General features: G+C 40.4%; 11 protein-coding genes across 11 annotated transcripts; 9 read left to right on the plus strand and 2 right to left on the minus strand.

The window, feature by feature from the left end:
* The first annotated feature begins 17,366 nt into the window (after positions 1–17,366).
* On the plus strand, positions 17,367–23,696 carry LOC117259890 (extracellular calcium-sensing receptor-like). The gene is made up of 8 exons (XM_033631673.2): positions 17,367–17,473; positions 17,904–18,198; positions 18,295–18,584; positions 18,749–19,044; positions 19,562–19,767; positions 19,921–20,142; positions 22,597–22,720; positions 22,792–23,696. Exons 1-8 carry the CDS (start codon positions 17,367–17,369, stop codon positions 23,694–23,696), a joined length of 2,445 nt encoding a protein of 814 aa, XP_033487564.2.
* Positions 23,697–25,037: 1,341 nt separating this feature from the next.
* Positions 25,038–30,234, plus strand: LOC117259891 (extracellular calcium-sensing receptor-like). Its single transcript, XM_033631674.2, has 8 exons — positions 25,038–25,144; positions 25,575–25,869; positions 25,966–26,255; positions 26,420–26,715; positions 27,233–27,438; positions 27,592–27,813; positions 29,135–29,258; positions 29,330–30,234. The coding sequence occupies exons 1-8, from the start codon at positions 25,038–25,040 to the stop codon at positions 30,232–30,234; spliced, it is 2,445 nt and encodes an 814-aa protein (XP_033487565.2).
* A 1,059-nt stretch (positions 30,235–31,293) lies between these two features.
* Positions 31,294–48,264, plus strand: LOC144462855 (extracellular calcium-sensing receptor-like). Its single transcript, XM_078167506.1, has 8 exons — positions 31,294–31,400; positions 31,831–32,125; positions 32,222–32,511; positions 32,722–33,017; positions 36,134–36,339; positions 36,472–36,693; positions 47,152–47,275; positions 47,360–48,264. Exons 1-8 carry the CDS (start codon positions 31,294–31,296, stop codon positions 48,262–48,264), a joined length of 2,445 nt encoding a protein of 814 aa, XP_078023632.1.
* Positions 48,265–49,580: 1,316 nt separating this feature from the next.
* Positions 49,581–54,758, plus strand: LOC144462856 (extracellular calcium-sensing receptor-like). Its single transcript, XM_078167507.1, has 8 exons — positions 49,581–49,687; positions 50,107–50,401; positions 50,498–50,787; positions 50,947–51,242; positions 51,760–51,965; positions 52,119–52,340; positions 53,659–53,782; positions 53,854–54,758. Exons 1-8 carry the CDS (start codon positions 49,581–49,583, stop codon positions 54,756–54,758), a joined length of 2,445 nt encoding a protein of 814 aa, XP_078023633.1.
* A 1,043-nt stretch (positions 54,759–55,801) lies between these two features.
* LOC117260259 (extracellular calcium-sensing receptor-like) lies at positions 55,802–73,031 on the plus strand. The gene is made up of 8 exons (XM_033632210.2): positions 55,802–55,908; positions 56,339–56,633; positions 56,730–57,019; positions 57,230–57,525; positions 60,937–61,142; positions 61,275–61,496; positions 71,919–72,042; positions 72,127–73,031. Exons 1-8 carry the CDS (start codon positions 55,802–55,804, stop codon positions 73,029–73,031), a joined length of 2,445 nt encoding a protein of 814 aa, XP_033488101.2.
* A 1,316-nt stretch (positions 73,032–74,347) lies between these two features.
* On the plus strand, positions 74,348–79,468 carry LOC144462683 (extracellular calcium-sensing receptor-like). Its single transcript, XM_078166794.1, has 8 exons — positions 74,348–74,454; positions 74,874–75,168; positions 75,265–75,554; positions 75,714–76,009; positions 76,527–76,732; positions 76,887–77,108; positions 78,369–78,492; positions 78,564–79,468. Exons 1-8 carry the CDS (start codon positions 74,348–74,350, stop codon positions 79,466–79,468), a joined length of 2,445 nt encoding a protein of 814 aa, XP_078022920.1.
* Positions 79,469–80,989: 1,521 nt separating this feature from the next.
* On the plus strand, positions 80,990–85,617 carry LOC117259892 (extracellular calcium-sensing receptor-like). The gene is made up of 8 exons (XM_033631676.2): positions 80,990–81,123; positions 81,731–82,025; positions 82,120–82,409; positions 82,721–83,016; positions 83,477–83,676; positions 83,780–84,001; positions 84,493–84,616; positions 84,713–85,617. The coding sequence occupies exons 1-8, from the start codon at positions 81,017–81,019 to the stop codon at positions 85,615–85,617; spliced, it is 2,439 nt and encodes an 812-aa protein (XP_033487567.2). The 5' UTR covers positions 80,990–81,016.
* Positions 85,618–90,746: 5,129 nt separating this feature from the next.
* Positions 90,747–96,588, plus strand: LOC117260114 (extracellular calcium-sensing receptor-like). The gene is made up of 8 exons (XM_078166795.1): positions 90,747–90,853; positions 91,397–91,691; positions 91,781–92,070; positions 92,235–92,530; positions 93,620–93,825; positions 93,991–94,212; positions 95,484–95,607; positions 95,684–96,588. Exons 1-8 carry the CDS (start codon positions 90,747–90,749, stop codon positions 96,586–96,588), a joined length of 2,445 nt encoding a protein of 814 aa, XP_078022921.1.
* Positions 96,589–101,474: 4,886 nt separating this feature from the next.
* Positions 101,475–108,875, plus strand: olfcu1 (olfactory receptor C family, u1). Its single transcript, XM_033632353.2, has 12 exons — positions 101,475–101,625; positions 101,836–101,978; positions 102,169–102,321; positions 102,407–102,607; positions 102,817–102,953; positions 103,089–103,332; positions 103,456–103,583; positions 103,756–103,852; positions 104,049–104,172; positions 107,536–108,008; positions 108,110–108,190; positions 108,386–108,875. Exons 1-12 carry the CDS (start codon positions 101,475–101,477, stop codon positions 108,746–108,748), a joined length of 2,295 nt encoding a protein of 764 aa, XP_033488244.2. The 3' UTR covers positions 108,749–108,875.
* A 2,148-nt stretch (positions 108,876–111,023) lies between these two features.
* Positions 111,024–115,825, minus strand: LOC117259893 (extracellular calcium-sensing receptor-like). The gene is made up of 8 exons (XM_033631677.2): positions 115,632–115,825; positions 114,631–114,919; positions 114,447–114,533; positions 114,030–114,221; positions 113,025–113,558; positions 112,710–112,934; positions 112,045–112,168; positions 111,024–111,925 (listed from the first exon to the last, which is right to left on the minus strand). Exons 1-8 carry the CDS (start codon positions 115,823–115,825, stop codon positions 111,024–111,026), a joined length of 2,547 nt encoding a protein of 848 aa, XP_033487568.2.
* A 1,853-nt stretch (positions 115,826–117,678) lies between these two features.
* Positions 117,679–122,652, minus strand: LOC117260226 (extracellular calcium-sensing receptor-like). Its single transcript, XM_033632165.2, has 8 exons — positions 122,459–122,652; positions 121,629–121,917; positions 121,443–121,529; positions 121,001–121,192; positions 120,147–120,680; positions 119,832–120,056; positions 118,884–119,007; positions 117,679–118,764 (listed from the first exon to the last, which is right to left on the minus strand). Exons 1-8 carry the CDS (start codon positions 122,650–122,652, stop codon positions 117,863–117,865), a joined length of 2,547 nt encoding a protein of 848 aa, XP_033488056.2. The 3' UTR covers positions 117,679–117,862.
* Between the last annotated feature and the right edge of the window lie 20,863 nt (positions 122,653–143,515).

Raw genomic sequence — 143,515 nt, forward strand, 5'->3', positions numbered from 1 at the left:
TAACGGTGCCAACAAAAGTCCACGTGTTTCACTGATTGGACCAGTTGCTCGGGTGAACTCCATACAAACTGGTTGGCTGTTAAGGGGAGATTAGAAAGATATTTGTTATTGTGAGAAAAACAAAAATAAGTGACAAGTATAGTTTAGAATAAGAAAATTATACATTATAGATGATAAAGAGTCTTAGTTTATGACAAAATAAAGTAAATAAAGAAAAGAGAGGTTGAAATCAAGCTTTTGAGAGCTGGATGGAGCAGAGCCAACAGAAAAGAAATTAAACTGATAAATCAACCTGTTGCAGTAGGGAGGTGAGCTCTGAAGGGAGAAACATTAAGCAGCTAAAAATAGATGGATGGAGGAGAAATTGTTGATGACGAGATTTGGGGGGAAGAACACTGTTTAAACGAGGGCCCGATAGAATATAGGGGAATACGAACACATTATTGGATAGAGAGATCATACTACGACAGCGAGGGGGTCGAGCACTGGCAAGACGAGCAAGAAATTAAGCAGAAGCTTTGGCAAATCACTAAATTTGTAAATTTGAAAAGAGTAAAAGAACTGTTTCCGGGTGCCCCGTGGGAAGCGATTTTGCGCAGATTGTGGAATCCTTTTTCATTACATACACTATTGCAATACTTGTGTGAAAATTATGAAGGTGCACCAGTAGCCTCACTGCCTCTGCAACAGATAAGAATACAGAGTAGAACTGGAGAGATATATCATCCACGGCTGCAGATTACTGTAGTGCCCAGAAAAGTTGAGTGGGAAACTGGAAAATTTGGGTGCATAGTTCAGGTTCCACAGGGGGACGGGTCGCATAAATTAGAATATAACCCAGTTGGGGGAACACGATACAAACCTGCTATAACAGTAGGCAAGATAGTGGTGCTGATACGCACTACAGAAACAGACAAACAACCAGAGATCTCCAGAAACAGTGAAGCCAAGCAAGGCTTCATGGGAGCCAGACAGGATAAGATGGAGAAAGGGGCTTTAACCCCCATAGAGGTAGTGATAAGGCAACATCCAACTCGAGCTAAAAGAATCCGGCGGTGTGTAGCCAAATGGCACAAAAGAACATCAGGCAGGCATCGTTGGCCTATGGAGGGTACCTTCAACCTGGCATGCTGTGATGAGGTGGAGTCAGAATTAAGACACATTGAGGCTCGCGACATTAAGGCAAGTTACGCGTTAAAAAACAAGCGCGCAAAGGAGAGAGAGGTTTTGGGATGGTTTAAACAAACAGGGACAAGAATGATGGTGCAATTAGAAGAAAAAGAAAAAGAACAGACAAAAGAGCAGGTGACGCCCACAGCCCCTACAATGCCTAAAGCCCCGCCCCTACCCACACCACCACCACCCCCATACCCACAAGAGCCGACGCAACCAACAATGGGACAGTATGCATTGTTAGAAACCACAGAACTGGGAGGTCAAATGGAAGGGACTTTTACAGTAACTTTAACCAAGAATGCTAAGAAAGAACCCAAACGGAGAAAACCATTAACTCCGAGAAAACGGCTACCAATGGAGAAAGCTCTCCTCTCAGACACAGAAACTACTGATGGGTCAATAGCTGACGAAGAGGATGAAGAAGCTGGGGTCCCAGAGACAGATCTGCACCGACAAGCACCTCACAACAGGAGAAACAGTGATGGCGCCTGGACCACAGATATGGAACTGACAGGACTTGTCAGCCAAGGGGAGGCTCCTCCCATTGAAGAACAAGTCCCACCTATGAGACGACATGAAGAGCAGAGACGCAGACAACCAAAGGTGAGAGATACCAAGCCCCACCACTCAAGCTGCTATGATCTCCCTACTGGAGAGATTAGACACCCACAAAAAGCAAAGCAGGAGCGGATGCTGAGACACCAGAGCACCCCAGAAATAGAAATATTAATGGAACAAGAGATGGCACGCCTCGAAGAGGAGTGGCGTAGGCGAAGGGCTGCTTTGAGCCCACCACCTGACCCAAATAACGGGGTGAGTACCATGCAGGCTGACAGGAGCAACCACAGTCCCGATGTGAAGAATGGTTATGGGGACGTGGTCAAGCAAATGCAAGGATTAATTGACAAAACTAACGAAAAACTGGACCACATGTCCAAAGAAATAGAGGCCTTAGAGGAAGAAATGAGACAACCCCAAGGCCCCAGACAAGGACAAAAAGAACCTAACGCCAAATCCACAAAAGAACATGTCACTATACGACTTCAGGGCACCTTGGAGACTGACAAGGCACGAACAGAGGACATACAAGATACAGACAACGAACCGACGCCATACAACAGCGTAACACACAGCAGCAGTCTGAGTCCAGCAGGGATGACACTAAGAAATGGGAGAGTCCTAAAAGTACTCAGAATGGCGGGAGAAGAGAGTGAGGCCGGTGAGGAATCCCCCATGTGCCCTATAATAACAAAAACCAGTGGAAGATTGCAGTACGAACCCTGGCCATTCATGGACATGATAGGCCTGGCAGGACGTCTACCAACACTCACAGATGGCGCTGATAAGTGGATATTGGCCCTGGAAGAGACCACAGCCGGCATACGGTTGGCGATAGGAGACATCAAAGCCATCCTCATGTATGTAGCAGGAAAGCAGACCACCAAGGAGATATTTACAGACGCTGGACTGAATGCAGCGTTTGGGACCAATATCAATGACGGAGTGGAATTTGGACGCCATCGCTCTCGTGTGTGGGAACAGCTAAGAAAACATTACCCAGCAAAAAGAGACCCATCCAAACTGGAAGGAGAAACCATGGGGGAGGATGAGTGTCCCTCAAAATTCCTACACAATTTCCAAAAAAGATGGAAGGAAGAAACGGGAGAGGCATGGAATGCAAACAAGACCACCCAGAGCCTCTTTAAGATGATGGTAAAAAAGGCCATGCCTGAGGAGGTACAGCGACGCCTAGAGGGTGTGGTAGGATTGATGAAGATGGAATGGCCACTGTTTACAGAGCACATCGTTCACCATGTAGAACTCTACAAGAAGGACAAAAGGAAAAAGGAGGAAGATGATAAACAATTGGCTAACAAACTGACTCAGCTACAGCTGGGTGAGTTGAGCAAACAGGTGAAAAAAGAGAAAGAGAAAGCCAAGGTTCAAGCCCCCATGGTAATGGCCACCCAAGCAGTTCCACAGGGCGGCCAACCCCAAGCTCCTCCACAGCCAGCCCTTGCTGATTCCAACGCAGCAAGCAAAGACACTGCAGTCAATGCCACACATCACCATCATTATTATCAGTCACAAACACCAAGAGGTGGTGGCGGCCAACGACCCCCCAGAGGGCGGGGCCGAGGAGGAAACCGGGGATGGAGAGGAGGCAGAAATTACACACCAAGCAACCAGCAGGGTTATCAGGAACAGTTCAATCAACAACCAGGAACCAACCAGGCTCCACCTGATAACCTCTGTTGGGGGTGTGGACAGCCAGGTCACATACGAGCTCAGTGCCCTAGCAATCCATGGGAAGGTCCGGCACAGAATTGGCCCTGCACAGAACAGCCACGCCCCTGGTAGGGGTGCCCAGAGGAGCCTGAGGGGGAAGCAATGTTACCAGCTATATCACTCCAGTCACATGACGAACCCATCATACCTGTTGTCATCCAGGACCGTGAGTATCCTTTCATGGTAGACACAGGAGCCACATATTCATGCATTGGAAAAGAAGGCTCAAGGCTCCCCCTCTCTACATCATCAATAAAAACAATAGGCTTCTCTGGGAAATCACAAGTCATACCGTTGACAGAGCCCGTTCCAATGCTCATTGCAGGAAGAGTCATTTGCGCTCCTTTGCTATATTCGGCCTACACCCCAGTAAATTTGTTAGGAAGAGACATTTTGTGTCCCTTGAAGGCTAAAATCATGTGCACCCAAGATGGGTTGTATTTGGATTTCCCTGATGATCCCCCACAAGGCATGATGTCCCAGCTTCCCCAAACTACACCAGAAAAACAGCAGGCCCTAGTTTATTGGCTTCAGTTGACACCTGAGGAGTCACATCTTCAACAGAAATGGGCTGAATGGGGGGCATGGATTCGCATGCACTACGACACAGCACACACCCCCACTCTCCCACTGCATTGCACGCTCATGTATGACAAAGATCAGACTCATGTAGATTACCGAGAATGCTGGGATGCAATGGTTAACAAAAAACCATGTTTGATCACAAGTGAAGACATATTTCTGGGAGCAGAGGGTGTAGCAGCGGCAGTTCGCCTTCCAGACGAATTATCAGGGTGGTTTCAGGTACCAAACTCCACGCCACATGTCACATTGTTGGTGGCAGAACATTATGAGTCTCATCATCTTGGTCCCATGGTCAAGCGTGCCATGCAGGTGCAAGAGTGGATACCTACACAAAACAAATACATTCATATTTCTAAGGACAAACAGTTCATCAGAATTTCACTTAAGGTAGGTGATGAGGCACTAGCAGACAAGGTAGTGGTAGATGCAGCCACACCCACACAAATGGCAATTGCAACAGAACATGAGGAGATGCTAAACCAAGTCCCATCACAACTGTGGACAGCTCACAAAACAGACGTAGGTTTAATTAAATCAGCTCAGCCAGTTCACATTAAGCTAAAACCACACGTTAACTTGCCATATCAAAAACAGTATCCTCTCAAGCAACATGCCATTGATGGTATCAGACCAACAATTAAGGGGTTGGTAGAGGCAGGGGTATTGGTTGAGACTAGAAGCCCCTGTAACACACCTATCTTCCCCATAAGAAAACCAAATTCAACAGACTACCGTTTGGTCCACGACTTACGAGCTGTAAACGCAGTAATAGACGGGGAAATACCACATGTTCCAGACCCACATACGTTGCTCTCAAATATTCCACCAGACACCCAGTGGTACACAGTCATTGATCTGTGTTCAGCTTTTTTCAGTGTACCACTACACCCACATTCTCAGTATTTATTTGCCTTCACGTATGAAGGTCGGCAATTTACATATAAGCGCCTCCCGCAGGGCCTATCCGAGTCACCTTCGCTTTTTAACCGTGCGCTGACACAGGACTTGGCAAGTTTGAATGTGCCAAGCACTGTGTTACAGTATGTGGATGATTTGCTTATCTGTAGTGCAACCAAAGAACAGTGTGAAAAAGACTCCATTGCTGTACTTACAGCTTTGGCAGAAGGAGGACATAAAGTCAGTAAAAACAAACTGCAATTCTGCCAGCAGTCAGTGGAGTATTTGGGGAGACAATTATGTGGAGATAAAAGGTTTATTGCACCCTCACAGTTGGAAGCAGTAATCAAGGCCCCTCAACCGCAAACGGTTGGCCAGATGCTGTCTTTTCTGGGTATGACAGGTTACAGCAGACCTTGGATTTGTGACTATGCTATAAAAACTGCTCCCCTCAGGGCTCTGATTAGGGCAGCAGGACAAACGAACAACGCAGCACAGTTGCAGTGGACAGATGAGGCGGAGGGAGCGTTCCAAGCCTTAAAGACTGACATGCAATCTGCCCCTGCGTTGGGGACTCCTAATTATGCTAAACCTTTTCACCTCTATGTTGCAGAGAAATCTGGCTTTGCGTGTGCTGTCCTGATGCAAGACACACCTACAGGTAAACAACCACTAGCCTATTACAGCACCAAACTTGACAACATAGAGGCTGGTTTGCCACCCTGCTACCAGGGACTGGCGGCAGCTGCTTTTGCTTTTCAGAAAGCATCATCGCTGACCATGGGACATCCTGTGACACTGTACACTTCTCATCAAATCCATGCGTTGCTAACAAGTCCACATTTCGTTCTGACACAAGCCAGGCGTACGGGCTATGAAGTTGTTCTGTCAGCCCCTGAACTTAATATACAGCGTTGCACCATTGTTAATCCCGCCACAAAGCTGATGTTGCCAACAGAAGGTGCACCACATAATTGCATTCATGAGACAGACAATTTTATGCGCGCTAGGGAAGACTTACATAACCAACCAATTCCTGCAGATCTCACACTGTTTGTTGATGATTCTTGTTTTCGAGATGGCACTGGCAGCCACGCAGGATATGGTATTGTTCAGCTCAATAACACTGATCAAAGTTTTGTCACACTGCAATCCTGTAGCCTTGCTCAGCCTTGCTCGGCCCAACTCACAGAAATAAAAGCCTTAACAGCGGCATGTCAATTGGCAAAGGGAAAATCATTGAATGTTTACACAGACTCAGCATATGCCTATGGTGTATGCCATGTTCATGCTAACATCTGGAAACAAAGAGGGTTTCGTAGAGCAGACGGCACTCCGGTAACCCATGGAGCTGCCATTCTTGACCTTTTAGAAGTCATGTCGCTTCCCAAAGCTCTAGCTGTAATTAAATGTCCAGCACACCAAAAAACTGACACATTGATAGCAAAAGGTAATAACCTGGCAGATGAGGCGGCTAAATAGGTAATAGCAATAGGCAATAGGTGCAGTAATGGCACCTATACTTACCATACAAGATTGTGAATCCCTCACTTCCCTGCCCTCGCTTAAAGCCGCTCAGGATAGAGTAGAGGAGGCTGAGAAACGTTTATGGATAAAAAGGGGTGCTGTAAAAAACATGAGACCAGGGCCATTGCACAGAGTTTGGCTAGATGCCCATGGCCGCTTTGTACTACCAACCTTATTATTGAGACATGCCATAATTTGGGCGCATGGTAGTGACCATTGCGCAAGGGGGGAGATACTAAGGAAACTACAAGCAGTATGGTGGTCACCATTTATGGCAGCTACAGTGGATAGGGTACTAAATGAATGTGACATCTGTGCACAACATAATATCAGGAAAGTTTTTTCAGCTCCATTGGCACACATACCACCCCCAGACGGTCCCTTTAGACACATCATGCTAGACTACATAGACATGGGACCACAATCAAGAGCTAGGGGAATGAGATACGTTTTGGTGGTCATATGTAGATTCAGTAGATGGGTGGAGGCAAAAGCTACAGCAAAATCAGACCACAGAACAGTTGCAAAATTTTTGTGTCAAGAAGTATTCCCAAGATTTGGAATGCCAGATACCATATCATCAGACAACGGTAGCCATTTTGTGTCTAACGTTATACAGGAGACACTGAAACAATTAGGGATCAAACAAAAATTTGGCTGCGTATACCATCCCCAATCACAGGGAGCTGTAGAAAGGGCGAATGGTATTTTGAAAACTAAAATAGCTAAAATGGTAGCAGACAGTGGAAATAAGCTTAACTGGGTGGATGCTTTACCGCTTGCACTAATGTCCATGTGTTCACAAGCCAGCCGAGTCACGCATCTAACACCGCATGAAATGCTTACGGGCCGGCCCATGCCGCTACCATACTTAAGAGGTCCCCATGAGGGGCCGTCCCTGGAACAACTACAAGGTGAAATGTTTGAATACTTACGAAGTCTAACTCGTATCCACGGGGCTGTGTTCCAGCAGGTGAAGGGTGCCACTGAGAACAGAGGGGTCGACATCCCAAGAGACCTCCAAAGAATACGTCCAGGAGAGCTGGTATATGTCAAGGTGTTCAAAAGAAAGTGGGACCAGCCACGAAGGGAAGGTCCATACAAGGTGATACTTGCCACACCAACTGCCTTGAAAGTCAAAGGTAAGGATGTTTGGTTCCATCTTAACCACTGCTGCAGAGCTAACCCACAAGGCCCAGAGAGACCACCCAGACCCTGGCCCAGAACCAGGCAGAGAGCAGTTCCCCCAGATCCACAAGGGGACGGCAAGGCCGCCCCAAGGGCAGAAAGAGATCAACCAGAAGGGGATGGCGACGCCTCCCCACAGGAACAGGGGACAAGAAGGTCAGCACGCGTTGCACAGAGACGCAGAGCAGAGGCAACCCAGGGTGATGGCAGCAGTTCAACCCAGAGTGAGAGCAGCGGGTCGCTACCAGAGAGGGTATCAACCCAGAGTGAGAGCAGCGGGTCGCTACCAGAGAGGGTATCAACAGTGGCAGAGAGCTCATCAGAGGGGAGCTCCTCAGCCTCCAGGACTGGCAGCCAATCTCAACCTCATGAGTCATCATCTGCTAGAGATAGGGAAGATCATGAGAGGACAAGTGCAGAGAGAGAGGTGGCTGCAGAGGCAGAAGGACAGGAGAGAGAGGGAGCAGAGGCGGAGGGAGAAGAAGGAGAAGAAAGCTCAGCATCAGGCTCAGGCACAGGCCCAGCATCAGGTTCAGGCCCAGCATCAGACTCAGGCCCAGAGTCAGGCTCAGGCACAGGCTCAGATTCAGGTTCAGACTCAGACTCAGGAGACACAGACACAAGAGGATCAGACCCAGAAGAAGGAACAGCGCCCCGGCAAGCGGGAGGGTCTGAAGATCAGGCAAGGAGGAGCTAATGTGGGAGTGATAGGTGCAGTGCTACTAACCCTCTTACTCATTCTGACAGTGAGGCAGAGTGCAGGAGCAGAACTGGGCAATCAACATCAGATGCAGACAAGTGACTGCTTAGTGGCATTAGGAACCATGGCTGCAAAACAGGGACAGATACCACACAGGGAAATGATACAACTAACCTACTATAAATCACATGCTTATGATGACATCTTGGTGGAGGGTCCAGGAAACATCAGGTTGCATGGTCAGTCCATAAGTCCGCACTGTACTGCAGAGGGAATGATGACAGCAAGAGTTTGGTGTAACATGAGAGGTTGCACCAATATGGAAACAGGGCTTACCCTATCTGTGAAAGTGGCCCGTAAATGGCTAAAATTGAACCCAAGGTCCCAGAGAAAGCCGAGAGACGTGGTGATGCAAAAGGTTGAGATAATCAGAACAACTACTTGGACGTCTAACATGTTCTACCAGTGGTTAGAATACTCCGCAAAACAGGTAACTAACATTACGTGCGTAGCATGCCATAGAAGGAGGGGTATACCCACAGTTAAGCCTCTCCCAAACATAGATAAGTGCTGGGAGCATAGTACATGTTTTGCTGCATGTGTCATGTGGATGGCGGCAGGACGAGAAAGGTGGACCAACACGACTGCAATTTGTCCGGGAAATCTTAAAAATGCCTCTGACAAATTCCAGCAAGAGTTTCACGTGCCCCCAGTAGTACATTTGGCACCAGATCTTGTGTTCCCCTTTTGTGTGGCACGGGGAGATAATATAGAACATTGGTTAAATAATGTCACTTCTAGTAATTCTTCCCAGGAGGCAGAGAGACTGATCCAATGTCGGTATGAGGAGATTGTGGGGAACGTATCTTCATCAGCGGGTAGGATGCAGCTCACGGGGGTACAGAAAGTATGTAACACAACTCAAGAGGCTAAAATTCAATGCCATCAGGTGGTCAATGGTGGGAACGATTCAATGGTTATGGGACGAAATTATAACGATACCACTTGGATTTTGACACTTAACTTAACTAATGGCACAGCGCCACTGGCAGATATATTTTGGATGTGTGAAAATGGTCTTCAGGTGAAAACTCTGCTGCCAGTGAATTGGACAGGAATCTGTACCCCAGTAATGTTAACAGGACAAATCACAATCATGAGTTTGAATAATAGCCAAAATAACAATAATCACTCACGGTCTCGTAGGTCTACCCATTGTCAAACGCTCTCCTGGGAGGAGGATGCTAGTGTGTACATTACATGGGATCAGGTGCCACAAGGGGTTCCCAGGGACACACAGGCTATATCAGATGAATGGATAGAGACAGGTAGAGTGTTAGGCTCCTGGCCAATCTGGGGAGCCATAGCCAATGCCCAATATATAGCTCATAATAGCCGTTGGATAAATTATTTATGGTATAACCAACAAAGATTTGTGAATTGGACTATAGAAGCCTTACAAGGGTTGAGCGAGCAGTTACATGCTACATCCCTAATGACACTGCAAAACAGGTTCATTATCGAGACTATGCTTGCTCAGGACCAAGGGGTCTGTGATGTAGTTGGAGAACATTGTTGCACCGTCATCCCCATGCACACCGGGGAGGATGGCAATTTAACCAAAGCTCTAAATAGCATACGTACCCTGCGAGAACAACACGTACAGCACTCAAATTGGAACACTAAAATCTCCTCAATTTGGGACTGGTTATCAAAGTTATCCCCTGGAAAGATTTTACACATGATGGGGATGTTGTTGGGATTTGTAGTACTGGCTCTTCTTGTACTAGCCTGTTGTATTCTTCCTTTGGTGCAACTCCTCATCAGAAGAACGATGGCAAGTGTTGCCGGACAATTTATTATAATAGATCAAGGCTCCCGTCCCAAGACAATCACAGAATTATATAAAGACATGGGTGGCCCTGAAGGGAAAGAGCTTAACGATTTCCACCAGAGCACAGGGTTGAATGAGGGAAACCAATATGAAATGATGACGTCAGACGAGATACTGAGCCCAGATGATCAGAAATGGGGGTCAGTCGAGGAAGAGTACGAGGAGATAATGTAAGAGCACCTAGAGGTCTTGCTGTCACCAACCCTACTAACACTTAGCCGTTAAACACAGTTTATTGCTTGCATGGCCTGTGCACAATCTCAAATGCTGTAGGGACAGACACAGTACTAACAAAGAAGGGATAGCACATTAAAGATGTCCTTTACAAACTTTTAAGATAGACATAAACCATGGCTGAGCCTTGGAGAACCCCACATCCATACCAGCAGAACACAGAGGACCAGGCCGTATTCCAGTATCAACAGCAGGTGCCAGGCGTGATGGGACCTCCTCGTCCACCTCCGCCACCCTACCCCGTGGGCAGTCGCCTGCCCCTTTGCAACCCCGGTGAAGGTGTCCAGACGGGCGGACGACGCAGTTCCAACCCCTACACGATGACGCCGGAACAGGTTTTAGCTGCAGTCATGGGCGACCCCCCACCTGCACGTACTTTTCGTCAGCTGCTGTTGTCACCAACAGTCCCCAGTCACGCTGACAATCCCCAAGAAGGTTCCAATCCAGAAGCAGAATCCTCCACTTGGGGAGGCCAGGCCCCAGTTGATCCCACTCCAAAAAACCCCAACCCGCCATACTCCCAGTTAGAGTTCATGCAGAATGTCGCGGGGGCCCAAGGGCCTTCCACCTCACGAGCAGGTGCTGGAGAGGTCCAAACTCCCACCTCCCCACAAGTGCCATGTCAGAGTGGATGTCTTCCTTGCCAATACCGTGTGTGTGATGACACCTCATCAGCAACGGACGGTGATACCGAGTCACTAAGTTACTCACCTACTACTCCTGACCCCCCCTCAACGCCAGCTAAACAACAAAGGAGTGCACGGGGCAGACTGCTAGGCCCCATGCCAGTACAACCACTGCACACCTATATGCGCCACAGGCTGCAGGATGAGTATGACATAGTCCCAGAACTCGTTGAAGCCAATCTGTGGCTATTGCCTGAGGGGAAGGCCAAAACTAAGCAAGATCGTGAAATTGAGGCTGTACTGCGTAACCAGTTTCACGCAGTTGGCCAAGGACCTTATCGCATGTTGATGCGCAGTCTTCCCCCAGTACTGCGTGAAAAAATGCGCAGGATTCGCCGTGACACCTATGCAATCAGAAAGGGTGAGAATCATGTGTTGAGCCGACAGCAGCAGCAGCACACAGCCAAGGAGCTGCTGAAGCTGCGGGCCCAGCTCAAAGAAATGACTGAGTCCCGAGACACCCTCATGACGGAGGTCTCTATGCTGAGAGGGAAGGTGGCGGTTCAACACTTCTTAGGTCACAAGGACTGATATGGACATGATGAATTGACAAAATGGAGATTTATGCATGTTAATGCCATAATGATTGGATAATAAGTAATAATGACTGATGATGAAACCTAAAGGTACTGATGATTATGCTTGCTCTTTTATAAGAAGATATATGACGTGTGTTATTCACTAATGCAGATATGTGTGACAAAATGATAATTGATGAAATCTGATTTATGTGTTAACCTTACTGCTAATCACTGAAGATGATTCAAGTATGGTAATAGTTAATCTTAATCAGTAGTTATGGGACTATAAAGTCCCAAAGGGGGGAATATATATTTTTCTCTCCCTCTGTGATTAAAGTATTATATGGGACTATTGTAGCCCCAAAGGGGGGAATGTAGTGTAAAAGTTTGTGCCAACAAATCAAACAGTAAGGTTAAGATGTATAAATTGATTAAGAAACTTATATAATCATGTTTTTTATGTATAAGGCATTATAAAGTTCTTTGATCTACATTTAAATATGATAAAACATTGATGTATGTGTCAAAGTACTCATAGCACCATAGCACCAGACTAAGTAATCATGTTGTATGCACCTACTGAAAGAACACACTGTGTCTTGTTTAACAATGAAACACATACTCAAATGTTGTAATACATACACACATTCACAGATTGCACTCTAAAGGTTCACCTTGCATAAGACTGAGAGCACTGAGGACTGTATAGAAAAGTCCCTAAAATACACATGTTTTTTAAAAATAGAGTGAAAGCGAGACCAGACCTAAGGGAAGAAAACTTGGGAAATTCCAGGCTGCATTACACCATTAAAAATGGGCCCAATCAGAATTGGACACAAAGAAAGGTTTTCCACCAATAGAATTGGTCTTAAGAGGGAAAGATTAGCAAAAAGAGGCGGAGACTCATTTGAATCTCCACCAGCATATAAGCCAGGGTTCTGAAAGCAGGTTTTCAGTCACACTCCGGAGTCTGACTCACTAAGTTGTATGTGCTAAAGCCTGTTGACACATTAAACTTGATTGCATCGGACTTTGCCTGTTTCCAGTGTTTCTTTAAGTATTTGCCAGCTGAGCCTAAGGTACCAAATCGACATCTGAGAACAACTGACAAGAGACAAGAGGTTCAAGGTCGGGAGCCTACAGGCCCACTTCCAGGCACCGATTTTTGACACTTCAGCATACATCAAAGAAACAAAGAAACAAGAAACAAAGTAAATTCGAATAACACCGTATTACCCCAGGGGCAACCCGGTGGAACGTTTTAACCGCACTCTGTTAGACATGCTCGGCACTCTGGAAAACCAAGATAAGTCACACTGGAAGGACTTTGTGAAGCCTTTGGTCCACGCGTACAATTGTACCAAAAATGAAGTGAGTGGGTTCACACCGTACAAGCTAATGTTCGGACGCCAGCCATGGTTGCCGGTCAACCTTACTCTGGACATTGGAGATCGAGTGCTTGTCAGGAATGTACGCCTTCGTGGAAAACACAAACTCGCTGACAAATGGAAGCCCACTGTCCATGTGGTAGAGAAAAAAGCTGGAGACCTCCCCGTCTACACAGTTAAATCAGAGAACGAAGAGGGCCCTTGGCGCACGCTGCATCGAGATCTCTTGCTCCCATGTGGGTTTCTCCCTGTAACAACAGAAGAGCATGCACAACGAAAACCAGCTGAAAGGCGTAGGACACGTCAGAATACTCGCAAAGACACTGGAGAAGTTGATCAATCCTCAGATGACCAGGATATCATTCCTGTCACCTGGTTCCAAGAGAAACCAGTACCTGAGGTAACTCAGCGCACTGCCACGTGATATGTACCAAGGAACCATAGTCCAAGCCTTGCTAAAGAGAATGTAACTACAAACCTCAGTGAGTTGGCTGATGATGTTCCAGTTGGTGCGGATAGCCTAGCTGATGTTACTCCAGCTAGCCAAACAACACTGAACCAATGTAATGATGACCAGACTGCAGTTGATAGTGAAACCTCATGTGAAGATAACTCACAAAGACAACCCTGCTGGACGATGACAGTTTTGTGGAAAAGAGGGAGTTAACTAATGAAGACCCTGTGAAAGACTTGCTGGATGAGGACTATCCTGAACAGCTCTCAGTTCTCTCAGACATGTCGGAGAGTGATGAGATGAATGGCACTGGAAATGAAGGACAGGAGGAGAAAAGTAAGGAGGTGACAGTTGCAATGGAGACAAGTGCAGAGGAGACAGAGGAACAAGCGGACACCGATGACCCTGTGAGGAGATCTGAGAGGAACCGTCAGCCACCAAGACGACTTGACTATACCGAACTGGGAAATCCCTTAGTCACTGTGGTGAAGTCACTCTTTCAAGGACTGACAACTGCTTGGGAAAATATAAGCGAGAGTGTTTGTTTTCCTGCCCTATCCCCTCAAGCAATAACCATTTGAACATTGCAATGCATGGGGACGTGCATGACTTCAGGAGGGGAGAGTGTAACCCACATGAAATATGTGGCTACTAAACCCAAGTATGTTGTTTAGATGTGTGGTCCCCTGCCCGCCAGAGGGTGGCACACATGCTCTATCACAGTGTAAAGATTCTCCTGTCTTTTCGGCTCCTCCTTCTTTTCTGGAAGAGATGTTGACCTGAAAAGCACGCAAGAGAAAGACAGAAGAACTCCTGGTATGAAAATATGCCATAAAAGTTAGAAACCCATGATTAATCCCCTCATACCAACTATTAAGTGCACTTCTCCTTTAAGGGAAGGAGATGAAAGTTCCTTGATGTGTGTGCATTCCTTTGAGGTGTGTGTGTTCACTGTTTCTAACACTACCCGGGCAGATTTAAAGTGTCAGTCTTATCTGTGTCTTGAATGAATGGGATGAGTTGATGATCTTGATGTTCTCCGAGGACGGATCCCACAGCTGGCCACACCGTGGTTCCAGTCCATCCACAGGCTCTTAGGTTAGCTGGCCAATGAACCCACAGGGGTCCAGATCTCGACTGATCCAATCCTGATCAAAAAATCTATGCACACAGTGCAGAGTGCATAAGTTACTATTGTCTCTTTCTATTTATCTCATTAACCTATTTCCATCATTCCATCATTGCTCAGGATATACAGTATTTATGTCACTGTGAAATGAATTAATATGCATTACACAAGGTATTTTAGTGTAAATAACCAATCCATCGTGAATTTCTAAATCACAATGAACATTTCAAAATAAACAATCATATCATGAAGTATCTCTTGTCATCATTATTTATCTTTTAACAACTTATCTCTATATTTATATTTTTTAAACACGTTTTTAAATGCAACATATTCTTCAAACATACATTCTTTTTAATAGCCTATATTCCCATTTTAAACAATTTAGATGAACTGAATCACCACTCATTTTTTTCAACATATGCATTTCAACAATCAAAATCAAATAATTTAACGGCATCTGAGTCATAAACATCAAAATGAGTGAATACTTCTACAATAAAATGACTTTTAAGTCAACAGAACTGAATGTAATGCATCTTTAATGCTGCACCATGCTATCACTGCTTCACTGCAGTACTAGGGCGATAGCTAGCTTAGCTGAGTTAGCTGCAGTGTTAGCATCCACACTAAATAACATTGGAACTTTAGCTGTTGTCAAGCGATTTTGACCCCTGAACGAATAAATGTATTAACATGACTTTGTTTCTGTCTCCTATGTCCGAATTTCATGTTCATTGGTCAGTCTGAACTGGTAATAATGGCCGAGTCCTCCGCCCCAAACATTTGGTCGAGTGTCCCTTTTTTTTCACAAATCCAAGGTGGCAACCCTATTAACTATACTTACTTTGACTACTAAGTTATCTAGGCTATACTAAGTTGTAGGACTCCCTGTTGCCTCTCATATTGTACCTTTGTTTTCTTCTTGACACAGGTTGTCTCTCTGACCCAGATGTTCTTGATTCTGTTGCATTGATTCTGGATGGACTCCTTGGTCTGCTGCTGCTACTCCGTTCTGCATTAATTGATTAAAAAATACAGATGAAAACATCATTAGTGATTAGATATGCAGATATACTAAGTGAACTGTTAGGACTTCCCACAGCTCCTCTTACCTCTCTGTTGTGACACAGGTTGTCTCTCTGACAACTCTCTAACTAGTATATCGTTTTTTTCGTGCTGGTGGCTTGCATGTATTTGCTCCATCTCCTCGTCAGTCATCTCTCCTCCCATTTCAAATGAAGACGCCAAAACTTAGTGAGAAGACCTCAGCGTGGACGTCGGTCAATTCAGCTAGCTGTCTCAAGTTTCCCTCCCTGCTTGAGCCGCTTTGAGTGCTGGAATGCAGGTGCGTGCGTATGATGTACGCATAGACGAGAAGAAAAAGGAGACAATTTTAAATAGCCACAAAAGCACGGGAACCTTTCTAGACTACAGAACGAAGGAAATCAAATGAGGTTTTTGCATTTTCCCCAAAAAATGGGACAAATTGTATCCAGCTGATGAAAAAAGAGAACAATTCTGGGAAAAACGGGACAGGTGCCAACCCAAGTAACAAGCCAACATGGTGCTTAGACCTACTAGCAACTAGCGGTTAGCATTTTTAGCATTCTCAGCAATCCTTACCGGAGCTCGTAACGAGAGGGCTCGCTAAACAAATGCAGGTCCTCACGCGTAATTTCACACAGGATTCAGGTCCTGATAAACAAATGAGGGGATTAATCATGGGTTTCTAACTTTTATGGCATATTTTCATACTGGGAGTTCTTCTGTCTTCCTTGTGCGTGTTTTTCAGGTCAACGTCTCCGCCGGAAAAAAAAGGACGAGCCGAAAAGACAGGAGAATCTTTACACTGTGATAGAGCGTCTGCGCCACCCTCTGGCGGGCAGGGGATCACACATCTAAACTACATACTTGGGTTTAGTAGTCACATATTTCATATGGGTTACACTAGTGTGCTTGGTTGAAACGAAAAAAAAAACATTGCTTTGAGATGATTGTCAGAGATGGCAGAGGTATGATTACATAATCCTGTTTGAGCTACAACACATGGTTAGTTCCACATTTTATTTCACAATTGCTCTTGGAAAGAAGAATAGAGTACTGTAAACAAACTGTTACCATTGGAAATCGCTAGTTTCAGTTCAACGCTGGAAGTCGTGCACTTAATTCGACGGGGGATCATGGGAGCTAGGAATAAGGTGGATAAATCCCAATTTGTGCTTAGACAGTGGCACACGCTCATTTCAAGTCCCTTTTTTTGTGCATGTGCAATGGTGTTTACAATGATAACTTTGTAAGAGGAAAAGAGATACATGAAAAAAAAAAAAAAAACTTGACAAGCCTTATTGAAAGACCACTGGATAAGAGTATCCTCTCTACCCTATCTTCTCTAAGCTGATATACGGTCTACAGTAGAAAGGGGAAGCTTTGTCTGAAAATCTATATAAACCAGTGAAAACACACAGTACGATCACATGCAGACAGGTGAGGGATGGAGATCTCAGCTCTCTTTATTGGCCTGATGCTGTCTCTGGGTTTTTGTGAGCTGAACTCAGTTTTTGCTTTGAATGGTTCTGGGGATCGTATGAAAAATTGGGCTGGGTTTCCAGAGGATACAAGTGGTGCTGGGTTTGTAACTGATGCCTCGTCTGTAAAATGTACACTTCAGGGAACCACTCGTGTACCTGCGTTCTCAATGGGTGGTGACTATATTATTGGTGGGGTTTTCGCCATACATGACTACATGCACACATTAAAGCACAACTACACCACCATGCCTGAGCCACTAAGGTGCACAGGGAGGTGAGTAAAAGGGAGGAAGGAGGAATAAGAGGATGATAAACTGTCTGTGCATAGAAATGTTTTTTGGAAATGTTTGCAGCTATTATGTTCACAAAAACAGTAGTGTGAAAATAAGCATCCTGTGTTTTCTTTTTGTTAAAATATAGGTATGTTTCACAACTGTTTTCTAAATTTTTAACAGGATAAAAACAAAATAAGAATTTTGATTCACTTGACTATTGATAATTTGTGCATTACAGTCCATGTCAATTTTGGACTGATATCTAATCCTGTGTTTTGAACTCGGTGTTCAGGCAATTCATTGATGTGTATTTGCTCCACAGATGCAGTGCAGCCACTGTATCAATTCAAGTCCTTAATTTCAAATTGCAGTTAATCTTTAGTGTGCATTTCTAGGAGTATTTCTTTATAAAAAAGTGTCTGTGTGCAGCATGATCCTCCAGGAACTGCGCTCCTCACGTGCAATGATTTTTGCCATCGAGGAGATTAACAACAGCACAGAGCTGCTGCCTGGCATCAAGCTCGGTTATCAGATCTACGACTCGTGCGCTTCAGTGCCCGTGGCTGTGCATGTGGCATTCCAGCTTTCAAGTGGTCTGGACCCAGTGTTTTACACAGGCAACAGCTGCTCACAATCTGGTATGGTGATGGCTGTCATTGGTGATTCAGGGTCTACGCCATCCATCGGCATGTCGCGCATTGTTGGGTCTTTCAACATTCCTCAAGTAATTGTTTTTAATTTCTGGCAAACTGTGTTTATTATACAGTACTGATTTTTTTGTGCTGTGCTGTTAAATAATTACACCATTGTTATCATTTAGGTGAGCCATTATGCCACTTGTACATGTCTGTCAGATAAGCAGCAGTACCCGACTTTCTTCAGGACAATCCCTAGTGACCAGTTTCAGGCTGACACTCTGGCCAAGCTGGTAAAACACTTTGGCTGGACATGGATAGGTGCTGTCAGGTCAGATTCAGATTATGGCAATAATGGCATGGCGTCTTTCCTGGACGCAGCACACAGAGAGGGAATCTGTGTGGAATACTCTGAATCTTTCTATCGGACCCACCCACGCAGCAGGATCCAGAGAGTGGCTGATGTTATCCGCAGGTTTCTACATCACTGACTGTGCTTTTGTTCCCTGTGCTGACACTGGCCTTTTTTTAAAATTATCTTGCCATGTTTCTGTTTTCCATCATGATTATTCCTCTCATATTTACTACTCATATTTTCTGAATATAGTCGATGGGACCAAATATTATGTCTCTCTCCAGGTCGACAGCTATGGTTGTTGTGGCATTTACATCCCCTGGAGACATGAGGATCTTACTGGAAGAGCTGTCACTCAAGCCTTTTCCACCTCGCCAGTGGATCGGCAGTGAGTCTTGGGTAACCGACCCAGACATGCTGAGGTTCAGCTTCTGTTCTGGAGCCATCGGATTTGCCATTGAGAAATCTGTCATCCCAGGTCTGAGAGACTTCTTGCTGGATCTCTCTCCCTCTAAAGTTGCTGCCTCTCCAGTGCTTGCTGAGTTCTGGGAGGATACATTCAACTGCAGACTGGAAAAAAGTGAGGAAGCAGTGCTGATTATTGACACCTCACATTCACAGTCCTTGTGGTCATGTTATGATGTTTTGTTTGTTTCGTTTTGTCTGTCTGAGTGGAGCAGTAGCTGCTTCAAGACCAAATCCCAAATTGACAGAGAAATTACAGATATTAAACAAAGATATAAGGTGCACAGAAATTAAAAGTATATTAATAATTTCAGTTGATATGACAATTTTCCCTGTCACATTTAGACACTCTGTTGTCTTGAACACAAACACACATGGACCTTTCGGCCAGCAGGCTAAACAAAGTACTAATAAAGCTCTGCAACTGTACTTATTAGCATGCATCAGTTGTACTATATGTTTAAGTATGCATGTACTTCTTATGAGGCTAATATACTGAAAGTATTTAAGTCAAGAAAATACAAACATTTTCTGCATTTAATAAATGCGACTAATTGCCATGCAGATGAATAATAATGTAAAATCACTGTCAAGTTTAAGAAACACCTGTCACTGTCTCTGTGTGTTTTTAGGTGCAGCCACAGATAAAAGCATATGTGATGGAACTGAAGACATACAGATGATCCAAAGCCCGTACACTGACACATCCCAGTTGCGAATCACTAACATGGTGTACAAGGCTGTTTATGCAATAGCTCATGCCATTCATAATGCAGTGTGTCAGGAAACTAATTCTACAACTCAGTGTGACAAATTCACCAAGACAGAGCCCAGAGAGGTCAGTCAAAACAAATATGTAAAAGAATAAGTGAATGCTCATATGTTTTTTTTGTTTGTTTTTTGCTACAACACACATTTTGTTGAATATTACTATTATTTTACTCTTTTTCATTTCTGTCCCTCATTGTTTAACATTACTTCATCCTGACAGGTTCTTACACAGCTGAAGGAAGTCAATTTTTCCCAAAATGGTTATGATGTGTCATTTGATGCCAACGGGGATCCTGTGGCCACATACGAGCTGGTTAACTGGCAAAAAAGTGAGAGTGGCAGCATTGAGTTGGTGACAGTAGGACACTATGATGCATCACTGCCAGCAGGCCAGGAGTTCAGTATCAACAGGAAGCTCACCTGGGTGGAAGGTGGCACACAAGTAAGGAGACCAAAAGTAATGAATTAACATTATTCAACTTTGGTGATCTTAAAGTGTACGATGTGTTTTTTGGACCCTGATAGTCATATTTCTACCAGCTGTGAAGAGATCTGTTCCAAATTTACCGTATATTTAGTGCGAAAGTTTCCTTTTATATTTTTCAAGTAAATGTTCACGTGCTGAGCTGTGGCAAAGGGAGAGTAACATAGAAAGGAATCCATAGGTGGCTACAGGGCATAGTGTATTCATTACTTTATCCATTGTCTGTATCCACTTATCTTGGTGCAGGGTCACAGGGGCATCAGGTATAAGGAAGCTAAATTAGAAGGGAAGATCAGGAGTGATGCTAGTGCACAATCAAAGTCCAGAACAACTGGTGCTCCCAATGGCCAGTCTGACCAACCCAGCTGTGAGCATTTGTTCAAGAATTTTAAACACATTTCTATTATCATTCTAAACATGGATTTGCATTCATTGTCTGTATGCTACCACTCAGATATGTTTGTTTTGTTACTGTTTATGAAGACCAGTCATACATGTCATATGAAAGAAAAGGATGCATCTAAAAGTTGTGGCTGGTAGACAGATGACCTCAAACCTGGACTTTCTAACCTTTTTCATTTTACCAATAAATAATAGACATATTTCAAAGCAAGCTGAAAATGAAAATTATCATAGCTTTTTCCACCACAGCAACTAACAGAACTAGATTTTCACCAGATGCTGACAAAACAAATATGAAATCAACAGCAGAGAGAATGTAGGCCCCAACTAGGACAGCGTATGCTGGTTGGCACTGAAATGAATGCACAGTAATAAAATCATAGCAAGGACATTAAAACAAAAAAAACAGAAAAAAGAAAAAAAGTTTAGCCTCTGAATTTTGGAAGAACAATAACAACATTAAACCTGTAATGGTTACTTCCCAACACAGCCCACAGTGTTTAATGCTCAGTAGTGATATGTGGAGCAACCAGTGGGTGGGTTTGGGTAAGCTTACTAGAAATATCACAGATTTGGGCCAGTGGCTCACCTCCTCTCACTCACTTTCTCTTCCAAACACATACATTCACATAAACATGTCATTTTAGCTTCAGCTGAATTTCAGAATGAATGTTTACACAAAACAGGTACTGTGGATTTTGTCCCTGAAAACTGACAATACACATACACATAATGCACATATTGAATATTATTTACATATTCATATATGTAAAAATTGTTTTACAAGACTTGCAAAATGTGAGCCTATCCTTTAATCCTCACAGCTTTGTAGCACACCTGTACAGTGTTGGGCAAGTTACATCCAAAATATAAAACATTATATATTATTAGTTACTGTCATTTGAAAGTAATTAGTTACATTACAATATTACTATCTGAATTGTAATGCGTTACACTACTTTTGCATTACTTTTGAGTTACTTTCAACAAAGCAGCTGCAGAAATTTATGACTAAGCATTTAAAATGCTAAAATGCAGATTGTTGTAGCTGATTATTTACATTCAGTGGAGGGTGATGTAACATAATGACTGTGTGGGCCCCTAAAGCTACTAACAATTTAATATAATAGGCACAGTAAAGGCTCATGGCTCAATACAATAAGTAACAATGACTCAACAGCATGGACTCGCCATTTAGGTTGTTATTTAAAATAATAACAAGGTAGATGGCCGCATGGCCCACTCTCTATGACAACGTTAGCTTACCTTGTCATTGCTGGTGTTCACGGGGATTTTGCTGACAAGCTTTCTGAACGCTGGTGATTCTACCGTTGATAGGGATTGTATGTCTTCCACAATATATTCTGCCACCAGTCTCCTCACTTCTCTGGCTTCAAGAACCATGGCAGACCGAGAGAAACTTAACTTTTGTTGCTTTGTCTGTCCCGTGTGCTCGTCCTCTTTTTTCTTTCTCTTCTCCGCAGGTGCATCTCTCTCTCTCAGCTTAGTGTTAGCGTGGCACCAGTCCAGGTGTTTCTTTAAGTTACTTGTGCTATTTTTTGACGTTGAGAGTTCCCTCGGTGTCGCACACAGATTGCATTTTATTATTATGTTTTTCTCCTTCTCTCTGAGGAAGTGAAAATAATGGGCAGATGTCCATCGCACAAATGTAGAGTCCAGCATCGTGTCTGTTGTCATCTCAGCCTCAGCGAATTTCAGCAACAGAAAATAGTTCTTACTCGCGGCTGTTTTTCTGTTGTTGGGATGTCTCACGAGTCGCGGTGTTGGTGAATTCTTAAAAAAATAACAGCTAATCGGGTTAAAATACGTTGTAACGCGCGTTACTTCGATTGTAACGGGTAAAATATTACCGAAAAATTATTAGTAATGCGTTATATTACTGCGTTACAGCAAATAGTAATACATTGCTGTAATTGTGTTACTTTTGTAATGCGTTACTCCCAACACTGCACCTGAATATGTGTGAGTCTGTGTGTATCTATGTGTCAGGTGCCTGTGTCAGTGTGCACTGACAGCTGTCCTCCAGGAACTCGTAAAGTGCTGCAGAAAGGAAAACCCATCTGCTGTTATGACTGTATACTGTGTCCCGAAGGAGAGATTAGCAATGTTACAGGTACTTTATTATTTTGTAATGCATATTCACAATACAAATATACATCTGCTAAAAGCCATTTATATTTTCAGATTCCCCTGATTGTTTCCCTTGCCCCAAGGAGTTCTGGCCTAATGCAGAGAGAGACACTTGTCTCCCCAAGCCTGTAGAGTTTCTTTCCTTCGGCGAGATCCTAGGAATCATCCTAGCTGTGTTCTCAGTTGGTGGCGCCTGTATAGCGACAATAACAGCAGCTATATTCTATCGTCATAGGAAATCTCCGATTGTCAGGGCCAACAACTCTGAGCTGAGCTTCCTGCTGCTCTTTTCCCTGACTCTATGTTTCTTATGTCCATTAACTTTCATTGGACCACCCTCTGAGTGGTCCTGCATGCTGCGCCACACAGCATTTGGGATCACCTTTGTCCTCTGTATGTCTTGTGTTCTAGGAAAAACAATTGTAGTGTTAATGGCCTTCAAAGCTACACTCCCAGGCAGTAATGTGATGAAATGGTTTGGTCCTCCACAGCAAAGAATGACTGTGGTATTCTTCACATTCATTCAAGTTTTAATATGTACTATATGGTTGGTTCTTAGTCCCCCTTTTCCAATGAAAAACCTCACCACATACAAGAAGAGAATAATTTTGGAGTGTGCATTAGGCTCAGCTATAGGGTTCTGGGCTGTGCTTGGATACATAGGCCTACTGGCTGTCTTTTGCTTTGTGTTAGCTGTCCTAGCCCGGAAACTACCTGATAATTTTAATGAAGCCAAACTTATCACCTTCAGCATGTTGATATTCTGTGCAGTCTGGATCACCTTTATCCCAGCATATGTCAGCTCTCCTGGGAAGTTTACTGTGGCTGTGGAGATATTTGCTATTCTGGCCTCCAGTTTTGGACTAATACTGTGTATATTTGCTCCAAAGTGTTTCATCATATTGTTTAAGCCAGAAAAGAACACCAAGAAACATTTAATGAATAAAACTCAATCTTAAGACATTTGAGGGTTAGAAACAGTTAGGATGGCAGCAGTAAAAAGCTTATGATGTGCGCATTCAGAACAGTCTTCACCTAGCTGATTCACATAGTAACACATGCTTTACATTAAATATTTCATATTTAAAGTACCATTTCGTGAATATCCTTTCTAACGTTATTGTCTTCTTTACTATTTTTTTTTCATTATCTGCATACAAAATAACATACAGTACACACACACACACACACACACACACACACACAAACACAAACTTCTAAAAGTTGTATGTATTAGCAATGTTTATTTTTGTGTTTATTTGACTTTGCAATGTTGTGAATAAATGCTTTTGGTATTATACTTGCTGTCTGTTGCATATTTACTGTATTTTATGAGACTGATTTCATTCACAAGCTATCATTTTTCCCTTCTTGGGAATGATGCCACACGATGCGATTTATTGTAAATTAACTCACATATTTAACATAATTAAAAATGATTATTAATATTTATTAAAACAGTGAGTCATCAGAAATCAGAAATCATCTTAACAATGAGAAATGTTTTACCTTAAGCTTGCTTGGGCCATGTTAAGGTTAACAATATTTTAACGGAGCAAGGAAAGCTAATTGCTACTGTGCTTGGTTGAAACGGAAAAAAAAAAAAACATTGCTTCGAGATGATTGTCAGAGATGGCAGAGGTATGATCACATAATCCTATTTGAGCTACAACACATGGTTAGTTCCATGTTTTATTTCCCAATTGCTCTTGGAAAGAAGAATAGAGTACTGTAAACAAACTGTTACCATTGGAAATCGCTGGTTTCGGTTCAACGTTGGAAGTCGTGCACTTAATTCGACGGGGGATCATGGGAGCTAGGAATAAGGTGGATAAATCCCAATTTGTGCTTAGACAGTGGCACACGCTCATTTCAAGTCCCTTTTTTTGTGCATGTGCAATGGTGTTTACAATGATAACTTTGTTAGAGGAGAAGAGATACATGAAAAAAAAACTTGACAAGCCTTATTCAAAGACCACTGGATAAGAGTATCCTCTCTACCCTATCTTCTCTAAGCTGATAGGGAGAAGCTTTGTCTGAAAATCTATATAAACCAGTGAAAACACACAGCATGATCACATGCAGACAGTTGAGGGATGGAGATCTCAGCTCTCTTTATTGGCCTGATGCTGTCTCTGGGTTTTTGTGAGCTGAACTTAGCTTTTGCTTTGAATGGTTCTGGGGATCGTATGAAAAATTGGGCTGGGTTTTCAGAGGATACGAGTGGTGCTGGGTTTGTAACTGATGCCTCGTCTGTAAAATGTACACTTCAGGGTACCACTCGTGTACCTGCGTTCTCAATGGGTGGTGACTATATTATTGGTGGGGTTTTCGCCATACACTACTACATGTACACATTAAAGCACAACTACACCACCATGCCTGAGCCACTAAGGTGCACAGGGAGGTGAGTAAAAGGGAGGAAGGAGGAATAAGAGGATGTTAAACTGTCTGTGCATAGAAATGTTTTTTGGAAATGTTTGCAGCTATTATGTTCACAAAAACAGTAGTGTGAAAATAAGCATCCTGTGTTTTCTTTTTGTTAAAATATAGGTGTGTTTCACAGCCATTTTCTACATTTTTAACATGATAAAAACATAATAAGAATTTTGATTCACTTGACTATTGATAATTTGTGCATTACGGCCCATGTGAATTTTGGACTGATTTCTAATCCTGTGTTTTGAACTCGGTGTTCAGGCAATTCATTGATGTGTATTTGCTCCACAGATGCAGTGCAGCCACTGTATCAATTCAAGTCCTTAATTTCAAATTGCAGTTAATCTTTAGTGTGCATTTCTAGGAGTATTTCTTTACAAAAAAGTGTCTGTGTGCAGCATGATCCTCCAGGAACTGCGCTCCTCACGTGCAATGATTTTTGCCATCGAGGAGATTAACAACAGCACAGAGCTACTGCCTGGCATCAAGCTCGGTTATCAGATCTACGACTCGTGCGCTTCAGTGCCCGTGGCTGTGCATGTGGCATTCCAGCTTTCAAGTGGTCTGGACCCGGTGTTTTACACAGGCAACAGCTGCTCACAATCTGGTATGGTGATGGCTGTCATTGGTGATTCAGGGTCTACGCCATCCATCGGCATGTCGCGCATTGTTGGGTCTTTCAACATTCCTCAAGTAATTGTTTTTAATTTCTGGCAAACTGTGTTTATTATACAGTACTGATTTTTTTGTGCTGTGCTGTTAAATAATTACACCATTGTTATCATTTAGGTGAGCCACTATGCCACTTGTGCATGCCTGTCAGATAAGCAGCAGTACCCGACTTTCTTCAGAACAATCCCTAGTGACCAGTTTCAGGCTGACGCTCTGGCCAAGCTGGTAAAACACTTTGGCTGGACATGGATAGGTGCTGTCAGGTCAGATTCAGATTATGGCAATAATGGCATGGCGTCTTTCCTGGACGCAGCACACAAAGAGGGAATCTGTGTGGAATACTCTGAATCTTTCTATCGGACCCACCCACGCAGCAGGATCCAGAGAGTGGCTGATGTTATCCGCAGGTTTCTACATCACTGACTGTGCTTTTGTTCCCTGTGCTGACACTGGCCTTTTTTTAAAATTATCTTGCCATGTTTCTGTTTTCCATCATGATTATTCCTCTCATATTTATTACTCATATTTTCTGAACATAGTCGATGGGACCAAATATCATCTCTCTCTCCAGGTCGACAGCTATGGTTGTTGTGGCATTTACATCCCCTGGAGACATGAGGATCTTACTGGAAGAGCTGTCACTCAAGCCTTCTCCACCTCGCCAGTGGATCGGCAGTGAGTCTTGGGTAACCGACCCAGACATGCTGAGGTTCAGCTTCTGTTCTGGAGCCATCGGATTTGCCATTGAGAAATCTGTCATCCCAGGTCTGAGAGACTTCTTGCTGGATCTCTCTCCCTCTAAAGTTGCTGCCTCTCCAGTGCTTACTGAGTTCTGGGAGGATGCATTCAACTGCAGTCTGGGAAAAAGTGAGGAAGCAGTGCTGATTATTGACACCTCACATTCACAGTCCTTGTGGTCATGTTATGGTGTTTTGTTTGTGTCGTTTTGTCTGTCTGAGTGGAGCAGTAGCTGCTTCAAGACCAAATCCCAAATTGACAGAGAAATTACAGATATTAAACAAAGATATAAGGTGCACAGAAATTAAAAGTATATTAATAATTTCAGTTGATATGACAATTTTCCCTGTCACATTTAGACACTCTGTTGTCTTGAACACAAGCACACATGGACCTTTCGGCCAGCAGGCTAAACAAAGTACTAATAAAGCTCTGCAACTGTACTTATTAGCATGCATCAGTTGTACTATATGTTTAAGTATGCATGTACTTCTTATGAGGCTAATATACTGAAAGTATTTAAGTCAAGAAAATACAAACATTTTCTGCATTTAATAAATGCGACTAATTGCCATGCAGATGAATAATAATGTAAAATCACTGTCAAGTTTAAGAAACACCTGTCACTGTCTCTGTGTGTTTTTAGGTGCAGCCACAGATAAAAGCATATGTGATGGAACTGAAGACATACAGATGATCCAGACCCCGTACACTGACACATCCCAGTTGCGAATCACTAACATGGTGTACAAGGCTGTTTATGCAATAGCTCATGCCATTCATAATGCAGTGTGTCAGGAAACTAATTCTACAACTCAGTGTGACAAATTCACCAAGACAGAGCCCAGAGAGGTCAGTTGAAACAAATATGTAAAAGAATAAGTGAATGCTCATATGTTTTTTTTGTTTGTTTTTTGCTACAACACACATTTTGTTGAATATTACTATTATTTTACTCTTTTTCATTTCTGTCCCTCATTGTTTAACATTACTTCATCCTCACAGGTTCTCACACAGCTGAAGGAAGTCAATTTTTCCCAAAATGGTTATGATGTGTCATTTGATGCCAACGGGGATCCTGTGGCCACATACGAGCTGGTTAACTGGCAAAAAAGTGAGAGTGGCAGCATTGAGTTGGTGACAGTAGGACACTATGATGCATCACTGCCAGCGGGCCAGGAGTTCAGTATCAACAGGAAACTCACCTGGGTGGAAGGTGGCACACAAGTAAGGAGCCCAAAAGTAATGAATTAACATATTCAACTTTGGTGATCTTAAAGTGTACGATATGTGTTTTTTGGACCCTGATAGTCATATTTCTACCAGCTGTAAAGAGATCTGTTCCAAATTTACCGTATATTTAGTGCGAAAGTTTCCCTTTATATTTTTCAAGTAAATGTTCACGTGCTGAGCTGTGGCAAAGGGAGCGTAACATAGAAAGGAATCCATAGGTGGCTACAGGGCATAGTGTATTCATTACTTTATCCATTGTCTGTAACCACTTATCTTGGTGCAGGGTCACAGGGGCATCAGGTATAAGGAAGCTAAATTAGAAGGGAAGATCAGGAGTGATGCTAGTGCACAATCAAAGTCCAGAACAACTGGTGCTCCCAGTGGCCAGTCCGACCAACCCAGCTGTGAGCATTTGATCAAGAATTTCAAACACATTTCTATTATCATTCTAAACATGGATTTGCATTCATTGTCTGTATGCTACCACTCAGATATGTTTGTTTTGTTACTGTTTATGAAGACCAGTCATACATGTCATATGAAAGAAAGGGATGCATCTAAATGTTGTGGCTGGTAGACAGATGACCTCAAACCTGGACTTTCTAACCTTTTTCATTTTACCAATAAATAATAGACATATTTCAAAGCAAGCTGAAAATGAAAATTATCATAGCTTTTTCCACCACAGCAACTAACAGAACTAGATTTTCACCCTTATGCTGACAAAACAAATATGAAATCAACAGCAGAGAGAATGTAGGCCCCAACTAGGACAGTGTATGCTGGTTGGCACTGAAATGAACGCACAGAAATAAAATCATAGCAAGGACATTAAAACAAAAAAAACAGAAAAAAGAAAAAAGTTTAGCCTCTGAATTTTGGAAGAACAATAACAACATTAAACCTGTAATGGTTACTTCCCAACACAGCCCACAGTGTTTAATGCTCAGTAGTGATATGTGGAGCAACCAGTGGGTGGGTTTGGGTAAGCTTACTAGAAATATCACAGATTTGGGCCAGTGGCTCACCTCCTCTCACTCACTTTCTCTTCCAAACACATACATTCACATATACATGTCATTTTAGCTTCAGCTGAATTTCAGAATGAATGTTTACACAAAACAGGTACTGTGGATTTTGTCCCTGAAAACTGACAATACACATACACATAATGCACATATTGAATATTATTTACATATTCATATATGTAAAAATTGTTTTACGACAGACTTGCACAATGTGAGCCTATCCTTTAATCCTCACAGCTTTGTAGCACAACTGAATATGTGTGAGTCTGCTTGTATCTATGTGTCAGGTGCCTGTGTCAGTGTGCACTGACAGCTGTCCTCCAGGAACTCGTAAAGTGCTGCAGAAAGGAAAACCCATCTGCTGTTATGACTGTATACTGTGTCCCGAAGGAGAGATTAGCAATGTTACAGGTACTTTATTATTTTGTAATGCATATTCACAATACAAATATACATCTGCTAAAAGCCATTTATATTTTCAGATTCCCCTGATTGTTTCCCTTGCCCCAAGGAGTTCTGGCCTAATGCAGAGAGAGACACTTGTCTCCCCAAGCCTGTAGAGTTTCTTTCCTTCGGCGAGATCCTAGGAATCATCCTGGTTGTGTTCTCAGTTGGTGGCGCCTGTCTTGCAACTTTAACAGCAGCTATATTCTATCGTCATAGGACATCCCCAATTGTCAGGGCCAACAACTCTGAGCTGAGCTTCCTGCTGCTCCTCTCCCTGACTCTATGTTTCTTATGTCCATTAACTTTCATTGGACCACCCTCTGAGTGGTCCTGCATGCTGCGCCACACAGCATTTGGGATCACCTTTGTCCTCTGTATGTCTTGTGTACTTGGAAAAACAATTGTAGTGTTAATGGCCTTCAAAGCTACACTCCCAGGCAGTAATGTGATGAAATGGTTTGGTCCTCCACAGCAAAGAATGACTGTGGTATTCTTCACATTCATTCAAGTTTTAATATGTACTATATGGTTGGCTCTTAGTCCCCCTTTTCCAATGAAAAACCTCACCACATACAAAGAAAGAATAATTTTGGAGTGTGCATTACGCTCAGCTATAGGGTTCTGGGCTGTGCTTGGATACATAGGCCTACTGGCTGTCTTTTGCTTTGTGTTAGCTGTCCTAGCCCGGAAACTACCTGATAATTTTAATGAAGCCAAACTTATCACCTTCAGCATGTTGATATTCTGTGCAGTCTGGATCACCTTTATCCCAGCATATGTCAGCTCTCCTGGGAAGTTTACTGTGGCTGTGGAGATATTTGCTATTCTGGCCTCCAGTTTTGGACTGATACTGTGTATATTTGCTCCAAAGTGTTTCATCATATTGTTTAAGCCAGAGAAGAACACCAAGAAACATTTAATGAATAAAACTCAATCTTAAGACATTTGAGGGTTAGAAACAGTTAGGATGGCAGCAGTAAAAAGCTTATGATGTGCACATTCAGAACAGTCTTCACTTAGCTGATTCACATAGTAACACATGCTTTACATTAAATATTTCATATTTAAAGTACCATTTTGTGAATATCCTTTCTAACGTTATTGTCTTCTTTACACACACACACACACACACACACACACACACACACACACACACACACTCACAGACAAACACAAACTTCTAAAAGTTGTTTATATTAGCAATGTTTATTTTTGTGTTTATTTGACTTTGCAATGTTGTGAATAAATGCTTTTGGTATTATACTTGCTGTCTGTTGCATATTTACTGTAGTTTATGAGACTGATTTCATTCACAAGCTATGATTTTTCCCTTCTTGGGAATGATACCACACGATGCGATTTATTGTAAACTAACTCACATACTTAACATAATTAAAAATGATTATTAATATTTATTAAAACAGTGAGTCATCAGAAATCAGAAATCATCTTAACAATGAGAAATGTTTTACCTTAAGCTTGCTTGAGCCATGTTAAGGTTAACAATATTTTAACGGAGCAAGGAAAGCTAATTGCTAGCGTGCTTGGTTGAAACGGGCACATGCTCATTTCAAGTCCATTTTTTTGTGCATGTGCAATGGTGTTTACAATGATAACTTTGTTAGAGGAGAAGAGATACATGAAAGAAAAGATTTGACAAGCCTTATTCAAAGACCACTGGATAAGAGTATCCTCTCTACCCAATCTTCTCTAAGCTGATAGGGAGAAGCTTTGTCTGAAAATCTATATAAACCAGTGAAAACACACAGCATGATCACATGCAGACAGGTGAGGGATGGAGATCTCAGCTCTCTTTATTGGCCTGATGCTGTCTCTGGCTTTTTGTGAGCTGAACTCAACTCTTGCTTTGAATGGTTCTGGGGATCGTATGAAAAATTGGGCTGGGTTTTCAGAGGATACGAGTGGTGCTGGGGTTGTAACTGATGCCTCGTCTGTAAAATGTACACTTCAGGGAACCACTCGTGTACCTGTGTTCTCGATGGGTGGTGACTATATTATTGGTGGGGTTTTCGCCATACACTACTACATGCACACATTAAAGCACAACTACACCACCATGCCTGAGCCACTAAGGTGCACAGGGAGGTGAGTAAAAGGGAGGAAGGAGGAATAAGAGGATGTTAAACTGTCTGTGCATAGAAATGTTTTTTGGAAATGTTTGCAGGTATTATGTTCACAAAAACAGTAGTGTGAAAATAAGCATCCTGTGTTTTCTTTATGTTAAAATATAGATATGTTTCACAACTGTTTTCTAAATTTTTAACATGATAAAAACAAAATAAGAATTTTGATTTACTTGACTATTGATAATTTGTGCATTACGGCCCATGTGAATTTTGGACTGATATCTAATCCTATGTTTTGAACTCGGTGTTCAGGAAATTCATTGATGTGTATTTGCTCCACAGATGCAGTGCAGCCACTGTATCAATTCAAGTCCTTAATTTCAAATTGCAGTTAATCTTTAGTGTGCATTTCTAGGAGTATTTCTTTATAAAAAAGTGTCTGTGTGCAGCATGATCCTCCAGGAACTGCGCTCCTCACGTGCAATGATTTTTGCCATCGAGGAGATTAACAACAGCACGGAGCTGCTGCCTGGCATCAAGCTCGGTTATCAGATCTACGACTCGTGCGCTTCAGTGCCCGTGGCTGTGCATGTGGCATTCCAGCTTTCAAGTGGTCTGGACCCAGTGTTTTACACAGGCAACAGCTGCTCACACTCTGGTATGGTGATGGCTGTCATTGGTGATTCAGGGTCTACACCATCCATCGGCATGTCGCGCATTGTTGGGTCTTTCAACATTCCTCAAGTAATTGTTTTTAATTTCTGGCAAACTGCGTTTAATATACAGTAGTGAATTTTTTTGTCTGTCCTGTTAAATAATTACACTGTTGTTTTCATTTAGGTGAGCCACTATGCCACTTGTGCATGTCTGTCAGATAAGCAGCAGTACCCGACTTTCTTCAGAACAATCCCTAGTGACCAGTTTCAGGCTGATGCTCTGGCCAAGTTGGTAAAACACTTTGGCTGGACATGGATAGGTGCTGTCAGGTCAGATTCAGACTATGGCAATAATGGCATGGCGTCTTTCCTGGACGCAGCACACAAAGAGGGAATCTGTGTGGAATACTCTGAATCTTTCTATTGGACCCACCCACGCAGCAGGATCCAGAGAGTGGCTGATGTTATCCGCAGGTTTCTACATCACTGACTGTGCTTTTGTTCCCTTTGTTGACACTGATCTTCTTTACACAACACCAAATAATATGTTCTATAAAGGATAACATGGATGTTTTTTTTATCATCTTGGCATGTTTCTGTTTTTTATAATCTTTATTTCTGTTATATATTACTGATATTCTTTTAAATATAGTCAGTGGGACCAATTATTATCTCTCACTCCAGGTCGACAGCTATGGTCGTTGTGGCATTTACATCCCCTCCAGACATGAGGATCCTGCTGGAGGAGCTGTCACTCAAGCCTTCTCCACCTCGCCAGTGGATAGGCAGTGAGTCCTGGGTAACTGAGCCTGACATGCTGAGGTTCAGCTTCTGTTCTGGAGCCATCGGATTTGCCATTGAGAAATCTGTCATCCCAGGTCTGAGAGATTTCTTGCTGGATCTCTCTCCCTCTAAAGTTGCTGCCTCTCCAGTGCTTACTGAGTTCTGGGAGGACGCATTCAACTGCAGGCTAGGAAAAAGTGAGGATATTGTGCAGATTTTTAGCACAGGTCGCACAGTCGGGTCATCGTGGTTGTGTAGTGTTGTTTTTTTAATTGTCTGTGTTAAATTCTCAGCAGCTGTTTTAAGACAAAACCCAAATTTTGATTAAAACGGCAGTGGTCAGTTTATATTTAACAAAGACATGAGTTGCATCTCTATGAAAAATCGCCTTTAATATGATTTTTGGGGTTTTAATGAACTGCAGTAGTTTCACAATGCCAAGACTGAAGCCTAGATAATAGAAGTAGTATATGAAACCAAATTTTTAGGTGTGATTTTAGACCATAAGCTCTGCTGGAAACCCCATATACAGTATGTCAGGGCTAAGATGGCTAAGAACATTTGGTAAGACTTTACTTAAAGGTCAGGTCTATAATGCATTATGAGCACATTCATAAGACATTATAACGCATTTATAAGGCTTTATAAACATCGTTATAAATGTTTGACAACTTATAACAAGGTTTATAAAGTATTATAAGTGGTTACATAATGCATTATAAATTCAGCATTCATAATGCTTTATACTTCCATGCCAAAGTGACAACAGTGTTTGAAAGAAGAATCTGTTATAAGTTGTCATACATGATTATTAACATCTGTAACATCTATAAAGCCTTATGAATGTGTTATAATGTCTTGTAAATGTGCTCATAATGCATTATAGACCTGGCCTTTAAGTAAAGTGTTACCGAACATTTCAGTAATAAATAAGGTAAAACATATTCTCAATCCCCAATCACTGTGCACACTGTACTGTGCAATGATCCTCCCATACCTGCACTACTGTTCAGAGGTTTGGGGCAATACATATAAGACAACAACAAACTCAGTCACTACACTCCAAAAAAGAGCCCTGAGGGTGATACACAACACAGGGTATCGGGACCATACACACATACTATTTGTGGAATCACGTATTTCGAAGTTCACTGATTTGGTTACGTTTAAAGTTTTGCAAGTTATGTACAAAGCAAGATACAATCAACTACCTGGTAATGTACAAAACAAATTTATGGAAAAGGGGTGGGGGGGGGTACAACCTCAGGGGACCATTGAACTTTAAAAAACCTGTAATGCATACAACCCTTAAAATAATGAGTATCTCCTCCCATGGTGTAACCTTAAAGGACTTATCTAAAATAAAATTGAGTCTGTTGAGTTGTCCCAGGTGTTAACCACAAGATTCTTGGGAATTATTGTTGATGAGAAATTGAATTGGACAGAACAAACTGACTGGGTCACCAGAAAAATAAATAAATCTACTGGTATAATAAGGTGCGTTCGTCATCTGGTTACAACAAGCTGTCTCCTTACTCTCTATTACAGTTTAATTTATCCCTATCTTTCATATTGTAATATAGTTTGGGCGAATACTTTTCCTACTACTCTCCACAAAATTTTGGTTCTCCAGAAACGTTTTGTTAGGATTGCAACTCGATCACAGTCTCACATCTCATCTGCTCCTCTATTTCAGAAACTCCAGATTCTTACTATTTATGATATTAATATTTTGTTTGTTGTGTTTTTGTTTATAAAATTCAGTTAAGGGAAGGGAATATTCCTGAGCAGTTTAAGACTTACTTTAAATCAAATTCACAGATTCACTCTTACTCAACCCGCCACTCCTCAGATCTTCATCCTCCTAAATTTCTCACTCGTAGAGGTCAATTTTCAATAAGATTTAGGGGCACTAAATTATGGAATGTTTTTTTACACCTGGTAAAAAAAATCTTCCTCTTTAAAATGTTACAAAAGATGTTTAAAAGACCATTTAACTGCTGTATTGTAACTCTTTTCCCTAATGTATTATTGTTCATGTATCTGGGTCTTATTTGACTTTATTTATTTCATTTGTTTGTTTTTGTGTCACTCACATGTACCATTTTTGTTTGCTCATGAGTCCATTCAAAACAGTTATATACACACACACATCACACATTCACATGTGTTTATTTTGATTTTTATTATTTTTATGACTATATATATTTTGTATATTTAGTTTGCCATCATCATTTTTTGTATGTTAATTTTGTGCTCTACATAACATTGTGAAAATTTAGGTGGAGGCTTCAAATAAGCCTGCTGGGTTTTTCGCCTCTTCCTGCACCATGAACTATTTATCTGTTATTGTTGTGTATTTTTAAACTGTGCAAAATAAACTAAACTAAACTAAATTAAACCTTATGGAATGGGCTAGAGGAAGAATTGAAACAGAGCAAAAACATCATTCAATTCAAAAACAGACTAAAACAATCAATTCTCAACAGGTACAGAGATGAAGCAGAAGGGGAAATGATCTAATTAATGACTTTGCCATATCATGTTACACTGTATACACCAAACTGTAGAATTTAATATTTTTATATATCATATTAAAGCATCTATATAGATGCATTACAAATGTTCTTTGCCATCTAAGCTCAAATCTAAAGTCAGTATGCTGCTAATTTAGCTTAGCTTAGCTTAGCTAAACTAGGGGTAGGGCACGACGAGCTTAGTGCTTCTCCCTATCCCCTTTTTTCGGACATATGGACTCTAAAATTATAAAAATTGCAGAGATTTCTAAAAGGGCGTCATGATAGGATTTGTATTTCTATTGCATTTTTTTCTTCTTTTTTTTCTTTCCCTTTTGCATTTTCTTTTCTTCTTTCTTTTTTCTCTCTTCATTTATATTTCCAAATGAATGTATTCTGTTTGAATGTATTCTATTTCTTTGTCCAACATCCGAAAAATAAACTAAACTAAAACTAAAAAAACTAAAGTATTCAGGCCACCAAGCTAAATAAAGATTAGAAATTGTAGTTAATAGCATGTATCAGTTACACTGTATGTGGTCTTATTCAGCTGTTGGCAACACTTTCAGATTATTTATCTATTTAAAACTTGTTAACACAGGTCATGTTATTATGTTATTCAAGGGGGAAAAAAGCACTTTTTTTGCCTTTGATAAAAATGACTAATTGCCTGGTGACTAGTTTTCTACAGGGCACACTTGGCAGTTTAAAACTAATGAAAATAATACAAAAAAGGATGATAAACATAGATTAATGAATAACAATGTAATATAATTATCAAGACTGTGTGTTTTTAGGTGCAGCCACAGATGAGAGTGTGTGTGATGGGACTGAAGACATACAAATACTTCAAAGCCCGTACACTGACACATCTCAGCTGCGAATCACTAACGTGGTGTACAAGGCTGTTTATGCAATAGCTCATGCCATTCATAATGCAGTGTGTCAGGAAACTAATTCTACAACTCAGTGTGACAAATTCACCAAGACAGAGCCCAAAGAGGTCAGTTGAAACAAATATGTGAACACCCCGATGCCCATCTTCTGTTACAACCTATATTTTATTAAATATTATTTTATTCTACATTGTCTTCATTTCTGTCCTTCACTGTCAAACTTAACTTCATCCTCACAGGTTCTCACACAGCTGAAGAAAGTAAATTTTTCCCAAAATGGTTATGATGTGTCATTTGATGCCAACGGGGATCCTGTGGCCAAATACGAGCTGGTTAACTGGCAAAAAAGTAAGAGTGGCAGCATTGAGTTGGTGACAGTAGGACACTATGATGCATCACTGCCAGCGGGCCAGGAGTTCAGTATCAACAGGAAGCTCACCTGGGTGGAAGGTGGCACACAAGTAAGGAGCCCAAAAGCAATGATTTAACATATTCACACTTGGTGATCTTAAAGGAAACTAGTGCTGTCAAGAGATTTTTTTTAATCTCATCTCAAAATTGCTGAGAAAAGCCCTCAACTTGAGGTATTTTTATTTAAATTCATTACATTATTGTGGCAGATGATCAAAAGATTGATATTTATTACAAAAAGTGGCTTTATAAAGTCATATTTTTATTTTAACAATTTAACAATTTCCCAATTTCTCATTTTATTTTATGGAAGTGATCAATGTACGTGCACTTGTCCTTTAAACTTCATAAAAAAATAAAAGCTAACAAAATAAAAGACACCTGGTACATTCGTTACAGCCGTATCAGTTTATAGAACAGTTTTGAACAAGAGGCTGCACTTTAACGTGCAAATCATTCCTTCTTGTGGCTGCCTCCGCTTTCTCTGTCCTCACAGCTTCAACTTGCGCTCTCTTCTCTTCTTCAAACTACAACACCCATAATTCATGTAGGAACTGCTGCAGCCAATGTGCAGCCGGTGGGAACTGCATGATGACTCAACCACCATCATCAGTTCTTAATGTTTTATCGGGCAATAACTACTCAAGACTCTGCTCTAGTGTAATTTTCGGGACAGTAAGGGCAGGATTCGGGATTTGGGACAACTGCTTGGATTTCAGGACTGTCCAGAATTTTTTGGGACGTCTGGTCACCCTACAAGGCACGGAGCTTGCCGGGGAGGTCAGATACTTGCGTGCTAGGGCAACTATAAAAGGCAACTCAGAAACAGTAAAGTTAGAGATTCAAAATTAGATAAACGCAATCAAAAAACATAGCTAAATATGGCTGTAATTAATTATTCACAATTAATGCAATAATTTGACACCCCTAAAGGAAACAATATGTATTTTTGGTCCCTGTTACTCCTGTCCATACTAATTGTAAAGAGATATGCTCCAAAGTTAGATTATATTAAGTATGAAAGTTTCCAGTAAAGGGATGATAACAAATAAAGGAATCCATAGACGGCACTAGGGCATCAGCTATAAGGAAGCTAATTTAGAATACTCAGGTTCTTTGTTTTGTTATTGTTTATGCAGATCAGTCATACATAGCATATGAAAGGAGAGGGTGCATCTAAAGGTTGTGGCTGGTAGACAGACGATCTCACACCTGTACTTCATAATCTCTTTTTTTATTTTACCAACACATAATAGGCATGATAGGCAAGTTGAAAATGAAAATTATCATAGCTTTTTCGACTACAAGGACTATCTAGCAGACAGTAGGTTTACACATGATACAAAACAAAACAAAAATCGATGAACAACAATATGAGTGTAGGACACTGTAAGGACAGTCTACACTGGTTGGTATTGAAATAGAACGATCAGAAAACATAATAAGAACGTTCAAAAAACAATATTTAGCCTCTGAAATTTGAAATAACAATAACAAATATAGCCGCAAGTGTCAATACCAGGGTTCAAGACAGAATGGAAAGCTAGTAGGATCAAGACCTTTTACAGTGTAGGACACCTGCCTTAAAGATAAACAACAGGTTTTATGACAATCAAACAGATGCTCTTTTATTTATGTCTAAATCTCTACCGGGCCACGCTCTTCTTTGGAAACACTGTCGCTCGCTATGGGTCAACTGCAAAAATATTTTGGGGACATGAATTTATGGCTTACTCAAAAAAAGCTGACCGAGTTTGATGATGTGTGATTATTGGCCAAATTTTACAAAAGGCCATTTTATTTGTTTAGAACTGGTGGTGCCTCCTTATTGATCGATTTCAAAATTGAATACCCTGCAAGTTTTGTGATGATTGGTTAATCAATTTCTCATTTATAGTCTGATTTGCATTATCCCACACCCATTATTTGTATTTGTGGTGCCCCCTAGTGGTCAATTTGAATGAGACTTTTAGAATATGTTCCTGGTACCTGTTAAGACAATCCTTGCCAGATTTGTAATAGGAGTTAGGTCTATGTATGTACTAAGCCGCGCCCCCTCATGAGTTCAGTGGTCAAAAGCTTCAAAGCCTAATGAGATATCACTGACAGTAAAAGTGCCAGTAATGAAATTCTGATTGAATTCTCCTTAGGAGGAGATGTCAAAAATGTGTTGTTCAAAGAATTCAATCAGGCAGATTTTTTTATTTTTTTTCCAGGGGGACCTTAATGGTTCTTGAGGTTTTTTTATAGAGCACATTGAGTTGTACTCGTGTGTCAAGTTTCAACTCAATTCGTGTTATGGTGTTAGGGGCATGGCTTTTTCAAAATTGAAATTTTGACCCTAAATTATAGTACCCCCATCTGGGTGATTGGTGTAATATTTCTTGAGCAGCATTCGCACACATCTTCCAACAAATGGTGTGAATTTCATGTCTCTATAATATACCACCTCGCAGAAATTTGCAAAAATATTTCTGAAGATAATAATAATAAAATAAAACAGCACAAAAACAATAAGGCTTCAACCCTTCGGGCTTGAACCCATATTAATGCACCTATAATGGCTACTTCCAAACATGGCCTACAGAGTTAAATCACTCAGTAGGTAGTGATATGCAGAACAACTAATCGGTGGCTTCACCTAGCTCACTAGAAAACATTACAGACTTGGGTGGGCAGGAAGAAAACAAAGCAGCCATCCAAATCTGTGCAGTAGTGTAACTTCTGCCCTCCTCTCTGCTACTTTCTCTTCCAAACACACACACACACACACACACACACACATACACACACACAGAGTATGAGGGGTGAAACGTATCGGCGAACATGCACACACTGCATTCACTGCGTACTTGATATGTGTACATTACATGTGCAACCATCACCGTGTACTTGCTTCACGTCCATTGCGCGTGCATTCACTGTGTACTTGTTACACATGCAATGCGCGTGCAATGCCTAGCAACAACGTGTCGTGTTACGGATGTGTGACATATATATATATATATGTAGGCTATATATATACTGTATATGTTGTACATATATATATATATATATATATATATATATATGTAGGCTATATATATACTGTATATGTTGTACATATATATATATATACGTATATATATATATTTATTACACTATATCCTTATTGGTCAGTCGCGGCATTCAGAGGTCTGACATTACTGTGTAATGACCGTTGCTATGTAGCCCAGCGTTGCTAGGGCATATGAAAATTATTATAAATTTCAATAGAATAAACTTGCCTGATTAACTGAAAACAATTATACAATAACGAAAAAAATAATAGCCTATCGAAAATATAAGTCAAGTAAATTGATCATCTGAAAAAAAAACATTTTACTGCTCTGAGACTCACAGCGAGCAACTGACACTGAAGTGTCCCAAAATGCGTGTGACAGATCATCTGTATATATGGTAGTCTGAGTAGACTGTTAGCATTGTGACTGAAAATATTTCCCCATAATTTACAAGGAGTATTAGATTTTTAAAAGGTATCAAACTATTTGAATGCATTGCAGAGTAGAGTGTTTCACCCTCCTGGTCACAGGCTGAGGTGGATTAAAATGAGGTGTGTTAATTCAGCACCATGGACAGCTCCACGGATTTATCATTAAACAGCGACCTGCTCCACCTCAACCTGTGATATCCACGGATTTGGGTCATTCAGTTTTAATTATTAATTAATAGCGTAATAGGGTACGGGCGGATTAAAACCAGCGGGCCTCTGTGTTATACTTTCCCAAACTATAGGCTTTATTGTGTGTAGAACCACTTTCTACAGGCGGCGGCTGGTTTAACTCGTCAATAATGCGCTGAGAAAAATGTCTTAACTCCACAAAAATTTATTACAAAAAAAGGTCAACAAAACAGGTTCATTTTCTGTCAAACATTTTTCTAAAGATGTGCACTCCACAGACAGAAAGCACCGCACGGAGCGAGGTTTTTGAGCGCGCTTGGCTTTCAGTTATAACTGACAGGACTGCAAATATAACAAAACAAACACTTAAGATGTCATACTTTAAAACAAACTCTCAACTGGCCGGCTTGTGGTGCTGGTCTGACCCGGCCGTATGCAGTGGAGGTTCCAGCGCTGGAACACCAAGCGGCTCACAGCGTGACAGACGCCCACACACACAAAGCTGGAAAGCGGGAGGACATTCCTAATACCCCTGTCCTTAACTAACCTCCACCCTACCCCCGGAACTTCTCCACCTACACTGGCTGTCTTCGCCCCCCCTCCCGGCCGTGAATGCAATAAAGGTGGCTTCGTCGGGCACTTTACAGCAGCTCCGCTTCCCAGAGCCAAACTGTCACTCGCTCGGATCTCCTTTCTCAGTTCGTGCCCTGCAATCAAGTCCAGCTGTGTATGATCAGCCCAGAGTCTCTGTCAGATCCACAGATGAACGCACTGTCTTTGATTACTTGTCGCCATGGCAACCGGTCCGCTCAACCCCAGTTCATTAGCCTGCAATATTAATAAATGTTGGACGGTGATTAGAAATTCCTCCAACATGGTGCAGTCGGATCGACCCAGGAGCAGTAGCATCGCTATGCTAACTAGCTGGCTATGCTAATCAGACGTGCGTGCGTAGACACGTCATGTGATCACAGGGGTCAAAAGTGTCAGCTGCTGAAGCAACAACGCGTCATGTTACGGACGTGTGACACGTAGCATCGCCAGTGCTTAATTTGAGCCGGAACGTACTGGAACGCGTACCAGGATCTTTTCAGAAAAGGCCCTGGTGCGTTCCGGAACTAATTTGCACGGGTCTAGAACTTTTCGCATCTAAAAACTACATACAGTATTGGCTGATGTCACTAGTGTTGCAGGGTATACTGGTGATGGTAGACCGTGGTACTAAAACTCCACAGTAGCCTACATATGATAGTTCAAAGTCCAATCGCAAGACAGTGAGTGTCCAAGCCTCCGTCCCAGCGCGCACTGGTCAATAACGGCACGCGCTGGCCACCTGGCACTTAATATGCTGTTGTAGTGGTTTGTTTTCCAGGCATGCGAGTATCTTTGAGCAGTGAAAGTTATTATTTATTTCTTTTTACTTGTCGGCAGTGACTTGTTTTCCACAGAGCTCTATGTGAGAGCATTTTACTCGCATTTGCGACTAAGAATGGTTTTGTGCACGCAAATTAAATCATTCAGCTCACTGTGTGAGTACAGATTTCAACCAGCAGCAGAAAGGAAAATCAGATCCTGCCGGTTGTGGGTTGAACGGGGGTCACAGACAGGATACGGCGGTCAAATACGGCGGAGGCTCATAGTGCTCCGCGCCGCAACATAACGGCTTACTGGCGAGTCCGACTCCAGGTCCAGTAATTTCCTCTTCTTGGTGTCATGACTGCCCAGTAGTACCTGGACAACTAAGCCATGGCGGCACACACGTATGTGGCGTGTCAGAGGAGAAACGAGCCGTTCACATTTCTCTCTGTGGCAGGTAACGGTCCACAAACCTCACTGCACTTTAGGGACTGTTCTTTACTTATGGAGGGACTGTTCTTTACTTGTGGAGGGACTGTTCTTTACTTGTGGGGAGGAGGGTGGCTGGTTGATTTTTATTTTATTTATTCATTTTATTTTGATCCCCCCTATGTTAATCACTTATTGATGCTGTTTATGATGTATGAATAAGTCAATAAGTAATTTATTCCACTGAAATATCAGTGATGTATTATAGAAAAGTGATTTATCTTTTTATAAATGACAAAAGGCACATCAGAACTCTGATACTTTCACTGGTATCGTACCGTGGGTCCCAGTTTTGGTACGGTGACAACACTAGATGTCACAACCATTCCATTTGGAGTCGCGCAGTGAGGCGGCTCGAGTGCCGCTTAAAAAAGTGTTCCCCCACTTCTGCTCTCTCAGAGGTACAAAGTGTTCCCCTACTTCTAATTTTACAAATTTAGCACTGAGCATCGCTATGCTAACTAGCTTGCTATGCTAATCAGACGTGCGTGCGTAGACACATCATGTAATCAGAGGGGTCAAAAGTGTCAGCTGTTGAAGCAACAACGCGTCATGTTACGGACGTGTGACACGTAGCATCGCTATGCTAACTAGCTTGCTATGCTAATCAGACGTGCGTGCGTAGACACGTCATGTGATCACAGGGGTCAAAAGTGTCAACTCTTGAAGCAACAACGCGTCGTGTTACAGACGTGTGACAAGTAGCATTGCTATGCTAACTAGCTTGCTATGCTAATCAGACGTGCGTGCGTAGACACATCATGTGATCACAGGGGTCAAAAGTGTCAACTCTTGAAGCAACAACGCGTCGTGTTACAGACGTGTGACACGTATACTATGTAGGCTATATAGACCGTTTCAAACTGGACAACATAAACATTCTAAATGGGTCTCTTTGTATTTCCTGTTTGAATGTACATTAATGCAGAAGCTGACAGGAAGTAAACAGGGACCAAAGTTGTTGCCCTAGCAACAGAATAGCAATGAAACGGTCCATATATACTGTACATATATATATATATATATGTACAGTATATGTATGTATGTATACCTACTGTATACCTACTGTATACATATATATATATATATATATATATATTACACAGCTCTATTAAAAACTGTATTCTGATTGGTCAGTCGCGGCATTTAGAGGTCTGATATTACTGTGTAGTGACCGTTGCAGCCGTTGCCGGCAGTTGTTTTTTTTCCTCTCCTCCCGATTTAATTTATAAATCAATAAAAATGGTATAATTAATCAATATTCTGTCTCAATTTATTTATTTAACTGATAATTAGCCGTGTAATCAGCGGGATAATGTATAATGAGCCGGTGAATACTGGGAAAACAACTCCCTTCAGGGGAATAGAACCCCTCCGCTATTCCCCTGTCGGGAGTTATTTTCCCAGTATTCACCGGTTCATTTTACATTATCCCTGACATATATACTGTATATATATACACAGTAGGTATATATATATGTATATATATATATATATATATATATGCTATAAGTGTAGCCTATATATATTTACGCAGTTTCTATCTATCTATCTATCTATCTATCTATTTTCATTCCTTGTTCAGCCACTATTTTTAACACTTCTACAACAGATCATTTGTTAGCCTATAATAATAGGATACTTGCAGCTTTATATCAAGGGGAACAAATTGTGTCTCATGAAATTGTTATATTATTTATTATACCTACTTATTTCCACAGCAGTTGGGGTGCTGTGTGTTGTTGCCTGTTCCTGCCACAAGGTGGAGTCTGGGGTTTGTGAGTCAGTGCCATAATACCAGACTGTATACAGATTTCATTTTTATTTTGAATAAAAATGAAATCTCACGTTTCTAGAGGATGGTTTCACGTCAGATTGATAGTAGACCACCTCAGAATGTCACACACTAAATTTCATTTGATTCTGATGTAAAATAAGAAAAAAATAAGAGCCTTCTTAAAAAGTCAAATATGAGAAAACACCTCATATTTGACTTTTCTTATTTTAAAAGAGCTATTTTCTAGAAAATGCACTTGCATTAATTCCGCTGCCACTGTAGCTGCTTAATAATGAAGCCCGCTCTTCTGCAACTTCTCTTTCCTCTAGAGTTCCTCCAGACATTTCCCCACTACTTTCTGTTTAACATAGCCTATCTCACCAGAAAATGCTGGCAGCCGGGATATCTTTTCATTATTGTGTAACTGTTTTTTTCCCTCCAATTTTATTTTAATTCATGAACATGAATGTAAATAAATAAAAACAAATATACAAAGTCGTGAGTACATTCAAGTTATAGAGAGGATTTTAAGGCTTCATAAACAAGTCCTGATGGCTTTCATATTGGTCAGTTCATATTTTAACTGGTGTATATTGGGTTTCCTTTCCGTCCACTTGCTTTTGTGGATATGAAACTTTCCATCTAAAATACGATGGATTAAAAATAAAGATGTCTTCTGTCCATATTGTTTTTCTCCAAATAAAAAGTAATGTCCTTTTTTTTCTTTTTTCTTTTTTAGTAAATTAATCTTAATCCCACAGAAAGAATCAAATTGTCAACATCAATCCAAAATAATTGAACATAAATACATTCATAAAATAAATGAACAATAGTTTCTGTGTCAGTTTGCAGAATACACAGGATTCAGACAGAAGGTCTGTACATTTTAAGAATTTATTTTGTTGGATAAATTAAATGTATATCTTTAAAATAAACATCACCACCTTTATTATTGACTATATATTTTTTGTAGTAAGTCAAACCACTTTCCAATTAATGTAACTGTATAACTGAGGTTGTCTGGAATCTGTCAATATCAATGTGCTGTTGATTAAAAGCCGAATCTCTCAAAAATACTTTGGTTGATCTGCTGTTTATTTATGATATGCAGCAAGTCACAAAGTGATATGAACTTTTTGATTAATACCACGGAGAAAAGGAACAATATCACCCTGTCTGCACGGACGAACGGGCCGCATGATGGGGTCAAACGCATCATGTGCATAATTAACCACAAAACAAGCAAATACTTCATCTTAATGACATATAACACTCATTATGCTTCAGCTGAATCTTCTAAGCAAATTACCATGTTGAATTGAAATTAGTTTATCACGTTAAATGTCCGCGATTGTATGAAATTTCTCCAATGCATTAACCAATCTTTGTGCATAATCACACAGCCTGATATGCCCTGCAAACACAGTGGGACTATTTTCTAAAAGCACAGAGCAAAGACATGTCTTTTTTTCTCCCCTGGTCTGCTGTCAGCAGCAGCGGCGGCTGCAGCAGGGATTTCAGCACCACGGACAGCGCGCGTACAAAGACTTGACAAGCGTCTCCTTTAAATGTGTTTGCTGCTAGAGAAATTATACATCATAAATGAAGACAGTGACATTTTCAATAAAAACAACAAGTTGAACGTTCATTTCAAGCTTTTGTAGTACAACGAATTTCAGAATTGTGCGAGTGACGGAGAGCGGGCGGCAGTGTTTGATGCAGGAAACTCGATATGGACTTGAAAATCAATTTCGGAGTGGGGGGTTTCGGAATGGAGGGCTGTCCCCTGTTGGAACATTGTGCACACACAGCCCTTCACCACCTGGATCCTAAAATAAACACCTGTTTTATTACATAATCATGCTTCCGTGTTGCGCCATTCAAATGACAAGAATTGTGGTTTAATACTCTTAATTATAACAGCCAGCTTATTGAAAAATGTCGGGTTTAAATCGCGCTCGGGCCTATAATTACAGTTAATTGGATGGGCCGGGCCAGGCCGGTCCCGGACATAACGTGTCTGAAAAGCTGTTTCCATAAACAGTCAAATTTGCAAAAGGGCAAAATGCGAAAAAAATGTAAACATACAGATGGAGGTTTGCAGCATTTAGGATCCAATTCAATAATAGGCTATATATTCACAATTAGGCTGTTGTAGCCTATATATCATCTTAGTTAAAAATTTTTAAACCACAGCCAGACATCGAGGGTGGTCAGTAGCTCTGATTTGTGAGGATAAAATAAAGATTAAAAAAAATCACACATGTGTATATACACGCGTATGTCTGCAGCGACTTGATTAATTTATTCATTCCACTTCTTGTGAAGCACACACACACACACACCTGCCTGTACGTGTAAACTATGGAGACAGACAGTTTGCCAAAATAGGCTAATTTGACGCTTTCAGGTGTTAATGATGTGTACATGCACTATGTGTGTGCGAGATTCACTCGCACACGCAGGTGTAGTGTATGTGTAGCATTTGTAAGGCGCTGTGCACGCGTACTGATAAGACGTGTGAGTGCGTCATGTGAGTGGAGCGCACAATGCCTGCGCGTCATGTAGCGGGCGTGTGTGTAACACTCGTGTCTCTATAGTAACCCTATGTAAGATGTAGGCGTGCGCTCACGCGGTTTGATTAGATCTGATGTGTCCTAAGTAGGCGCAAGTGACGTGTTGTAGTGTGGTTGGGTGAAACATTTGACCCCTCATACACACACACACACACACACACACACACAGGTGAAGGCAGTTTGGCTGGAAATGTGTGCTATGTACCTAATAACTCATTTTGTATAGTGTTATGGTAAATTCAGTGTTTGCTAGTAGTAGGTTGCCCTCCAGAAATCTTAATTTTGTTGGAGGTTAATTAAAAAAATAAAAATAAATAAATAATCAAAGCTAATTATCGAAAAGCCAAGCTTCCCCTACGCTCTTAATAGTGCCACCTATCACAGAATCTGTAGGACAGTCTTTAACTTTGGAAGAAAACTGTTGTCCTACTCTGACTGCTGAAGCCTCTTTTACAACGTCAGCTGAAATTCAGATCTCATGTTTAGACAAAACAGGTCCTGTGGATTTTGTCCCCCAACACTGACAATACACACATGCACAATGCACATGTTGATATATGAAAATTGTTTTAAGACAGACTTGTAAACTATGAGCCTATCCTTTAATCCTCACAGCTTTGTAGCACACCTGTTTGTATCTATGTATCAGGTGCCTGTGTCAGTGTGCACTGACAGCTGTCCTCCAGGAACTCGTAAAGTGCTGCAGAAAGGAAAACCCATCTGCTGTTATGACTGTATACCATGTCCCGAGGGAGAAATTAGCAATGCTACAGGTACATTTTTGTATTTATTTGTTTTTTGTAATGTATATGTATAACATAAAATGTATGAATACTAAAATCCCATTTTATTTTCAGATTCCCCTGATTGTTTCCCTTGCCCCAAGGAGTTCTGGCCTAATGCAAGGAGAGACACTTGTCTCCCCAAGCCTGTAGAGTTTCTTTCCTTCAGCGAGGTCCTTGGAAACATCCTGGCTGCATTTTCAGTTGTTGGCGCCTGCCTTACTGTTATAACGGCAGCCGTGTTCTATCGTCATAGGACATCCCCAATTGTCAGGGCCAACAACTCTGAGCTGAGCTTCCTGCTGCTCTTTTCCCTGACTCTATGTTTCCTATGTCCATTAACTTTCATTGGACCACCCTCTGAGTGGTCCTGCATGCTGCGCCACACAGCATTTGGGATCACCTTTGTCCTCTGTATGTCTTGTGTTCTCGGAAAAACAATTGTAGTGCTAATGGCCTTCAAAGCTACACTCCCAGGCAGTAATGTGATGAAATGGTTTGGTCCTCCACAGCAAAGAATGACTGTAGTATTTCTCACATTCATTCAAGTTTTAATATGCACTATATGGTTGGTTCTTAGTCCCCCTTTTCCAATGAAAAACCTCACCACATACAAAGAAAGAATAATTTTGGAGTGTGCATTAGGCTCAGCTATAGGGTTCTGGGCTGTGCTTGGATACATAGGCCTACTGGCTGTCTTTTGCTTTGTGTTAGCTGTCCTAGCCCGGAAACTACCTGATAATTTTAATGAAGCCAAACTCATCACCTTCAGCATGTTGATATTCTGTGCAGTCTGGATCACCTTTATTCCAGCATATGTCAGCTCTCCTGGGAAGTTTACTGTGGCTGTGGAGATATTTGCTATTCTGGCCTCCAGTTTTGGACTGATACTGTGTATATTTGCTCCAAAGTGTTTCATCATATTGTTTAAGCCAGAGAAGAACACCAAGAAACATTTAATGAATAAAACTCAATCTTAAGACATTTGAGGGTTAGAATCAGTTAGGATGGCAGCAGTATAAAGCTTATGATGTGCACATTCAGCAAAGTCTTCACCTAGCTGATTCACATAGTAATTTTGTAAATATCCTTTCTAACGTTATTGTCTTCTTTACTATTTTTTTTCCATCATCTGCATACAAAATAACATACAGTACACACACACACACACACACACAAAACACAAACTTCTAAAAGTTGTACGTATTAGCAATGTTTATTTTTGTGTTTATTTGACTTTGTAATGTTGTGAATAAATGCTTTTGGTATTATACTTGCTGTCTGTTGCATATTTACTGTAGTTTATGAGACTGATTTCATTCACAAGCTATCATTTTTCCCTTCTTGGGAATGATGCCACACGAGGCAATTTATTGTAAATTAACTCACATATTTAACATAATTAAAAATGATTAATAATATTTATTAAAACAGTAAGTCATCAGAAATCAGAAATCATCTTAACAATGAGAATTTTTTTACCTTAAGGTTGCTTGAGCCATGTTAAGGTTAACAATATTTTAACGGAGCAAGGAAAGCTAATTGCTAGCGTGCTTGGTTGAAACGAAAAAAAAAAAAAAACATTGCTTTGAGATGATTGTCAGAGATGGCAGAGGTATGATCACATAATCCTGTTTGAGCTACAACACATGGTTAGTTCCATGTTTTATTTCCCAATTGCTCTTGGAAAGAAGAATAGAGTACTGTAAACAAACTGTTACCATTGGAAATCGCTGGTTTCGGTTCAACGCTGGAAGCCACGCACTTAAATCGACAGGGGATCATGGGGGCTAGGAATAAGGTGTATAAATCCCAATTTGTGCTTAGACAGTGGCACACATTCATTTCAAGTCCCTTTTTTTGTGCATGTGCAATGGTGTTTACAATGATAACTTTGTAAGAGGAGAAGATATACATGAAAAAAAAACAAAACTTGACAAGCCTTATTCAAAGACCACTGGATAAGAGTATCCTCTCTACCCTATCTTCTCTAAGCTGATATACGGTCTACAGTAGAAAGGGGACGCTTTGTCTGAAAATCTATATAAACCAGTGAAAACACACAGCATGATCACATGCAGACAGTTGAGGGATGGAGATCTCAGCTCTCTTTATTGGCCTGATGCTGTCTCTGGGTTTTTGTGAGCTGAACTTAGCTTTTGCTTTGAATGGTTCTGGGGATCGTATGAAAAATTGGGCTGGGTTTCCAGAGGATACGAGTGGTGCTGGGTTTGTAACTGATGCCTCGTCTGTAAAATGTACACTTCAGGGAACCACTCGTGTACCTGCGTTCTCAATGGGTGGTGACTATATTATTGGTGGGGTTTTCGCCATACACTACTACATGTACACATTAAAGCACAACTACACCACCATGCCTGAGCCACTAAGGTGCACAGGGAGGTGAGTAAAAGGGAGGAAGGAGGAAAAAGAGGATGTTAAACTGTCTGTGCATAGAAATGTTTTTTGGAAATGTTTGCAGGTATTATGTTCACAAAAACAGTAGTGTGAAAATAAGCATCCTGTGTTTTCTTTATGTTAAAATATAGGTGTGTTTCATAACTGTTTTCTAAATTTTTAACATGATAAAATTTTTGATTCACTTGACTATTGGTAATTTGTGCATTACAGTCCATGTGAATTTTGGACTGATATCTAATCCTGTGTTTTGAACTCGGTGTTCAGGCAATTCATTGATGTGTATTTGGTCCATACATGCAGTGCAGCCATTGTATCAATTCAAGTCCTTAATTTCAAATTGCAGTTAATCTTTAGTGTGCATTTCTAGGAGTATTTCTTTAGAAAAAAGTGTCTGTGTGCAGCATGATCCTCCAGGAACTGCGCTCCTCACGTGCAATGATTTTTGCCATCGAGGAGATTAACAACAGCACAGAGCTACTGCCTGGCATCAAGCTCGGTTATCAGATCTACGACTCGTGCGCTTCAGTGCCCGTGGCTGTGCATGTGGCATTCCAGCTTTCAAGTGGTCTGGACCCAGTGTTTTACACAGGCAACAGCTGCTCACAATCTGGTATGGTGATGGCTGTCATTGGTGATTCAGGGTCTACGCCATCCATCGGCATGTCGCGCATTGTTGGGTCTTTTAACATTCCTCAAGTAATTGTTTTTAATTTCTGGCAAACTGTGTTTATTATACAGTACTGATTTTTTTGTGCTGTGCTGTTAAATAATTACACTGTTGTTTTCATTTAGGTGAGCCACTATGCCACTTGTGCATGTCTGTCAGATAAGCAGCAGTACCCGACTTTCTTCAGAACAATCCCTAGTGACCAGTTTCAGGCTGACGCTCTGGCCAAGCTGGTAAAACACTTTGGCTGGACATGGATAGGTGCTGTCAGGTCAGATTCAGACTATGGCAATAATGGCATGGCGTCTTTCCTGGACGCAGCACACAAAGAGGGAATCTGTGTGGAATACTCTGAATCTTTCTACTGGACCCACCCACGCAGCAGGATCCAGAGAGTGGCTGATGTTATCCGCAGGTTTTTACATCACTGACTGTGCTTTTGTTCCCTGTGCTGACACTGGCCTTTTTTTAAAATGATCTTGCTACTGCTTTCCATCATGGTTGTTCCTCTCATATTTACTACTCATATTTTCCAAATATAGTCGATGGGACCAAATATCATCTCTCTCTCCAGGTCGACAGCTATGGTTGTTGTGGCATTTACATCCCCTGGAGACATGAGGATTCTGCTGGAGGAGCTGTCACTCAAGCCTTTTCCACCTCGCCAGTGGATCGGCAGTGAGTCTTGGGTAACCAACACAGACATGCTGAGGTTCAGCTTCTGTTCTGGAGCCATCGGATTTGCCATTGAGCAGTCTGTCATCCCAGGTCTGAGAGACTTCCTGCTGGATCTCTCTCCCTCTACAGTGGCTGCCTCTCCAGTGCTTACTGAGTTCTGGGAGGATGCATTCAACTGCAGTCTGGGAAAAAGTGAGGAAGCAGTGCTGATTATTGACACCTCACATTCACAGTCCTTGTGGTCATGTTATGGTGTTTTGTTTGTGTCGTTTTGTCTGTCTGAGTGGAGCAGTAGCTGCTTCAAGACCAAATCCCAAATTGACAGGGAAATTACAGATATTAAACAAAGATATAAGGTGCACAGAAATTAAAAGTATATTAATAATTTCAGTTGATATGACAATTTTCCCTGTCACATTTAGACACTCTGTTGTCTTGAACACAAGCACACATGGACCTTTCGGCCAGCAGGCTAAACAAAGTACTAATAAAGCTCTGCAACTGTACTTATTAGCATGCATCAGTTGTACTATATGTTTAAGTATGCATGTACTTCTTATGAGGCTAATATACTGAAAGTATTTAAGTCAAGAAAATACAAACATTTTCTGCATTTAATAAATGCGACTAATTGCCATGCAGATGAATAATAATGTAAAATCACTGTCAAGGTTAAGAAACACCTGTCACTGTCTCTGTGTGTTTTTAGGTGCAGCCACAGATAAAAGCATATGTGATGGAACTGAAGACATACAGATGATCCAGAGCCCGTACACTGACACATCCCAGTTGCGAATCACTAACATGGTGTACAAGGCTGTTTATGCAATAGCTCATGCCATTCATAATGCAGTGTGTCAGGAAACTAATTCTACAACTCAGTGTGACAAATTCACCAAGACAGAGCCCAGAGAGGTCAGTCAAAACAAATATGTAAAAGAATAAGTGAATGCCCATATGTTTTTTTTGTTTGTTTTTTGCTACAACACACATTTTGTTGAATATTACTATTATTTCACTCTTTTTCATTTCTGTCCCTCATTGTTTAACATTACTTCATCCTCACAGGTTCTCACACAGCTGAAGGAAGTCAATTTTTCCCAAAATGGTTATGATGTGTCATTTGATGCCAACGGGGATCCTGTGGCCACATACGAGCTGGTTAACTGGCAAAAAAGTGAGAGTGGCAGCATTGAGTTGGTGACAGTAGGACACTATGATGCATCACTGCCAGCGGGCCAGGAGTTCAGTATCAACAGGAAGCTCACCTGGGTGGAAGGTGGCACACAAGTAAGGAGCCCAAAAGTAATGAATTAACATATTCAACTTTGGTGATCTTAAAGTGTACGATATGTGTTTTTTGGACCCTGATAGTCATATTTCTACCAGCTGTAAAGAGATCTGTTCCAAATTTACCGTATATTTAGTGCGAAAGTTTCCTTTTATATTTTTCAAGTAAATGTTCACGTGCTGAGCTGTGGCAAAGGGAGAGTAACATAGAAAGGAATCCATAGGTGGCTACAGGGCATAGTGTATTCATTACTTTATCCATTGTCTGTATCCACTTATCTTGGTGCAGGGTCACAGGGGCATCAGGTATAAGGAAGCTAAATTAGAAGGGAAGATCAGGAGTGATGCTAGTGCACAATCAAAGTCCAGAACAACTGGTGCTCCCAGTGGCCAGTCCGACCAACCCAGCTGTGAGCATTTGATCAAGAATTTCAAACACATTTCTATCATTCTAAACATGGATTTGCATTCATTGTCTGTATGCTACCACTCAGATATGTTTGTTTTGTTACTGTTTATGAAGACCAGTCATACATGTCATATGAAAGAAAAGGATGCATCTAAAAGTTGTGGCTGGTAGACAGATGACCTCAAACCTGGACTTTCTAACCTTTTTCATTTTACCAATAAATAATAGACATATTTCAAAGCAAGTTGAAAATGAAAATTATCATAGCTTTTTCCACCACAGCAACTAACAGAACTAGATTTTCACCCTTATGCTGACAAAACAAATATGAAATCAACAGCAGAGAGAATGTAGGCCCCAACTAGGACAGTGTATGCTGGTTGGCACTGAAATGAACGCACAGAAATAAAATCATAGCAAGGACATTAAAACAAAAAAAACAGAAAAAAGAAAAAAGTTTAGCCTCTGAATTTTGGAAGAACAATAACAACATTAAACCTGTAATGGTTACTTCCCAACACAGCCCACAGTGTTTAATGCTCAGTAGTGATATGTGGAGCAACCAGTGGGTGGGTTTGGGTAAGCTTACTAGAAATATCACAGATTTGGGCCAGTGGCTCACCTCCTCTCACTCACTTTCTCTTCCAAACACATACATTCACATATACATGTCATTTTAGCTTCAGCTGAATTTCAGAATGAATGTTTACACAAAACAGGTACTGTGGATTTTGTCCCTGAAAACTGACAATACACATACACATAATGCACATATTGAATATTATTTACATATTCATATATGTAAAAATTGTTTTACGACAGACTTGCAAAATGTGAGCCTATCCTTTAATCCTCACAGCTTTGTAGCACACCTGAATATGTGTGAGTCTGCTTGTATCTATGTGTCAGGTGCCTGTGTCAGTGTGCACTGACAGCTGTCCTCCAGGAACTCGTAAAGTGCTGCAGAAAGGAAAACCCATCTGCTGTTATGACTGTATACTGTGTCCCGAAGGAGAGATTAGCAATGTTACAGGTACTTTATTATTTTGTAATGCATATTCACAATACAAATATACATCTGCTAAAAGCCATTTATATTTTCAGATTCCCCTGATTGTTTCCCTTGCCCCAAGGAGTTCTGGCCTAATGCAGAGAGAGACACTTGTCTCCCCAAGCCTGTAGAGTTTCTTTCCTTCAGCGAGATCCTAGGAATCATCCTGGTTGTGTTCTCAGTTGGTGGCGCCTGTCTTGCAACTTTAACAGCAGCTATATTCTATCGTCATAGGACATCCCCGATTGTCAGGGCCAACAACTCTGAGCTGAGCTTCCTGCTGCTCCTCTCCCTGACTCTATGTTTCTTATGTCCATTAACGTTCATTGGACCACCCTCTGAGTGGTCCTGCATGCTGCGCCACACAGCATTTGGGATCACCTTTGTCCTCTGTATGTCTTGTGTTCTCGGAAAAACAATTGTAGTGTTAATGGCCTTCAAAGCTACACTCCCAGGCAGTAATGTGATGAAATGGTTTGGTCCTCCACAGCAAAGAATGACTGTGGTATTTCTCACATTCATACAAGTTTTAATATGTACTATATGGTTGGTTCTTAGTCCCCCTTTTCCAATGAAAAACCTCACCACATACAAAGAAAGAATTATTCTGGAGTGTGCATTAGGCTCAGCTATAGGGTTCTGGGCTGTGCTTGGATACATAGGCCTACTGGCTGTCTTTTGCTTTGTGTTAGCTGTCCTAGCCCGGAAACTACCTGACAATTTTAATGAAGCCAAACTTATCACCTTCAGCATGTTGATATTCTGTGCAGTCTGGATCACCTTTATCCCAGCATATGTCAGCTCTCCTGGGAAATTTACTGTGGCTGTGGAGATATTTGCTATTCTGGCCTCCAGTTTTGGACTGATACTGTGTATATTTGCTCCAAAGTGTTTCATCATATTGTTTAAGCCAGAGAAGAACACCAAGAAACATTTAATGAATAAAACTCAATCTTAAGACATTTGAGGGTTAGAATCAGTTAGGATGGCAGCAGTAAAAAGCTTATGATGTGCACATTCAGAACAGTCTTCACTTAGCTGATTCACATAGTAACACATGCTTTACATTAAATATTTCATATTTAAAGTACCATTTTGTGAATATCCTTTCTAACGTTATTGTCTTCTTTACACACACACACACACACACACACACACACACTCACAGACAAACACAAACTTCTAAAAGTTGTTTATATTAGCAATGTTTATTTTTGTGTTTATTTGACTTTGCAATGTTGTGAATAAATGCTTTTGGTATTATACTTGCTGTCTGTTGCATATTTACTGTAGTTTATGAGACTGATTTCATTCACAAGCTATGATTTTTCCCTTCTTGGGAATGATACCACACGATGCGATTTATTGTAAACTAACTCACATACTTAACATAATTAAAAATGATTATTAATATTTATTAAAACAGTGAGTCATCAGAAATCAGAAATCATCTTAACAATGAGAAATGTTTTACCTTAAGCTTGCTTGAGCCATGTTAAGGTTAACAATATTTTAACGGAGCAAGGAAAGCTAATTGCTAGCGTGCTTGGTTGAAACGGGCACATGCTCATTTCAAGTCCATTTTTTTGTGCATGTGCAATGGTGTTTACAATGATAACTTTGTTAGAGGAGAAGAGATACATGAAAGAAAAGATTTGACAAGCCTTATTCAAAGACCACTGGATAAGAGTATCCTCTCTACCGAATCTTCTCTAAGCTGATAGGGAGAAGCTTTGTCTGAAAATCTATATAAACCAGTGAAAACACACAGCATGATCACATGCAGACAGGTGAGGGATGGAGATCTCAGCTCTCTTTATTGGCCTGATGCTGTCTCTGGCTTTTTGTGAGCTGAACTCAGCTCTTGCTTTGAATGGTTCTGGGGATCGTATGAAAAATTGGGCTGGGTTTCCAGAGGATACGAGTGGTGCTGGGTTTGTAACTGATGCCTCGTCTGTAAAATGTACACTTCAGGGAACCACTCGTGTACCTGTGTTCTCGATGGGTGGTGACTATATTATTGGTGGGGTTTTCGCCATACACTACTACATGCACACATTAAAGCACAACTACACCACCATGCCTGAGCCACTAAGGTGCACAGGGAGGTGAGTAAAAGGGAGGAAGGAGGAATAAGAGGATTTTAAACTGTCTGTGCATAGAAATGTTTTTTGGAAATGTTTGCAGGTATTATGTTCACAAAAACAGTAGTGTGAAAATAAGCATCCTGTGTTTTCTTTATGTTAAAATATAGGTGTGTTTCACAACTGTTTTCTAAATTTTTAACATGATAAAAACAAAATAAGAATTTTGATTTACTTGACTATTGATAATTTGTGCATTACGGCCCATGTGAATTTTGGACTGATATCTAATCCTATGTTTTGAACTCGGTGTTCAGGAAATTCATTGATGTGTATTTGCTCCACAGATGCAGTGCAGCCACTGTATCAATTCAAGTCCTTAATTTCAAATTGCAGTTAATCTTTAGTGTGCATTTCTAGGAGTATTTCTTTATAAAAAAGTGTCTGTGTGCAGCATGATCCTCCAGGAACTGCGCTCCTCACGTGCAATGATTTTTGCCATCGAGGAGATTAACAACAGCACGGAGCTGCTGCCTGGCATCAAGCTCGGTTATCAGATCTACGACTCGTGCGCTTCAGTGCCCGTGGCTGTGCATGTGGCATTCCAGCTTTCAAGTGGTCTGGACCCGGTGTTTTACACAGGCAACAGCTGCTCACACTCTGGTATGGTGATGGCTGTCATTGGTGATTCAGGGTCTACACCATCCATCGGCATGTCGCGCATTGTTGGGTCTTTCAACATTCCTCAAGTAATTGTTTTTAATTTCTGGCAAACTGCGTTTAATATACAGTAGTGAATTTTTTTGTCTGTCCTGTTAAATAATTACACTGTTGTTTTCATTTAGGTGAGCCACTATGCCACTTGTGCATGCCTGTCAGATAAACAGCAGTACCCGACTTTCTTCAGAACAATCCCTAGTGACCAGTTTCAGGCTGACGCTCTGGCCAAGTTGGTAAAACACTTTGGCTGGACATGGATAGGTGCTGTCAGGTCAGATTCAGACTATGGCAATAATGGCATGGCGTCTTTCCTGGACGCAGCACACAGAGAGGGAATCTGTGTGGAATACTCTGAATCTTTCTATTGGACCCACCCACGCAGCAGGATCCAGAGAGTGGCTGATGTTATCCGCAGGTTTCTACATCACTGACTGTGCTTTTGTTCCCTTTGTTGACACTGATCTTCTTTACACAACACCAAATAATATGTTCTATAAAGGATAACATGGATGTTTTTTTTATCATCTTGGCATGTTTCTGTTTTTTATAATCTTTATTTCTGTTATATATTACTGATATTCTTTTAAATATAGTCAGTGGGACCAATTATTATCTCTCACTCCAGGTCGACAGCTATGGTCGTTGTGGCATTTACATCCCCTCCAGACATGAGGATCCTGCTGGAGGAGCTGTCACTCAAGCCTTCTCCACCTCGCCAGTGGATAGGCAGTGAGTCCTGGGTAACTGAGCCTGACATGCTGAGGTTCAGCTTCTGTTCTGGAGCCATCGGATTTGCCATTGAGAAATCTGTCATCCCAGGTCTGAGAGATTTCTTGCTGGATCTCTCTCCCTCTAAAGTGGCTGCCTCTCCAGTGCTTACTGAGTTCTGGGAGGACGCATTCAACTGCAGGCTAGGAAAAAGTGAGGATATTGTGCAGATTTTTAGCACAGGTCGCACAGTCGGGTCATCGTGGTTGTGTAGTGTTGTTTTTTTAATTGTCTGTGTTAAATTCTCAGCAGCTGTTTTAAGACAAAACCCAAATTTTGATTAAAACGGCAGTGGTCAGTTTATATTTAACAAAGACATGAGTTGCATCTCTATGAAAAATCGCCTTTAATATGATTTTTGGGGTTTTAATGAACTGCAGTAGTTTCACAATGCCAAGACTGAAGCCTAGATAATAGAAGTAGTATATGAAACCAAATTTTTAGGTGTGATTTTAGACCATAAGCTCTGCTGGAAACCCCATATACAGTATGTCAGGGCTAAGATGGCTAAGAACATTTGGTAAGACTTTACTTAAAGGTCAGGTCTATAATGCATTATGAGCACATTCATAAGACATTATAACGCATTTATAAGGCTTTATAAACATCGTTATAAATGTTTGACAACTTATAACAAGGTTTATAAAGTATTATAAGTGGTTACATAATGCATTATGTAACCACTTATAATACTTTATAACAAGGTTTATAAAGTATTATAAGTGGTTACATAATGCATTATAAATTCAGCATTCATAATGCTTTATACTTCCATGCCAAAGTGACGACAGTGTTTGAAAGAAGAATCTGAAGTACTGGCATTATTCCATTTCAGAAATTAAGCATTTATTATATGTCAGAGCAGTTCTTTGAGTCTTTATAACTGGCTAAAGTTATGATAGTTATAATGTACTATGTAACCCAGTACTTCAGATTCTTCTTTCAAACACTGTTGTCACTTTGGCATGGAAGTATAAAGCATTATGAATGCTGAATTTATAATGCATTATGTAACCACTTATAATACTTTATAAACCTTGTTATAAGTTGTCATACATGATTATTAACATCTGTAACATCTATAAAGCCTTATGAATGTGTTATAATGTCTTGTAAATGTGCTCATAATGCATTATAGACCTGGCCTTTAAGTAAAGTGTTACCGAACATTTCAGTAATAAATAAGGTAAAACATATTCTCAATCCCCAATCACTGTGCACACTGTACTGTGCAATGATCCTCCCATACCTGCACTACTGTTCAGAGGTTTGGGGCAATACATATAAGACAACAACAAACTCAGTCACTACACTCCAAAAAAGAGCCCTGAGGGTGATACACAACACAGGGTATCGGGACCATACACACATACTATTTGTGGAATCACGTATTTCGAAGTTCACTGATTTGGTTACGTTTAAAGTTTTGCAAGTTATGTACAAAGCAAGATACAATCAACTACCTGGTAATGTACAAAACAAATTTATGGAAAAGGGGTGGGGGGGGTACAACCTCAGGGGACCATTGAACTTTAAAAAACCTGTAATGCATACAACCCTTAAAATAATGAGTATCTCCTCCCATGGTGTAACCTTAAAGGACTTATCTAAAATAAAATTGAGTCTGTTGAGTTGTCCCAGGTGTTAACCACAAGATTCTTGGGAATTATTGTTGATGAGAAATTGAATTGGACAGAACAAACTGACTGGGTCACCAGAAAAATAAATAAATCTACTGGTATAATAAGGTGCGTTCGTCATCTGGTTACAACAAGCTGTCTCCTTACTCTCTATTACAGTTTAATTTATCCCTGTCTTTCATATTGTAATATAGTTTGGGCGAATACTTTTCCTACTACTCTCCACAAAATTTTGGTTCTCCAGAAACGTTTTGTTAGGATTGCAACTCGATCACAGTCTCACATCTCATCTGCTCCTCTATTTCAGAAACTCCAGATTCTTACTATTTATGATATTAATATTTTTCAAATATGTGTTTTTGTTTATAAAATTCAGTTAAGGGAAGGGAATATTCCTGAGCAGTTTAAGACTTACTTTAAATCAAATTCACAGATTCACTCTTACTCAACCCGCCACTCCTCAGATCTTCATCCTCCTAAATTTCTCACTCGTAGAGGTCAATTTTCAATAAGATTTAGGGGCACTAAATTATGGAATGTTTTTTTACACCTGGTAAAAAAAATCTTCCTCTTTAAAATGTTACAAAAGATGTTTAAAAGACCATTTAACTGCTGTATTGTAACTCTTTTCCCTAATGTATTATTGTTCATGTATCTGGGTCTTATTTGACTTTATTTATTTCATTTGTTTGTTTTTGTGTCACTCACATGTACCATTTTTGTTTGCTCATGAGTCCATTCAAAACAGTTATATACACACACACATCACACATTCACATGTGTTTATTTTGATTTTTATTATTTTTATGACTATATATATTTTGTATATTTAGTTTGCCATCATCATTTTTTGTATGTTAATTTTGTGCTCTACATAACATTGTGAAAATTTAGGTGGAGGCTTCAAATAAGCCTGCTGGGTTTTTCGCCTCTTCCTGCACCATGAACTATTTATCTGTTATTGTTGTGTATTTTTAAACTGTGCAAAATAAACTAAACTAAACTAAATTAAACCTTATGGAATGGGCTAGAGGAAGAATTGAAACAGAGCAAAAACATCATTCACTTCAAAAACAGACTAAAACAATCAATTCTCAACAGGTACAGAGATGAAGCAGAAGGGGAAATGATCTAATTAATGACTTTGCCATATCATGTTACACTGTATACACCAAACTGTAGAATTTAATATTTTATATATCATATTAAAGCATCTATATAGATGCATTACAAATGTTCTTTGCCATCTAAGCTCAAATCTAAAGTCAGTATGCTGCTAATTTAGCTTAGCTTAGCTTAGCTAAACTAGGGGTAGGGCACGACGAGCTTAGTGCTTCTCCCTATCCCCTTTTTTCGGACATATGGACTCTAAAATTATAAAAATTGCAGAGATTTCTAAAAGGGCGTCATGATAGGATTTGTATTTCTATTGCATTTTTTTCTTCTTTTTTTTCTTTCCCTTTTGCATTTTCTTTTCTTCTTTCTTTTTTCTCTCTTCATTTATATTTCCAAATGAATGTATTCTGTTTGAATGTATTCTATTTCTTTGTCCAACATCCGAAAAATAAACTAAACTAAAACTAAAAAAACTAAAGTATTCAGGCCACCAAGCTAAATAAAGATTAGAAATTGTAGTTAATAGCATGTATCAGTTACACTGTATGTGGTCTTATTCAGCTGTTGGCAACACTTTCAGATTATTTATCTATTTAAAACTTGTTAACACAGGTCATGTTATTATGTTATTCAAGGGGGAAAAAAGCACTTTTTTTGCCTTTGATAAAAATGACTAATTGCCTGGTGACTAGTTTTCTACAGGGCACACTTGGCAGTTTAAAACTAATGAAAATAATACAAAAAAGGATGATAAACATAGATTAATGAATAACAATGTAATATAATTATCAAGACTGTGTGTTTTTAGGTGCAGCCACAGATGAGAGTGTGTGTGATGGGACTGAAGACATACAAATACTTCAAAGCCCGTACACTGACACATCTCAGCTGCGAATCACTAACATGGTGTACAAGGCTGTTTATGCAATAGCTCATGCCATTCATAATGCAGTGTGTCAGGAAACTAATTCTACAACTCAGTGTGACAAATTCACCAAGACAGAGCCCAAAGAGGTCAGTTGAAACAAATATGTGAACACCCCGATGCCCATCTTCTGTTACAACCTATATTTTATTAAATATTATTTTATTCTACATTGTCTTCATTTCTGTCCTTCACTGTCAAACTTTACTTCATCCTCACAGGTTCTCACACAGCTGAAGAAAGTAAATTTTACCCAAAATGGTTATGATGTGTCATTTGATGCCAACGGGGATCCTGTGGCCAAATACGAGCTGGTTAACTGGCAAAAAAGTAAGAGTGGCAGCATTGAGTTGGTGACAGTAGGACACTATGATGCATCACTGCCAGCGGGCCAGGAGTTCAGTATCAACAGGAAGCTCACCTGGGTGGAAGGTGGCACACAAGTAAGGAGCCCAAAAGCAATGATTTAACATATTCACACTTGGTGATCTTAAAGGAAACTAGTGCTGTCAAGAGATTTTTTTTAATCTCATCTCAAAATTGCTGAGAAAAGCCCTCAACTTGAGGTATTTTTATTTAAATTCATTACATTATTGTGGCAGATGATCAAAAGATTGATATTTATTACAAAAAGTGGCTTTATAAAGTCATATTTTTATTTTAACAATTTAACAATTTCCCAATTTCTCATTTTATTTTATGGAAGTGATCAATGTACGTGCACTTGTCCTTTAAACTTCATAAAAAAATAAAAGCTAACAAAATAAAAGACACCTGGTACATTCGTTACAGCCGTATCAGTTTATAGAACAGTTTTGAACAAGAGGCTGCACTTTAACGTGCAAATCATTCCTTCTTGTGGCTGCCTCCGCTTTCTCTGTCCTCACAGCTTCAACTTGCGCTCTCTTCTCTTCTTCAAACTACAACACCCATAATTCATGTAGGAACTGCTGCAGCCAATGTGCAGCCGGTGGGAACTGCATGATGACTCAACCACCATCATCAGTTCTTAATGTTTTATCGGGCAATAACTACTCAAGACTCTGCTCTAGTGTAATTTTCGGGACAGTAAGGGCAGGATTCGGGATTTGGGACAACTGCTTGGATTTCAGGACTGTCCAGAATTTTTTGGGACGTCTGGTCACCCTACAAGGCACGGAGCTTGCCGGGGAGGTCAGATACTTGCGTGCTAGGGCAACTATAAAAGGCAACTCAGAAACAGTAAAGTTAGAGATTCAAAATTAGATAAACGCAATCAAAAAACATAGCTAAATATGGCTGTAATTAATTATTCACAATTAATGCAATAATTTGACACCCCTAAAGGAAACAATATGTATTTTTGGTCCCTGTTACTCCTGTCCATACTAATTGTAAAGAGATATGCTCCAAAGTTAGATTATATTAAGTATGAAAGTTTCCAGTAAAGGGATGATAACAAATAAAGGAATCCATAGACGGCACTAGGGCATCAGCTATAAGGAAGCTAATTTAGAATACTCAGGTTCTTTGTTTTGTTATTGTTTATGCAGATCAGTCATACATAGCATATGAAAGGAGAGGGTGCATCTAAAGGTTGTGGCTGGTAGACAGACGATCTCACACCTGTACTTCATAATCTCTTTTTTTATTTTACCAACACATAATAGGCATGATAGGCAAGTTGAAAATGAAAATTATCATAGCTTTTTCGACTACAAGGACTATCTAGCAGACAGTAGGTTTACACATGATACAAAACAAAACAAAAATCGATGAACAACAATATGAGTGTAGGACACTGTAAGGACAGTCTACACTGGTTGGTATTGAAATAGAACGATCAGAAAACATAATAAGAACGTTCAAAAAACAATATTTAGCCTCTGAAATTTGAAATAACAATAACAAATATAGCCGCAAGTGTCAATACCAGGGTTCAAGACAGAATGGAAAGCTATTAGGATCAAGACCTTTTACAGTGTAGGACACCTGCCTTAAAGATAAACAACAGGTTTTATGACAATCAAACAGATGCTCTTTTATTTATGTCTAAATCTCTACCGGGCCACGCTCTTCTTTGGAAACACTGTCGCTCGCTATGGGTCAACTGCAAAAATATTTTGGGGACATGAATTTATGGCTTACTCAAAAAAAGCTGACCGAGTTTGATGATGTGTGATTATTGGCCAAATTTTACAAAAGGCCATTTTATTTGTTTAGAACTGGTGGTGCCTCCTTATTGATCGATTTCAAAATTGAATACCCTGCAAGTTTTGTGATGATTGGTTAATCAATTTCTCATTTATAGTCTGATTTGCATTATCCCACACCCATTATTTGTATTTGTGGTGCCCCCTAGTGGTCAATTTGAATGAGACTTTTAGAATATGTTCCTGGTACCTGTTAAGACAATCCTTGCCAGATTTGTAATAGGAGTTAGGTCTATGTATGTACTAAGCCGCGCCCCCTCATGAGTTCAGTGGTCAAAAGCTTCAAAGCCTAATGAGATATCACTGACAGTAAAAGTGCCAGTAATGAAATTCTGATTGAATTCTCCTTAGGAGGAGATGTCAAAAATGTGTTGTTCAAAGAATTCAATCAGGCAGATTTTTTTATTTTTTTTCCAGGGGGACCTTAATGGTTCTTGAGGTTTTTTTATAGAGCACATTGAGTTGTACTCGTGTGTCAAGTTTCAACTCAATTCGTGTTATGGTGTTAGGGGCATGGCTTTTTCAAAATTGAAATTTTGACCCTAAATTATAGTACCCCCATCTGGGTGATTGGTGTAATATTTCTTGAGCAGCATTCGCACACATCTTCCAACAAATGGTGTGAATTTCATGTCTCTATAATATACCACCTCGCAGAAATTTGCAAAAATATTTCTGAAGATAATAATAATAAAATAAAACAGCACAAAAACAATAAGGCTTCAACCCTTCGGGCTTGAACCCATATTAATGCACCTATAATGGCTACTTCCAAACATGGCCTACAGAGTTAAATCACTCAGTAGGTAGTGATATGCAGAACAACTAATCGGTGGCTTCACCTAGCTCACTAGAAAACATTACAGACTTGGGTGGGCAGGAAGAAAACAAAGCAGCCATCCAAATCTGTGCAGTAGTGTAACTTCTGCCCTCCTCTCTGCTACTTTCTCTTCCAAACACACACACACACACACACACACACACACATACACACACACAGAGTATGAGGGGTGAAACGTATCGGCGAACATGCACACACTGCATTCACTGCGTACTTGATATGTGTACATTACATGTGCAACCATCACCGTGTACTTGCTTCACGTCCATTGCGCGTGCATTCACTGTGTACTTGTTACACATGCAATGCGCGTGCAATGCCTAGCAACAACGTGTCGTGTTACGGATGTGTGACATATATATATATATATGTAGGCTATATATATACTGTATATGTTGTACATATATATATATATATGTATATATATATATTTATTACACTGTATCCTTATTGGTCAGTCGCGGCATTCAGAGGTCTGACATTACTGTGTAATGACCGTTGCTATGTAGCCCAGCGTTGCTAGGGCATATGAAAATTATTATAAATTTCAATAGAATAAACTTGCCTGATTAACTGAAAACAATTATACAATAACGAAAAAAATAATAGCCTATCGAAAATATAAGTCAAGTAAATTGATCATCTGAAAAAAAAACATTTTACTGCGCTGAGACTCACAGCGAGCAACTGACACTGAAGTGTCCCAAAATGCGTGTGACAGATCATCTGTATATATGGTAGTCTGAGTAGACTGTTAGCATTGTGACTGAAAATATTTCCCCATAATTTACAAGGAGTATTAGATTTTTAAAAGGTATCAAACTATTTGAATGCATTGCAGAGTAGAGTGTTTCACCCTCCTGGTCACAGGCTGAGGTGGATTAAAATGAGGTGTGTTAATTCAGCACCATGGACAGCTCCACGGATTTATCATTAAACAGCGACCTGCTCCACCTCAACCTGTGATATCCACGGATTTGGGTCATTCAGTTTTAATTATTAATTAATAGCGTAATAGGGTACGGGCGGATTAAAACCAGCGGGCCTCTGTGTTATACTTTCCCAAACTATAGGCTTTATTGTGTGTAGAACCACTTTCTACAGGCGGCGGCTGGTTTAACTCGTCAATAATGCGCTGAGAAAAATGTCTTAACTCCACAAAAATTTATTACAAAAAAAGGTCAACAAAACAGGTTCATTTTCTGTCAAACATTTTTCTAAAGATGTGCACTCCACAGACAGAAAGCACCGCACGGAGCGAGGTTTTTGAGCGCGCTTGGCTTTCAGTTATAACTGACAGGACTGCAAATATAACAAAACAAACACTTAAGATGTCATACTTTAAAACAAACTCTCAACTGGCCGGCTTGTGGTGCTGGTCTGACCCGGCCGTATGCAGTGGAGGTTCCAGCGCTGGAACACCAAGCGGCTCACAGCGTGACAGACGCCCACACACACAAAGCTGGAAAGCGGGAGGACATTCCTAATACCCCTGTCCTTAACTAACCTCCACCCTACCCCCGGAACTTCTCCACCTACACTGGCTGTCTTCGCCCCCCCTCCCGGCCGTGAATGCAATAAAGGTGGCTTCGTCGGGCACTTTACAGCAGCTCCGCTTCCCAGAGCCAAACTGTCACTCGCTCGGATCTCCTTTCTCAGTTCGTGCCCTGCAATCAAGTCCAGCTGTGTATGATCAGCCCAGAGTCTCTGTCAGATCCACAGATGAACGCACTGTCTTTGATTACTTGTCGCCATGGCAACCGGTCCGCTCAACCCCAGTTCATTAGCCTGCAATATTAATAAATGTTGGACGGTGATTAGAAATTCCTCCAACATGGTGCAGTCGGATCGACCCAGGAGCAGTAGCATCGCTATGCTAACTAGCTGGCTATGCTAATCAGACGTGCGTGCGTAGACACGTCATGTGATCACAGGGGTCAAAAGTGTCAGCTGCTGAAGCAACAACGCGTCATGTTACGGACGTGTGACACGTAGCATCGCCAGTGCTTAATTTGAGCCGGAACGTACTGGAACGCGTACCAGGATCTTTTCAGAAAAGGCCCTGGTGCGTTCCGGAACTAATTTGCACGGGTCTAGAACTTTTCGCATCTAAAAACTACATACAGTATTGGCTGATGTCACTAGTGTTGCAGGGTATACTGGTGATGGTAGACCGTGGTACTAAAACTCCACAGTAGCCTACATATGATAGTTCAAAGTCCAATCGCAAGACAGTGAGTGTCCAAGCCTCCGTCCCAGCGCGCACTGGTCAATAACGGCACGCGCTGGCCACCTGGCACTTAATATGCTGTTGTAGTGGTTTGTTTTCCAGGCATGCGAGTATCTTTGAGCAGTGAAAGTTATTATTTATTTCTTTTTACTTGTCGGCAGTGACTTGTTTTCCACAGAGCTCTATGTGAGAGCATTTTACTCGCATTTGCGACTAAGAATGGTTTTGTGCACGCAAATTAAATCATTCAGCTCACTGTGTGAGTACAGATTTCAACCAGCAGCAGAAAGGAAAATCAGATCCTGCCGGTTGTGGGTTGAACGGGGGTCACAGACAGGATACGGCGGTCAAATACGGCGGAGGCTCATAGTGCTCCGCGCCGCAACATAACGGCTTACTGGCGAGTCCGACTCCAGGTCCAGTAATTTCCTCTTCTTGGTGTCATGACTGCCCAGTAGTACCTGGACAACTAAGCCATGGCGGCACACACGTATGTGGCGTGTCAGAGGAGAAACGAGCCGTTCACATTTCTCTCTGTGGCAGGTAACGGTCCACAAACCTCACTGCACTTTAGGGACTGTTCTTTACTTATGGAGGGACTGTTCTTTACTTGTGGAGGGACTGTTCTTTACTTGTGGGGAGGAGGGTGGCTGGTTGATTTTTATTTTATTTATTCATTTTATTTTGATCCCCCCTATGTTAATCACTTATTGATGCTGTTTATGATGTATGAATAAGTCAATAAGTAATTTATTCCACTGAAATATCAGTGATGTATTATAGAAAAGTGATTTATCTTTTTATAAATGACAAAAGGCACATCAGAACTCTGATACTTTCACTGGTATCGTACCGTGGGTCCCAGTTTTGGTACGGTGACAACACTAGATGTCACAACCATTCCATTTGGAGTCGCGCAGTGAGGCGGCTCGAGTGCCGCTTAAAAAAGTGTTCCCCCACTTCTGCTCTCTCAGAGGTACAAAGTGTTCCCCTACTTCTAATTTTACAAATTTAGCACTGAGCATCGCTATGCTAACTAGCTTGCTATGCTAATCAGACGTGCGTGCGTAGACACATCATGTAATCAGAGGGGTCAAAAGTGTCAGCTGTTGAAGCAACAACGCGTCATGTTACGGACATGTGACACGTAGCATCGCTATGCTAACTAGCTTGCTATGCTAATCAGACGTGCGTGCGTAGACACGTCATGTGATCACAGGGGTCAAAAGTGTCAACTCTTGAAGCAACAACGCGTCGTGTTACAGACGTGTGACAAGTAGCATTGCTATGCTAACTAGCTTGCTATGCTAATCAGACGTGCGTGCGTAGACACATCATGTGATCACAGGGGTCAAAAGTGTCAACTCTTGAAGCAACAACGCGTCGTGTTACAGACGTGTGACACGTATACTATGTAGGCTATATAGACCGTTTCAAACTGGACAACATAAACATTCTAAATGGGTCTCTTTGTATTTCCTGTTTGAATGTACATTAATGCAGAAGCTGACAGGAAGTAAACAGGGACCAAAGTTGTTGCCCTAGCAACAGAATAGCAATGAAACGGTCCATATATACTGTACATATATATATATATATATATGTACAGTATATGTATGTATGTATACCTACTGTATACCTACTGTATACATATATATATATATATATATATTACACAGCTCTATTAAAAACTGTATTCTGATTGGTCAGTCGCGGCATTTAGAGGTCTGATATTACTGTGTAGTGACCGTTGCAGCCGTTGCCGGCAGTTGTTTTTTTTCCTCTCCTCCCGATTTAATTTATAAATCAATAAAAATGGTATAATTAATCAATATTCTGTCTCAATTTATTTATTTAACTGATAATTAGCCGTGTAATCAGCGGGATAATGTATAATGAGCCGGTGAATACTGGGAAAACAACTCCCTTCAGGGGAATAGAACCCCTCCGCTATTCCCCTGTCGGGAGTTATTTTCCCAGTATTCACCGGTTCATTTTACATTATCCCTGACATATATACTGTATATATATACACAGTAGGTATATATATATGTATATATATATATATATATATATGCTATAAGTGTAGCCTATATATATTTACGCAGTTTCTATCTATCTATCTATCATCTATCTATCTATCTATCTATCTATCTATCTATCTATTTTCATTCCTTGTTCAGCCACTATTTTTAACACTTCTACAACAGATCATTTGTTAGCCTATAATAATAGGATACTTGCAGCTTTATATCAAGGGGAACAAATTGTGTCTCATGAAATTGTTATATTATTTATTATACCTACTTATTTCCACAGCAGTTGGGGTGCTGTGTGTTGTTGCCTGTTCCTGCCACAAGGTGGAGTCTGGGGTTTGTGAGTCAGTGCCATAATACCAGACTGTATACAGATTTCATTTTTATTTTGAATAAAAATGAAATCTCACGTTTCTAGAGGATGGTTTCACGTCAGATTGATAGTAGACCACCTCAGAATGTCACACACTAAATTTCATTTGATTCTGATGTAAAATAAGAAAAAAATAAGAGCCTTCTTAAAAAGTCAAATATGAGAAAACACCTCATATTTGACTTTTCTTATTTTAAAAGAGCTATTTTCTAGAAAATGCACTTGCATTAATTCCGCTGCCACTGTAGCTGCTTAATAATGAAGCCCGCTCTTCTGCAACTTCTCTTTCCTCTAGAGTTCCTCCAGACATTTCCCCACTACTTTCTGTTTAACATAGCCTATCTCACCAGAAAATGCTGGCAGCCGGGATATCTTTTCATTATTGTGTAACTGTTTTTTTCCCTCCAATTTTATTTTAATTCATGAACATGAATGTAAATAAATAAAAACAAATATACAAAGTCGTGAGTACATTCAAGTTATAGAGAGGATTTTAAGGCTTCATAAACAAGTCCTGATGGCTTTCATATTGGTCAGTTCATATTTTAACTGGTGTATATTGGGTTTCCTTTCCGTCCACTTGCTTTTATGGATATGAAACTTTCCATCTAAAATACGATGGATTAAAAATAAAGATGTCTTCTGTCCATATTGTTTTTCTCCAAATAAAAAGTAATGTCCTTTTTTTTCTTTTTTCTTTTTTAGTAAATTAATCTTAATCCCACAGAAAGAATCAAATTGTCAACATCAATCCAAAATAATTGAACATAAATACATTCATAAAATAAATGAACAATAGTTTCTGTGTCAGTTTGCAGAATACACAGGATTCAGACAGAAGGTCTGTACATTTTAAGAATTTATTTTGTTGGATAAATTAAATGTATATCTTTAAAATAAACATCACCACCTTTATTATTGACTATATATTTTTTGTAGTAAGTCAAACCACTTTCCAATTAATGTAACTGTATAACTGAGGTTGTCTGGAATCTGTCAATATCAATGTGCTGTTGATTAAAAGCCGAATCTCTCAAAAATACTTTGGTTGATCTGCTGTTTATTTATGATATGCAGCAAGTCACAAAGTGATATGAACTTTTTGATTAATACCACGGAGAAAAGGAACAATATCACCCTGTCTGCACGGACGAACGGGCCGCATGATGGGGTCAAACGCATCATGTGCATAATTAACCACAAAACAAGCAAATACTTCATCTTAATGACATATAACACTCATTATGCTTCAGCTGAATCTTCTAAGCAAATTACCATGTTGAATTGAAATTAGTTTATCACGTTAAATGTCCGCGATTGTATGAAATTTCTCCAATGCATTAACCAATCTTTGTGCATAATCACACAGCCTGATATGCCCTGCAAACACAGTGGGACTATTTTCTAAAAGCACAGAGCAAAGACATGTCTTTTTTTCTCCCCTGGTCTGCTGTCAGCAGCAGCGGCGGCTGCAGCAGGGATTTCAGCACCACGGACAGCGCGCGTACAAAGACTTGACAAGCGTCTCCTTTAAATGTGTTTGCTGCTAGAGAAATTATACATCATAAATGAAGACAGTGACATTTTCAATAAAAACAACAAGTTGAACGTTCATTTCAAGCTTTTGTAGTACAACGAATTTCAGAATTGTGCGAGTGACGGAGAGCGGGCGGCAGTGTTTGATGCAGGAAACTCGATATGGACTTGAAAATCAATTTCGGAGTGGGGGGTTTCGGAATGGAGGGCTGTCCCCTGTTGGAACATTGTGCACACACAGCCCTTCACCACCTGGATCCTAAAATAAACACCTGTTTTATTACATAATCATGCTTCCGTGTTGCGCCATTCAAATGACAAGAATTGTGGTTTAATACTCTTAATTATAACAGCCAGCTTATTGAAAAATGTCGGGTTTAAATCGCGCTCGGGCCTATAATTACAGTTAATTGGACGGGCCGGGCCAGGCCGGTCCCGGACATAACGTGTCTGAAAAGCTGTTTCCATAAACAGTCAAATTTGCAAAAGGGCAAAATGCGAAAAAAATGTAAACATACAGATGGAGGTTTGCAGCATTTAGGATCCAATTCAATAATAGGCTATATATTCACAATTAGGCTGTTGTAGCCTATATATCATCTTAGTTAAAAATTTTTAAACCACAGCCAGACATCGAGGGTGGTCAGTAGCTCTGATTTGTGAGGATAAAATAAAGATTAAAAAAAATCACACATGTGTATATACACGCGTATGTCTGCAGCGACTTGATTAATTTATTCATTCCACTTCTTGTGAAGCACACACACACACACACCTGCCTGTACGTGTAAACTATGGAGACAGACAGTTTGCCAAAATAGGCTAATTTGACGCTTTCAGGTGTTAATGATGTGTACATGCACTATGTGTGTGCGAGATTCACTCGCACACGCAGGTGTAGTGTATGTGTAGCATTTGTAAGGCGCTGTGCACGCGTACTGATAAGACGTGTGAGTGCGTCATGTGAGTGGAGCGCACAATGCCTGCGCGTCATGTAGCGGGCGTGTGTGTAACACTCGTGTCTCTATAGTAACCCTATGTAAGATGTAGGCGTGCGCTCACGCGGTTTGATTAGATCTGATGTGTCCTAAGTAGGCGCAAGTGACGTGTTGTAGTGTGGTTGGGTGAAACATTTGACCCCTCATACACACACACACACACACACACACACACACAGGTGAAGGCAGTTTGGCTGGAAATGTGTGCTATGTACCTAATAACTCATTTTGTATAGTGTTATGGTAAATTCAGTGTTTGCTAGTAGTAGGTTGCCCTCCAGAAATCTTAATTTTGTTGGAGGTTAATTAAAAAAATAAAAATAAATAAATAATCAAAGCTAATTATCGAAAAGCCAAGCTTCCCCTACGCTCTTAATAGTGCCACCTATCACAGAATCTGTAGGACAGTCTTTAACTTTGGAAGAAAACTGTTGTCCTACTCTGACTGCTGAAGCCTCTTTTACAACGTCAGCTGAAATTCAGATCTCATGTTTAGACAAAACAGGTCCTGTGGATTTTGTCCCCCAACACTGACAATACACACATGCACAATGCACATGTTGATATATGAAAATTGTTTTAAGACAGACTTGTAAACTATGAGCCTATCCTTTAATCCTCACAGCTTTGTAGCACACCTGTTTGTATCTATGTATCAGGTGCCTGTGTCAGTGTGCACTGACAGCTGTCCTCCAGGAACTCGTAAAGTGCTGCAGAAAGGAAAACCCATCTGCTGTTATGACTGTATACCATGTCCCGAGGGAGAAATTAGCAATGCTACAGGTACATTTTTGTATTTATTTGTTTTTTGTAATGTATATGTATAACATAAAATGTATGAATACTAAAATCCCATTTTATTTTCAGATTCCCCTGATTGTTTCCCTTGCCCCAAGGAGTTCTGGCCTAATGCAAGGAGAGACACTTGTCTCCCCAAGCCTGTAGAGTTTCTTTCCTTCAGCGAGGTCCTTGGAAACATCCTGGCTGCATTTTCAGTTGTTGGCGCCTGCCTTACTGTTATAACGGCAGCCGTGTTCTATCGTCATAGGACATCCCCAATTGTCAGGGCCAACAACTCTGAGCTGAGCTTCCTGCTGCTCTTTTCCCTGACTCTATGTTTCCTATGTCCATTAACTTTCATTGGACCACCCTCTGAGTGGTCCTGCATGCTGCGCCACACAGCATTTGGGATCACCTTTGTCCTCTGTATGTCTTGTGTTCTCGGAAAAACAATTGTAGTGCTAATGGCCTTCAAAGCTACACTCCCAGGCAGTAATGTGATGAAATGGTTTGGTCCTCCACAGCAAAGAATGACTGTAGTATTTCTCACATTCATTCAAGTTTTAATATGCACTATATGGTTGGTTCTTAGTCCCCCTTTTCCAATGAAAAACCTCACCACATACAAAGAAAGAATAATTTTGGAGTGTGCATTAGGCTCAGCTATAGGGTTCTGGGCTGTGCTTGGATACATAGGCCTACTGGCTGTCTTTTGCTTTGTGTTAGCTGTCCTAGCCCGGAAACTACCTGATAATTTTAATGAAGCCAAACTCATCACCTTCAGCATGTTGATATTCTGTGCAGTCTGGATCACCTTTATTCCAGCATATGTCAGCTCTCCTGGGAAGTTTACTGTGGCTGTGGAGATATTTGCTATTCTGGCCTCCAGTTTTGGACTGATACTGTGTATATTTGCTCCAAAGTGTTTCATCATATTGTTTAAGCCAGAGAAGAACACCAAGAAACATTTAATGAATAAAACTCAATCTTAAGACATTTGAGGGTTAGAATCAGTTAGGATGGCAGCAGTATAAAGCTTATGATGTGCACATTCAGCAAAGTCTTCACCTAGCTGATTCACATAGTAATTTTGTAAATATCCTTTCTAACGTTATTGTCTTCTTTACTATTTTTTTTCCATCATCTGCATACAAAATAACATACAGTACACACACACACACACACACACAAAACACAAACTTCTAAAAGTTGTACGTATTAGCAATGTTTATTTTTGTGTTTATTTGACTTTGTAATGTTGTGAATAAATGCTTTTGGTATTATACTTGCTGTCTGTTGCATATTTACTGTAGTTTATGAGACTGATTTCATTCACAAGCTATCATTTTTCCCTTCTTGGGAATGATGCCACACGAGGCAATTTATTGTAAATTAACTCACATATTTAACATAATTAAAAATGATTAATAATATTTATTAAAACAGTAAGTCATCAGAAATCAGAAATCATCTTAACAATGAGAATTTTTTTACCTTAAGGTTGCTTGAGCCATGTTAAGGTTAACAATATTTTAACGGAGCAAGGAAAGCTAATTGCTAGCGTGCTTGGTTGAAACGAAAAAAAAAAAAAAACATTGCTTTGAGATGATTGTCAGAGAAGGCAGAGGTATGATCACATAATCCTGTTTGAGCTACAACACATGGTTAGTTCCATGTTTTATTTCCCAATTGCTCTTGGAAAGAAGAATAGAGTACTGTAAACAAACTGTTACCATTGGAAATCGCTGGTTTCGGTTCAACGCTGGAAGCCACGCACTTAAATCGACAGGGGATCATGGGGGCTAGGAATAAGGTGTATAAATCCCAATTTGTGCTTAGACAGTGGCACACGTTCATTTCAAGTCCCTTTTTTTGTGCATGTGCAATGGTGTTTACAATGATAACTTTGTAAGAGGAGAAGAGATACATGAAAAAAAAACAAAACTTGACAAGCCTTATTCAAAGACCACTGGATAAGAGTATCCTCTCTACCCTATCTTCTCTAAGCTGATATACGGTCTACAGTAGAAAGGGGACGCTTTGTCTGAAAATCTATATAAACCAGTGAAAACACACAGCATGATCACATGCAGACAGTTGAGGGATGGAGATCTCAGCTCTCTTTATTGGCCTGATGCTGTCTCTGGGTTTTTGTGAGCTGAACTTAGCTTTTGCTTTGAATGGTTCTGGGGATCGTATGAAAAATTGGGCTGGGTTTCCAGAGGATACGAGTGGTGCTGGGTTTGTAACTGATGCCTCGTCTGTAAAATGTACACTTCAGGGAACCACTCGTGTACCTGCGTTCTCAATGGGTGGTGACTATATTATTGGTGGGGTTTTCGCCATACACTACTACATGTACACATTAAAGCACAACTACACCACCATGCCTGAGCCACTAAGGTGCACAGGGAGGTGAGTAAAAGGGAGGAAGGAGGAAAAAGAGGATGTTAAACTGTCTGTGCATAGAAATGTTTTTTGGAAATGTTTGCAGGTATTATGTTCACAAAAACAGTAGTGTGAAAATAAGCATCCTGTGTTTTCTTTATGTTAAAATATAGGTGTGTTTCATAACTGTTTTCTAAATTTTTAACATGATAAAATTTTTGATTCACTTGACTATTGGTAATTTGTGCATTACAGTCCATGTGAATTTTGGACTGATATCTAATCCTGTGTTTTGAACTCGGTGTTCAGGCAATTCATTGATGTGTATTTGGTCCATACATGCAGTGCAGCCATTGTATCAATTCAAGTCCTTAATTTCAAATTGCAGTTAATCTTTAGTGTGCATTTCTAGGAGTATTTCTTTAGAAAAAAGTGTCTGTGTGCAGCATGGTCCTCCAGGAACTGCGCTCCTCACGTGCAATGATTTTTGCCATCGAGGAGATTAACAACAGCACAGAGCTACTGCCTGGCATCAAGCTCGGTTATCAGATCTACAACTCGTGCGCTTCAGTGCCCGTGGCTGTGCATGTGGCATTCCAGCTTTCAAGTGGTCTGGACCCAGTGTTTTACACAGGCAACAGCTGCTCACAATCTGGTATGGTGATGGCTGTCATTGGTGATTCAGGGTCTACGCCATCCATCGGCATGTCGCGCATTGTTGGGTCTTTTAACATTCCTCAAGTAATTGTTTTTAATTTCTGGCAAACTGTGTTTATTATACAGTACTGATTTTTTTGTGCTGTGCTGTTAAATAATTACACTGTTGTTATCATTTAGGTGAGCCACTATGCCACTTGTGCATGTCTGTCAGATAAGCAGCAGTACCCGACTTTCTTCAGAACAATCCCTAGTGACCAGTTTCAGGCTGACGCTCTGGCCAAGCTGGTAAAACACTTTGGCTGGACATGGATAGGTGCTGTCAGGTCAGATTCAGACTATGGCAATAATGGCATGGCGTCTTTCCTGGACGCAGCACACAAAGAGGGAATCTGTGTGGAATACTCTGAATCTTTCTACTGGACCCACCCACGCAGCAGGATCCAGAGAGTGGCTGATGTTATCCGCAGGTTTTTACATCACTGACTGTGCTTTTGTTCCCTGTGCTGACACTGGCCTTTTTTTAAAATGATCTTGCTACTGCTTTCCATCATGGTTGTTCCTCTCATATTTACTACTCATATTTTCCAAATATAGTCGATGGGACCAAATATCATCTCTCTCTCCAGGTCGACAGCTATGGTTGTTGTGGCATTTACATCCCCTGGAGACATGAGGATTCTGCTGGAGGAGCTGTCACTCAAGCCTTTTCCACCTCGCCAGTGGATCGGCAGTGAGTCTTGGGTAACCAACACAGACATGCTGAGGTTCAGCTTCTGTTCTGGAGCCATCGGATTTGCCATTGAGCAGTCTGTCATCCCAGGTCTGAGAGACTTCCTGCTGGATCTCTCTCCCTCTACAGTGGCTGCCTCTCCAGTGCTTACTGAGTTCTGGGAGGATGCATTCAACTGCAGTCTGGGAAAAAGTGAGGAAGCAGTGCTGATTATTGACACCTCACATTCACAGTCCTTGTGGTCATGTTATGGTGTTTTGTTTGTGTCGTTTTGTCTGTCTGAGTGGAGCAGTAGCTGCTTCAAGACCAAATCCCAAATTGACAGGGAAATTACAGATATTAAACAAAGATATAAGGTGCACAGAAATTAAAAGTATATTAATAATTTCAGTTGATATGACAATTTTCCCTGTCACATTTAGACACTCTGTTGTCTTGAACACAAGCACACATGGACCTTTCGGCCAGCAGGCTAAACAAAGTACTAATAAAGCTCTGCAACTGTACTTATTAGCATGCATCAGTTGTACTATATGTTTAAGTATGCATGTACTTCTTATGAGGCTAATATACTGAAAGTATTTAAGTCAAGAAAATACAAACATTTTCTGCATTTAATAAATGCGACTAATTGCCATGCAGATGAATAATAATGTAAAATCACTGTCAAGGTTAAGAAACACCTGTCACTGTCTCTGTGTGTTTTTAGGTGCAGCCACAGATAAAAGCATATGTGATGGAACTGAAGACATACAGATGATCCAGACCCCGTACACTGACACATCCCAGTTGCGAATCACTAACATGGTGTACAAGGCTGTTTATGCAATAGCTCATGCCATTCATAATGCAGTGTGTCAGGAAACTAATTCTACAACTCAGTGTGACAAATTCACCAAGACAGAGCCCAGAGAGGTCAGTTGAAACAAATATGTAAAAGAATAAGTGAATGCTCATATGTTTTTTTTTATTTGTTTTTTGCTACAACACACATTTTGTTGAATATTACTATTATTTTACTCTTTTTCATTTCTGTCCCTCATTGTTTAACATTACTTCATCCTCACAGGTTCTCACACAGCTGAAGGAAGTCAGTTTTTCCCAAAATGGTTTTGATGTGTCATTTGATGCCAACGGGGATCCTGTGGCCAAATACGAGCTGGTTAACTGGCAAAAAAGTGAGAGTGGCAGCATTGAGTTGGTGACAGTAGGACACTATGATGCATCACTGCCAGCGGGCCAGGAGTTCAGTATCAACAGGAAGCTCACCTGGGTGGAAGGCAGCACACAAGTAAGGAGACCAAAAGTAATGAATTAACATATTCAACTTTGGTGATCTAAGTGTACGATATGTGTTTTTTGGACCCTGATAGTCATATTTCTACCAGCTGTAAAGATATCTTTTCCACATTTACAGTATATTTAGTGCGAAAGTTTCCTTTTATATTTTTCAAGTAAGTGTTCACGTGCTGAGCTGTGGCAAAGGGAGAGTAACATAGAAAGGAATCCATAGGTGGCTACAGGGCATAGTGTATTCATTACTTTATCCATTGTCTGTATCCACTTATCTTGGTGCAGGGTCACAGGGGCATCAGGTATAAGGAAGCTAAATTAGAAGGGAAGATCAGGGGCGATGCTAGTGCGCAATCAAAGTCTAGAAGAACTGGTGCTCCCAATGGCCAGTCTGACCAACCCAGCTGTGAGCATTTGATCAAGAATTTCAAACACATTTCATTTCTATTAAAAACATGGATTTGCATTCATTGTCTGTATGCTACCACTCAGATATGTTTGTTTTGTTACTGTTTATGAAGATCAGTCGTACATGTCATATGAAAGAAAAGGATACATCTAAATGTTGTACCAATAAATAATAGACATATTTCAAAGTTGAAAATGAAAATTATCAAAGCTTTTTCCACAACAGCAACTAACAGACACTAGATTTTCACCAGATGCTGACAAAACGAAAAAAAATCAACAGCAGAGAGAATGTAGGCCCCAACTAGGACAGTGTATGCTGGTTGGCACTGAAATGAACGCACAGAAATAAAATCATAGCAAGGACATTAAAACAAAAAAACAGAAAAAAGAAAAAAACTTTAGCCTCTGAATTTTGGAAGAACAATAACAACAATGAACCTGTAATGGTTACTTCCCAACACAGCCCACAGTGTTTAATGCTCAGTAGTGATATGTGGAACAACCAGTGGGTGGGTTTGGGTAAGCTTACTAGAAATATCACAGATTTGGGCCAGTGGCTCACCTCCTCTCACTCACTTTCTCTTCCAAACACATACATTCACATATACATGTCATTTTAGCTTCAGCTGAATTTCAGAATGAATGTTTACACAAAACAGGTACTGTGGATTTTGTCCCTGAAAACTGACAATACACATACACATAATGCACATATTGAATATTATTTACATATTCATATATGTAAAAATTGTTTTACAAGACTTGCAAAATGTGAGCCTATCCTTTAATCCTCACAGCTTTGTAGCACACCTGAATATGTGTGAGTCTGCTTGTATCTATGTGTCAGGTGCCTGTGTCAGTGTGCACTGACAGCTGTCCTCCAGGAACTCGTAAAGTGCTGCAGAAAGGAAAACCCATCTGCTGTTATGACTGTATACTGTGTCCCGAAGGAGAGATTAGCTATGTTACAGGTACTTTATTATTTTGTAATGCATATTCACAATACAAATATACAACTGCTAAAAGCCATTTATATTTTCAGATTCCCCTGATTGTTTCCCTTGCCCCAAGGAGTTCTGGCCTAATGCAGAGAGAGACACTTGTCTCCCCAAGCCTGTAGAGTTTCTTTCCTTCAGTGAGGTCCTAGGAATCATCCTGGTTGTGTTCTCAGTTGGTGGCGCCTGTCTTGCAACTTTAACAGCAGCTATATTCTATCGTCATAGGACATCCCCGATTGTCAGGGCCAACAACTCTGAGCTGAGCTTCCTGCTGCTCTTCTCCCTGACTCTATGTTTCTTATGTTCAATAACTTTCATTGGACCACCCTCTGAGTGGTCCTGCATGCTGCGCCACACAGCATTTGGGATCACCTTTGTCCTCTGTATGTCTTGTGTTCTCGGAAAAACAATTGTAGTGTTAATGGCCTTCAAAGCTACACTCCCAGGCAGTAATGTGATGAAATGGTTTGGTCCTCCACAGCAAAGAATGACTGTAGTATTTCTTACATTCATTCAAGTTTTAATATGTACTATATGGTTGGTTCTTAGTCCCCCTTTTCCAATGAAAAACCTCACCACATACAAAGAAAGAATTATTCTGGAGTGTGCATTAGGCTCAGCTATAGGGTTCTGGGCTGTGCTTGGATACATAGGCCTACTGGCTGTCTTTTGCTTTGTGTTAGCTGTCCTAGCCCGGAAACTACCTGACAATTTTAATGAAGCCAAACTTATCACCTTCAGCATGTTGATATTCTGTGCAGTCTGGATCACCTTTATCCCAGCATATGTCAGCTCTCCTGGGAAGTTTACTGTGGCTGTGGAGATATTTGCTATTCTGGCCTCCAGTTTTGGACTAATACTGTGTATATTTGCTCCAAAGTGTTTCATCATATTGTTAAAGCCAGAAAAGAACACCAAGAAACATTTAATGAACAAAAATCAATCCTAATTCCCCCAAGGGCTGGAAAAAGTTAAGATGGCAACAGCAAAAAGCCTATTATCCGCAAATTCTACACAGTCTTCATCTTGTTGATTTTGTAGATTTACAAGTTGTTTTAAATTCAATGTTTTCATTTTATGACTGTCATTTGTGGTGTGTAATTGTGTTGTTTGAGAAATATTCGTATGCTGACAATATTAAGTAAATTGTATGAAATGAAATGAAATGAAATTAAATAAAATAATAATTGAAAACATAATGGTGTGGTGGTGAATTCTCACTCGAAATTTTGATACCATTATTGCTATTTCCATGATATTTTGTATTTGATTTATTTCAGACCGCATTAAACCACACAAGCAACCCATTAAAGGTGTGCATTTGATAGGCTAAACTGAAATATGAGCTAAAAACAAAGCAAAAAACAAAAAAACAAAAAAAACCCTACAACTTAAGGAAGACATTATGTGTTCACAATGATAACTTTGCAAGAAGAGTAAAGAGAGATGGACACTGAGTACAGATTACTGTATTTTATACATACAGCCCATAGAAAAAACTTGGACAAGAAATAATCAATGACCATGGGGTCTGCTGTATTGTAAGCTGAAGTAAAGTAGGATGAGGGAATTATTTGTCTGAAAATCTATAAAAACCAGTGTCAACACACAGTATGATCACATGCATCTCGGCTCTCTTTATTGGCCTGATTCTATTTCTGGGTTTGTGTGAGCTGAACTCAAGTATTGGATTCTGGGCTGTACATGGATACATAGGCCTACTGGCTGTCTTTTACTTTGTGTTAGCTGTCCTTGCTCAGAAACTACCTGATAATTTCAATGAAGCCAAATGTATGAACTTCAGCAGGCCATTCTGGTCTCCAATTTTGGACTAATACTGTGTATATTTGTTCCAAAATGTTTCATCATATTGTTTAAGCCAGAGAAGAACACCAAAAAACATTTAATGAACAAAAATCAATCCTAAGTCACTCAAGGTTTGGAAACAGTTAAGATGGAAACAGCAAAAAGCCTATTATCTACAAATTCATCACAGTCTTCATCTTGTTGATTTTAAAATATAGATTTACAAGTTATTTTAAATTCAATATTTTAATTGTATGACTTTGGAAGCGGAGTAAAGAAAAGTTGACACTGAATACAGATGACTGTATTTTGTACATACATCCCATAGAAAAAACTTGGTCAAAAGCTAATCGACGACCGTTGAGTAAGAGCATCCTCAGTCTGTGTATTGTAAGCTGACGTAAAGTAGGATGAGGGAATCTTTTATCCAAAAACCTATATAAACTAATGTCAACACACAGTATGATCACATGCTTTCAACTGAGGGATGGAGATCTCAGCTCTCTTTATTGGCCTGATGCTGTCTCTTGGTCTGGGTGAGCTGAACTCAGCTCTTGCTTTGAATGGATCTGGGTATCATATGAAACAAAAGGTTGGGTTTAAAGAGGTTAGGACTGGGGCTGGGTTCAACACTGAGGCTTCATCTGTGAAGTGTAAGCTTCAGGGTACCACTCGTCTACCTGCCTTCTCAATGGATGGTGACTATGTTATTGGGGGTGTTTTCTCCATACACTCCTACATGCATACAGTGAAGCATAACTACACCACCATGCCTGAGCCTCTAAGGTGCACAGGGAGGTAAGTAAGAAGGAGAAGCGGCGGATAAGAGGATGTTAGTCTGTGTGGGGATGAAAATGTTTTGATTTGCATGCTGAGCTCAAAATTGTACTACAAAGCTTCTGAACTGAAAACTTTAAAACAAAGAATTCATATGATTTCACAATCAGTGACAATTCAATATTTTCATTAAGAGTTTCAGGTATTATATTCACAAAGATTAAGAGATTAGTTCCAAAATATACAAATAAATAAAACAAAACAAACAATGTATATATTTTTATCATATATATATGATAGGAGTATATATATATATATATATATATATATATATATGTTGGTAATAATTTAATGAACAAATGAATAAGACTATAATTCACTTGACTATTGTTAATCTATACTTTATAAATTATGTGAATTTCTGGCTGATATCTGTTCCTGTGTTTTAATCTTTGGTGTTCAGCCCATTATTAAATGTCGGTCTGTATTTGTTTGAAAGAGGCACAAACAGCAATCAGTTACTGCTCATAACTATGACTTGCAGTACTCCTTTATTATGTATTTCTGTTAAAATTGTGAACTGTTCTTTTATTTATAAGTTTAAACAATGTCAAGAGTGTTTGTGCAGCATTGTCTCCCGTGAACTTCGCTTCTCACGTGCAATGGTTTTCGCCATTGAGGAGATTAACAACAGCACGGAGCTGCTTCCTGGCATCAAGCTCGGTTATCAGATCTATGACTCATGTGGCTCAGTACCTGTGGCTGTGCATGTGGCATTCCAGCTTTCAAGTAGCCAGGACTCAGTGTTTTACACCAGTGACAGTTGTTCACAGTCTGGTAAGGTGATGGGTGTCGTTGGTGAGTCTGGGTCTACGCCATCCATCAGCATGTCACGCATCATTGGGTCCTTTAACATTCCTCAAGTAAATATTCTGATTTCTGGTAAATTGTGTGTTTCATGTACAGTGCTGATTTTTTTCTGTCCCCTTAAATAATTACACTGTTGTTTTCATTTAGGTGAGCCACTTTGCCACTTGTGCATGTCTGTCAGATAAGCAGCAGTACCCGACTTTCTTCAGGACAATCCCTAGTGACCAGTTTCAGGCTGACGCTCTGGCCAAGCTGGTAAAACACTTTGGCTGGACATGGATAGGTGCTGTCAGGTCAGATTCAGACTATGGCAATAATGGCATGGTGTCTTTCCTGGACGCAGCACACAAAGAGGGAATCTGTGTGGAATACTCTGAATCTTTCTTTCGGACCCACCCACGCAGCAGGATCCAGAGAGTGGCTGATGTTATCCGCAGGTTTCTACATCACTGATTGTGCTTTTGTTCCCTGTGCGGACACTGGCCGACTATCCACAAAACTACATAAAATGTCCTTTTAAGTATATGATGAAGGATTGTTTTATTCTTTCAGTTGCAAATTAACCATTTATCATTTTCTTTGTTTAATTCTTTCATATGAATTATATTGTTATAAAAATACAGTCAGTAAGACCAAATCCTAAAACAGCTCTCATGCTTGTTTGTGTTACCAACCTTTTTTCATATTAAGAAACTACATATTTTATATTTATGCAGAAATAATATTACGCAATGTAATGTCTTTTCAGGTCGACAGCTATGGTTGTTGTGGCATTTACATCCCCTGGAGACATGAGGATTCTGCTGAAGGAGCTGTCACTCAAGCCTTCTCCACCTCGCCAGTGGATCGGCAGTGAGTCTTGGGTAACTGACCCTGACATGAGAAGATTCAGGTTCTGTGCTGGAGCCATCGGATTTGCCATTGAACAATCTGTCATCCCAGGTCTGAGAGACTTTCTGCTGGATCTCTCTCCCTCTAAAGTGACTGCCTCTCCAGTGCTTGCTGAGTTTTGGGAGGATGCATTCAACTGCAGGCTGGGAAAAAGTAAGAAAATTGTATATAGACAGTTTCCAGGCCACCAAGATGAATGAACATACAAAACTTGTACTTACTAACACAAGTCATTCATGGGTTCATATGATAGGCTATCATATTACACTATACTATGATTCATAATTCATTCATTTTGAATGCATTAAAACAGGTCAAGTCAATATCTAATTATAGAAAAAATATATTTCCTTTTACAAATAAAACTTAAAATATTACTTATTATCTAATGACTGATTATTGTGAGCACAAACTGGAATATATAAAGGTAAATAAATAAATATGTAAAAAATGTAGGACTGACACAACTACAACTTTAATGAATAAGAAGAAAAAATAGAGTAATGTGTTCAAAACAGTCATTTGAAATGTAAAATAAGCATATTTTTTTTGCAATATTGATACATAAATTTAGATATGAGGTAAACATCTCTCTGTGTTCTTTCCGGTGCAGCCACAGACAAAAGCGTATGCGATGGAAGTGAAGACATACAGATGATCGAGAGCTCATACACTGACACATCCCAGCTCCGAATCACTAACATGGTGTACAAAGCTGTTTATGCAATAGCTCATGCCATTCATAATGCAGTGTGTCAGGAAACTAATTCTACAACTCAGTGTGACAAGTTTACCAAGACAGAGCCCAAAGAGGTCAGTAAAAATATAAAAAAAAATCAGTGTACCGAATATGTAATAAATGTTTTATTTTACAAGTATTATTAAAAATCTTATTTGTTTTACTTCATCCTGACAGGTTCTCACACAGCTGAAGAAAGTAAATTTTTCCCAAAATGGTTATGATGTATCATTTGATGCCAACGGGGATCCTGTGGCCAAATACGAGCTGGTTAACTGGCAAAAAACTGAGAGTGGCAGCATTGAGTTGGTGACAGTAGGACACTATGATGCATCACTGCCAGCGGGCCAGGAGTTCAGTATCAACAGGAAGCTCACCTGGGTGGAAGGTGGCACACAAGTAAGGAGCCCAAAAGTAATGAATTAACATATCCAAATTTGGAAATCTTAAAGGGTACGATATGTGTTTTTTTGAACTCTGTTCCTCCTGTGCATTCTGGCTGTGAAGACATCGACACTTAAGTTACACTATTTTTATCATGAAATTCACTGTTTGTGTTTTCCAAGTAAGTGTTGACAATAAGGCAATTTATGTTTAAAAGACTGTAACCTTAAAATATAACCACAGCCAATACAGACAGTGGAAATGTTTACAGAGACCAAAAACACTTTCAGTACACATATTGGCACGTGAGCACGAGCATGTTTACACAAAACAGGTACTGTGGATTTTGTCCCCCAAAACTGACAATACATACATACATACTGTACATACACAATGCACATATTGACATGTAAAAATTGTTTTAAGACATACTTGAAAAATGCAAACCTATGCTTTAATCCTTCGTAGCACACCTGATTATTTGTAAGTTTGTATCTATGTGTCAGGTGCCTGTGTCAGTGTGCACTGACAGCTGTCCTCCAGGAACTCGTAAAGTGCTGCAGAAAGGAAAACCCATCTGCTGTTATGATTGTAAACCGTGTGCTGAGGGTGAGATTAGCAATGTTACAGGTACAGGTTTTTTTTTCTCATGCATATCTACTATACAACATCAAATATATAGTATGACACTGTTTGAAAGCTCTTTTTCCATTTATTCTTTTTCAGATTCCCCTGATTGTTTCCCTTGCCCCAAGGAGTTCTGGCCTAATGCAGAGAGAGACACTTGTCTCCCCAAGCCTGTAGAGTTTCTTTCCTTCAGCGAGGTCCTAGGAATCATCCTGGCTGCAATCTCAGTTAGTGGCGCCTGTCTTACAGTGATAACAGCAGCTGTGTTTTATCATCACAGGACATCCCCAATTGTCAGGGCCAACAACTCTGAGCTGAGCTTCCTGCTGCTCTTCTCCCTGACTCTATGTTTCTTATGTCCATTAACTTTCATTGGACCACCCTCTGAGTGGTCCTGCATGCTGCGCCACACAGCATTTGGGATCACCTTTGTCCTCTGTATGTCTTGTGTTCTCGGAAAAACAATTGTAGTGTTAATGGCCTTCAAAGCTACACTCCCAGGCAGTAATGTGATGAAATGGTTTGGTCCTCCACAGCAAAGAATGACTGTAGTATTTTTCACATTCATTCAAGTTTTAATATGCACTATATGGTTGGTTCTTAGTCCCCCTTTTCCAATGAAAAACCTCACCACATACAACAATAGGATAATTTTGGAGTGTGCATTAGGCTCAGCTATAGGGTTCTGGGCTGTGCTTGGATACATAGGCCTACTGGCTGTCTTTTGCTTTGTGTTAGCTGTCCTAGCCCGGAAACTACCTGATAATTTTAATGAAGCCAAACTTATCACCTTCAGCATGTTGATATTCTGTGCAGTCTGGATCACCTTTATTCCAGCATATGTCAGCTCTCCTGGGAAATTTACTGTGGCTGTGGAGATATTTGCTATTCTGGCCTCCAGTTTTGGACTAAAATTGTGTATATTTGCTCCAAAGTGTTTCATCATATTGTTTAAGCCAGAAAAGAACACCAAGAAACATTTAATGAATAAAAATCAATCCTAAGACACCCAGGGCTTGGAAATAGTTAAGATGACAACATACAGTGTTAAGTTTTAAATTTCCATTTATAGGGTCATTTTCATTCAACATTTTCATTTTCTAAATGTCCTTTTAATATGTTAATGTATTTCTTTTTTATGCCGTTAGCACATGGGGCCCACTGGGGCACACAGCCTGACAGAACAACATGAAACTACCACCCTTTAGGCCCACCATCTGCAGGGAAAGGCATCCGGATCAGGTGCATTTTGAGCCAAGTGGCAGGCAGGCAGGGGTGGGGCCCTAGTTGTGTTGACCCCTGGCATCACAGACTGGCTCAAGGGACTTGTAATGTCACTTCTTTGGCAGGGAAAGAGCTGGAGCTGGTGGTGGAGGTGAAACAGTATCAACTAAATATAGCTGGACTCAGCTTTTTGCATAGCACTCATTTTGGAACCACACTCTTAGAAACGGGCTGGACCCTCACCTCTCCAGAAGTGCCCAGGGTTAGAGGTGCTGGGCGGGTGAAGGTATACTCACAAGGCCCCAGTACATCCTGGGGGAGGCTGGGGACAAAGAATCTGAGCTGACCATGTTGAAATCCTCCATTGTTGAGGCATCTGCTGTCAGAGGGTCATCGGTGCCAGTCGTGGTTCCAGCAGAACCCGCAGGAGGACACCAGTGGTGAAGGAAGCACCCTGCTGACCTGGAATGGGGATATTGTCAAGTGATGGAAAGGGCACTTTGAGGGACTGAACCTGACGAACACATCCCCCATGGAGGAGGAAGAGTCTGACTATCAGGGGAAATCTCACCATTATCCCTGGCAGAGGTCACAGATGTCGTTAAAATGCTTCACAGTGGCAAGTCACCGGATGTTGATGAGATAAACTCTGAGATGCTAAGGGCTCTGAATGTTGTTAGTTGTCTTAGCTTAGTTGTTAGTTCCCATCCCCCCCCCCCCCCCCCCCCCCCCCCCCCAAAAAAAAAGGGCACCTGAGGGTGTGCTCCAGCTATTTGGGTATCACACTGCTCAGCCTCATTGGGAAAGTTTATAAAAGGGTGCTGGAAAGATGGCTTCAAACGAATGTCAGACCTAGGATTCATGATGAGCAAGGGCTGCAGGTGTGGAAGTTGCAGAAGCAAATATCTGGGTGTGGGAGGAGTTGGGGGAGGACTTTTGGTTGGCCTCAAGAAAGTTCTGGCTAGTTCTGCTGAGGGATTCTGAGGAACGCTCTCATGGCAAAATATGGAGAAACCCCGAAGGGGGCTGACTTCTGTGCTAGTCATGGACTGGCCATAATGAAGACCATTGTTTGAGCAAAGGGTGGTTCATAAGTGTTCTTAGTACCAGAACACCCAATGCTAAAGATCAATGATTAACCTCATGGTTGCATCATCAGATCTGCAGCCATACGTCTGAGAGAAACAGGTACAGAGAGGAGCAGAGCTAAAAACTAATTAAAACCTGGGGGGGGGGGGGCATAGGATCAGATGGCGGGGGAGGCTGCCAGACAGACCAGGCAAACCCAAACGTACAGTGAGGATGAACGAGAAATTGGATTGGATTATGCGCTTGTGATCTTCAACTTCCACCTCTGGAAGAAATTTCCATACATCCTAGGGGCAGCTGGGAACCTACAATCTGAGATGGCCATCTTGAAAACCTAAATTATGGTGGCAGCTGCTAGAAGTTGTGGTCAGACGGTTGTCAGTGCCAGTTGTTGTGGCAGCCCAAGAGCCTGTTTGTGCACACCAGCAGTGAAGGAGGCTGTCTGCTGGCCCAGACTGGGGATATTGTTGAGCAGTGGCTAGAACACTTTGAGGGACTCCTGAACTTGGCCAACACATCCTCAGAGGACAGAGTTTGAAGACTCAACCATTTCCCTGGCAAAGGTAACAGATGTAGTCAGAAACTCCTCAGTGGCCAGACACCCCACCCCCCAAATAAAAAAGGGGTCCTGAGGATATGCTCCAATTATCGGGGTATCACACTGCTCACCCTCACTGGGAAAGTTGATTACAGGGTGCTGGATAGGAGATTCCAACTGAATGTAAGACCACAGACTCATGAGGATTAATGCAGATTCCATCCTGGCCTTGGAGCAGTGGACCAGCTCATTACACTTGCAGGGCTGCTGGAGGGGTCATGAGAGTTTGCCCATTCAGTCTACATGTGTTTTGTGGACTTGGAGAAGGCTCATGTTTGCATCCCCAGGGGACGCAGGAGTACTGCGGGAATATAGGGTATTGCGGGTCATAGCTACAAGTCCTTGTAAAACCAAAGTGAGAGCTTTGTCTGTATACTCAGCAGAAAGTAAAACTAATTTTGAGTGTTTGCTTCTGCCAGGGTTGTCCCTTTTCACCAGTTCTGTTTGTGATGTTTATGGACAGGATCTCAAAGTACAGCTAGGGGGAGAAAAGAGTCCAGTTTGGGACCTCAGAATTGCATTTCTGCTCTATGCAGATTAAGGAGTTCTGTGAAGTGTGAAGCGAGCATTCGGGATGAGAGTCAGTAACTTCAAGTGTGAGTCTGGGTTCTCTGCTGGAAAATAGTGGTTTGCCTCCCTGAGTTGAAAGAGAAAGTTACTCCTCAAAAGAAGGCGTTCTTGTGTCTAAGGTTAACAAGTAAGAGTAGAATCAAGTGTGAAATGGACAGCCAGTTTGTTGCAGCATCAGCAGTGATTGGTGCATGGCACTGGACCGCCGTAGTCAAGAGGGAGCTGAGGTGGAAGGCAAAGCTCTCAGTTTATCAGTCCTCCTACGTTCTGAGCCTCACTTATGGTCATTAGGTTTGGGTAGTGACAGAAAACAATGAAATTGTGTGTATAAGCAGCCAAAATGAGTTTCTCCCATAGGGTGGTTGAACTCAGCCTCAGAGATAGGGTAAGGAATCCAGACACCCAGAGGGAGCCCAGTGTTGAGATACTGCTTTTTTGTATCAAAAGGGGACATTTAGGTTTGTCAGGGTATCTGATTAAGAAGGTAGGTACTGGTAGGAGGCCCAGAGGTAGACCTAGAACATGCTGAAGAGAATGTGTATCTCATCTGGCCTAGGAATGGTTCCCAGGGAGGAGCTGGCCTACAGTTTTGGTCCCAGGGAGGAGCTGGAAATCATTGCTGGGAAAAGGGGATGTCTGGAGTTCCTTGCTCGGCCTGCTGCCTTATGCAACCTGGCATGGGATAAGCAGATGAAAATGGATGAGATGTTTTTCATGGGCTGAATATATAAAATTAAGTTAAATAAAGTTAAACTTCCTAAAAAAATGGGTAGCACTGAGTTTTTTCTTAAGCTTTTTTTTGTTTAATAAAATCATTGTTATTTCAATAATAGCCTATTTCCATTTCGGCATTATTTAAAACAGGATTAAAGCACAGAAAGAATCCAGTGAAGGTGAGCATTTGTCAGGCTTAACTGTATCATAACCTAAAACCAAGCAAGAAAAGGTCTAAATATATTTAAAAATTAGAAAGATATCTGAAGCTTCATTTATAAAACTCTGCAAATAATCCACACTAAATGTTTGTGTACGTACAAATAATAAATAATACATACACCAAAAAATATTCTGATTTATAAAAATATGTGTATGCCTGCCAATACACAATTTTCTTTTATAAACCCCAAATTAACTTGGAATTGTGCGCACGTAGACGACCCTCATATCCCGCCCTCTACATGTCCACACCCAACCATAAATAACCAATGTAAAACACCTCATTAACGCTGATGCATAGACATGAACCAGCTGATCAGTGGTTCCTTTTCGTAAATCATGGCAACGACCGAGAGCAAACCCAAGAAAACAAATATTCCTGATGCAGAAATCGAGGTGCATGTGGGTGAGCTGGTGGTAAAAAAGCACATAGGTCACAAACTAAAGAAAAGGCAGAGAGTGGGAACATGTTGCTGCTGCTTTTAATGCAGTGAATTCATCAAATGCAACTCTGACTTTTTTTTTCAGTCGGAATGAAAAAATTGCACCCTGACGTATTTGCTAATTAACACAATCCATATGTGCAGGTGTTGAAGATGTGCAGGATGAGCACAGCAGTGTCTCCAGTGCACTGTGTGCACTTGGCGTACCACTCGTGTTTCCTGCACCCATTTTACACATTGAAACTGAATGAAAATTAAAATTGTATTTGTTGATACATGCACAGTATTAGATGACATTATTGAAAACTGTTGACACAGTGTACTACAATTAGGCTAACTAATGCTGTTTGATGTTATCTTGGATTCAACTGATGACATCAATCAGTTAGCCTAGTTAACATGGTTGAGGTGAAAATGTCTATTAGTATATTAACGCTCATTATCGGGTAAACAAAAGCTAAACTTTCTGAATCCTGTCACATGCCACAGCCTGGCATCATCCAGCTGCACACAGTGCTCCCCACAGCTGACAATGAGTGTCAGCAGCATACAGTCCAGCCTTCTACTCTTTGCTCTGGTGGTGGGGAATATGATGGTGAGCCTGTGCTAATAAAATATCAATAAAGGTATGCGGTGAATTTAAATGTGTGAGAGATCATTATGCATATAATGATTTCTCTCAAATCTAATTTCTACAGTCTGGCTTCAGTTGACCACCTCACCATATGTGTCACCAATTTTCCATGTCCCCAAAATGTGGGTATGCATGGGTCAGAGTTTTCCTAAATTTACACACATTTCCTGCTCAACTATTTCTCTGTCAATCCCAATTTATGCTTAGACGTGACACATGCTCATTTCAAGTCCTTTTTTTGTGCATGCTACATGAAAAAAATTAATAGATAAATAAATAAAAAATTGACAAGTCTTAATCAAAGACCACTGGAAAAGCGCATCCTCTTTACCCTACAGTAAACTGATATTCATTGGGAGGGGGGAAGCTCTGTCTGAAAATCTTTATAAACCCATGAAAACACACACAGTATGATCACATGCAGACAATTGAGGGATGGAGATCTCATCTGTCTTTATTGGCCTGATGCTGTCTCTGGGTTTCCTGGAGCTGAAAACAGCTCTTGCTTTGAATGGTTCTGGGGACAGTATGGAAAAAGGGGCTGGGTTTAACGAGGATAAGACTGGTGCTGGGTTTGTAACTGATGCTTCATCTGTAAAATGTACACTTCAGGGTACCACTCGTGTACCTGCCTTCTCAATGGATGGTGACTATGTTATTGGTGGGGTTTTTGCCATACATCATTACATGCACACATTAAAATACAACTACACCACCATGCCTGAGCCACTAAGGTGCACAGGGAGGTAAGTAAGAGGGAAGACGGAGGGATAAGAGGATATTAAACTGTGTGTGGATAGAAAAGTTTGATTTGTATGTTGTGCTTGCAAAATCATGTTGCAAAGATTTTGGTGGTACAGAAAACTACAAAAAAAAAAAAAACTTTTATTACCCAATCAGTGCCAGTTCAGTATTTGGCCATATAAATTGCAGGTATTATATTGACAAAAACCAGTAGAGTGTGAAAATAAGCATCCCTCTGTTTTTAAACGGAAAACTAACTGTTTTCTAAATATTTAACGGAATAAAAACAAATTAAGAATTTTGATTGAGTTGACTATCGTTAATTTGTGCATTACGGTCCAATTTTGGACTGATATCGAATTCTATGTTTTGAATTTGGTTTTATGGCAACACTTTGATGTGTATTTGGTCAACAGATGCAATGCAGTTACTGTATCAATCCTAGTTCGTAACTTTGAATTGCATATCTTTTGTTGTGTATTTCTTTTACAACTGTGACTTGTCCTTCTGTTAGTTTGAACAGTGACATAAGTGTCTGTGTGCAGCATTGTCTCCCGTGAACTGCGCTTCTCACGTGCAATGGTCTTTGCCATTGAAGAGATTAATAATAGCACAGAGCTGCTGCCTGGCATCAAGCTCGGTTATCAGATCTATGACTCGTGTGCCTCAGTGCCTGTGGCTGTGCATGTGGCATTCCAGCTTTCAAGCGGCCCGGACCCGGTGTTTTATACCGGTGACAACTGCTCACAGTCTGGTATGGTGATGGCTGTCGTTGGTGAGTCTGGGTCTACGCCATCCATCAGCATATCACGCATTGTTGGGTCTTTCAACATTCCTCAAGTAATTGTTTTTAAATTTCTGGCACACTGTGTTTAATATACAGTACTGATTTTTTTGTCTGTAAATAATGACACTGCTGTGTCCTTTAGGTGAGCCACTTTGCCACTTGTGCATGTCTGTCAGATAAGCAGCAGTACCCGACTTTCTTCAGGACAATCCCTAGTGACCAGTTTCAGGCTGACGCTCTGGCCAAGCTGGTAAAACACTTTGGCTGGACATGGATAGGTGCTGTCAGGTCAGATTCAGACTATGGCAATAATGGCATGGCGTCTTTCCTGGACGCAGCACACAAAGAGGGAATCTGTGTGGAATACTCTGAATCTTTCTATCGGACCCACCCACGCAGCAGGATCCAGAGAGTGGCTGATGTTATCCGCAGGTTTCTACATCACTGATTGTGCTTTTGTTCCCTGTTCTGACACTGGCCTTTTTTTAAAATTATCTTGGCATGTTTCTGTTTTCCATCATGATTATTCCTTTCATATTTATTACTCATATTTTCTGAACATAGTCGATGGGACCAAATATTATGTCTCTCTCCAGGTCGACAGCTATGGTTGTTGTGGCATTTACATCCCCTGGAGACATGAGGATCTTACTGGAAGAGCTGTCACTCAAGCCTTTTCCACCTCGCCAGTGGATCGGCAGTGAGTCCTGGGTAACCGACCCAGACATGCTGAGGTTCAGCTTCTGTTCTGGAGCCATCGGATTTGCCATTGAGCAATCTGTCATCCCAGGTCTGAGAGACTTCTTGCTGGATCTCTCTCCCTCTAAAGTGGCTTTCTCTCCAGTGCTTACTGAGTTCTGGGAGGACACATTCAACTGCAGTCTGGGAAAAAGTGAGGAAGCAGTGCTGATTATTGACACGTCACATTCACAGTCCTTGTGGTCATGTTATGGTGTTTTGTTTTTTTGTCTGTCTGAGTGGAGCAGTAGCTGCTTCAAGACCAAATCCCAAATTGACAGGGAAATTACAAATATTAAACAAAGATATAAGGTGCACAGAAATTAAAAGTATATTAATAATTTCAGTTGATATGACAATTTTCCCTGTCACATTTAGACACTCTGTTGTCTTGAACACAAGCACACATGGACCTTTAGGCCAGCAGGCTAAAGAAAGTACTAATGAAGCTCTGCAACTGTACTTATTAGCATGCATCAGTTGTACTATATGTTTAAGTATGCATGTACTTCTTATTAGGCTAATATACTGAAAGTGTGTCTAGATAACTGTTGTTTTCAGTTTCAAGTCCTTTATTGTTACATGCACAATATTTACAGAGGAGTACTGGTTGGCATGATATTTTTAGATATTAGGCTCCCTGTAACAATGCTCACTGATCCCTGCTCACTGCAGGCTGGAAAAAGGGAGAAAATCATCTTGCAGATTTTTAGCACAGGCCATTGGGTCATTATGATTGTGTAGTGATTTTTAATTGTCTCTGTTAAAGTCTTGGCAGCTGTTTTAGGACAAAACACAGATTTTGATTAAAACGTTCATGGTCAATTTAAATTGAACGGAGACATGAGGTACATTTCTATGAAAAATCGCCCTTGATATGATTTTGGGGTTTTCATGAACTGCAGTATATTCACAGTGCCAACACCAAAGCCCTGAACAATAGTGTAGTACATTTACAGTGTTCAGACCACCAAGCTAAATAAAGATTAAAAATTGTACTTACTGGCATGTAGCAGTTACACTATACTGTATGTAGTCTTATTCAGATATTCTGTTGGCAACAATTTCAGATCAATTTTGAACATGTTAACACAGATCATCTCAGTATTTAAGTCAAGAAAAATACAAACATTTTCTAGCATTTAATAAATGTGACTAATTGCCATGCACATGCAGATGAATAATAATGTAAAATCACTGTCAAGTTTAAGAAACACCTGTCACTGTCTCTGTGTGTTTTTAGGTGCAGCCACAGATAAAAGCATATGTGATGGAACTGAAGACATACAGATGATCCAGACCCCGTACACTGACACATCCCAGTTGCGAATCACTAACATGGTGTACAAGGCTGTTTATGCAATAGCTCATGCCATTCATAATGCAGTGTGTCAGGAAACTAATTCTACAACTCAGTGTGACAAATTCACCAAGACAGAGCCCAGAGAGGTCAGTTGAAACAAATATGTAAAAGAATAAGTGAATGCCCATATGTTTTTTTTTTTTGTTTGTTTATTTGTTTTTTGCTGCAACACACATTTTGTTGAATATTACTATTATTTCATTATTTTTCATTTCTGTCCCTCATTGTTTAACATTACTTCATCCTGACAGGTTCTCACACAGCTGAAGAAAGTAAATTTTTCCCAAAATGGTTATGATGTGTCATTTGATGCCAACGGGGATCCTGTGGCCAAATACGAGCTGGTTAACTGGCAAAAAAGTGAGAGTGGCAGCATTGAGTTGGTGACAGTAGGACACTATGATGCATCACTGCCAGCGGGCCAGGAGTTCAGTATCAACAGGAAGCTCACCTGGGTGGAAGGTGGCACACAAGTAAGGAGCCCAAAAGTAATTAATTAACATTATTCAACTTTGGTGATCTTAAATTGTACAATATGTGTTTTTTGGACCCTGATAGTCATATTTCTACCAGCTGTAAAGAGATCTTTTCCACATTTACAGTATATTTAGTGCGAAAGTTTCCCTTTATATTTTTCAAGTAAATGTTCACGTGCTGAGCTGTGGCAAAGGGAGAGTAACATAGAAAGGAATCCATAGGTGGCTACAGGGCATAGTGTATTCATTACTTTATCCATTGTCTGTAACCACTTATCTTGGTGCAGGGTCACAGGGGCATCAAGTATAAGGAAGCTAAATTAGAAGGGAAGATCAGGGGCGATGCTAGTGCACAATCAAAGTCCAGAACAACTGGTGCTCCCAATGGCCAGTCTGACCAACCCAGCTGTGAGCATTTGATCAAGAATTTCAAACACATTTCATTTCTATTATAAACATGGATTTGCATTCATTGTCTGTATGCTACCACTCAGATATGTTTGTTTTGTTATTGTTTATGAAGACCAGTCATACATGTCATATGAAAGAAAAGGATGCATCTGAAAGTTGTGGCTGGTAGACAGATGACCTCAAACCTGGACTTTCTAACCTATTTCATTTTACCAACAAATAATAGACATATTTCAAAGTTGAAAATGAAAATTATCATAGCTTTTTCCACAACAGCAACTAACAGACACTAGATTTTCACCAGATGCTGACAAAATGAAAAAAATCAACAGCAGAGAGAATGTAGGCCCCAACTAGGACAGTGTATGCTGGTTGGCACTGAAATGAACGCATGGAAATAAAATCATACCAAGGACATTAAAACAAAAAAAAGAAAAAAAGTTTAGCCTCTGAATTTTGGAAGAACAGTAACAACAATGAACCTGTAATGGTTACTTCCCAACACAGCCCACAGTGTTTAATGCTCAGTAGTGATATGTGGAGCAACCAGTGGGTGGGTTTGGGTAAGCTTACTAGAAATATCACAGATTTGGGCCAGTGGCTCACCTCCTCTCACTCACTTTCTCTTCCAAACACATACATTCACATGTACATGTCATTTTAGCTTCAGCTGAATTTCAGAATAAATGTTTACACACAGCAGGTACTGTGGATTTTGTCCTTAAAACTGACAATACACATATTGACATGTGAAAATTGTTATAAGAAAGACTTGCACAATGTGAGCCTATCCTTTAATCCTCACAGCTTTGTAGCACACCTGAATATGTGTGAGTCTGTTTGTATCTATGTGTCAGGTGCCTGTGTCAGTGTGCACTGACAGCTGTCCTCCAGGAACTCGTAAAGTGCTGCAGAAAGGAAAACCCATCTGCTGTTATGACTGTATACTGTGTCCCGAAGGAGAGATTAGCTATGTTACAGGTACTTTATTTATTATTTTGTAATGCATATTCACAACATCAAATATACAATTGCTAAAAGCCATTTAATTTTTCAGATTCCCCTGATTGTTTCCCTTGCCCCAAGGAGTTCTGGCCTAATGCAGAGAGAGACACTTGTCTCCTCAAGTCTGTAGAGTTTCTTTCCTTCAGCGAGATCCTAGGAATCATCCTGGCTGTGTTCTCAGTTGGTGGTGCCTGTATTGCGACTATAACAGCAGCTATATTCTATCGTCACAGGAAATCTCCGATTGTCAGGGCCAACAACTCTGAGCTGAGCTTCCTGCTGCTCTTCTCCCTGACTCTATGTTTCTTATGTCCATTAACGTTCATTGGACCACCCTCTGAGTGGTCCTGCATGCTGCGCCACACAGCATTTGGGATCACCTTTGTCCTCTGTATGTCTTGTGTTCTCGGAAAAACAATTGTAGTGTTAATGGCCTTCAAAGCTACACTCCCAGGCAGTAATGTGATGAAATGGTTTGGTCCTCCACATCAAAGAATGACTGTGGTATTTCTTACATTCATACAAGTTTTGATATGCACTATATGGTTGGTTCTTAGTCCCCCTTTTCCAATGACAAACCTCACCACATACAAAGAAAGAATTATTCTGGAGTGTGCATTAGGCTCAGCTATAGGGTTCTGGGCTGTGCTTGGATACATAGGCCTACTGGCTGTCTTTTGCTTTGTGTTAGCTGTCCTAGCCCGGAAACTACCTGATAATTTTAATGAAGCCAAACTTATCACCTTCAGCATGTTGATATTCTGTGCAGTCTGGATCACCTTTATTCCAGCATATGTCAGCTCTCCTGGGAAGTTTACTGTGGCTGTGGAGATATTTGCTATTCTGGCCTCCAGTTTTGGACTAATACTGTGTATATTTGCTCCAAAGTGTTTCATCATATTGTTTAAGCCAGAGAAGAACACCAAGAAACATTTAATGAATAAAAATCAGTCTTAACCCATATGAGGCTTGGAAACAGATAAAAGTGCAACATACAGTATACATTTGCAATTTTCCCACAGTCCTCTACTTTTTGAAACCTCCATGTGAAAACCCATGCATTTAATCATCATTTTTCACTTTGGCACATGACCCAGCAATGTTACCGAGCCAACAAAAGAATACACAGACACAGAACTTCTCTTAGTGGCAAAGAAGATTTAACAAGTTAGTGCCTTCAGCAGACACAAAGTCTGCAGGCTAACCTCACAAGCAAAGGAGTAACAAAGTTGAGTTAGCCCCAAACTTACACTTCTACAGGCTAAGCAACACTGCTTAACTTATGTCAATGTTTATGTATTGAACATGAGTTATTGATGTGATGTCTTTGTATTTAGGTTATTGGGTAGTTGGCTTTGCCAAAGCTAAGCTGATGTCAGAAAGCTAATGCTTCACACAGACCCAGGGTCTTTCATGGAACTATATATCATTTGTATTAACCTGGCACTTTTAGACAACACAGATAGTACACATATAATCTAATTTGGCCTTCAAACACAACTGCACTCAGAGAGGCAACTCATAGCTTTACACATTTTCATAGTTCTATTGTTCCTCTACTGACCACGTTTCAGCAATCTTCTTGTAGCTTTCTTTTGTCAGGCATTTTGCTCTCACACACACAATCTCTCTCACATGCACTCACCCACACACAAACATACACACCCTCACACACCCTCACACACACACACACACACACACACACACACACACACACACTTTTGTGTCTTAGTCTTTAGTTAGGTTTATTTAGATTGTAGATTTGTGTGTTCATTTTTGCTTGCATTCATTTGAATAAAGGTTTTTGGAAACTATACTTGCTTTCTGTTTAATAGTGCACAAGAGTTAATGATTTTCCAAACCCTGTTGTGTCGAAAACTAACTAACTAATTTTGGTTACAGTTATTATTTTAGCCCAATAATTGATAGTTTAATATATTTGTTGTTAGACTGCATTTATTGTTTGGCTATAATTTCCCTTTTTATTCTTTTATTTTTGGGAAATAGTGTCCCAGGAGGTGATTTTATGTAAATTAAATAACATTATTTAATATAATTAATTCTATTTGTTTTTAGTAATTATTCACTATTTTTGATGGACATTTTAATACTTTTAACCAAAAGTTCCCAACACTGCTTTACAAATATTTTTCATTTAGTGCTGAAAATATAAAATAAAGTGAATACAGTCAAAATGCATATCATGCATGGTACTGAGTTCTTTCTTGACATTTATAAAATGATTTATAAAATCATTGATATTTTACTAACACTTATCTATGTTTGAACTTCTCCCTTCTTTTATCATAGCACCCAATGATATATCCAAATGCCCAAATAACTGTTGATAAGATAAGATACACCTTTATTAATCCCACAACTGAGAAATTCTAGTGTTGCAGCAGCCAAGAAGAGAAAACAATTAAAAAACTAGGCATGCAAAAGATACAAAAAATAATAATGAGCATAAGTAGTGGCCTAAAAGAGAGCATATGTAGTGCAATGACTGTATGTGCAAAAAGACAACATCAAGAGGGGGACAGTAATGCAGTGTAAAAAAAATGTTAATGAATATTGCTGTGTAAAGAGTACATAGTGTCCACACTATGGGTTGAAACTCATGAGACCTCTGTTGCAGTTTGTTTTAAATTTCCAAACAACAGTACGGGGGAAAAATCAAGGAGTGTTTCTTGTCGGCCAGTTGTCCATCAGATAAATAGATATTGACAAATCATGTTGAAACACCAGAAAGCCATACAGATTTAACAGCAGTTCTCAGTAGACAGAGTAAGAGTGAGGTTAAAGTATTGTAGTGCATTGCAAACAAGCCATTTACGGCATAAAGTGATCTTTAATGCAGCTTTAGGATCTGTATCTGCTGCAGTTGTTGGGGTTTTTGACATGGAGCATTTTTAATCAGTTCTAAATAGGCCAGCTGGCTTTTTATTTAGGTAACCTATACCTTATCCAGAAACCCTTTTTAAACCTTTGGTTTTTACCAACCATGATTCTGATTTGATTTCACTGGGTTTTTTTTTTGTTGGTTTTTTTTGTGAAATGTGTCTTGCATCCTAAGACATACACTGTTTAATATAAATACAAAACACAACAGCTGACAACAAAACAATACATAAACAACACAATGCAATTAATTTAATTGCTACTTTTTACATTCAGTGTTTAGTTAACACAGCTACACTGATGCCTTATGTTTGATGGCAAAAGCTAATATTCTTCAAATAAAATATTAGAGGCCTCTGATGTAATTTTACCAGCCAGAGACAACACTCTGTTACTAACAGAGAAACTTTGAGGGGTGTGATTGTGAGGAACAGTCTTATCTGAACTGAAGTGGTGTCTTGTTATTGGAGTTGCTCATATTGAATTGTTCACAACAAACACCATGTTCAAGCATAAGATGGTTCATGTGTGTACCTGGTACCAGAATGCCGTATGCCAGAGGTTGATGATCATATATATATGTATATCTATATATATATATATATATATATAGAGAGAGAGAGAGAGAGAGAGAGAGAGAGAGAGAGATACATATACTGTATATACATATTTTCTATTTTTTAATCTTTATTTTTAATTTTTTTTTTTAACTTTATTTTATCTTATCTTATCTTATCTTAAGAACACACCCACAGCAGTGAGCACCAAAGTGCTGGCAAGCTAGGTAGGCAATCCGGTCAGAAAAACTGAAAAGTACATTAGTGATGGCTGTTTAGCTTGTGCTTATACATTCTCGGAACCCATCGGCTGTATTCGGCGTCTGACTTCTGGCAGACGGCGATACAGCCTCTGGAGGCAAACCCCCGATTTTTTGGCATTTCGGTTTGATTTGGGCGGAGGAGTCGAATTTCTGTTTCCGAATTCCGTTTATATATAAGTAAATATGCTGAACCATTCCGATGGATTCAGAGTTTGCAGTGACGCCAATTATGTTCCGCCTCGTTAGTTCACCACACGGACCGTTTAACCTGGCAACAACTGCAGCCGGCTCAAACGTGATTGGTCAATATTACGCGGACTACAAACAGCCTACAACCGGAAACCAGGGCTCTTCTGCTCTTCTTCCGGAGGCAAGATCTCCGGGGTTTGCCTACAGGCTCTACATTCACTGAATGTAGAGTCTGTATATAGAGACTAGTGCTTATATGACTTTGGCGTTTAACAGAGATGTTTGTTCATCTATTTATTAGACTGAAAGAGCTAAGAACGCTTGTGGGATGTAGCAGACTTACTGCTGACACACAGTGGGCAATAGAAACAACAATGATATTGTGCAAGGATGATAAGTTAAATATATTGCAAATTCATGTTGTATCATAATGTTAAAACCTGCGGTGAGAATAAAAAAGGATAAATAGATTTACAAGTACAATTCATAAGGAGAGATTAGAAACATAAAAATCAATAAAAACCGTTAAAATCTCCATCATAGTAAAATGTTAGAGAGTATCAATTTTAAATAGTTTGCTTTATTTTTATGATAGCCTGTTATCCACACAGTGGTCTCGATGTGTTACTCAAAGATCGATTGCTTCTGGCTCCACCCACTACCCAGGGAAAATAGCGGTAATTCCTCAATCCAGTAAATAACTTGTTGAGGAAGCACCATACGTATCACTCTTGTGATTATTTCATCCCTTTTCCAGGGGTGTAACACACTCTAATTTCAGTAGTAACATAGTTTTTATATAGTAGAGGAGGTAAGGATGGCTCCTAGACACAGAAGCAGTGAAAAACAGTTTAACAGTTTAGAAAGACGTCAAAGATTTTGCTTTACCAAGACTTTGATGAGCCCATTTCAGCTAGACCATAATTCATGCTTTGTACCACTAAAAAAACAAAACAAACAAACAAAAAAAACTGGTTTTCATACAAAAACCAACAAATCAAACCCTTCTCAGCCATTTGCTTTATTTGTTATTTAATGTCTGGGATGATAGAGTTGTCATTGTTTAAAAATGGAATATAATATAATTATATATCAATAACATGGTCAAGACTCTAAGATCCATACTTAATATGAGCCATGTATTGTCCTCTATCCTGTGCCATTATGTTTCATTGTGATTGGTTGATCCGGCAATGACTCATATGACCCGTGGTATTAGGTAAGCATCATAGTTTTTATATATTCTGCTTCATTTGCCTTTCAGAGAATATGTTGGAGAATCATCATCTCTAGCACACATGCAGTCTTTATGGGGTCTGTTTGGACACTGCATTATACCCATATTGGGGCTTCTCTCTGGCTGCTTCTTTGGACCATATTCAGCTTTCTTTTTCCAGTTTTCTCTGTGACTGAAAGTGTGAAGGAAAGGGATGAGCTAAATCTAGATAAAGGTGTTATGAAAGAAGAGGAGACTATGAGAGAGAGACTGAGTGGTTTGAGGATAGAAGGGGTGAGTGTTGTTGGTTCTAGCTTACCTCAGTGCATAAAACTGGCAGACAGTAAGCCTCTGGCCCTGCAGCTGGGAGGAGATGTTGTGATTGGAGGGCTTTTCCCTCTGCATTATGTAGCGCCTACACCACAGCACAGCTACCACAGCAAACCTCAGCTCATACCTTGCAGCGGGTAAGTATGAGGATACTGTTTTTAATCTGACATAGTCCTACATTAAAAAAAGTCTTGCATGTTTTACACAAAAAAGTTACTGAAAGCATTTCCCCTTGCTGTGATTAAATGTCAGCGTTGCTCCGACACTGTTCACATGCTCTGACTTATATTATGCTGTGATACTGTTTAATGTCTCATAATGAATTACATAGACTGAATTCAACTTCATTTAATTACCTGCAGCTTTGACCACAGAGCCTTCCGCTGGATGATGACCATGGTGTTTGCAGTGGAGGAAATTAATCACAATTCAAGCCTGTTACCAGGTGTTAAATTAGGTTACCAGGTCATGGACAGCTGTGACCATGTCCACACCAGCCTGCAAGCTCTTTTGTCTTTCCTCAGTCACTCCAAAAATAGTATGAGTGAGCTGAAACAAATGGAAGAGACTCAAAAAAGATTAGATATGCCAACAGACAGGGGTATTATATTGAAGGGGGTGAAGACAAAGGGAAAAAAAAGAAAGAAAAGGATGCTGAGCACAGTGAAAAACACAGACATTGAAATTAGTAGAGCAAAACCTTACTGTTTTGACACAAATGGACATTACATAAAGGAAAATGTAACAGAGGAGCGAACAGAGAGGAGTACAAAATCTCAAACTTTGCCCAGATGTCTGGTTGATTCTCCTGTGCCTGCTGTGATCGGCCTTGCATCCTCTTCCCCTACAAGAGCCATAGCTCAAACTCTTGGCCCTTTCAACCTCCCACTGGTAAGAAAGGAAAAAAAGGCAGAACATGTACAGTATTTTATTTTCACATCGGCTCTTTGTTTTTGTAGTTGTTGTTATTTATTTTATTTTGTTTTGTTTTGTTTTATTTTATTTTATTTTATCATAAAACAATGTTTTGTTTTTGGCTTATGTCTTATCTCTATAAAATATTAATGTCATCTTCCTATAGGTGAGTTATTTTGCCACCTGTACCTGTCTTACTGACAAGCATATGTACCCATCATTCTTGCGAACTGTGCCAAGTGATTTATTTCAAGTTAGAGGACTTGTTCAGCTGGTTACCTTCTTGGGCTGGTACTGGGTGGCCACAATAGGGACAATGGTGAGATAAGGACTTTTTATAACCCCACCATTAGTCAGCTAAGCAAACCCACATGATTTACAAAACATTTCTCTATATATTTCAGGATGACTACAGTCACTATGGCATCCAAGCATTTTCTGATCAGTTTAGACAACAAGGTGGGTGTCTGGCATTCCATCTGACCATCCCAAAATCCCCCACAGTGGCCAAGATACATGAAATGGCAGACAGACTGCAGAGTTCAACCACAAAGGTAGTGGTGGTCTTTGCCACTGAGGGACAGCTGCTGGATCTGCTCTTAGAGGTAAGTGCTCTATATCTCAGTTAATGTATATGCATAAGCATTAAATATGATAATGCAGTATTTAAAGTTACATTATGAGAATAGGTAATATAAATGTAACTATTTTCCAGCTGGCTCAAAGAAATGTTACAGGGATCCAGTGGGTAGCTAGTGAAGCCTGGGTGACCGCTAGCCTGCTGACCTCACCCCGCTTCCACCCTCTCCTAGAGGGCACGCTGGGCTTCTCCTTCCCAGGGGTCAGGATCCCCGGCTTGAAAGAATTCCTCCTGAATGTCCGTCCTTCTCCTAAACCTGGGATGGAATTTGTCAACATGTTCTGGGAAGAGCTGTTTGGTTGCAGGCTAGAGTTTAGAGGAGACAGGTCCAAAGAAAATGAAGCAGATACTATGGATAATGTTGTGGAATTGGAGGCTTTTGGTTACAAACCAGACTCTCAAAACAATTCTGGGTCCTTGGTCAGGGCTATTGAAGGAAAAAACAGCACATTCAAAGGGTCAACCATTGAAAACTATAAAGGTGCAGCTGAAAAGCCTGTGTGCACTGGTTCAGAGGATCTGAGGTACACTGACAGTAGTTATACAGATGTATCTCAGGTCAGAATATCCTATAATGTGTATAAAGCTGTATACGCCATTGCTCATGCTCTACACACGTTACTGAATTGTGATTCTGCAGGACATAAAAACGGAATGTGTGAGACACATAAGTCATTTACGTCAAGGCAGGTGAGTTAAACCACTAAAACAACAACAAAAAAATATTTATGTCATGATTTTAATTTGTCCTGTTTTTGTATCATTCCTTTGGCTTTTTATTCTCTGTTTTTTTCTCTCCCTCATTTAATACAGTTGCTGCATCATCTAAAAACTGTGAATTTTACAAACCAGTTTGAGGAGAAGGTATATTTTGACTCCAATGGAGAGCCAGTCCCTCTCTATGACATCATTAACTGGCAGAAGGACAAGGGTGAAATTAGGTGGAATATTATATTTCAATGCACAGGAATACACGTTTCTCTTTACAAAATCCTAACTGAGAAGCGTTATGTTTAATGTGGCTTTTTAAGCATTCAGCTGAGTTATGATGGAAAAAAAAGTGTCACACATAAGGTTTGGACTGATTTTAAAAGAATTTCATGCCATATTTAGATTCATCAAAGTGGGAAGCTATGACGGTTCCGCAGCATTGAGACAACAGTTGCAGATAGAGCAGAGCACCATTGTGTGGACAAAAGGACAGTCACAGGTAGGTCATATGTCAAGTAAAGTGATTTCATATTTGTCTTTAAAATGATTTAGTTCTCTTTACATGATAGAACATTTTAAGTGTTACCTGATGTTCTAAAGCTATTGTCAAACAAATATGAATATTTGTTCCACCAAGCATCTAGTCTAAAGTAAAGCAAATCTTGGAAGGTAATTTAACACCTTTATTTGTTCAGGTGCCTGTTTCTCAGTGTAGTGTTCCATGCTCCCCTGGTAGCAGGCAGGCCAGACGTCCAGGAGAGCCCCACTGCTGCTTTGATTGTTTGCCCTGCGCTGATGGAGAAATCAGCAACCACACTGGTAGCCCATGCATCTTTTGAGTATTTGTATATTCTAACTTCTCTCAGAAACAAAGGTCTCAATATTGTAACCCTATTTCTATTAGCACAGAGGGAGCCCTCCACTGGACTGTATGGGTAATATTACTCTAATCACAGCCACATATTTACACACAGAGAAAAGACAATTAGAACGAGCCCATCCAAACATGTGCGGACCCCTCATTAGCCAGTGGCGTAGGAGCAACACAACTTTTAGGTGGGGGACTCTGTCTGTGCTAATAGAACTAGGGTTACAATATCATAACCCTTTTTTTATTTCACACAGGCTCCACTTTCTACTGGACACTATGGGAGCACATTAAATGAAAGCTCTGTCATGACATAACATAGACCCAGCCACACTGATCCTGAATGGCTCAAGGTAAATTGCCGTAGCCCACCTACAGTACAGGCCAAAAGTTTGGACACACCTTCTCATTCAATGCGTTTTCTTTATTTTCATGACTATTTACATTGTAGATTCTCACTGAAGGCATCAAAACTATGAATGAACACATGTGGAGTTATGTACTTAACAAAAAAAGGTGAAATAACTGAAAACATGTTTTATATTCAAGTTTCTTCAAAATAGCCACCCTTTGCTCTGATTACTGCTTTGCACACTCTTGGCATTCTCTCCATGAGCTTCAAGAGGTAGTCACCTGAAATGGTTTCCACTTCACAGGTGTGCCTTATCAGGGTTAATTAGTGGAATTTCTTGCTTTATCAATGGGGTTGGGACCATCAGTTGTGTTGTGCAGAAGTCAGGTTAATACACAGCCGACAGCCCTATTGGACAACTGTTAAAATTCGTATTATGGCAAGAACCAATCAGCTAACTAAAGAAAAACGAGTGGCCATCATTACTTTAAGAAATGAAGGTCAGTCAGTCCGGAAAATTGCAAAAACTTTAAATGTGTCCCCAAGTGGAGTCGCAAAAACCATCAAGCGCTACAACGAAACTGGCACACATGAGGACCGACCCAGGAAAGGAAGACCAAGAGTCACCTCTGCTTCTGAGGATAAGTTCATCCGAGTCACCAGCCTCAGAAATCGCAAGTTAACAGCAGCTCAGATCAGAGACCAGATGAATGCCACACAGAGTTCTAGCAGCAGACCCATCTCTAGAACAACTGTTAAGAGGAGACTGCGCCAATCAGGCCTTCATGGTCAAACAGCTGCTAGGAAACCACTGCTAAGGAGAGGCAACAAGCAGAAGAGATTTGTTTGGGCCAAGAAACACAAGGAATGGACATTAGACCAGTGGAAATCTGTGCTTTGGTCTGATGAGTCCAAATTTGAGATCTTTGGTTCCAACCGCCGTGTCTTTGTGAGATGCAGAAAAGGTGAACGGATGGATTCCACATGCCTGGTTCCCACTGTGAAGCATGGAGGAGGAGGTGTGATGGTGTGGGGGTGTTTTGCTGGTGACACTGTTGGGGATTTATTCAAAATTGAAGGCACACTGAACCAGCATGGCTACCACAGCATCCTGCAGCGACATGCCATCCCATCCGGTTTGCGTTTAGTTGGACGATCATTTATTTTTCAACAGGACAATGACCCCAAACACACCTCCAGGCTGTGTAAGGGCTATTTGACCAAGAAGGAGAGTGATGGAGTGCTGCGGCAGATGACCTGGCCTCCACAGTCACCGGACCTGAACCCAATCGAGATGGTTTGGGGTGAGCTGGACCGCAGAGTGAAGGCAAAGGGGCCAACAAGTGCTAAACACCTCTGGGAACTCCTTCAAGACTGTTGGAAAACCATTTCAGGTGACTACCTCTTGAAGCTCATGGAGAGAATGCCAAGAGTGTGCAAAGCAGTAATCAGAGCAAAGGGTGGCTATTTTGAAGAAACTCGAATATAAAACATGTTTTCAGTTATTTCACCTTTTTTTGTTAAGTACATAACTCCACATGTGTTCATTCATAGTTTTGATGCCTTCAGTGAGAATCTACAATGTAAATGGTCATGAAAATAAAGAAAACGCATTGAATGAGAAGGTGTGTCCAAACTTTTGGCCTGTACTGTACTTCTTCAGGCTGCCGCAGCGAAGAAGTAGGGGTCCCCAGCCAACCCAGGTTTTAAGCAACTAGGTTGAGCTTTGGCCTAACCTTGCAGGGGTTTAAAGAAAAACAATAGACACCCCGCACACCACACTTCCCAGATCATCAAGGAACACAGAAACATGTTGATGTATCATGCCCAGAGAGGAGTCAGGTGCAACACCCAATCCTTTCACCCATCCTGTATTGTTCCAGCAAGCAACAGACCCTGAAAAGTTGCTTCACATGTCCAAGAGATTTGATCATATGAAGGGGTAGGATAGCGTAGACTGCAACGCCGCAGTACATAGATCATCAACTCTCATTCTGCTTAAGAAGGCCGCCGACACTGCCACAACACGTGAAATGTGCGAGGAACACAGTGGGAGGGTCCCTGTCTGTCTGTAGGTTTCAGAGATGCACTCACATAGCCATCTCGCAAAGCATTTGTTGAGTAGGACCTTTCTGCTCCAAAAACGCTGTTCAGTTCATCTGATGGGGGCTATGCGTTCAACTTAACAAGCCGACACATGAACTAGGCAGAGCAGATGCAATTTTGCCTCCCTGTCCCCGTCATAGAGTGGAGGACAAAACGCATCTGACTGTATCACTCTCAACCTAGACAAAGTCCTTATGTCCTTGGGAACAAGAGAGGGATTTGGTCTGAGAGACGCCCCACTGCAGTCACCATTAAGCAGTGAGCAACTGAGGTGCATCGATAGTTGACACACTCTCTTAGCTGAGGTCAACACAGGCAGCAAAGCTGTCTTAAATGACAACACCTTCTGAGAGGAGTGCTCCAGAGACTCAACAGGATCCTTCATCAGGGCCTTGATCACCAATGGCAGGTCCCATTGCAGGGAGGAGGCACCAGCATTGGAAACCCAACCACTTTGCCTTGTAACAGGCAGTGGTGGACCCCACTCTCACTGCCTGGATGGTCTGCATAACCTGCATAGACAATCCAGCCTCCTCAGCCTGTCTCCCTCAGGAGCTGCACCTGAAGAGGTTGATCCAGAGTGGGCAACATGCCTATTGAACCCATCTCCTCAGACAGAGCCCACCAGAACTAGCGGATGGTCCAGGGCTGGGCCACCACCATTTGAGAGGAGTATTACTCATGAGTCAAGTAGAGGGCAAAGCCTGTGTGAGACAGAAAAAGGGCAGCCAAAACCAAAAATACATTGCACAACTGCAGAGTCATCAAGACATGTTATGTGAATCCAAAATATTGTGCAGATTTTTAATTGTGTGCATTTGTGCAGTGTGAATCTACTGTATCTGTGTCTCCAAAGGTTCCACAGAGTGCACAAAATGTCCTGAATACCACTGGTCAGACAAAGACAAGGTGAAATGTGTGGCCGGGATTGAAGAGTTCCTGTCTTTCCATGATACAATGGGCTACATCCTTGTTACACTCACACTGCTGGGTGTTGTCCTGACAGCCATTATCACTGCTGTCTTTCATCGTTTCCGTTCCACGCCCATTGTCAAGGCCAACAACTCAGAAATAAGTTTTTTGCTTCTCCTGTCACTCAAGCTCTGCTTCTTGTGTTCCCTGGTGTTCATTGGTCAGCCGTCTGTGTGGACATGTAGGCTTCGCCAAGCAGCATTTGGGATCAGCTTTGCCCTTTGTCTGTCCTGCCTCCTCGTTAAGACCATTGTGGTTCTCTTAGCCTTCCGGTCAAACGTACCTGGTTCCAGGGCTCTAAAGCTGTTTGGTCCCTCTCAACAGAGGATGCTGATTCTCTGTACTACAGCTCCTCAGGTGGGAAGGCTATAGAATCACTATTATTGTTTACCTCAACTTCTGACTATTTTACATTCTGTGTTTTTAAAGAATTGATTATATTTCAATCTTGCCCTTAGGTTTGTCTTTGTGCTAGTTGGATTTTAGGCGCACCTCCCTTCCCATTCAGGAACCCTAACTACCAAGCCTCAACTGGAAAAGTAAGAACTAGTGTCTCATAGTATATTTTAGATAGTACCATTGGGAGTCGCCAAGTCAAAAATGCAAAATCCTTGACACAAGGTCTTTAATTTTTGTCATGGAGATCAGAAATAAAGCAAACATTATTACATAAAATTAGATATTTTAACAAATGTATTACATGATCTGTATTATGTATTGTTGGACAAATTTAGATTGTTGTGGAGTGTAAGGAGCCATGGCCGCCTGGATTTTATCTGGTCCTTGGCTACATTGGCCTAATGGCCTTCGTCTGCCTCCTCCTGGCATTCCTGGGACGCAAGCTACCTGATAGGTTCAACGAGGCAAAGCTCATCACCTTCAGCATGCTGATCTTCTGGGCTGTGTGGATTTCTTTCATTCCAGCTTATGTCAGCTCTCCTGGGAAGTTTACTGTGGCTGTTGAAGTGTTTGCTATATTAGCCTCCAGTTTTGGACTGTTACTTTGTATTTTTGTGCCCAAATGTTACATAATTTTATTCCAGCCCGAGAGAAATGTTAAAAAAGGCATGACTGGAAAATATCACACACAAACTTAACAATTATGTTGTATGTGGTTGTTTTGGGTGGCCATCAAGCAAACAGAAGCATGTGCTTTTTAATTCAACATTTGACAGACAAATGAAAAAAAAAAGTTTGAATATTTGAATGTGAAAAATATAAAAAAAAAATTCCACATGAAACATGTATCCATGTTGTTATTTTAGCAGCGTTTTTATTTCAGTGAATTAGTATGACTGAAGAGTGTGGATACTTTTTTTGTTGCTGTACAATGTCTTCCAGACAATAACCTTAAAGGGAAATTTCAGTTTATTTCAACCTGTCTCCTATCGTCCTAAATTTGTTTCAAGTGACTAGTGACATAAAAATAATAGTTAGCATGTTAGTCGTTAGCCTAGATACAGCCGGGGCACATAGTAGTGTCAGACCTGTTAAAACGTAAGTGAACGGGCATACTTCAAGTGCAAAGTTAGTCCACTAAACAAGCTTTTTTTCCACAAAGGCCGCCTCGTATCGTTAGGATAAATGTCAGAGAACATATAGAAAACGACATGTAAACGCGTTGTCTTACCTTACCGGTGTGCTGCCATGTTTGTTTACCATTTAGCTCTGCTTTCCAAAGTGCAGCCGAAATATCGCGAGAACAAGCAGCAATCTCATACCGTGCCTGAAATTTCATTTGTCAACCCATGCCCTTCAAGGTTGTATCAAGCCATGTGCCTTAACTGCTCATACATGAAAAGACCTCATCTAAAGTTGTCAAGGTTAAATTCCGTGGAGTGTACACTTGTTCACTTCAAATACCTTCAGTTAAAATATAGGTGGTGCTTCCCAATCAAGAGCTGTTATAGGTTGAGGGAAACCCTTGCTATGAAAGCCTCAGGACATCCCCAGCTGTCAGCCAAGGGGTCCTCCGATCAATCTGAGCAGTTTTTGAGTAGCAGTAAGGGACAGGATGTGAAACAGACAAACTTTGTCAACTTAAAATACCTCATGCAAGTCATGCAATAAAAATACTGCACAAAAGGCCAATAAGATCATACCACTGTCACACCTTGGAAAACCAAACATGTTCAATTTTGACAACTATATTACATTTGTAAAGAAACAAAGGTCACAATTTTGTATCCCTCATTCCATTAGCACAGGCAGAGTCCTCTACCTAGGGGCCCTGTCACTCCGACACTGTAGGTTGAAATAAACCGAAATTTCCCTTTAATCTGGGGAGAGTTATTTTTATTAGACTTAGTATGTCTGCAGTAATAAACGTTATGAGTACTTACTTGATCTGTTTAGCATGTATGCCTTTTTTTGTCTGGGACCTACTGCACTTTAACTCTGGCAGCCTAGTATTTGAAACAGTGTCACACTGGAGAAGGGCCTTTCAGAACTTCACAAGGACACAGTTACTCGAGGCATCCAGTTTTCATTAAAGGAGTAAATGTGTCATTGTGAAGTTCTGAAAGGCCCTTCTCCAGTACCGTGTAAACGACTTTGCCTGCACAAGTAGAACCAGAGTTACAGTATCATAACCTTCATTACAGTAGACGCTGGACAACATAAACAAACCGCGCATTATGGTTAGTGCAGAACTGCCCAGCACCTAGTCACTCACACTGTAAAGTAAAGTAAAGTAAAAAAGTAAAATGAAAAATCTATGTATCCACAATCAGCACTAATGTCCTACCATGATGGATAACCTTAAAGAATTCTCACCCTTCCCTCACATGTACCACCCTTCTGACACAAACCCATATTTACAATAACCAACAAACCACTCTTCTCAGTATGGAAAGAAACTTTGAATCACTCATCTAACACATCTTTGTAGGGAGGGTTGACCAGATTTTTGGGCTGTCTTGTCATGTCTTGATAAAAATGGTTAATAGGAGACAAACTTTTTTCTACATATTCTGGGGTGCTGAAGCTGAAATGTGCTAATCTGCACTTATTTTTGAGTCATCATTTCACACTTTGTATTTTGTACACTCCACAGGAAGATGTCCATTTGTAATTACAGATAAATAGGGGCCTTAAGTTCCCTCTCAACAAGAGTCTGAACATGTTACAATACACACAGAATTCTTATTTCTTCATAATATGCATTAAAGTCATATGCTCTGTGTATTTATATGTATTTATTATCTTGTACACTGTTCAACAATTGCAGTGCTGCAGTATCATTTGCATACAACCATTATGACCCATTTCAATTGAAATGTGAAATAAATCATAATTTGTCAAATTATTTTTACATAATATTCAACATTGAATAGAAATCTCAAATGTTTTCAAAGAATAATTTATGACAAATTACTTCTTTTCTTTTCCCATTAGATATTGTTTTGTATTCTTCTCTGGCTTCAGTAAAATAATGTAACATTTTGGAACAAACAGGCAAAACAACAAGCCAAAGCTGGAAGCTAGAATGGCAAATGACTCCACTGCATCTGCATAATTCCCAGGGGAACTGATATAAGCAGGGATGAATGCTAGCCACACGGCACAGAAGATCAGCATGCTAAAAGTGATAAACTTGGCCTCGTTGAAGTTTCCCGGCAACTTACGCGCCAAAAAAGCCAGTACAAAGCACAGACAAGCCTGTAGACCTATATATCCCAGAACGCACCAGAATGCCAGGCTGGAGCCCACACTACACTCCAGTATGATCTTTGAGCGTTTGTATTGTGTATTTCGGGATGGGAAAGGGGGAGCATCAATGAGCCAGGCAGTACAGATAACCACTTGAACCAGAGTGCAGCTGAAGATAATGACCCTCTGTTGCTTAGGCCCCAGCCACGTCATGATGTTGTCCCCTGGCCTGGTGGCAGTGAAAGCAGCCAACACCACCAGAGTCTTCCCCAGGATGCAGGAAATGCAGAGTGAAAATGTGATGCTAAAGGCAGTGTGACGCAGCATGCACGACCAAGTTGTTGGCTCACCAATGAACACCAGGGAACACAGGAAACACAGAGTCAGAGCAAACAGGATAAAGTAACTAAGTTCAGAGTTATTCACACGTACAATGGCAGTGTTTCTATGGTAGAAAAATACTGCAAAGACAGCTACAGTGAGGCAGGCACCCACCACAGTGATGACTGTCAGGGCTATACCCAAGGAATCATAGTCCAGGAACTCCACCTTCTTGGGGATGCAGGCTGTTCTGTTGTTGTTTGACCAGAAGTCCTCAGGGCAAAATATGCACTCTATTGAATCTAAAGGAAAAACCATTTGAAAAAATGTAGCTCAAATATTCAGCACACAAATATTGCCTGATGGTACTAGAATATATTAGATTTGAATTGTGCCTTTTGTTGCTTGGCTTTAAGCTCACTTGTCTGATTGCTAATTTTGCCACTGTCACATGGTACACAATCAAAGCAGCAAACAGGTTCCCCACGACGGACAGCCTTCCGAAACCCTGGAAGACAGCTAGCACTGCACATAGACACTGGTACCTAGGAAGACATAACATCTTTCAACTCTGCAGTGTGAAAGTAGTGTTAGGGGGAGAAAATGTAATTGCTAAAGCCATTTTCTCAGTAGATGTATGATATCCATATAAAGTGCATTTCATATAATACGATGGAAACAATTGACTATGGCTGTAGAATATTTACTTGTCATACAAATAATTCAATAGTTACTTTTAGGAATTAACATGGTTGGAGAAAAATACTCAAAGATAGCTGCCTGTTAGAAATAACATGTTTTATTCTCATAATTACCAATGTTTTATTTATTTATTCATTATTATTATTATCATTTTGATTTTATTTTAACAGAATTCCACCACAAGGAACACAACAGGAAGTGTTAAATCACCAAACATGTCATAATGTATGGCAGGTTTTGCATTTTGACTGTTAACTGTATGAATGCAAAGTAACTCACATCAGATCCAGCTCATCCTGCCCAACTGACTTACCTCCACCTCAATCTACAGACCTTCAACAGTTGGCATCTGATGTAGGTAAAAACACAGTGTGAGCAGCTTGCCTCACTCTGATGCCCTGCCCACATTATCCGGTTCTCCTGGATCACTAGCTCTTGCCCGGCAGGCTTGGTTCCATCAAACAACCCCACGCTGACAAATTCAATGTTCCCGCCTGTGCCTCTCTGCCAGTTGAGAATATCATAATAGGGTATGGTGTCGCCCTTCAGATCAAAGTTCACCTCCTCCCCAGCAATGTTAAATGCCACTTCCTGAAGGTAGTACTGGAGCTTGAAAATTGATAGATCATATGAAGTACTCATAAAAAAGAATCAAACAATGTTTACAGTGCAATAACAGTAAAAAGAAATAAAATATACCTGCCAGGGGTGTATGTTGTTGCTTTGAGCACATGAGTTGTTTTGGAAAGGGCCACTGCCTGGTTGACAGAGAAGGAGGTTGTGCAAGGAATGAGCAATTGCATATACAGCTTTATAGACATTATAAGCCACTCTAGGGCTGGATGTATTCGTGTAGGCTGAATGCTGCTCCAACAGAGACTCCTGCCCTGAGCAGGGCGGCAACTGGGAGCCAGGTGACAAAGAAGGGCTGCAACCATACAGGGCCTCCCACAGCTCCTTAACTAGGACATTATTGGGATACATCTGAGGGTTGACTGTCTGCAGATAGTCACTGAGTCTGGAGATATGACCTTTTCTGATGGCAAACCCAATGGTGCCCCCTAGGTAGGGGTAATACTCATTCCCTGTAAAGATAGATGCTGTGACCCAGGCCTCGCTAGCCACCCACTGGATTCCAGTGATGTTTTGTGTCATATAGTCTCTCAAGAATGGTGCCATCTCTCCCTCGCCTGAGAATACCACCACCACTTTTGCTAAAGAGCTATGCATCACCTTTACAAGGGGCATGTGATGGAGTGGGTAAAAATTCCACAAGAAAGAGAGAAGGCAAAAAAAGCAGGTTAAAATTATTTAATTATTTAATTAAAACTATAATGTGAATTAATTGCATGGTTTTCCTATGTCACTAAATGTGGAATTGAACATTTCTAAATCTGGCAACAGCTAGTGATATTAATAAAACAAACAAAAAAAAAAACACTGTGGCAAACAGCAATGCCACCTCCCCCTCCACTCCAAGGATCCAACCTTGGAAAACTAAGACAAATGGGCTGAAAGCAAGACATAGACTATAGCAAATTTCACCATGATTGTATGATTTGTATGACATAATAATTCAACAATTCGCCACCATGGTATGCCAATTTAATGGTACTGATGTATAGCACCCACTGTAAAGGGGTCTCAAGGTGATTTAAACTCCCCTATGTAATACAACGTAGCTCAGCATGTCTTTTAATCTACCTGCATGATCTCCAGAGCCCTCTGGCGACTGTAGAGCAGAGGGATCATTTCTTGGTATGCTACACACACTGCAGTACCCTGTAATTCTCTTAGTAAACCTTGGACAGCGAAGCGCCCATATTCATGGTCCCCGCGCACCAGCCCAACCCAAGTCCAGTTGAAGCGTACAAGCAGCTGAGCAATGGCTTTCACCTGGGTTCAACAAAAATGAATACAAGTTAAGTTGGTCTCAGATGGTTTTTAAAAAGAGTTAACTGATAATTGTAATATTGTGTTTATTAATATTATTGTAATATTATGTATTCAGTTATTTAGTCAGACAACACATAAATATATTACAACTTAAAGAAATGTCTTTTTACTGTGACAGCACTCTAAAATGATCAACCCTTTTTTTATTTGAGGCCAAACTCTCACTTGATAGTCATCATTAGGAATTACTCTGAAGAAGGTGGGATATTTTCTTCTGTCAGTGAGACATGCACATGAAGAAAAGTAGCTGATCTGTGTGAAAAGAAAAAATCCAGAGTATAGTAAAACACATAATAGGGTAACATGCTAATGTTTTGGGGGAATTACAGGGGAAGATAGTCATCATTACCATTGGGATTCTGAATGGTCGCAAGATTCTTGACACCACAATAGACTCAGCAGAGCCAGATTCCCCAATTACAGCAAGGAGAGGAGAGGCACGTTTACACATAGGAGAGTCTTCCTCCCTCAGCCCGTTCAAGACAGCCAAAGAAGCTCTCTGAGCAGTCAGTAGATATGCACAGGAATCAAAGATTTTGTACCCAAGGGTGAAATTGGGCAATAGCTCTGCACTCTCGTTTATCTCCTCTATCGCCAGCCTCATAGTCTGAGCCCAGCGGAAAGCCTTAGGATCAAAGCTGTAGCCCAGCAGACACAGATGCACATCAGTCAGTAAGAACTGAAGAAGCTTCTTGCATGAAAAGCAAAATGCCTTCAAGAAACCCAAGTGAGTCCAGTTGCCTACAATATAGCACTTCGAATTTTCTAATATGTTACCGAGATGTGTCCTTGGTAATGCTTTATTTTACAGGTGATTTCCAAGATGTTAATTCAAAGAGTCATGTAATTTGGAACAAATTTAAGCCAACAATAGATACAGTGTCCAATTGGTACATTTCCAAGTTATCAATTCACATTAACTACTTGACTAATGTCGAGCAAATTCCAATGTTCCAAATACAAATAGTACCAAATTACATAGTTCTTTCCAGTAAACTTATTAGGAAATTATTTGCAAAGTACTATGGAATCACACACCCATAAAATAAAGCATTACCACGACTAATTGATTGCATCTCTCTTTCTTTTTATTTTCTGGAACCTAAATCTCTATTCAAACTCAAAGAGCAAGTCAGTTTAAGCCATAACTGTTTATATTAATGTTTTCTAACATGTCAAGCTAAATTATCACTGTGTAGCATACTGCAATCATAGTCATACGCTGCATAATCTCTTCATTAAAACAAGAGTTGTGCAAACAAATGTGTTTGTACAACAATCAAACACCTTTTTTATTGTACACAGTAGGTTAAACACATCCACTATGATTTCTACATCTCTCAAACTCACCCATTGCACTTTACTGGCGGTGGACTGTAGGTGCAGTTTAGATCTGGCATCTCCTGGTTATAGTGAAAGGTGAAGATACCCCCAATGATAAAGTCACCTTTGGCCACAAATCCTGGCTGAAAGCTGTTCTGAAGTGTGCACACTTTGGATGGAGATAGTGGTGGAGAGGTGAAGCTGGACATTGGCTTATACATTGTAGAGAAGACACAGAGAGAGTAAAGCAAGGTAAACAACACACGTAGAGTCATATTGTCAAATTTCTCCAAAGAGGGGGAAGAGAGCCGAGAGCAAGAAATTAACAAGTTATATACAGTATGTGACCCTCTCAATCTTGCATTTTATTAACAACAGAGTGACGTTGGATCAGCAGCCCCACCTGATTTGTTTTCCAGTGTGAGTTAATGCAGACTGAATGATGAAAATTAAAAAAAAAGGGAACACAACAAAAAGAAAAAAAAACTGTCTACTCAAATTCCACTTCATTGGGCATACCTAATTAAAACAAATACAGTATGTGTAATCCAAATGCAAATGCAAATAGTTTGTGCAAATAAATTGCACGTCACTTTATAAATTTGAGCCCATCCACCTCAATAAGCCTGTCCACACTGAATCCAAAACTTTATCTTTTTTTTGTAGTGCGGTCTTTTTTTTTTCACTTTTTACCCCTATTTTTGCAAATTCAGATGCTGATGAAAACAAGTCAACCAATAAAATGATGACTTTTGCTCATGTGATCAATAGTATTCCTCTGATGTCAATATCATAAATCTCTTTATACTGTCACACAACAATATGGATATTGATCTTGCAAAATAGTGTTACTTTTGACAAATAAAATGAAGGTTATAAAGACAACAGTTGTAATCTCCTTACAACCGTAAGTATTTTTGTTCCATGAACCAGGAATGTACCCTGAGACTTTTTAAGAGAGAGAAATTTTAAGAGACTTAACAGCTAATCTGACCATTTTAGAGTAGTTTGAAATAAAAATCTTACATCAGGGATTTTCAAAGTTTTGATGACCAAATGACATTTTAGGGAGTCAACATATGACTAAGGGCCACACAGGAAAAGTGCACACCAACATATCATACAACCATGCCTTAGACATCCTAGAAAAATGCACACTCCACGTTTTGCATGATATCCTATAAATTTGTGCACAACGAATGATGTTGAATGCGTAACATAAAATTACGTTAAAAAACATAAAGTTATGTCAGTTAGGTTTAAGCTATGTTACTTTGGTTAGGTCTAGGAAAAGTAACATGAATACTCAAAGTTCATACGGTTCCAAACACTGATCTACTGGGGAAATGCCTCGGGGAAAAAAGCCTGTGTTTTCTGACCCATTCACCACCCCAGCCTGCCTCCTAAGAGAGGCTGCCTCCTTTTTGACTCCTGTTGGCACATAGGTCACTTGATTATTGCCTTTCAAATGGGGCCTCTAGACTTCTAATAAGAATCCCAAAATGACCCCCAAAGTGAGAGAGGTTGCCAAGATAAAGTTATTTGATGTGGACACTGTCCATTTCGATTTTGCTTGCATTCAAAAACTGGGGGGCTGCTGATTGGGATCCTGAGCATTTAGAGAGGGCGAAAGGTACAGAGGGTTGCATGGCTTGATGAGAATGATTGATAGGAGGCCAGATTTTTTTCTACATATTCTGGGGTGCTGAAGCTAAAATATGGATGCACTTATTTTTGAGTCATAATTTCACGTCATGTATTTTGTACATTCCACACGTAGATGTATTTGTAATTACAAATAAATAGGGCTTAAAAGTAACAGAAAATCCCATTATGAATTATTTAAAATTGACAGCATCATATTTCACCAAAAAAGCTTTAAGGGAGCATATGGTATTTTATTGACTCATTTATTCATGGAAATCTGTGTTTCTCTACAAACTATTAAGTAGTAACTGAAAATCATCATACAATTTTGCCTTTAATTCCCTTTAGGAAGAGCCTGGTAATGTTACAACACACACAAATCATTATTTTTTCAAAATATACACTGAAGTGCTATGCACTGTGTATTTATACGTATTTATTTTCTTGTACACTTTTCAACAATTGCAGTGCTGCAGTATCATTTGCATGCAACCATTACAACCCATGTCAACACAAACCCGAAATAAATCATAATTTGTCAAACAAATTATACATAATATTCAACATTGAATAGAAATCTCAAATATATTCAAAGATTAATTCACAGCATGTTACTTCTTTTCTTTTCCCATTAGATGTTGTTTTGTATTCTTCTCTGGCTTCAGTAAAATAATGTAACATTTTGGAACAAACAGGCAAAACAACAAGCCAAAGCTGGAAGCTAGAATGGCAAATGACTCCACTGCATCCGCATAATTCCCAGGGGAACTGATATAAGCAGGGATGAATGCTAGCCATACGACACAGAAGATCAGCATGCTAAAAGTGATAAACTTGGCCTCGTTGAAGTTTCCCGGCAACTTACGAGCCAAAAAAGCCAGTACAAAGCACAGACAAGCCTGTAGACCTATATATCCCAGAACGCACCAGAACGCCAGGCTGGAGCCCACACTACATTCCAGTATGATCTTTGAGCGTTTGTATTGTGTATTTCGGGATGGGAAAGGGGGAGCATCAATGAGCCAGGCAGTACAGATAACCACTTGAACCAGAGTGCAGCTGAAGATAATGGCCCTCTGTTGCTTAGGCCCCAGCCACTTCATGATGTTGTCTCCTGGCCTGGTGGCAGTGAAAGCAGCCAACACCACCAGAGTCTTCCCCAGGATGCAGGAAATGCAGAGTGAAAATGTGATGCTAAAGGCAGTGTGACGCAGCATGCACGACCAAGTTGTTGGCTCACCAATGAACACCAGGGAACACAGGAAACACAGAGTCAGAGCAAAAAGGATAAAGTAACTAAGTTCAGAGTTATTCACACGTACAATGGCAGTGTTTCTGTGGTAGAAAAATACTGCAAAGACAACTATAGTGAGGCAGGCACCCACCACAGCGATGACTGTCAGGGCTATACCCAAGGAATCATAGTCCAGGAACTCCACCTTCTTGGGGATGCAGGCTGTTCTGTTGTTGTTTGACCAGAAGTCCTCAGGGCAAAATATGCACTCTATTGAATCTAAAGAGAAAAGCATTTGAAAAAATGTAGCTCAAATATTCAGCACACAAATATTGCCTGATGGTACTAGAATATATTAGATTTGAATTGTGCCTTTTGTTGCTTGGCTTTAAGCTCACTTGTCTGATTGCTAATTTTGCCACTGTCACATGGTACACAATCAAAGCAGCAAACAGGCTCCCCACGACGGACAGCCTTCCGAAACCCTGGAAGACAGCTGGTGCTGCACATAGACACTGGTACCTAGGGAGCACATAATGTGTTTAAGCTCTGCAGTGTGAAAGTCGTATGCCAAAATTATAGGTCAATTCCTTGATTTAAAAAGATAAATAAATCAAACACAACAATATTTGTTTGTTCTATCTATTAAAATGTCAGGATATGCTGCTTTTTTCTGTTGAACATCACTATAACTTGAATATCTTTGCATTCTGGAATGTTGGTTGGACAAACCAGGCAATTTCTAGACACTGTTTTTGACTCTTAGGAATTGTGGTGAGAATTTTTGAATTTTCTAGCATTTTATAGATGACAGAAAACAGTGGAGGCTTGACTGTAATTTGCACACTGATAACTGGGTTATTGTGCATAAGCTATTTAAGAATGTGTAGTTCTATTCAATATTTTTCTCATTAGTTCTATGATATCTATATAAATGCATCTCATGTCATACACTTGAAACAGTTGACTGTGTCTGTAGAATATTATCTTGTGATACAAATAAGTCAACAGTTAGTTTTAGGATTTACCTTGGTTGGAGAACTAAACTCAGAGATTTCTGCCTTTGTGCCTTTGTTTATGTTAAAAACACGTTTTTTTCTTGCTAAAGTTTTTTTAAGTTTTATGTTAGAAGAATTCCACCACAAGGAATGCAACAGGAAGTGTTAAATCACCAAACATGTCATAATGTATGGCAGGTTTTGCATCTTTACTGTGTACTCTATGAATGCAAAGTAACTTACATCAGATCCAGCTTGTCCTGCCCACCTGACTTACCTCCACCTCAATCTACAGAACTTCAACAGTTGGCATCTGATGTAGGTAAAAACACAGTGTGAGCAGCTTGCCTCACTCTGATGCCCTGCCCACATTATCCGGTTCTCCTGGATCACTAGCTCTTGCCCGGCAGGCTTGGTTCCATCAAACAACCCCACGCTGACAAATTCAATGTTCCCGCCTGTGCCTCTCTGCCAGTTGAGAATATCATAATAGGGTATGGTGTCGCCCTTCAGATCAAAGTTCACTTCCTCCCCAGCAATTTTAAATGTCACTTCCTGGAGGTAGTACTGGAGCTTGAAAATTGATAGATCATATGAAGTACTCATAAAAAAGAATCAAACAATGTTTACAGTGCAATAACAGTAAAAAGAAATAAAATATACCTGCCAGGGGTGTATGTTGTTGCTTTGAGCACATGAGTTGTTTTGGAAAGGGCCACTGCCTGGTTGACAGAGAAGGAGGTTGTGCAAGGAATGAGCAATTGCATATACAGCTTTATAGACATTATAAGCCACTCTAGGGCTGGATGTATTCGTGTAGGCTGAATGCTGCTCCAACAGAGACTCCTGCCCTGAGCAGGGCGGCAACTGGGAGCCAGGTGACAAAGAAGGGCTGCAACCATACAGGGCCTCCCACAGCTCCTTAACTAGGACATTATTGGGATACATCTGAGGGTTGACTGTCTGCAGATAGTCACTGAGTCTGGAGATATGACCTTTTCTGATGGCAAACCCAATGGTGCCCCCTAGGTAGGGGTAATACTCATTCCCTGTAAAGATAGATGCTGTGACCCAGGCCTCGCTAGCCACCCACTGGATTCCAGTGATGTTTTGTGTCATGTAGTCCCTCAAGAATGGTGTCATCTCCCCCTCGGCTGAGAATACCACCACCACTTTTGCCAAAGAGCCACGCATCACCTTTACAGAGAGGCATGTGATGGAGGATTAAAGAGTTCCACAAGAGAGGAAGCAAAAATAATGCTGGTTAAAATGAACACTGTGCTACACTCACATAATGTGAAATAATTGCATTTATTTTCTTATGTCTTATTTCTAAATCTGATGGTATGGGCTGAAAGGAAGACTATAGCAAATTTCACTAGGATTGTATGATTTGTATGACATAATAACATAAAAAAAATTCCCCACCTAGGGACCTTACTGGCAATGATGTATAACCAGCATCCACTATAAATGGGACTCAAGGTGATAGTAGCTCAGCATGTCTTTTTATCTACCTGCATGATCTCCAGGGCCCTCTGGCGATTGTAGAGCAGAGGGATCATTTCTTGGTATGCTACACACACTGCAGTACCCTGTAATTCTCTTAGTAAACCTTGGACAGCGAAGCGCCCATATTCATGGTCCCCGCGTACCAGCCCAACCCAAGTCCAGTTGAAGCGTACAAGCAGCTGAGCAATGGCTTTCACCTGTGTTCAACATAAATGAATGCCAGTTTAGTTGGTCTCAAAAAACAGACATCGTTTATAAATAAACTTAAGTAACATAATTTTAATATTACATGTTTATTAGTATTAATGCTGGTAAATGATAAAACCATAATAAAAATATAATAGTAATATTATTGCAATATTTTGCATGTTTAGTTATTTGGTCAGACAATATATCCACAGCACTCTAAAATTATCAAGCTCTTTTTAAATCCAGCCAAACTCTCACTTGATAGTCATCATTAGGGATAACTCTGAAGAAGGTGGGATATTTTCTTCTGTCAGTGAGACATGCACATGAAGAAAAGTAGCTGATCTGTATAATGAGGAAAAAAATCAAGAGTATAGTAAAACACATAATAGGAAAACATGCTAAAGTTTTGGGGTAATTACAGGGGAAGACAGTCATCATTACCATTGGAATTTTGAATGGCTGCAAGATTCTTGACACCACAATAGACTGAGCAGAGCCAGATTCTCCAATTATAGCAAGGAGAGGAGAGGCACTGCTGCACATAGGAGAGTTGTCCTCACTCAGCCCATTCAGCACAGCCAGAGCAGCTCGCTGTCCAGTCAGTGGATATGCACATGAATCAAAGATTTTGTACCCAAGGGTGAAATTGGGCAATAGTTCTGTACTTTGGTTTATCTCCTCTACCGCCAGCCTCATAGTCTGAGCCCAGCGGAAAGCCCTTGGATCAAAGCTGTAGCCCAGCAGACACAGATGCACATCAATCAGTTAAATCTAAAAAAGCATGGACATGTTTGATTTTAAATGGGTTTTTCTAAGATGTTTACTTGAAATACCAATGTAATATGGAACAAATGTAAGGGAAAAGTAGATACCGTGTTCAACTGGTACATATCCAAGTTATTAATTCCAAATACAAATAGTACCAAATTACATAGTTCTTTCCAGGAAACTTATTCGGAGATTATTTGCAAACAATTATGGAATCACACATCCATAAAAGAAAGCATTACCATGACCATATTTATTATGTATATCTCTCTTTCTCTTTATTTTCTGGAACCTAAATCTCTATTTAAACTCAAAGAGCAAGTCAGTTTAAGCCATAACTATTTAAATTTATATTTTCTATCACATCAATTATCACCGTATAGTATACCACAATAGTCATATGCTGCATAATCCTGAAAGTTTGTACAACAATCAAACACCTTTTTTATTGTACACAGTTGGTTAAACACATCCACTATGATTTCTACATCTCTCAAACTCACCCATTGCACTTTACCGGTGGTGGTCTGTAGGTGCAGTTTAGATCTGGCATCTCCTGGTTATAGTGAAGGGGGAAGATACCCCCAATGATAAAGTCACCTTTGGCCACAAATCCTGGCTGAAAGCTGTTCTGAAGTGTGCATGCTTTGGCTGCAGATGGGGGTGGAGAGGTGAAGCTGGATGCTGGATTATACATTGTAGTGAGGATGCAAACGGAGTCAAGCAAGGCAAACAACGCAAGTAGAGTCATATTGTCAAATTTCTCCAAAGAGGGGGAAGAGAGCCGAGAGCAGGGAAGTAGCCAGTTATATACAGTATGTGACCTTGGCATTCATACATCTTATTAATGACAGAGTGACGTTGGATCAGCAGCCCCGCCTGATTTTGTGAGTTAATGCAAAAAAACACCCTACACTCACTTTTCAGTTTATTAGGTACACCTAATTAAAACTAATACAGTATGTTTACCCCAAATGAAAATGCAAATAGTTTGAGCAAATAAATTGCACGCCACTTTATAAATCTGAGCCCTTTTGTCTCTGTGAGCTTATCCACACTGAAACCAAAACTTTCTTTATTAAATTAACGATTAACATGGTTGCCCCTAAACAAATATTTGTTTTTGCCAAGACAGAATTAAACTCTCACATAAAAAAAAAATAGACATTATTAAAACTGGAGTCTTAAGAATAACTTGAGTAAACTTTACATGGAGTTAAAATGCATCCTCTGGGTGATCTTATATCATAACATACTTCACCATAAATCAACTCCACATTAGGGATTACCTGTCATTCCTCTTTTTAAGAAAGAAAACTTTTCATTCATTTAATATTATAAATGCTATTAAAGAGTTGATAACACACAGTCCAGAGTAAAAATTCACTAATATAATGGTACAATGTAAATGTTACACTGTTAGATTTTTAATGCTATAAACTATGTCACTGGATATCAAATTGTTTTCATATTGTAAAATCATTTGTCTTAATCACTGTTTTACTGCAATGTCTTAATATAATAATAGTATTCAGTGTAGTATTAATTTGCAATTAAACACCATTTAAATGTATTATTCTGTGTTGTAAAACCATATGTAAATACAAGAGGACATGTATTTTGATAATGTAAGCTAAAAGATGTGTATCTGGTATGTCCTATCTTGTCCAGCTACACATGCAACTGCTGCCCCACCCCCACCCTTACGACACTCCTGATTGGTGAACTAAATTTTTGTTTGGCGCTCAGGTGATGCTACAAATACAGGCCTCCAGCATAATGAACTTGTCTGCTGTTTTGCTAGATTCACTAGACTCAGAGAACGATTTAGAGGAGAGATGGCTAGAGATTGAGAGGTATTATTGCAGCAACTTCCAGCAACTTCCCTGAGCTGACTTTGGATTTTCCCTTGTGGATTCTTTTGAGGACTTGTTTTGGAACAGTGGAAAAACTAACAAATACCATTGTGATGATTTTTGTTTGTTTGTGTGTTGTTGTTGTTTTTTTTGTTTCTTATGATTTTGAATTAAGTGTATTTTCATGCCTTAAGGAGGCAGCTAACAGTTAAGGACAAAGCAAAGGGCCACAGGCTGGAGTCGAATCCAGGCCGCAGCGGCAACAGCCTTGGATATGGGGTGCCTGCTCTACCACTAAGCCACCAACACCCCAACAGAGGGACTTTTATAAAGAAGGTGCACAGTTGTGTCTGTGTTTCATAAGAAAAAAATGGCTTAACAGCATTGTTTGTTCACAGTCTGGGATAATTTTGTATATTTGCATTATAATAAGCGTTTCAGATTCCATTTTTAAAAAATACATTCCCTTCTTGTGACAGTGATATATCGTCAAATGTGAGTTTTACCTGCCGTGAAATATTTTCATAGAGCGGTACTAGTAGTTTTACTTAAACGGATAGTGTGGATTTTTTTTTTTTTTTTAAATGTGGTTGTATGAGGTATTTATCCATAGTCGGTGTAAATGGCAGTGATGACCCATGGAGTCAGTAGTAAGTAAGGGATCTGAATACCTCCACCACTGTTTCCTAGATGTATTAAAAAAATGTAAATGTACACTTTTTGTGGGCTAAAATGTCTTGTGATGTCACGATTAATCAGGTGTGTTTATATACTTTCAGATGCCTCGTGACAAGTCCTTCCGCCATTCTCAGGCAGCTTGCGTGAGGATTGCAGAACACCGTACTGTAGTTGTAGGACCTCTGCAGGCTTGCAACGACTCCTGTGCACTTATGTGTAACTTAATTCTCTTTTTTAATTTTTTTTTTTTTTATAAATAGCCTGTGGTCCTGGTTATTGCCTTGCCATGCTGCAGTGCAGTCCAGTTTCATCCCTGACTGGATGCAGTTACAAATTGGTCATTCCAGCTGGGGCATCGGACAAGAAGGTGTTATTGTTTTAGAATTTTTAAGAACAAATTCTTGATGCAAGGAATTATAAATGATTTTAATTGTAAAACATCCTTTCTGTTGTTTCAGGTCATTCTTGTTGTAGGAGCCCCCCATCTATGAGCCCTTGTAGATGGTTTTGTGGTGATGGCAGAGGGATGCATCTCCTTTGGCTTTATGTCCACAGCAGGGGCCTGTGTGACTGAGTTGAGGACCAAGTTGCTTCATGCTGCTGTCCCTTGGACACCCAACGCAGTCTGTGATATGGCCCCCAGCAACAATCTGACAGCAAGGAGAACCATAGACAAGGCAGGAGTGGACTTCTGCGAGCTCTTTTTGAGCACCTGTGGTCGTGGCCAAAGGTATGCTCATTTTCTAGTCGGTCATCATTGGTACTATAAGCAATTTGGTTATATTACGTGTTGTGTAATATATATATAATCTTTTAATTATGGACTTTTGAGGAAAAAAAGTATGTTTGTAATAAAAGGCTACTGTTTTGTACAGGTCTTTGTCCACGACTTCACTCCTCATCTGAACATCAACATGGTTCTGCAAGATATCATGCGCCAAGAGTTTCGCCATGTGCATGGGTAAGTTTAAAAAAATTCTCATCCATTTCTCATGTATGTTTTTACTAAATTCACCTGTACAGCACTTTGATGTAAAGTGCTCTATAAATAAATTATTAAGTGCAGTTACATGTATGACAGGTTATATCTTCATTGGCAAACTGATTGAATAGATACTGTAACTGTTGAAAACACCATGGTTTTTAATTAAGTCTGATAATCAATTAATTATTATCAAGTTAATTATGAGTTAAAAATTTTAAGTTAAAAATGATAAAGTACATTTATGCATTTCATTCCACTGTTTATTTTTCCTAGGTCACAGCAAAACCAAGAGTTGTGGCTTTGTCCTCCAGGGCTTCAGTGACCAGTCCTACACAAGAGGCTGTGGCAGAGGACGTTTGTGTAGTTTGTGTAAAATGTCTAATATTTTTGACAAGCACATACAGACCTATAGCAGTATAAATAATGATTAAAAACAACACTTCAATATTATTTACATTAATTAATAGATACTTTTAATTGGTAGTCTGTAGGTTGCATCAAATTACAGATTCAAATAAAACCAAACTTCATTTAAATTTTCTGCAGTGTATATCTGTGTAAATAAAATTAACAAAGTCCAAACAAACAGTAGAATACACACAAGCAATAATTATGTATCAATACACAGTGGTGGAAAAAAGTTTTCGGACACCCCATGCATTTGCGGAATATTGCATTAAGAATCACTCTTAGGTCTTCAAGTGCAATTTCTTTTAGTACAGTCACAGCCAAAATACTAAATAAATCCTAAAAAAGCCATTAAAAACTTAAAATTGATTGGTTCCATAAAAATACATAAGAAATTTTGAGTATTGGGTCATTTTGGTACCAGTGATGAAGGTCATTCCTTTTATTAAAAGACACAATTTTTGTTGCCAAGCTTCGTGTCTACATAAAGCCAGCACATTTGAAAGTTCTTCAGACACAAAAATGGCTAAAACAAGGAACCTAACGCAGGAAACACGCCTGAAGATAAAGATTCTCAGCCAGGAAGGGTACAGCTGCCGCCAGATAGCCAGGAAGTGCAGATGCAGTCCTTCAGCAGTTGGATACACTCTGCAGAAATACAGACGAACCAACAGCTTGAAAGACAAACCAAGATCTGGGCGTCCAAGGGTTTCTTCAGCAAGAAATGACCGCATCCTGATCCGCATGTGCAGGCAAAACCGCCAAATGACATCACAGGAGCTTCAGCAGCAGTGGTCAAACCAAACTGGTGTCCAGTGTTCCACCCGCACTGTACGTGGCCGACTTTTAGATCATGGCTTAAGGTCCTACAAGGCTATCAAGAAGCCCCTGATCAATGAGAGACAGAGGTTAGCCCGGCGTCGTTGGGCCCAGGCACACAAGAACTGGACAGCCAGGAATTGGAAAAAGATTTTGTGGTCAGATGAGCAGTTTCCAGCTTTATCTTTCTCCTACTAATGTGAGGGTACGCAGAAGGCCAGGCGAAGCATTATCTCCAGCATGTACAGTACCTACTGTCAAGCATGGTGGAGGCAGTATCATGGTTTGGGGATGCATGAGTGCTGCTGGTGTTGGTCATCTCACTGTCTGTGATGGCACATTGAACTCTACCAAGTATTGTACCATTCTCGAAACCCACATGCTCCCTTCTGCACGTGCACTGTTCCGTCGAGGTAAAAACTGGATGTTTCAACAAGATAATGCCCCTTGCCACACATCCAAGGCCAGTAGAACTTGGCTGCAGGAGCACAGTATCCAGGTCTTAGAGTGGCCAGCTCAATCCCCGGACATGAGCCCCATTGAAAATCTGTGGTGGATTATCAAAAGATCTGTTTCAAAGCATAAACCAAAGAATTTAGAAGAATTAAAAGCAGTAATTCAAGAAGAATGGGACAAGATTACTCCTCAACAGTGTGAAAGGCTCGTGGGGAACATGCCAGCCAGGATTAGAGCTCTACTATGTGCCAATGGCAGGACTACTAAATATTAATTTGATGATGTGATGGTTTATTTATTTTTTGTTCAGTTTTGAACACATTCTCTGTTATTTGTTGACTTTGATACCGACAATGTTGAGAACTGACATATTGAAACTGTCAAGAATTTAGTTTTGTTAGTTTTTCTTGTAAACAATAAACAAAACAATATAATGTGTATTTGTTTGTATCTGTCTAATGCAGCCACACCTTTTGAAACACAAAAAAGATTTTTCCACAAATATTTCATGATAATATTTGAGATTGTGTAAAATTTTAAGGGTGTCCGAAAACTTTTTTCCACCACTGTATAAATTCTGTCCAGCTGGTTCCATGTATAATGATGACAATAGAATTTGGTTGCTAAATATGTCATCTTCCCCATTATTGTGGACGTCGACATTAATAACATACACATACGCTGACTTCAGACAGTTAGGACACATACACTGGTGCTATTTCATCCGCTTTAAACGAACCCTGGTCCGCTTCCACTGATAGTTCGGTTTGTTTGGAGTGGTGTGAAATTCATCATAATGAAGCCAAATCGCAGCTGCGCCTGGATAGTGTGACGTGTGTGGGTGTGCTGCTGCCGTGGTCCTGCCAGATGCCTCCTGCTGCTGCTGTTACCATTAGTCATACCTCTACTGTTATTATACACATATGATTATTGTCACATATGTATACTATCAGATATTAATATATACTTTCAAAATATTGTACCACAATAGCCAGAATAATAACTATAATATTATTACTTTCATAAATATTAGTAAGCTATTACCATTACCGTCTGTCCTGCATCTCTCTCTGTCTCTCTTTCTGTCTCATTGTGTCATATGGATTACTGTTAATTTATTATGCGGATCTGTTCTGTACGACATCTATTGCACGTCTGTCCATCCTGGAAGAGGGATCCCTCCTCAGTTGCTCTTCCTGAAGTTTCTACCATTTTTTCCCCGTTAAAGGGTTTTTTGGGGGGAGTTTTTCCTTATACGCTGTGAGGGTCCTAAGGACAGAGGGATGTCGTATGCTGTAAATTGTGCAAATTGTGATTTGTGATATTGGGCTTTATAAATAAAATTGATTGATTGATTGATTGATTGATATGTGTATAAATGGAGGTTTATATGCCATAAGCAATATTATATAATATTAGTATATTATTATATAATACCCAATATTATAAGCACTTTATATGGTAATGGGGGGGGGGGGGGGGGGGGGGGGGGGGATAGCCTCGCAAGTTGCTGTTACAGTAAATGTGTTGGTTGTGACTATGTGGGGCTGTGCTGATGTTGTACAGTGAGGATACAGCAGTTAACATTGACTGTCTGCTAACTTATTTTGTCTGTTTGTTTATTTGTTTTTGTTATTTGTTATTTTATGTAGGGACTGCAGATGGAAACTAGCTGTCAACTAAATCTGGTGTTATGCATCTCTCCTTGTGATTCAAGATTAATGTTTATAACACATGGTCCCTGTTAAATAAAATTTGAAAAAAAAGAACAAAAAAAAAAAACAAACAGCCACAGCATCAGATAGGGAGTATATATTGAGCATCTGTCATCTTAGAAAAGTCAAAAGAAAAGAAACAGAGTGAAACTGCGAGAGAGAAAGAGAGAGCGCGCGCACGAGAGAAACGCAACATTGATTTACAATTGTGGTGACCTCCTCCCAGGCTACCTTTGCATCATCAGCCCGTGGAGGTCTGCTCGCAGTTCCGCATATTCGGACACTGCGAGCTTGGACTTCCCGGACCAAAACATCAGTTTCCTCCTGGGAGAAGTTTGGCCGTCTGACACTGCTGCTCTCTTCTTCCATGGCGAATTGAGTAAACTCTCATTACGCCTTTGCGCGGCGCATTTAAGGGCGAGGAGAGGGGCTCATTTGATTGGTGTGATGTGAATTGGCTGTGTAAAATCCACTCCACGCCTTCTCTCCTCACTCGTTCTGACTTGCGTAGGTAGGAGGGACGGAGGTGGGAAAGAGGAGTAGCTGCGCCAGCGTGCACGGTGTGCCAAACTTGCAAAATCCGCCTGGCCACACCCAGTTGGCGAAGCCTTGCCCGGTCTGCGAAACTAGAGGCCTTTGAGTGAGCAGATAGGTGTGACTTGTCGCATCGGAATCCTATTATTGCAGCAAGAATGTTCAATTCTCAGTGGCATATTTTTGTGAGGGAAGTCCAACTGGTAATTGGCAAAATAAAGGATATCTTTTATTGGGTGGAATTTTAGCAACATGGTTTGGCCTCATGTCCACTGTCTTTTGTGGATTCAGGATTCTATTAGTGGGCCAGTTTACAGGGCTTTTGGGTTGTCAGAAGAGGAGACTGTTGTGTGTGATAGTTTGCAAGAACATTTGTTGAGAGATGGAATGTGTCTGTTCAACCTCTGCAGTTCAAATAGCATTATTATTCATCACCAAAATTATTTTGTGGTGGTTGTTTGTGGCACACGTGACAAGTTTGGGCCTCCAAAACTGGCATGGCTGTGGTTGTCTTCAACACATGCTTAATGACCTGGTGCTTCACATCAGGGATCTAAAAAAATCTTAAGATGCACAGTGATATGCCATTTGTAGCATTTCTGCGAAGGCATGTCAAGTAGATCCTGACATGGGGAGTGCTACAGTCATTACAGATAGTGATGTTGTTGTCAAAGTTGCAGCAGAGGTTGAAGGTAGCAGTTCAGTCAGGGGAACATTTCAAAGTGATGTTTTTGAATGTCATGATGTAACAGATAAGGTTGTAGAGGCTGTTAAAGTGGCAGTTGATTGTGTTTGTATGAGAAAACCTTGCAAATGAGGCAGAGTGCAGTTCTAATGGGGTTGAAAATAATGGAAAAGAGCTATTTCATCAAGATAATGTTCATTTTAAATATGCAGGACTTCAGTGTATGGCCGTAGCTTTGGCAAGTGTCGCAAAACATGCAGTAGGTGGTGTGTTTACATGGCAGACAAAAGATCTGGACATGGTTGTGCTTTTAGGTAATCAGTTGTACACATCCTTGCGCAATAGCAACAAAATTAGTGGTTCGTCGAACCTGTTGTGTGTTCCTGATCTGCCAAAGCAGTCAGTGACTGATGAACAGAACTTTGAGTTTGAATATGGTGACTTTGTATTTTGTGACAAAGATGTGGTTAATGGAGAACTTACCCAGGCCAGAGTACACACTGTGAATTTTCTTTCAGATCATCATAATGAAGTCAAATGCTTCCCTCTGTTGTCTCTGAATGTATGTAATACATATCATGATAGTAGGCAGTACCAGTTTAAATTGTTGTGTTGCTTAATAACAGGATTTTGGATGTTGATGGTAGATTTGTGCAAAATGTAGAATATGTCCTTTTTGCTCAGTACATGTCCGAGGTTGAAGAGGTGGTGTCAAATGTATCAGCAGCATTAAGGAAAGAAAAAGGAGGCTGTGCATCTCAGAAAGTTAGTGATGATATTTTGAATAGAGAAGAATCTTTGAAGAGGTTGTCAGAGTTTGATAATGGATTTAGATTTCTGAAACCTAATAGAGGTCCTCGACCTTTTTGGCAGGGAGCACAGCATGACCTTTTAGCTTGTGTTTGTCAGCTTGGCATCCGTACTTGGTTTTGTTCATTTTCTCCAGCAAATATACGGTGGGAAAATCGTATTAATATTGTTTTGAAACAGGAAGGTAGGACACAGACAGGACTAACTCCGGAATCAGTCAAAAAACATTGCAAGATGGCTACGGATGAACACCAGTTGTTTGAAACGGCTTTGGCCGCTACAGTGAACGAGTTAGACTTGGCTTTTTCTCTAAAAGAGGAACAGAAGACGGCGCTCAAGTCTTTCCTTTGCAAGGAGGACGTTTTTGCTGTTTGCCGACCGGATACGGCAGGAGTCTAATCTACCAGTTAGCTTTACTGGTAGCTAAGCATATACATCACCCCGTGTATTGTTCTAATTGGTCGTAGTGTTATCCAATTGCATGCAGTGATATTTAAAAATGCATGCTTAGTGCCGCCCTTCGAGTTGGGCCATTTGCACTACTCATGGCCAGACCCTAAATCTTTCTAGATTTGGGTCTGGATTTCCAGGCTACTTTCATACAGCTTTGCACACACATTACTGTTGGATGGATTACTCGCGAATGGAGGATCGCACATAAATGCCACGCATATCACATGAAAGTGCAGGACTAGAGCTTTCCAGTGATACCACACACATCATTGTGCTGTCATCCCATCATGCTATAAATACAGATTGTCTACAAAATAAAAACCTGCCGAATTTCTTTACAATTCATTATACACATCTTGTTATCAGTCACTTCATATAGTGAGGAATATCGTATCTTACCACGTCTCAGGCTTGCATGTGTTTCTCCCTGTCTATCCACATTTGTAGTCCAGCTTTCAAGATGCAAATATCTCCATATTGTCCAGTTGACACTCTATCAAACTTTGTATGACAAGACCAGCTCACTTCACAGTTGCGCACCCAGACAACTGTAGCCTAATTATGCATGCATGACACGGCAGTAGTCACCATATACGTTGAGGGGGACACGATGATGGCAAATCTGGATAGCCCAGATTGTCCTGGAAAAAAACCCCAAGATATAGCATGTGTGTGTAGCCTTTATAATGACTGTGATATGAGTTTAAAAGTAAAGGCAGGAAAAATACCCCAAAAAAGGCCTAGGGCCCATAGGGTTAAGTGTTTTGAGACAAAAGGCATCATCATGTGAACTTTCCACAGAGGACATGTGGATGACTAGTTTTTGTTTATCATTATAAGAATAAGCCAGATGATTATGTTTTTAATTATATGTGTTTGGTAGCATTTGCCAGTTGCACATTTAGGGAAGAACAGTAACATTATGTGTGACAGTTTGGCATTGATTAGATCACTGAATGACATACATATGTTTGTTTTTCATCAGGTTAGTCAGTGGTGTTAGGATAAGGTCATGGAGGAAAACCCAGACCCATTACATGTTTTTGTTACAGGTAGTAGAGGGGCAGGAAAGAGTCATTTCATTAAAGCTATTCAGTATGAGGCAGTTAGATTGTTGTCAACAGTTTGTAATCCCCTTAATCAATTCATTTTACTTGTGTTCTGCCAAGGTCTTTTCCATCATTTCATGCCATACAATAGTTAATTGTGTACTGTTATTGAACAGACACTATTGTAGTGTGTTGGGGGTAGGTGGATGGAGTTTTCCCAGCATGCTTTGAGACAGTGTGTTATAGACATAAGTTCAAGTATACTGTGTTCTAAATCAACATAGATATTATCTGGTACAGAGTTATTAGTGTTACCGCAAGGAAGTCAACTTCATATATTTTGAATGAAGATATAATTAGGGATTATTAATCAACTTGTTGCATGAATACGTGCTCCTTCATTTTGTTTTTCATTATATATTGTCATTGAGTTAATCTAGAGTGTGTGTAGTTGATGTAGGCTAGCTGATACCACAGCATAATAAGTGTATTTTGATTTAATATTAATCTGTATGTTTAATTGGATGTTAAGAATCAATGTTGACCATAGTGGGAAGAGTATGCGTCCCTCGCGTGTAACATATCAAACTATACGACCTCGTATCAGGAAAGCATTAAAGTTTCCTCTGAATATATCCCATGGTGATATATTTTTCACCACGAGAGAAGCCTCCCTGATCAAATCCACCCACTTTTTGGCCAGTCAAATACCCATGCGTTCAGCGTGGCTCGGCCCTTTTTCCTTTATGCCCTTCTGTCCTTTTTCCTTTTTTTCCCCTTCAGTGCTGTTGTCTTTTGTTCATTCCTAGTCTTTTCCTGTTTTAGTTATCTGTTCTTAGTTTTTCAGTCTTCTAGTCTTTTGTGAGTTATTCCCCATTATTCGTACTGTTAGCTCTGCCGTGCTTACTCGTATTTTACCTTCTTGTCGTGTGTAATTTCCTTTATTACACTTTTAACTCTTTTGTGCTCACGATCAAAGATATTTTGAACTTTTAAAATTCTGTCGATCCAGTTTTCTGCTATCTCCAGTGTTTTCAACATTTTTTTGCACATTGATATTAACTTTGACAACAGTATCGAATGGCCAATGATATTGTATTCACCATTATTATAAGCGAGTAGTCAGAACAAAGTAGACCAGCACCTGCCGACCAACCTCTTCACCCCAGATTCATTGGAACCAGCGGCTGCCAGCCACTTGCCACAGTGGTCCTCCTGCCAAGCCCAAAGGCCTTCTGCAGCAAGAACCAGCCCAGTGGGCGCCCACAGGACATCGCAAATTCAACCGCTTTCCCCCTCCTGCTGTGAGACAGTTGTTCCATTCTGCTGGAAAGTCCGGGAGCTGCAGCGCAACAGTCTAGGGGCCCAAGAAGAGCTTCACCTTTGATCCCCGCTGCTAAAAGTAGGCCAAAACTTCCATAACTTGAGTGAGCCGCTGTGCGGTGAAGAGTGAGGTCGAGCAGGAGGCTTAGTTAATTATCCTGATTTTAATTTAGGTTTCATTTTGTGCATCCCTGCGCTCCCCATTTATAATATAGGCTATTTTAATATACTCTCCCACTATCACCAAACTAAGTAACTCACACGAGTGTTACTTCTCATTTCATTCCTCGACTTCTCTGCTTGAGTTCTTGTCATAACAAACCCCAGCTTTGTGACAATATGTTAATTGGTTAGTCCCTCTAATGTCAGATACACTGTGCATAGCTGCAGAGACCATAGCGACAAGGGTTGAGTTGAGAGGGATCTGTCTGTTGAAGACAATACTTAACTGTTGCTTTTATAAAGAGTGGCTAAGAATACAGTGCATATATAAAATGTGGCTGCATGATGTGCTTTCTGGTGGGAAGATCATGTCTTGAACCCTCAATCTTCAAAATAGCACTGCTGTGCTCTTAAATACTGAGTCACAGTGTTAGTTTTGTTTGACCATTGTTTTGTTTTTTTAAATTATTTTATGCCTTTATTGCACAGGTGTTACGAGAATGACTGATAGTTTGACTCCGGTCGTGTCTAGGCAACTTCATTCTCTAACATAGAGTGTGCAGAGCGGAAACATGGCTGGCTGGCTGTGGGGTTGTGCGCGGGGCTTACCTTTAAACAGCAACAACGGCGAGCTCGGACGAGGCTCCCCACGAGCGGCCAGCCCAGGCGATGTCGTGGCAGACAGATATTGTTCAAGTTTTTATAAAGGTGTTGGTCAAAACAAAACTAACAAAACACAAAACTGCAAAAAGAAAGTCAAAAAAAAAAGGAAGTCGGCGGTCAGGTTCACCGAGCAAAAAACCACAGTGCTGTCCTCAGGTCTCTCGGTAGTGCAGTCCTCTTTCACTCTTTCTGAAGATGCTCATTATTACACCTAGACCACGGAGTTAATTGATAAGCCCCGCCCACCACCAGCCAGCCAGATGAGAAGGAAGTAATATGTGTTCCTACCAAGAGCCTACAGCTCAACCTAACACAGGGACAGTGGAGAGAGACGGGAAATGTAGGGAAGAGAGAGTAGGGGAATGACATGCAGCAAATAGTCCCGCCGGCCAGGAGTTGAACCGGGGACTCATTGCTCAGAGCACTTGTGTCTATGTGGTATGCGACCTAACCACCCAACCCGGGTCACCCTGATTTAACCATTGTAACTTCAACTTCTGGAGGGAGGAGCTCATGAGCCCAAAAAATGCCCTAAATGTATTTTCTTTTTGGAGAGTGGGCAGTTGACCCTCCTTATCAACTATTCCTTTATTATGGATGGTGGAAGGGCTGGGGGAATAGACGGCTACAGTGTGGAGGGGTGTTGATGCCGGGAATTGAACCCTGGTCTCCCAGGGGAAAGGCTGGGATTTGGTGTGTGGTGCCTGGGAGCTGGCTGCCCTGCTGGGTTAGTATGTGGGAGCCGAGAGCTGGTTTCCCTACAGATTGCACCACATGATCTGCCCCTCCCTAAAAACCAGGTGTGACATATCAATAGTAGCTAAAGACTTTTATGGTAAAAGGTGGACAATTTAAATGCAATCATTTGTTTCTTGTTTTTTTTCATGTAGAAATGAGTTACACAGCTTGGACAAAGAATGAAGTTTGTCACTGGCTTGAACAAGAGGGTTTGGGCAATTGTTCAAACACATTTTCTGGTGAGAGATTGGAATGAATTATCAATGTCCACGTTGTCCTGTTAAAACCAGAACACAAAAGAGATACCTGAAACACCTTGAATTATATCATCAAACTGAAGCCTAGTCCACACGAGCACGGGTATTTTTAAAACCAAACTTTTTTGGCCTCCAGTTTTAAAAAAATCTGCGTCCATACGAGCGGTGTAATGAAAATACCTCCATCCACATGACACCGCAAATTACACTATCAAGCAATGTAATACACATGCCACAGCAGTAGGTGGCGATACAACTCCTAACTGTAAGGCCATTGTAGCCAATCAGAAGGCAGTAAAACGTCATTACCAGAAAAACAACAAGTGGTGTCGGTGTGTTGGGGTACTATTATGCAGCAGGAGCAGTCTCCGTAATAGCACACTCTTGCACCTCTGTTGCTGGATGTGGTTGAGTAGTGTTAGTTGTATGATACAGCCACAAAGTGCTGATATGCTGCTTAATAGCAGCAGTATTTTGTTTAGGTCCATCCTCAAATTGTCTCTCACACACACTGGATCGGGTAATAACACTTTTCTGTTTACATCGCACACTGTGACGTCATACAATGGAGACGAGACAAAATAGCTGCGGTTTTCCTGTCCACACATGACTGCTGACACTGGACTTTTCCAAAATGTTCACCCTGGACTCCGGTTACAAATAACTCCGGTTACAGGGGCCCAAAACTGCGGTTACGTGTGGATGAAAGGCCAAACCATGAGCAAAGAGTCACGGTTTTATAAATACCCACGGTGGTGTGGACAGCCCCTGAAGCTAATTGTGTGCCACTGGTGGCTCTTAGTATTGGAGTTGGAGGACAGGCTTATTCAATCTGTTTCACTGTTATCATTATGTGTCCATACACTGATTGCTCTCATTGGACCATGCATTACTTTGTTGTTTGTAGATGGCTTACTGCTTCATCAGCTGTAGTAAGTGTACCTTTAATTGATGGTACTAACTGTCTTTTTTTCTCTTCCCCCTCTACCATATCACCATGAATTCACCTGCTGAGGACGGCCTGATGTGCCTGGATTGTGCATCTGTCATGTTGCTGATGGTTCTACTTAGCACTTGAATTTCTAAGAGTGTAGTTAAGTCGGCTCAGCTTTACACATATTTCCTATAAAAAGACTTGTCCTGAATACATTCAAATAGATGCTCAGGCTTTTATGAATAATAAGAAATCAGGTAAACTTGAATTAATGAAAGGTTATCATGCCAAGGTACCTAATGCTTGTTTGTCAGAACAGTTGTAGTTGGGGAGGGATGTGCATGTAATGTTGTGTAAAAACATGGATATAAAGGATGGTCTTGTTAATGGTGTTTGTGGCACTGTTATACACAGTTAGTTCGGACAGTGGTACATTTCCTCTTAAAGTGTATGTAAGTTTGATAATGATCATATTGTTGCACAGAGGAAGAAACAATGTGTGAGTGTTTCAATAGCTTTAGCGGGCTCTACAAGTATAGAACCAAGGAAGACAAACAATGATGGACTGCAACAGCAATTTCTTAGGCTTTTGCTTGGGCTCTAACAGCTCATGAAGTCCAGGGGTTTACTGTGAATAAAGTTGCAGTGTCTTTGAAGAGGATATTTGCACCTGGTCAGCCATATGTGGCCTTAAGTCATGTCAGAAGTTTCTCTGGGTTGATTATTCAGGATTTTGAAGGGAGGGTTTTGTATTTGTATGTGTTTTTGATGAATTTGCAACATTTAAGTCTGCATCTAGCAGATTTTATGGCATGTACACAGCATTTCAAACCTTTCAAACCTTTATTTGAGACTTGGGAAATCATTTGCAGATTAACTATATTACTGTTCCAGAAATGTTGCTGCCTGAAGTGCCCTTATTTGAAAATGTAAACATTAACACTAACTTTTTCTTAAGGTAGTAATAACCACAAATTTATTAAAATACAAGACCAACAGCTTGGTGTGGCTGGCATGTATAGTGTATACAATTTGGACTGTAACAACCCAGACACCAAATGTAAATTTAGAATGCTTAGTCTCTAAAATGCATTAAGTACAACATATTAACAGCAGTTATAAATCAGCCACCATCTTATGCCATCTCTTTGTTTAAAGAAAACCTAGGCAAATTACTTGACTGGCTAAATCAACAAACACAGTAGTTAACATGGGAGATTTTCATGATAACATTTTAAAATCTTTAACAATCTGCAAATTTGTAACAGAAAAGGGGTTTGTTCAGTGTGTCACACAACCCACAACAGATAACGGCACATTAATTGATCATGTGCATGTGAAAACAACACAATATAATGTAAAATCAATAGTTTTACCAACATATTTCAGTGACCATGAGGGAATTGTATGTTCTTTTGCATCTAAGAACTGTAATGATGAGGGAGAACTCACATAACTACATAACTACATAACACATAAGTTTAACTGAGGGACTTTGTTTGGCAAAGGAGGTGGAAAATATTTTATTTTCATATATTATCATTTTTCTGCTGAGTCAAATGTCGCTACATTGTTGTGGCAGTAGCTCACCTACAGCAGAATAGGTCAGATAATTTTTGAATATATTTTTTTGAACTGATGACGTTGGTTTTTGTAGTGCTGATAGGTGTTTCATTGATCATGTCTAGAGATGAAGTTTCTGAATAATTTGTTAATTTATGAGTTTGTGTATTTTATTATTTATCTGACCATGGATTGAGTATATTTTTATGGAACAGTAGAGTCAAGGAATAGGGATAGTGTTTTAGTTACCTGCATCATTGGACAAGGCCATTGTGTATGGAAGTAGTTGTTAGTTGTGTTGGGTGTTCAATGAATGATACACTCATGGTCAGCCTCGTTCTATGCATGTTGTGTGATGTGTATAGTATATGTTCTTGTATCATTCTTTGTATTTTGATAACTACTTTTTATGCATGTTTTCCCTACAAGTTCTTTTTACCTGTGCTCTCGCATGTTGGTGTAACAGAGGGAAAATAGGTCTATTTTCCTGCATTACTTCAGCATTTCCAAGTAAAACATGTTGACAGACATTTTTCTTGTGTTGCACAATTATACACATCATGCTGCCACTCATATGCTGTTGCAATGCAGGTTTATCTTCTATAAGCTTCAGCATCTATGTTTTGTTGTATTACATGTTTGCTTTATAAGTTATTGTGTGTTTTAACGTGTTCAATTTAAAAAAAAAAAAAAGGGTTTTGTTTCCTGTGTTACAACAGCATGTAAGCCAAACATGTATTGAGAAACATTTAGCATATATATAGCAGTTACAAAAATACTGCAGTACTTGCACGATTATTTACATTTGCACATTTGGTGAACAAAATGAAGTGAAATCATAGCAAAATATGAAATTCTGCTACTTCTATGCTGTTGCTAATGCAGGTTTTGCTTTACCTTCCATTTAGTGTCACAAAAGCAAAAGGCACTAGTAATGGTACTCCTGGTTTTACAGGGATAGGGTTTGATTCCCTGCAGTGTCATGTTTATTATTTTGGTATGTACAGGAAGGCCAATATGATTTTCCCTATATTGATTAGCTATGTTGTTCAGACTTCGTTAGTGGTTCTACTGTTGTGGATAATCAGTGTATGTCTACAAATGACTATCTGATGAGTTATGTGACTAATTTATACAGTCAGTGTCACTCCCAGTGTCTATTAGGTTACACTAAAAACACAAATTAATTATGTATTAGGAAGAAATATACCACACCATGTGAATTCAATGTTAATCAAATGTGTGATAAAAAATGCTACTTCCTGGAGCCAGTAGGTAGCACTATGCTTATGATCTGTAATTGACGTGTAGTTGTCCTCAGGATAAGACTCATGTCAAATGCGAAATTTGGAGCAGATTCGACAATGTTCACTGAACTTACAACTATTTCCTCTGTCATGGCAAAACATGGACATTCACTGTGGCACCAGGGCAATGACATTTGCAGAAATGGAACAATCTACACAACACTCAAGGAGTTTAAAAAGAAGTCTTGCTGCCAATAGGTGGCGCTATGACTATGACTTCTGATTTTACATGTAGATGTGTCTAGGCCAGGAATCTTATTGAATATGTTTACTTTGGTGCAGATTGGATCATTTACACTGAAGTTATAGCAATTCTGTATTTCACAGCAAGACATTAAAACTCGATGCCACGCCACAGCCACACCATCCAATGCTGACCAAACCTTTAAAAAGAACTGATCACAAACTTGTGTAGATGGTCCCCAACTGTTTTGAAGTCAATCAGATTATTTCCTTAGTTTGCTAAAATACAATGCATCGAAAACGCCAAAATTGACTGCAAAACTGAAAATGGCCAACTTTCTGTTGGGTTAGGCCTCTCGTTCCAAGAGACTTTTTTTGTGTGTCTAAATGTGATACTCGTGCCCACCAATTTTCATAGATGCTGGTGAAACTTGCTGTGGGGTCTGCTGTTGAAGGGCGTGAAAAAGTCATTTGGCCATGGCCATCAACGAAACTCATATGTTCAGGCCTGGACTGTTAACAGGCATGTAAAGTTTCATGCAGATTGAACCAAGTACACTGAGGTTAATGCCACTTGCTGCAATTTGGTGAAATTTCATGATCTTCACAATGCAGCGTTACCAAAATATTAGGGCCTCTCCGACCACATTTGACTTGAATATGGTCACCTTGTTAGGAGGAGCATGTCAGAGTCCACAACATGTTATTTCCTGTTGCCAGTGGGTGGAGCTGTGTCTATGACTGAATATTGTCATATAGATGTGTTCAGCACTGGACAATTATCAAACTTGCCACATATGGTGCATATTGGACCATTTACACTTAAAGGATAACTTCGGTATTTTTCAACCTGGGCCCTATTTGCCCATGTGTATGTGTGCGTATGATTCATAGGTACAACTCGTTTTAAAATTGGTTCAGTATTGAGGGAGGTGGATGCAGCCGGCAGCCGCAAGGTAGATATGGGGGCAAATGCGTCCCGTATAAGTTTGCGCATTAAAAGTGCTTTTTTTCGCCACTGACCAGTTCAGATCGCCAGTGCTATCTCTGTAGATAGCATACTAAGCGTTTCCCTTACCCTTCACTTCCTCTGGGCTGTGTGTGACGTCATCTTGCGAGAGCTTTGCTTGTTGCCGGAAGAAAACAGAGCTCAGCCATGCTGAGCGCTGCTCAGAGTGGCGCTGGTTGTCCCGGAGTATAGTTGAGAGTTTTATTGCATCGATTGAAAACAATGGTTTGTGTTTGTGCTTATCCAAATTGCAAGAACAGGATGTCGCGCAACACCCCTACAGCTTTCATAGGCTGCCTTTGTCGGATGGCAAGATGCTGAAGTTGTGGCTAGTTGTGCTACAAATGGATGCTAACACTCCTGTCCAGACACTGCGCCTTGCAGACCATCGGGTCTGCAGTGCTCACTTCTCCCAAGATGACTACTGCCAGCCGAAGAAGAGAAGACATCCAATCCCAAAACACCTCTTCCTCAAGAAAACGGCTATCCCACGAGTAGAGAGAGCTACAGACACGGTGGAGGTAATGTTATATAAACAATGTTCGAAACTCTTAGTATGCTATTTACAGAGATAGCACTGGCGATCTGAATCGGTCAGTGGTGAAAAAAAGCACTTTTAATGTGCAAACTTATACGGGACGCATTTTCCCCCATATCTACCTCGCGGCTGCCGGCTGCATCCGCCTCCCTCAATACTGAACCAATTTTAAAACGAGTTGTACCTATGAATCATACGCACACATACACATGGGGAAATAGGGCCCAGGTTGAAAAATACCTAAGTTATCCTTTAAGTTACAGCAATTCTGTGTTTAATGGAAAGACATTACATTTTATTAAGAGTTGATTGTTTTGAAGTCAATCAAAGTATGTCTGCAGGAGGAATTTGTTGAATGTGAAGTGTAGAAAATGCCAAAATTGACCAGGAAATTCTGAATGGCTGACTTTCTTTGGGGTTTGGCCTTTAGGTCCAAGAGGCTTATTATGCTTCAGGGCGTGATACATGTGTGTATCAATTTTCGTGCATGTTAGTGAAACATGCCACGGGGGCTGCTCTTTAACGTGTCTCATGTGTCCAGACCTAAACTATTAAGGAGTATCTGAAGTTTCAGGCAGATTGAACCAAGTACACTTAAGTCAATGCCAATTGCTGTGTTTTGGCAAAATATCGACCTTGACCGTGCTGTCATTACAACACCGTTTGGTGAAATATCAGGCTTCACAATCCAACATTACCAAGGTCTTAAGGCCTTTCTGACCAGATCTGAAATGGATATGGCCATCCAAAGTCGACATGTCATTACCTGCTGCCACTAGGTGGCGCTATGACTATCACAAAATATTTTTATATACATGTGTTCAAGGTGGGACTATTATGATTCATGTGAAGTGTGGTGGAGATCAGACCATTTTCTCTAAAGTTACAGCAATTTCGTGTTTCATGGTGAGGCATTCAAATTCAATGCTCTGCAGCTGATGTGCCCTTCAGCATGAGGTAGAGCTTGTATAACTTTTGATCCCAAAAAAGTCAAAATTGCACAAACCAATTTTAAAGTCAATCCATTTAATTCTGTATGTTGGAAATGTGGGAAACACCAAAAACGATCACGGAATTCAAAATGGCTGACTTCCTGTTGGGTTCAGGCAATGGGTACAAGAGACTTTTTTGTGCATGTGGGCATGATACATGTGTGTACCGATTTCCTTGCATTTCGGTAAAACATGCGGTCCATGCTCATGTTTAGAAGACATGGTCAAGACATGTTGCCCCACCCACGGACGAAAGGCATATCACACATAAATTTACATGGCAACTGGCGCACACAAAAACTGGCATGTTTTGAGTATGTTTAAACCAGATTTATTTCAAGGACATATATATACACACACATACATAATTTCTAAAGTTTCACTAGGGTCCTCACATCGAGGTCAGTGCTCGGGCCCTAACTATGGTCCGACGACTCGAACAGAAAATACTGTGAATAAGCATGAGGTCCCGCAGAAAATGGGCGCACAGCATGAGGGCCTGAGGACCATGTTTATATGCTGAACACAGTAAAAAGTCAACTAGGACCGATTGAAGTAAAATGTCATGTGACTGAACAAATTAAGATCATGAGACCAAATTCAATAGAATGGTAAAAGGAAAAAAAGTCAGACAAAGAAGAAGGGCTGTGTGCACATCCAAAGACCGTATTAGGTACCAGGTGCAGGACAAACAGGTGATATCAAAAAAGAAGGAAAGTGTTGGCACACTGAGTTTAAGCTCAGACAGAAGATCATATATGTATACATAAACATATATATATATATATATATGTGAATAATAAAACTTAACAACAACAACTTAACAAAAATTAAGTCCGAAATGACAGAATTGCAATTTGACAACGGAACAGAAATAACAAATGGTTGTCGCATGACTGTGACTTCATCAAATATAAAGGTGGGCAATAGCAGAGACAAACAATGACCAAGACTTTGACTGAGAGGTAGCAAATGAGAAAACCATGAAATACCACGACCAGCTATATGAATGACTTAACAGGAAATCAGGGCACAGAAATGCTTTGATTTATCAAATAGCGCTAATATTGGGCCACACTTGATCCCCCAAAAACCCATGTATGAACATATCCCTGAGTACTTTGCTAATCTGCTGATTGTAGAAAAAAAATCTGTAATGGCAATTGTTGTGACAGTTGAGATTTGCGATGGTTGAGATAAGTTCACCAATGGCCAAATACAGCTTGAATACGGTCAAATGACCATGATACTGGCTTTATTAGGTCAGTATTGACCTTGCTATTTGATCGACGATTATTTGATGTTCAGTAAAGGCATAAATACTGCCAACACTTCATTGCTAAATTTAAAAGCTAAATGCATCTTTTCCGACAAATAGTCGATAGAGATTATTATTGCCCTATTAGACATAATGGGTCATTAATGATAAACTGTCCCACCACT

This window comes from Epinephelus lanceolatus, chromosome 4, assembly GCF_041903045.1.
Source record: "Epinephelus lanceolatus isolate andai-2023 chromosome 4, ASM4190304v1, whole genome shotgun sequence".
Taxonomy (NCBI): Eukaryota; Metazoa; Chordata; class Actinopteri; order Perciformes; family Serranidae; genus Epinephelus; species Epinephelus lanceolatus.

Excerpts from the sequence above, each read along its gene's own strand:
- LOC144462856 (XM_078167507.1), top strand. The coding sequence starts at position 49,581 with ATGGGTGGTGACTATATTATTGGTGGGGTTTTCGCCATACACTACTAC. Across the intron at positions 50,402-50,497 it reads GGTCTTTTAACATTCCTCAA|GTGAGCCACTATGCCACTTG; the intron begins GTAATTGTTTTT and ends GTTTTCATTTAG. Across the intron at positions 51,966-52,118 it reads CCAAGACAGAGCCCAGAGAG|GTTCTCACACAGCTGAAGGA; the intron begins GTCAGTCAAAAC and ends TCATCCTCACAG.
- LOC117260114 (XM_078166795.1), top strand. The coding sequence starts at position 90,747 with ATGGATGGTGACTATGTTATTGGTGGGGTTTTTGCCATACATCATTAC. Across the intron at positions 92,531-93,619 it reads CAACTGCAGTCTGGGAAAAA|GTGCAGCCACAGATAAAAGC; the intron begins GTGAGGAAGCAG and ends GTGTGTTTTTAG. Across the intron at positions 95,608-95,683 it reads AGAGATTAGCTATGTTACAG|ATTCCCCTGATTGTTTCCCT; the intron begins GTACTTTATTTA and ends TTAATTTTTCAG.
- LOC144462683 (XM_078166794.1), top strand. The coding sequence starts at position 74,348 with ATGGGTGGTGACTATATTATTGGTGGGGTTTTCGCCATACACTACTAC. Across the intron at positions 74,455-74,873 it reads CCACTAAGGTGCACAGGGAG|CATGGTCCTCCAGGAACTGC; the intron begins GTGAGTAAAAGG and ends GTCTGTGTGCAG. Across the intron at positions 75,169-75,264 it reads GGTCTTTTAACATTCCTCAA|GTGAGCCACTATGCCACTTG; the intron begins GTAATTGTTTTT and ends GTTATCATTTAG.
- LOC117259891 (XM_033631674.2), top strand. The coding sequence starts at position 25,038 with ATGGGTGGTGACTATATTATTGGTGGGGTTTTCGCCATACACTACTAC. Across the intron at positions 25,870-25,965 it reads GGTCTTTCAACATTCCTCAA|GTGAGCCACTATGCCACTTG; the intron begins GTAATTGTTTTT and ends GTTATCATTTAG. Across the intron at positions 27,814-29,134 it reads GGGTGGAAGGTGGCACACAA|GTGCCTGTGTCAGTGTGCAC; the intron begins GTAAGGAGCCCA and ends TCTATGTGTCAG.
- LOC117260226 (XM_033632165.2), bottom strand. The coding sequence starts at position 122,652 with ATGTATAATCCAGCATCCAGCTTCACCTCTCCACCCCCATCTGCAGCC. Across the intron at positions 121,193-121,442 it reads TCCCTAATGATGACTATCAA|GTGAAAGCCATTGCTCAGCT; the intron begins GTGAGAGTTTGG and ends TGTTGAACACAG. Across the intron at positions 120,057-120,146 it reads ACAACATACACCCCTGGCAG|CTCCAGTACTACCTCCAGGA; the intron begins GTATATTTTATT and ends TCAATTTTCAAG.
- LOC117259892 (XM_033631676.2), top strand. The coding sequence starts at position 81,017 with ATGGATGGTGACTATGTTATTGGGGGTGTTTTCTCCATACACTCCTAC. Across the intron at positions 82,026-82,119 it reads GGTCCTTTAACATTCCTCAA|GTGAGCCACTTTGCCACTTG; the intron begins GTAAATATTCTG and ends GTTTTCATTTAG. Across the intron at positions 82,410-82,720 it reads GTGGCTGATGTTATCCGCAG|GTCGACAGCTATGGTTGTTG; the intron begins GTTTCTACATCA and ends ATGTCTTTTCAG.
- olfcu1 (XM_033632353.2), top strand. The coding sequence starts at position 101,475 with ATGATGACCATGGTGTTTGCAGTGGAGGAAATTAATCACAATTCAAGC. Across the intron at positions 102,608-102,816 it reads TGCTGGATCTGCTCTTAGAG|GGCACGCTGGGCTTCTCCTT; the intron begins GTAAGTGCTCTA and ends CCTCTCCTAGAG. Across the intron at positions 103,853-104,048 it reads GGACAAAAGGACAGTCACAG|GTGCCTGTTTCTCAGTGTAG; the intron begins GTAGGTCATATG and ends TTATTTGTTCAG.
- LOC117259893 (XM_033631677.2), bottom strand. The coding sequence starts at position 115,825 with ATGTATAAGCCAATGTCCAGCTTCACCTCTCCACCACTATCTCCATCC. Across the intron at positions 112,935-113,024 it reads ACAACATACACCCCTGGCAG|CTCCAGTACTACCTTCAGGA; the intron begins GTATATTTTATT and ends TCAATTTTCAAG. Across the intron at positions 112,169-112,709 it reads GGGCAGGGCATCAGAGTGAG|GTACCAGTGTCTATGTGCAG; the intron begins GCAAGCTGCTCA and ends ATGTCTTCCTAG.
- LOC117260259 (XM_033632210.2), top strand. The coding sequence starts at position 55,802 with ATGGGTGGTGACTATATTATTGGTGGGGTTTTCGCCATACACTACTAC. Across the intron at positions 61,497-71,918 it reads GGGTGGAAGGTGGCACACAA|GTGCCTGTGTCAGTGTGCAC; the intron begins GTAAGGAGCCCA and ends TCTATGTATCAG. Across the intron at positions 72,043-72,126 it reads AGAAATTAGCAATGCTACAG|ATTCCCCTGATTGTTTCCCT; the intron begins GTACATTTTTGT and ends TTTTATTTTCAG.
- LOC144462855 (XM_078167506.1), top strand. The coding sequence starts at position 31,294 with ATGGGTGGTGACTATATTATTGGTGGGGTTTTCGCCATACACTACTAC. Across the intron at positions 32,126-32,221 it reads GGTCTTTCAACATTCCTCAA|GTGAGCCACTATGCCACTTG; the intron begins GTAATTGTTTTT and ends GTTTTCATTTAG. Across the intron at positions 36,340-36,471 it reads CCAAGACAGAGCCCAAAGAG|GTTCTCACACAGCTGAAGAA; the intron begins GTCAGTTGAAAC and ends TCATCCTCACAG.
- LOC117259890 (XM_033631673.2), top strand. The coding sequence starts at position 17,367 with ATGGGTGGTGACTATATTATTGGTGGGGTTTTCGCCATACATGACTAC. Across the intron at positions 17,474-17,903 it reads CCACTAAGGTGCACAGGGAG|CATGATCCTCCAGGAACTGC; the intron begins GTGAGTAAAAGG and ends GTCTGTGTGCAG. Across the intron at positions 18,199-18,294 it reads GGTCTTTCAACATTCCTCAA|GTGAGCCATTATGCCACTTG; the intron begins GTAATTGTTTTT and ends GTTATCATTTAG.